At 36.3% G+C, this 144,179-nt stretch overlaps 1 protein-coding gene and 7 pseudogenes across 2 annotated transcripts; 7 read left to right on the forward strand and 1 right to left on the reverse strand.

Moving 5' to 3' along the window:
• Nucleotides 1-7,462: 7,462 nt before the first annotated feature.
• Nucleotides 7,463-8,859, forward strand: LOC143532428 (epidermis-specific secreted glycoprotein EP1 pseudogene; annotated as a pseudogene).
• A 4,845-nt stretch (nt 8,860-13,704) lies between these two features.
• Nucleotides 13,705-48,667, forward strand: LOC143532450 (epidermis-specific secreted glycoprotein EP1 pseudogene; annotated as a pseudogene). Its single transcript, XR_013135172.1, has 2 exons — nt 13,705-15,112; nt 48,573-48,667. The product of XR_013135172.1 is annotated as an epidermis-specific secreted glycoprotein EP1 pseudogene (transcript).
• Nucleotides 17,741-19,215, forward strand: LOC143532446 (epidermis-specific secreted glycoprotein EP1 pseudogene; annotated as a pseudogene).
• Nucleotides 35,706-37,219, forward strand: LOC143532447 (EP1-like glycoprotein 3 pseudogene; annotated as a pseudogene).
• Nucleotides 47,289-48,549, forward strand: LOC143532414 (EP1-like glycoprotein 4 pseudogene; annotated as a pseudogene).
• A 2,641-nt stretch (nt 48,668-51,308) lies between the features above and the next one.
• LOC143532415 (uncharacterized) lies at nt 51,309-53,105 on the reverse strand. The gene is made up of 5 exons (XM_077027472.1): nt 53,048-53,105; nt 52,427-52,651; nt 52,095-52,269; nt 51,462-52,008; nt 51,309-51,356 (listed from the first exon to the last, which is right to left on the reverse strand). Exons 1-5 carry the CDS (start codon nt 53,103-53,105, stop codon nt 51,309-51,311), a joined length of 1,053 nt encoding a protein of 350 aa, XP_076883587.1.
• An 8,267-nt stretch (nt 53,106-61,372) lies between these two features.
• Nucleotides 61,373-62,413, forward strand: LOC143532416 (EP1-like glycoprotein 4; annotated as a pseudogene).
• A 20,578-nt stretch (nt 62,414-82,991) lies between these two features.
• On the forward strand, nt 82,992-84,130 carry LOC143532417 (epidermis-specific secreted glycoprotein EP1 pseudogene; annotated as a pseudogene).
• The last annotated feature ends 60,049 nt before the right edge of the window (nt 84,131-144,179 follow it).

Genomic DNA, 144,179 nt, shown 5'->3' on the forward strand with positions numbered 1-144,179 from the left:
GAATTGCTTGCATACGCTTAGATTCAATGCCCGTTGCCTGAGATTGCGATTTGCTCAACACGGTTCCTTTAGTCATTGGAAAAGCTCCTTTCTTGGAGTTTTCCATTGAGAAGCGTGCCATTACTTTGTCTATGTAAGTACTTTGACTTAGCCCTAGAATCCGCTTAGATCTATCTCTATAGATCTTTATTCTCAAAATATAAGCAGCTTCTCCAAGATCTTTCATTGCAAAACAAGATTCCAACCATTGCTTAACTTCCTTAAGCATAGGAATGTTGTTTCCAATGATCAGTATATCATCCACATACAATATGAGGAATGATATAGTGCTCCCACTAGCCTTTCTGTAAACACAAGGCTCATCTTCATTTTTGACAAAACCAAACTCTTTGATTTTCTCATCAAAGTGAAGTTCCAGCTTCGAGATGCTTGCTTAAGTCCATAAATGGACTTATTCAATTTGCAAACCCTATTAGTATATTTAGGATCAACAAAACCTTCAGGCTGAATCATATAAACATCTTCAGAAAGATGTCCATTAAGAAAAGCGGTTTTGACATCCATTTGCCATATCTCGTAGTCATAGTAAGCAGCTATGGCAAGTAATATCCTTATTGACTTAGTCATTGCAACGGGCGAGAAGGTTTCATCATAGTCAACACCTTGAGTTTGAGTAAAACCTTTCGCGACTAGCCGTGCCTTATAGGTTTGCGCATTTCCATGCATGTCGGTTTTTCTCTTGAAAATCCATTTGCTCCCTACTGCCCGACTATCGGGGGGTAGCTCAACCAAGTTCCAAACTTGGTTATCCTGCATGGATTGCATCTCGGCGTTCATGGCATCTTGCCATTTCTCGGATTCCGGATCCAAGATAGCAGATTTGTAGTTAGTAGGTTCGTCGCCAGACTCGGCTACTAATAAGACATCGGGACCATCTAGATGCCATAAGTATCTAGAATTTGGTACGAGAGTCCTACTACTTCTACGAACGCTTGTGTTCCCGTCTGATGTATCAGCAACTACAACTTGTTGATCAGACGCTCCAACTTCCTCAGCGGTTGTTTGTGGTTCTTGAATTTATTCAAGTTCAACAACGTTATCTCCAGTTCCTCGATTGAGAAATTTCTTCTCAAGGAAGCGGCCTTTCCTCTTGATAGAAATCGTATTTGTATCAGGATGAAATAAGTAATAACCGCTTTGGTTATAGTATCCGACGAAAACAACTTTTACGCCGCGGGGATCAAGTTTGTCATCAGACTCACTTGAGATGTAAGCATCACATCCCCATACTCTAAGGTAAGACAATTTGGGCTTCTTTCCCTTATGTCATATCTCATATGGGGTTTTGTCTATCTTCTTATTTAGAGCTAGATTGACAATGCGGGCGGCGGTCATAAGGGCATAACCCCAGAAGGAGTGAGGCAAGTTAGTTCTACACATCATCGATCGAACCATGTTTGGCAAAGTTTGATTTCTCCTCTCGCTCACGCCATTATGTTGGGGTGTGCCAGGTGAAGTGAGCTGTGAAACAATTCCATACTCTTTTAGATGAGTGATAAATTCTGAGCTGAGATACTCTCCACCTCGATCTGATCGAAACATTTTAATGGTTTTACCAAGTTGTTTTTCCACTTCTCTTTGAAACTCTTTGAACCTTTCAAAAGTTTCGTGCTTGTGTTTCATAACATACACATAAGCGTATCGACTATAATCATCGATAAAAGAAACGAAGTATATTTCATGGTTTCTAGTCATGGTTCTGAAAGGTCCACATACATCAGAATGTATGAGTCCTAACAGATCACTTGCTCGTTCACTTTTATGAGTGAAGGAGTCTTTGGCGAGCTTGACAGCTAAGCAAGATTCGCAATCATCAAATGAGTTCGGTCCTGTGGATTCAATAATCCCTTCGGATTGGAGTCTTTTAACTCTTGCCTTGCTTATGTGGCCAAGTCGGCAATGCCACAGAAAAGTATCATTGATGCTAGTCTTGATACGTTTTGAAAGATGATACACGTTATTATCAGTTTGAACATCAATTTCATAAATACCATTTCGAGGTTTAGCCTCAAAATAAAAGATATCATTTAAGTAAGCATAAATAGCCATGCCATTAAAAACGTACTTAAAACCTTGTTCAAGCAACAATGAAAATGAAATGATATTTCTGGTCAAACTAGGAGCATACAAACAATTTTTCAAAGGAAAAACTAGGCCAGGTGGACAAGTAAAATGAAAAACTCCAGTTGCCAGAACTGGTACACTCTTCCCATCTCCAACGATGAGTTCCATGCTGCCTTTATTCAGCTTCTTCCACTTTTCAGGCTCCTGCAAGACATTAACAATCTAGAAACCACATCCGGTATCAAATACCCATGTGTTGCTAGAGACAGTGAAAAGTTCAATAACGTATATGGAAATACCTCGAGAAGTGCCTTCACCATTGGCCTTCCTCTTTGTAACTCAGCTAGATGCTCGGGGCAGTTACGCATCCAGTGCCCTATCTTGTTGCACTTGTAGCACTGGCGCTCCTCAGGAGGCGGCGGTGATGCCTTTGCAACTTTCCTGTTAGTGTTGGTGGCAGATTTGGCAGCAACAGTAACTTTCTTCTTGCCTTTTCCCTTATAACCCTGATTCTTGGGTTTGGGCTTCTGTACACCAGCAGATCAGATCATCAGAACTTGATTGGTCCTAGAAGGAATGTTCATCTCAGCCGTTTTGAGCATGTTGTGCAGCTCCGGCACTGTCTTTACCCAGCCATTCATGTTGAAATTCATTACGAACTGGTCGTAAGAGCTGGGGAGAGAGTTGAGGATGAAATCCGATGCCATCTCATCAAGCATGGGATAATCAAGTTTCTTAAGCTGATCGATGTGCCCCTTCATCTTAAGAACATGCGCACTGCCGGAGACCCTTCTGCCATTTTGCAACTTATGAGTTGTTTCATGGTATCGAACCGTTCTTGACGGGCTTGTTTCTGGAACATGCCCTTGAGTTGTTCCAGCATCTCATAGGCACCAAAGTCTTCTAAGCCTTTAGCAAGCTCAGAAATCATGGTGGTTAGCATAATACAGGAGACCTCAGCCGAGTCATCCCTATGCTTGTCAAGAGCTTTTCGAGCAGCGGCTGTGTTGTTTTCAGGCTCATTTGGAACAGGTCCATCGAGAATATACAGGCTCTTTGCCATTGTAAGAACTAGTCTTAAGTTGCGGTGCCATTCGATGAAGTTGGTACCGTTTAGTTTATCCTTCTCAAGGATAGTCTTAAGGGCGTAGGGTGAGTTTTCGTTTGACGACAACTGATTAATTAAGCAAAAGTAAATTTAATTAGTATTTTCGACGTTGTAGTCCCATTATTAATGACCCAATAACATTAATGAAATAGGAGCATGAGAATCCGGCTTCCAGTTATTAAAGGCAGCTGTAGCACACAACATTAATAAGTGGTTAGGCAGACTGACAACGATTGCCAATTGTGAATAGAGCACAACTCTCAGTTTATGAGGCCTATAGAGACAACGATTGTCTGTATAGATACGTTTAGCCTCATATTTGCCCACTTTAAGTCTCCAGACAGCTTTAGCACGTAACAGGAGAGTAAAATAATAGTTGTCCTAGTACAGTGATGTGTGAAAGGGCCGGATGTGTCAACGAAGCGCTTTCACCTTGATGGGATAGGCTAGAAAACAAGTGCGGTGCTTTAGCTCCAAACACTCGAAATTTTGTAGTATGCCTCAAGTGTGACTTGTAGTAGGATTGGCACGAACTATTGGTTTTATATTGGGATTAATTTTAGAATTACCAAATAGAGTAAAAGTCAAATTTTACTGTATTTATTATCAGGACATTAATGATGAACCCTTTCATCTCTCAGGACGCTTAGTTTTAAATAACCTATTAAAAACTAAGTTTGCCGCGATACGTCTAACCAATTTTAAGTTAATAGAGAACTATTAAGTTATAAGGTTTTGGAAAATCAAATTTAGTTTAATTTTGCAAAAACTTTATTGGTTAATTAAAATTTATTTTAATATATTTGATATTAGGTCGGTGGTATTATAACCTATTATAATCAAGCAAGCAACCATAATAGCAAACAAGAATATGTAAATCTTAAATGGCCAAAATGTGATTGGTCTTGCTAGAGACTATTAGCAAGACCAATCGGGTCAAGGGGTCACAACACATACAACCACAAGGATGGACTCCTGGTGCATCCGGTCAACATTGCTAACTCCCACTGACTTCAAGAACTTCACGAGCTCGTCCTCGGTTTTCCTTCGGGTCTTCTTCATTACAATATTAAAAATACATATAATAAAAAACCAAACCCTATCTATTACAATTTTGAACCAACAAAGTGGCCAAAAACCATAAAATAAAACCGAAAAATAAATACAACTTTTGAACCATCCATATGGCCAAAAACCAAAAACCATTCAACCAAGCAAACAAGGTCGGGCCAGATTTACATATTCGATAAAAAATAAAATTGAGCAATATTTTGGTCAAATAAAATAAATAAAAATTGACCAAAACAAGATTGCTCAAAAAACATATCTAGATCAAAAACTTCAACTAGCTTGAAGTTTATGATGTAGATCTGGTGAAAAGACCGGATTCGACTCGTATGTTGTAACCAAGGCTCTGATACCACTGTTGGGATCCAGTGGTGATTAGTCAACGGTTTAACAATTAAACCCGGTTTAATTAAATTAGTTTCATAATTATTAATCACATTAATATATGAATAAGCAGCGGAATATAAAAACGGGTAATCACCATTTAACGGAACCGTACAGGATCCGGTTACAAACGATACGAGTACGAGTCAAAACAACCAAGTTAAATATGAACCAACAAAGACAATATTTAAGTTTACCTCGGTTAATGATTACCCGGTTGAGACACCGAGGTTCAACGAACGATGCTAGGTGACGAACCGAACACGATGACTGTTGGTGGTGATGGCGCGTTGGTGGCCGGTGGCGCGAACACGACAGCAACACCAGATCAGAGGCGGAGGCAGCAACACAGCAGCGATGGCGGTGCGGTAGTTTGCTTTAACGGTGGTCGGTTACGAAATCGGTAGCGACAGCTGGACCTTGTGGCTTGCGGCAGAATTCCAAAAATAAAAACCCTATGTCTTTTTACGTGATGTATGTATATATAATATATACATGCCTCCCATTAACTTGGAGTCCTCTCCAAGTAAAAAAAAAGAATAATCTTATTATTTATCAATAATAAATTCTAACCGGGCCAAAGTCCAACTTGTTCCAACACTCGTTTAAAGTCTGAACCACTATATTATCTATAACAATTATAAATAATAATTTCGTCATATTAAATTCGTCATTTACCGATCAAACAATTTAAACAGATTTTATGTGACATCTGACCCGATCCGACCCGACCCAGGTACCCGTTTCTCCGATCCGATCTCTTTCTTTTATGATTTAATATTTTTACTTATATTTTACCTTTAATAATAATATATATATTTTCCTTCCCGCCTCTTTCTCTCTCTTTCTTTCCGCCGTCCCGTCCCTCTCCTTCTCTCTTTCCGCCTTCTTTTCCCTCTTGTCGCCGTCCCGCCCTTACGCCTTGTTTCCCTCTTTTTCTTCTCTTTGCTTGTCCTTTGTTCCTTCCCGCCTAAGGTTGTCTGCGCAGCTCCACGCACCAGACTCCTTACAAGGAAGCCTGCGTGAAGACCACCTGTTACTGCGATACGCGAGACGAACTGTCCCCGCAGCGCGCTAAGGATTTTAGTTCTTCCCGCGGCGCGCTATGGATACCGTTCTTCCCGCGACGCGCTAAGGAATATAGTTCTTCTCGCGACGCGCTTAGAATTGAAGTTCTTCCCGCGGCGCGCCTAGAAATGTAGTTCTTTCCGCGACGCGTTAAGGTTGGTTCTGTCTGCCTTCGCGCTCGCGCTCTCTTGACCCTCTGTGTCTGCCTGTGCGCTCGAGCTTTCTCGCGCTAAACCCTTTTCTGTTTAATCTAGCCGTTTGCTTTTGTGTTGTCTTATCTTTTGAGCTGTTGACCTAATCTGCTTAATGTCTGAAAAGTTACTTTCGGCGCAGCATGCGCACCAACCCCATTGGTTGACAGAAAAAGTGACTGACATAATCTTTTGAGATCTGCTTTTGCCATGCTTGACCAGTACCTTTTTCTGAACCGCCCATGCCTTTTTACTGTTCCCTGTCAGCCTTTTTCTCTTTTTCCCTGCTGCCATATCTTTTGATATCTTTTACTTGCTTTTGAATATCTTTTGCTATCTTTTGTTTTGTCTTGTTCTGTTTGTCTTGGAATCTTTTCCCCTTTTTCTGGATTCATGTCTCCTAGGGTTTCTCTATAAATAATAGTATTATTTTTCCTAACACTACACACACAAACACTTAATCTCTCCTGTTTTCCTTGCTCTCTGCCGCCTCCCTCTCTGCCTCCGTCTTCCTCCCTGTTCTGTCCTGCTTCTCCGGTAATATATATATTATATATAATAATTTAATTATGCTAACTTATAATCAAGACCTAAAACAGATCGTTAAAACAATAATCTTATTTATAGGTTAACTTGTGCTTGTTTAAAAGTTGGTTCTTGCTTTATCTTACACCGCATCGTTATCAAGTGAGTAATCTCGTACCTAATCCCTTTTTGCTTTTAATGTTTTGGGATGATCATGTGTTCATACAAACTTAGAGTCTTAAACTTGTTTATGAGCTTTAGTCGCGCAGTATCCCATGTGTTGAGGACGTTTACTTGGCTGTTTATTTGTATGTGTGTATCATTAACCGCTTTGTTCGGCCTATTCCGCAGTTTTCATGGATCCATTAGATGAACACGGGAGACCTATCGTTTACGGTTTTCTTTGTTTACACTTGCACAGATGTTTTCTCGTTTTTGTGCTCAATTGGGAGCACGGATTGAACTATGAACTATGAGCTATGATCTATCTAGGCTTGATCACAATCTGATTGCACCCTTGTTAAACACCAGACATACACGTGTTGCGCGCAGATTTATTGTTATCTATGTATTGTATTAAACTTGATTTCTCACCAACACGCAAGTGTTTGACGTTTATTTTAACACATGTTCAGGTTTGCAGTAGCTGTTCTGGAGCTTGTGGACACTTAGGAAGTTTTCTTTATTTTGGACCTAGATTAAAATGTATCAAGACAAGTTTTTGCTGTTCGAATATTATGATTATAATACATTGATTTATGATGTTTTATGTCATCTGTGTTTACTCTGCGCGTGCGCGAATGAATGTATTTATTAAATATTGACACCCAATAGTGTCACGAGTAATGAAACAATATGTGGCGCCCCGATGTATAATCCGCCTTTGGTCGGGGTGTTACATTTTAGTTCGTTGCCCAAGGTGTAACTCTCACGTGTCACAACCCGGTCGGCCACGTTGACTTAGCCGAACCGGTCCATAATTCCAACACTTATACCACACCACACATAACTAGCCATGACTGCTTATCATTCATATCTTTCGTTCATCTTCTGCTGCTTAATCTTCCGATCATACATCATCTCCGAAGCCGTAGTTCCTCCGAACAAAACGTTTACTTATGTTAACCAAGGCGACTTAAGCTTCGATTCCGAATACTTACCCTATCTTTCCGAATACGCACCAACTTACCGCCCACTTCCACCCTTCACATTCCCTTTCCAATTATATTTCTACAACACCACCCCCAACGCGTACACACTCGCTCTTCGCGCGGGCATTAGACGTGACCAAACCATCATGCCATGGGTCTGGGACGCCAATAGAGGCAAACCCGTCCGAGAAAACGCTACATTCTCATTAGGCTCCAATGGTAACCTAGTACTCGCGGAGGCCAATGGGCGGATCGTGTGCAAACCAACACAGCCAATAAGGGTGTTGTCGGTTTCGAAATACTCTCCAATGATAACATGGTGATTCGTGACTCAAAGGGTAACTTTGTTTGGCAAAGCTTTGATTACCTGACTGACACGCTCTTGATCGGCCAAAGTCTTAGAGTTAAAGGTGGTCCGTACAAGCTCGTGAGCCGTGATTCTGTCAAGAACAACGTTGACGGGGCGTATAGCTTAGTAGTTGAGCCTCAAAGATTGGGTTTGTATTACAAGAACACCATGCGGTACTGGGCATTCACGATCCCTGAATTAAGCCGAAGCAATGGGACAATTCAAAATGCAACGTTTCGAGTTGCGGAAGCTGAATACCTAGACAACAATTTTCACCAATTGAATTGTGAAGTCGTGAATCTTTTCCCGCCATATCGTACAACTTCGATATACATGGGACGAGTTTTGTATAATAGCTTGTTATCGTATCTACGATTGGGCATCGATGGGAACCTACGAGTCTACACTTACCGAAGAGGAGTGCGGGGACAGGCGTGGAATCTGTTGTACACTTTGTTTGATGGTAGTGGGAACCGGGATGTGTTTGATATTGAAGACGAGTGTCAGTTACCAAATCGATGTGAAAAGTTTGGGCTTTGTGAGGATAGTCAGTGTGTCGGGTGCCCCACACCGAAAGGGGTGTTTGCGTGGAGCAAATATTGTGACACGAAGCCTCCGGGTTGTAAGGCAGGTGGTTTTACGTATTATCAGGTCAAAGGGGTGGACCATTTCACGGTTAAGTATACCGCTGGGACTAGACTGGTGGAAAGGAGTGAATGCGAGAGTAAATGCTCGAAGGATTGCAAGTGTATGGGTTACTTTTATCATACAGATAATTCGAGGTGTTGGATTGCTTACGAGTTGAAGACGTTGACAAGGGTTAGGAACTCGACTAGTTTGGCGTACATCAAAATACCCGTTGCCTAGACACGGGTTTTACTACAAACCTGAAATGAATTAAGAAGGTTAATGTTTTAACCTGGATGTGTGTTTGTGTTGTATTTATTTAATATTCATAATTCATAATGAAACGAATTAATATAACAAAGGTTTACGAGGAGCTAATCGGTAACTTAGCTGTTTTTATGCATTTTAAATTTCAAAGCATATTATATTCGTCCTTTTAATTTATATATAAATTCGTTATTTTAGCTAGTTAACGTAGTGGTAGAGACTTATGTCTTATGGTATTTAGAATTCCTAACCCATTCCCTATATTATTGTGAGGTGAGTTTATAAATTATAGGGTGAGATTTTGATTGGTTGTGAGTGTAAATTATAGGGTGGAGAGAGAAAATGTAGTGATTTTCTGTAAATTTGGGGAAACTTTGTTTGTCCCTATTTAATTTTTAATATTTGTTAAATTGGTTGTGAGTAGATGAGAGAGAAAACTGCAATGATAAATGTATAAAGGTAATATTATTTAATTGAACATAAAAGAGAAATGTAGTGTTTTGTAGTGTAAATATAAAGATGGGGATGGAGATCCGGATGAGAATGCTCTTATACCTGATCAAAGTCTCTTGATGACACTTATGAGGAAAGCAACTGCTCTTTCATTATCGTCCGTGTGTGCTTGTACTGTTTATAAAATAAAGGGGTGAATTAATATAATAGATGTTTAAAGGTTTTGTTTTAACTTACGTGCTCTAATGGATCTCGTCAACTGAGAGACATATGATATGTATTTCTCACCTGTTACCTCACCAATAGTTATCTGAGCTGATTTAAACATTATGAGACCCGTAAGATCATTTATAAGGGTCATTAATATATGAACAAGGCGGATAAAACTTATATAATCTATTCAATCCCCATGGCATTATGGGTGCTATATAGGCATGAATATTTCTACAACAAAGGTTAATGTAGTTTGAAATTAAGTGACACTAAGGTGCTATTTGTTTTTAAGACAAAAAATATCTGTAATCTGATTTTATCTGATTTAATATCTGCAATTGAAGATGTGGTCGTCTGCAATATGAAAATATAATACTGTTTGTTTTATAAACTGGATATCGTTTGCATAAGCTGAAAAATAGTTACATATCATATATATTACAGTACATAAAAATCATTTAATGTTTATAGACTGCTAAACTAATTGATAGTGGTTAAGAACTATGGAAGTGGGTGGTGGTAGACAATTGTGGTAGGTGGTGAACGGTGGGTGGTGGTGATGGACGGTTGAGGTGGTGGGTGGTGAACCATGATGGTGGCCGACAATGGGTGGTGGTGATGAACGGTGGTGGTGGGTGGTGGACTATGGTAGTGGTGGATGGTTGTGGCAGGTGGTGGTGGCGGGGTGGTGGCGACGGGTGGTGGTGGCGACGGACGGTGAGTGGTGGTGGTAATGGACGGTGGTTGTGGCCGACGGTGGTGGTGGTGGTGATGGACGGTGGTGGTGGTGGGTGGTTAACGGTGGTGGTGGTGAGTGGTTGACGATGGTGGTGGAGGGTTGTGGTGGCGGCGGACGGTGGTGGTGGGTGGTGGTGGCGGCGGACGGTGGATGGTGGTGTTGGCGGCGGACGGTGGGTGATGGTGGTGTTGGACATTGGGTGTTAGTACTTGGTATGATGTTAAAAAGTGTGGAGAAGGTGAAAAAAGTTTATTTTTTAAGACCATAAGAGCAGTTTTAAGATTTTTTTTTTTTTAAAAAAACAAACAGTTTTCAAGAGCTTATGTCTACACGTCCGCAAACATAGACTCTCTACACACCTTATAAGAAAAAACAAACACAACCTAACTATTATACATGTTTTTGTTAAAATGAGTGTTGGTGATGTGATGTAAAATACCCACCCTTAACAATTATGTATAGCCTAATAACATAGTGCTAACTGCTACCCCGTACCATAGGGGGAGTAACTTTTTAAATACCCTCCACTACCTTATGATTCAACTAATAGAATTTGATTATTTCAAACTTACCATCAATTACCCTAACTAGTATCTTTAGTGGCATCACTTCTTTCATCAACCCTTAACTCTCTCTCACGATCTGCACTCCATGCACAAACATAACTCTCTCTTACCTTCTTTTTCTTGTTGTATAACCCGATTTCACATCTTTAACCCACTACCCGTGTGGTGTTACCGCACATTAAAGACTACCCGAATTAAGGGGGTAACCATGTAAGCCCCTTCCACCCTTAGTTCGAAAAGGATGGTTGTCATTAACACTAAGCTTATTATCATCTATATTGACCATGCATTTATTTATTGTTAAATTGGAAATAAATAATCATATCTTTTGTGTATTGGTAGATAATTCTTTCTTTAAAAATCACTATCAATAGTACAATCTTTCAACTACTTTTGTCTCAATGGACCTCCGTTAAAAAAACACTTAACGTCGATAAGTTTTTTTCCGAGTTTCAAACCCGTGTTTTAGGGATTTTGATCGAAAGAATGATACGAGTCAACTGATATAAACTTATCTCGAAACGGTGATCCCTTAATACGGGGAAAAACTACTACTATACTATTACACCAATAAATATAAATTATACCTTTACCTAGGATTAGCCGCCATTGCAGCGATGGTTGGTCGAGGCGGAAATACGGTTGTAGGTGGTGGATTGTGACGGTATGGGTGACGACGAGTGGCAAAGGTTGATATAAGTGTGGAATATGTTGAGTTTAGTGTGGAATTGGATCCTTGGAGTTGTTAAAGAAGAAAGAATGTATTATTTGGATTTTTTTTAGATTCATTTGTAGTCAACTAAAATATTTCTTTTTAGCCTACTTCAGAAAATTCATAGTTTCTATTTGAACCTAGCCCAATAAATGATACGATCTCTAATATTTCATAAAATAGTAACTAACTTTCAAAAATATTTCAATTAGGTCACTCATGCATATTTTTCTCGAATTGGGTCTAAATCTTCAAATCGAGTCTTACCGATTTTTTTGTGCGTCAAGAAAGAAATGGAGGATAAGACGTGGATGTCAGAATTTGCAATATATGTAGTTATATTTAAAAAAAAATTACAAAACGTTAATTATTTTAAAATTCATAAATAAAAAATAAAATCCACGTCGCCACTCAAGGTCAACATAAAAAAAAGATAAAAGATTTCCTACGTGAAACAAGAAAGAATAACTCTAAAAAAACATGTTAAAACATTTAATTTAATAAAATATGAAAATTGAGTGACTCAATTGAAACATTTTTAAAATTGAGTGACCTAATTGAACAATTTTGAAATTTGGTTACTATTCTATGAAGTTGCCCCTTCTTTTATTACTCTAATTGTGTTTCCTTATTATTTATCTTTTTCTATTTTTATGTTTTTGTTTTCCTATATATTGTAACTAGTTTTTATTCCCTTAATTACGAGGATGTTTTATATTGTTTGTTCTAATATTTATTTATTTTTTGAATTTATATTTTTTTTTGTATGAAAGTTAATAATATACTTATGGTTTTATGATAAATTGTTTCACAAATAAATGAGATGCTATAACCCGGTTTAAAAGCTATATGATTTTGACGAGACCCAAGACCCGTTTATTTTTTACTATAAAATTGGTTTTTTAATTATAAACAATATTTATGAAAGTTAATAATATACTTATGGTTTGATGAGACCCAAGACCCATTTATTTTTTTACTATCAAATTTGTTTTTTAATTTAAGTAATATATATATATATATCTTTTTTAAAATAAATAAGATATTACTTTTTATTATATCCTATTTTATAGGATTTTTACATCACTAATTTGGTGAGAATAATTTTTAATTTAATGGGATGTTATAACCCGTTTAAGAAATATCTGGGTTTGGTAAGACCCATACCTATGAATTTGGGTCAAATGCATGAGAATCCTCTATTTAAAAATCAAGCAAATCTGGTGACTCTAAAAAAAGGGGGAACGACCACATCGCGACACGTAGGATTTTTATATCTTCGTTTATATATATTATATAGATCTTTGTTTAAGAAAAATAATATGAAATTGTCTCAAATTTAGTTTCTCTTCTTCTATTTTATTCTTAAAGCCTAAACCACTTTATGAATTTATCAAGAGATTAATCATTTCAAATATTTCTCTATCTGTAAGTCTTATCCAAAAGTTGATATAAGTTACCAATATTTTTAAATGGTTGTGCTAAATATAACCCCTCATTATTTTTACTAGTTATACTTCCCTTCTAATTCATAAAAACTAATATATTTTTCCTCAAGCATATTTTCCCCAACGCCACCATCATCACAAGCACCATGCATCACTGCCGCGGTCAATTGTATTATTTATAGTTTCTTTCTCTGTAATACATTATAATAAACCAAAAATCGTGATTTTAAAAATGTAGTAAACAATCATCTATTTTGAACATTAGAAGACAAGTTTAAACACAATATTTATAGCGTAAATGTCAACATTAAAACATAAATTAGTTTCATCTTTTGTTTTAAATTTTATAGTTAAACCCACTAGCGTCATACAAGACTAAAACCGTCGCTACAGAAAGCTCATGTATAAATTTGACTTTTGGTAGTAAACTAATACTTCTTAGGCAACTTTACAGTGTGTCATATACTCATATAGCACGTTACCACTTGTGTTATATTATTGCCATATATTCATCAAGTTCACATACACGGTCTTTCGATTATGGGTTCCTGGCCTGGCTGCCTTAATTTGAATAGTCAAGCGAATCTTGAAAAACTTTATTAATATTAATGGCGTCAACCCTTATCCAATAGTAATAAACAAATAACGTTTATATTCCTTTAGTCTTTTACTAATATACATCTAGATGTATAAATAGGCATACACACTCCTTATACAACACCACACACAACTAGCCATGGCTGCTTATTATTCATATCTTTCGTTCATCTTCTTCTGCTTGATCTTCCAATCATTCAAGATATCCGAAGCCGTAGTTCCTCCGAACGAAACGTTTACTTATGTCAACGAAGGCGATTTACTCTTTGATTCCGATTACATGCCCTATCTTTCCGAATACGCACCAACTTACCGTCCACTTCCGCCCTTTACCTTCCCTTTCCAGTTATGTTTCTACAACACCACCCCAAACTCCTACACTCTCGCTCTTCGAGCGGGCGTTAGACGTGACCAAACCATCATGCCATGGGTCTGGGACGCCAATAGAGGCAAACCCGTCCGAGAAAACGCCACATTCTCATTAGGCTCCAATGGTAACCTAGTACTTGCGGAGGCCAATGGGCGGATCGTGTGGCAAACCAACACAGCCAATAAGGGCGTTGTCCGTTTCGAAATACTCTCCAATGGTAACATGGTGCTTCGTGACTCGAATGGTAATTTCGTCTGGCAAAGCTTTGATTCCCCAACCGATACGCTCTTGATCGGGCAGACTCTTAGAGTTAAAGGTGGACCGTACAAGCTTGTGAGCCGGAAGTCGGTTACTGAAAACGTTAATGGGGATTATAGCTTTGTAATTGAGCCGAAAAGATTGGCTTTGTATTACAAGAACAATATGCCTTATTGGGCATCCACATTCCCCGAATTAGACCGAAAGAATGTGACTATTGTAAATGCAACGTTGGTGATTCAAGAAACCGAATACGAAGAGAACAACTTCAACTCACTAAGGTGTGATATTAAAAACGGCGAGTCTTGGGAGTTTCCATCTATAGATATGGGACAAATTCGGTATAATAGTTCGTTATCTTATCTCCGATTGGGCATCGATGGGAACTTAAGATTTTACACTTACCGCGCAAATGTGATTAGAAACGCTTGGAGCTTGTTGTACACTATGTTTGATAAGGAGGAGAACTTCAATGGGATGATATTTGAAGACGAGTGCCACTTACCAAATCGGTGCGGGAGGTTTGGGCTTTGTGAGGATAGTCAGTGTGTTGGGTGCCCGACGCCAAAAGGGGTGTTTGCGTGGAGCAAAGATTGTGATACGAAACCTCCGGGTTGTAAGGCGGGTAGGTTTACGTATTATCAGGTTAAAGGGGCGGACCATTTCACGGTTAAGTATACGCCTGGGACTGGACCGGTTAAAAGGAGTGATTGCGAGAGCAAATGCTCGAAGGATTGCAAGTGTATGGGTTACTTTTATCATACAGATAAGTCGAGGTGTTGGATTGCTTACGAGTTGAAGACGTTGACAAGGGTCGGGAACTCGACTAGTTTGGCGTACATCAAAACACCGGTTCGATAGACACGGGTTTTACTAGAAACCGGCAATAAAAATGTTAATGTGTTTAACCTTGATGTGTGTTTGTGTTGCATTTATTTAATATTCATAATTCATAATAAAATGAGAGTAAATTAATGTTTTCGAGGAGCCAACAGTTGACTTTACGCATTTTAAAGCGAAATACCAAATTCTTAATATAAGGAAAATTGGATTTTAATAATCCAAACTATTCACTATTGACAAATAATAATCCCAAACTAACAATATGACTATCATTAATCACAACTTTCAACTTTGTTACCAATAACAGTCCCTGTCTAATAGACGGTTAACTTTAGCAGTTAAGTTGATGGAAAATGACAAAAATACCCATTTATTTTACACTAAAACAAAAAATAATTAAATCACTTAGTATATATTGGGCCCCACATTTTTCTTTAATGAGCTAAAATCACCAAACGACAACTGCATCTTCTTCAACTAATTTCCGGCCCCTACCTGGTCTTCCGGCGAACTTCCGACGAGCAAAAGAATACCATTAGTTGCACCCTTTTTTTTCCGCCAATAGTCGCCATTCCAATTGCTTGGACCCGTCAAATCAGATCTGCAATTTGTGTCGGCCACACCCTAAACCCGTAATCGTTTGCTGGGTTTTTAAGATTTATGCCGAGGTTTGTGTCTGGTTTTCGAGATCTCAACCGAGGAGAAGATAGTTGTTTCTGTTGCCGGAAAATCGCGGGCTGGAATAATGGTTACGAACTTACGAGATGGGTTCAAATAATTAGCACTTCACGTGGTTTAGGTGGTGAGTTCGCCATCAAAAACGAACCTAACCGGTGAATCCACGTGGTCCAAACTCCCTGGTTTTTGAGGTCTCAGGGTTAGGTCGAATTGTGTGTTCGCAGGTGTTGGATCAACGGTGAGGAATAGTGGGGTTGAAAAGGTCTCTGGAAAATGGTTGCTTAAAGGTTGGAGGGTCGTCGGAAAACAAATCACCGGATTTCATGGTCTTATCGGCACACTGTGCTTGTCGGAGACAAAGGTGTGGGTCCATGTTAAATAGTTTTTTTTTTTTAATGATAAGGGTGCCTTTGTTATTTTACATCAACTTAACTGATAAATTTAACCGTAAGTTAGACCGGGATTGCTAGTGGTAACAAAGTTGAAAGTTGGGATTAATGATAGTCACATTGCTAGTTTGTATTAATATTGGTTAATAGTGAATAGTTTGAATTATTAAAATCCTATTTTCCTAATAAAAATAATATTGATTTTTAATATTTCAAACTTTTACCCGCTGGTTAATAATACTTTTGTGATTTGATACTCACTACTCTTAACTTTGAGCCTATTTGTTTATTAAACTCTCGAACTTAACGGATCATAACTCTGTTAGTTTCTTACTGACGTAACATTTTTAACCACCATCTAAAGGCCATCTCCACCACCACCCATTAGTACAGAAAAAGTTTATTTTAAAACGGTTAAGTGGGGTTTACACAATGGTATTAAAATCGTTTTAAATGTCGCGTTATAAAATGTAATTACAACGGTTGAGAAATTGGTGTAAAATGATATCTAAAAACAACGCTTCAAAAAACCGTTGTAAATGATAGTATTAAAAAACAACGCTTAAATAACCTTAGACATTACTTGATTTATCAACTTTGATGTCATACAAATATACCCTTGAGCTATGATTGAATAACACCACGAAAAGATCTGCATTTGTGGACTACGGTGGCGAGAAATGATGGTTTAGGGTTTGTTTGAAATTGTGGATGGAGATTATTTTTTTTTTTTTTGTCATTTCTACTACTCTTAGTCCTTCATTTTAATGTATAAAAACTAAAATTAAAATGCTATGATTATATTTTGTCATGTATATGTTTGCTTCCACCCTTAACTGTTTTTAAGCTTGCAACTGAATTGCGACTATTTCTTTTTCTATTTCTCTCATATTTTGAGATCATTTTGCAACCGCTGACCAATTTGCAACACAAAAAGAAAACGGTAGCAAGGTTTGCGACCGTTTTGCAACGTCCATTGTTAATTTTGCTACCATTATAATTTCAAAATTTTGCCACTGTTTTTTTCGGTTGCAAATTTTGCTCGCAACTGTCTATTTTTCTAGTAGGGGAACTCGTGTTCTCGTCATCGTCAATGGCCTGCCTAACTTCGTTTTTCAAGCATTTGTTAAACTTTCATCCAAGCCGTCGGACTATTCTTTTCCCCTTGGTCTAGGACTCTTAACATCAGCAGCCATGTCGATACCATAATATTAATTTTTCTTTCAAATCTGTAATGGCATTATCTTCATCAGCTAGTACTTGCAAGTTCTTCCATGCCAGTTTTATATCTTAAGAACATTATGACCATGAATTAACGGAAGACACACAGGCTTCTTAACAACTTGCTAGTTGTTTATTTACATTTTGAGAAACAGCTTAAAACATTTGAGCCGCCACTCACATGGGCAGACACGCTCTTCGTTATTGGAAGACAAAGAGAAACGAATCTAGACACTTTTACAATGAAATATTATGATAAAAACAAGCTTTACAGGCAGACATAAACCCTTATCCAATATAGATAAGGTTTTAGATTCCTTAAATGAATATATCAATTTGTATAAATAGGCATGCACCCCGCTTATCCAAACCGTACCACTCACCACTAGCAATGGCTACTTATTATTATTCTTCTTCTCTTTCGTGCATCTTCTTCTGCTTAATCTTCCGATCATTCTCCATCTCCGAAGCCGTAGTTCCTCCTAACGAAACGTTTACTTATGTCAACGAAGGCGATTTACTCTTTGATTCGGATTACATGCCCTATCTTTCCGAATACGCACCGACTTACCGTCCACTTCCGCCCTTCACCTTCCCATTCCAGTTATGCTTCTACAACACCACCCCGAATTCCTACACACTTGCTCTCCGCGCGGGCATTAGACGTGACCGAACCATCATGCCATGGGTCTGGGACGCCAATAGAGGCAAACCCGTCCGAGAAAACGCCACATTCTCATTAGGCTCCAATGGTAACCTAGTACTCGCGGAGGCCAATGGGCGGATCGTGTGGCAAACCAACACAGCCAATAAGGGTGTTGTCGGTTTCGAAATACTCTCTAATGGTAACATGGTGCTTCGTGACTCAAAGGGTAACTTTGTCTGGCAAAGCTTTGATTACCCGACTGACACGCTCTTGGTCGGCCAAAGTCTTAGAGTTAAAGGTGGTCCGTACAAGCTCGTGAGCCGCGATTCGGTCAAGAACAACGTTGACGGGGCGTATAGCTTAGTAGTTGAGCCTAAAAGACTGGCTTTGTATTACAAGAACACCATGCGGTACTGGGCATTCACGATCCCTGAAATAATCAAAACAAATGGGACAATTCAAAATGCAACGTTTAGAATTGCGGAAGCTGAATATGAAGGGAACGATTTTCATCAATTGGATTGTGAAGTCTTGAATCTTCCCCCGATATATGAGACAACTTCTATTTATATGGGACGAATTCTGTATAATAGCTCGTTATCGTATCTTCGATTGGGCATCGATGGGAACCTAAGAGTTTACACTTATCGCCAGGGAGTGCGGGGACAGGCGTGGACTCTGTTGTACACTTTGTTTGATGCTCGTGGGAACCGGGATGTGTTTTATATTGAAGACGAGTGTCAGTTACCAAATCGGTGTGGAAAGTTTGGGCTTTGTGAGGATAGTCAGTGTGTCGGGTGCCCCACGCCGAAAGGGGTGTTTGCGTGGAGCAAAGATTGTGACATAAAACCTCTGGGTTGTAAGTCGAGTGGTTTTACTTATTATCAGCTTAAAGGGGTGGACCATTTCACGGTTAAGTATACTGCTGGGACTGGACCGGTGAAAAGGAGTGAATGCGAGAGTAAATGCTCGAAGGATTGCAAGTGTATGGGTTACTTTTATCATACGGATAAGTCAAGGTGTTGGATTGCTTACGAGTTGAAGACGCTGACAAGGGTTGGGAATTCGACTAGTTTGGCTTACATCAAAACACCCGTTGCCTAGATCCGGGTTTTACTATAAACCTGAAATAAAGAAGGTTAATGTTTTTAACCTGGATGTGTGTCTGTGTTGTATTTATTTAATATTCATAATTCATAGTGAAACGAATTAATATAATAAAGGTTTACGAGGAGCTAATCGGTAACTTAGTTGTTTTTACGCATTATAAAGTTCAAAGCATGTTGTGTTCGTCCTTTTAGTTTATACATGAATTAAGTCATTATTTTAGTTAGTTGACGTAGTGGTAGAGACTTATGTCTTATAGTATTTATACCTGATCGAAGTCTCTTGATGACACTTATGAAGGAAAGCAACTGCTCTTTCATTATCGTCCGTGTGTGCTTGTATTGTTTTTAAAATAAAGGGGTGAATTAATATAATAAATGTTTAAAGGTTTTGTTTTAACTTACGTGCTCTAATGGATCTCGTCAACTGAGAGACATGTTATGTGTTTCTCACCTGTTACCTCACCAATAGTTATCTGAGCTGATTTAAACATTATGGGACCCATAAGATCATTTATAAGGGTCATTAATATATGAACAAGACAGATAAAACTTATATAATCTATTCAATCCCCATGGCATTATGGGTGCTATAGAGGCATGCATATTTCTACAACAAAGGTTAATGTAGCTTGAAATTAAGTGACACTAACTATTATATATGTTTTTGTTAAAACTTAAAAAGACTCAAAAGAGTGTTAGTGATGTGATGTGATGTAAAATATCCACCCTTAACAATTATGTATAGCCTAACAACATAGTGCTACCCCGTACCATAGGGGGAGTAACTTTTAAATACCCTCCACTACCTTAGGCTGAGGGGCGTGGAGGGCTTTAATGGGGGCTCCAACCAATAATATTATGACGTGTGACAGAGAGAGAAACTGGATAAGGGGGGTGTTGAAGCCCTCGTTGGAGCCCCTGGCCCTGGTGTGGAGGGGCTCCAGCGAATTTTTTTTATTTTTTTATAAATATATTCAAACAACGTATTATTAAAAAAACTCATAAATTATTAAAAAAAAGACACATTAATAAAAAAAAACACATTAATATCTAAAAATAAAATAAAAATTAAAGTACTAAAAAAACATTCTTCTTATTCTTCGGCTTGGTCTTATTCGATCAATCTCTTTCGGATACGTTCCTTTTGCTTTTCCATTAGAATTTGATCGACCGGATTTAGGTTACTGAAGTCTCTAGGAGACGGTTGTGTGTTGGATGGTTGAAAGCCGGATGATTCTTGCGGCTCCGAATAAAACATCGGTTGGTGCGGTGACGACCATAAATCGTCGTCAAGATAATCTGAATCAAGGTTTGGGAACCAATTTCCAGCCATTTTTTTTAAAAAAAAGTTAAGAAGATGAATTGATTTTGAGTGAAGGTTTGAAGTTTTGGTATAAAAATGGGTGAAATGGAGTATAATTATATAGGAAAATATTTTTTTTTAATATTTAAGAGCCCAACGGCTCTTTTCTAAACCCAATGCAAGATTCTCTCTCTCTTCAGCCGCTAACCAGCTCACGCCTCTCTTTTTTTCCGTTAGCGCCCCCGTTAGCGCCCCGATGGTGTGGTGTTAGCGCCTGGGGGCGCGAGCGGAGGGGCTCTAGCGCCCCCGTTGAAGCCCCACACCCCTCAGCCTTATGATCAACTAATAGAATATGATTATTTCAAACTTACCATCAATTACCCTAAGGCTATTTGTAGTGGACGCGAATTGGGGCGAATTTTGGGCGCGAAGGGGCTACAACACCTTCCCTCTGGGCGAAATGTGGGGCGAATTGTGTGTGTGTGTGTGTGTGGGAGGGGGGGGGGAAGCTTTTATCGCCGGAAGGTGTTGTTTGGGGGGGGGGGGGGCGAAATGTTTTTTTTAATATTATTATATTGTGATTGAGAGAGGGGGATATATATATACATATATATATATATATTATATTTGTAGCCCTACACCATTACACTACAAAAACAAATTCTCACCCCTTGCTGACTGGGCGCCACTCGGCGCAAAACGCCCCAATTTGTAGCCCCTCCACTACACATAGCCTAACTAGTATCTTTAGTGGCATCACTTCTTTCAAAAAAAAATTAAAATAGGAAGAAGATGAAGGTTAAAATTGATTATTGGAGAGAGAAAAGATGTATTACAAAAATAGGAGATCCGTCATTTCAAATGACGGATGTCAACATACATGTAGGGCCTGTCAGATATTGTCTGGTGAGGTGGACAACAACCCTGACATCCGCCATTTCAAATGGCGGAACACGAATATTTTATTCGTGTTCTGCCATTTGAAATGGCGGATGTCAACATTGGTGATCTGTCATTTTGACCGAAAGGTCACATATTCCACAGTAGCCTACCCTTATGTGTAAAAGTCAGTTTTGATGAACATCCTTCATTTGAAATGGAAGATGTCATCCTGACATCCGTCATTTTTGAAATGGCGGATGTGAATAGTGATTTTGATTGATCTGACATTGTACCAGTACCTTTTTCTTTATATTATCTAGTTTTTCTTTTTATTATTTACTTAAACAACCTTATTTAACAAATAAAAAAAATGTATTTAACAAATAACGTTTTTTAAAAATGTGTTTTGTCTCTTTATTATTTATTAGTTTTCTAAATGTCATTATTTAAAAAAAATACAAAATTTAATATTATTTTTTTTTAATAAAAAACACTATGTTTTAAAAAAATACAAAGCTTTAATTTATAAAACATGATGTTTTTTATTAAAAAAAAAAATTAACCGCGTATCGTTATTCGGCAATCATTTACTCAACTCATATTCGGAATGCAGGTATACCGTACGTTATCTATTTTTATTTTGCTTGAATATATATTACTTACTGTTTTGAATTTCAAACGGGAAGTATTAGTATATGCACGTGTTTTGATTGAAACACATACCATTACCATATGATTATTATACTAACAAGCAGCATGGCTCTATGCTAAGTTGATAATCTACTATAAAATCTTGAATTCATGATAATGTGTATGAATTATATATATATATATATCAATCTTCTAGAACCAAATTGTTTATGTTTTAAAACTTAGAAACCTTTTTCTTTTAATATTTGCAAGGATTAAATCTTAAACATTGTGTTTTTTATTAAAAAAAATTTAATATTAAATTTTATATTTTTTTAAATAATAACATTTAGAAAACTAATAAATAATAAAGAGACAAAACATATTTTTTAAAAACGTTATTTGTTAAATAAGGTTGTTTAAGTAAATAACAAAAAGAAAAAACTAAATAATATAAAGAAAAAGTTACTGGTACAATGTCAGATCAGTCAAAATCACTATTCACATCCGTCATTTGAAATGACGGATGTCAGGATGATATCTTCCATTTCAAATGGCGGATGTCCATCAAAATTGACTTTTACACATAGGGGTAGGCTACTTTGGAATATGTGACATTCCAGTCAAAATGACGGATCACCAATGTTGACATCCGGAACACGAATAAAATATTCGTGATCCGCCATTTGAAATGGCGGATGTCAGGGTTGTCGTCCACCTCACCAGACAATATCTGATAGGCCTACATGCATGTTGACATCCGCCTGTTGAAATGACAAATGACGGATCTCCTATTTTTGTAATACATCTTTTCTCTCACCTATAATCCATTTTATCCTTCATCTCCTTCCTATTTTAAAATTTTTTCCACTTCTTTCACCAACCCTTAAACTCTCTCTCTCTCGATCTCCACTCCATGCACAAACATAACTCTCTCTTACCTTCTTTTTCTTGTTGTATAATCCGATTTCACATCTTTAACCCACCGCCCATTTGGTGTTACCGCACAATAAAGACTACCCGAATTAAGGGGGTAACCATGTAAGCCCCTTCCATCGTTAGTTGGATGGTTGTCATTAACACTAAGCTTATTATCATCTATATTGGTCATGCGTTTACTTATTGTTAAATTGGAAATAAATGATCATATCTTTTGTGTATTGACCGATGATAATTCGTCCTTTAAAAATCATTATCAATGGTACAATATTTTTTCAAGAATTTTTGTCTCAATGGATTTTCGTTAAAAAACATTTAACGTCGTTAAGTTTTTTTTTCCGAGTTTCAAACCCATGTTTTAGGGATTTTGATCGAAAGAATGATACGAGTCGACTGACGTAAAACTTATCTCGAAACAATAACCCCCTTAATATTAGAAAAAGTACTCCTACTATACTATTACACCAATAAATATAAGCTATACCTTTAACCAGGATTAGTCGGCATTGCAGCGGTGGTCAGGTGTTGCGGTGGTCGGTTGAGGCGGAATTACAGTTGTAGGTGGTGGATTGTGACGGTAAGTGGATGACCGCGAGTGGCAAAGGCTGATATAAGTGTGGAATATTTTAAAATGGTTGTGCTAAATATAACCCTAGTTTTAATAGTTATATTTCTCTTCTAATTCATAAAAACTACTGTAATATATTTTTCACATCTCTTGAATTCTCAAAACTTATGTCGCTCTATCCCCGCAGGGGCAGAGAACCCGTCGCTGTCTCGGCTGTGCTACCGGAGGCTCTGGGGAAGTCGGAATAGGAGAGCACTCATCTTGGGGTGGGCTTACTACTTAGATGCTTTCAGCAGTTATCCGCTCCGCACTTGGCTACCCAGCGTTTACCGTGGGCACGATAACTGGTACACCAGAGGTGCGTTCTTCCCGGTCCTCTCGTACTAGGGAAAGGTCCTCTCAATGCTCTAACGCCCATACCGGATATGGACCGAACTGTCTCACGACGTTCTGAACCCAAATCACATACCGCTTTAATCTAAGTATATTTTTCCCCAACGTCACCATCATCACAAGCACCATGCATATAGTAGCGTATCTAGACTTGAAACCGAGTCGTAGCGTTTAAATTTGTTTCCCCGTATTTAAAACAATGTTAACGACACAAATATAAAAAACAAGACAACAAATAAATTTAAACTAACCGGGTTAACGAACCAACAGTGGCGGATCTAGGTTGGGCTGTAAATATCTCATCTTCGGTTTTGATAGCTTGAAATCGAGCCATTACATCTTCTTCATTTACTTTATCAAACGTTTCTCTTTCGACCACACAAACTAAAGCATTGTTCAAATACTCATTACCCATTCGATTGCGCAAATCCGTCTTGATAAGCTTCATTTTAGAGAAACATCTTTCAATGGTTGCAGTTACAATCGGTAAACCCAATGCTAGCTTCAATATTCGATAAACCAAAGGAAAAGTTGTGTGTTTTTCGGTTTCCACCATTACACGAGCAAGATCACCCATTCCATCCAGTTTTGCAAATTTAGCATCTTTCTTTAAAGTGTAATAAAAGGTCGTAAGATCATCCGGAATACACCCTCTTTCTTCGTTAGTAAAATCATTCGGATACATCTCTGAAAAAGTCACTATCTTAGATATGCCCAGCTTGGAAAACGAATCACAAGGATTTAAACCCGACATATTTTCCAACAAACTAGTTGAGACCTCACTAAATCTATTTCCAAGTTCTTGAATTTGCATATCCAAGAGCGTGTTCAAAATTTCAACCTCAAAATGATGTCGATTAGTATTGACATACTTCCGGTTTCATGGATTACCATAACTTTCCTCCATATCTAACATCTTAATCTTGTTTTTTTTTTCACAAAAGATATAACTTTTGCCAACATCTTGTCAAATCCGGTTTGTCTTAGATTCACTACTACAAATATGGAAATTTACAGCGGTTCATAAATTACATATACAACGGTTCAAAAAAAAATACCCGCTGTTTTTAATTAAAAAATAATACTAATATATTTAATAACGTAAAAACCGTTGTAAATGTATAAAAATTCAAAAAATTAATTGGGAAACCGCTGTAAATTATAATAGCCGCTGTATATATAGAGTTAAGAGAATATGAAATTTGTAACGTTCATATATAAACCGCTGTAAATGTATAAAAATTCAAAAAATTAATTTGGAAACCGATGTTAATTATAATAACCATTGTAAATATAGAGTTAAGAGAATTTGAAAATTGTAACGTTCATATATACCCAACTCATACGTTTCATTCTTCATTGTCTTCTTCATCCATTTTCAAGCCCTTCTTTATCCATTTTCAAGCTCTCATCAATCATATTCATGGAGGTAAGAAAATTTGAGTTTTTTTATAAATATTAATATTATACTTACTCACTAACTAATCTTTTAGTTAGCCCTTTAGAGTATATACCCGTCCAAAATTTATCTAATAGAGATAAATTTTGGATTGTCCCCTTTTCGGGACTGCTTTTTGAATATTATATCTCGTTTAGGATGTGTATATATTTTAACGGGTTGACATTTAAGAAAAATCTGGTGATTAGTTCCTCTTACTCTTTCGAGCTTGCGGTTTATACGCATGCTTGGGGAGTTAAGGGGAAATGGTGCCGATTTTTTCTTAAATGTCAACTCGTTAAAATGTATACATGCGAGATATAATTTTCAAAAAGTGGGTTAGGATCCGCTGCCTTAAAAAACCGATTTACATCATATTCATAGATTTATTTGTTTTTTCAGACGGATCGTAAAGACTGGATGTACGGTAATTTATCTACCTGCAAAACATATATAAATGGCGTTAAAGGTTTTCTTAAGGCTGCCAAAGACAATCAAGTGAAAGTTGGAGATAAAATGATTTGGTGTCCTTGTAGGAGTTGCGAAAACAACAAAAGATATGATGATATAAATGAAATAGAGTACCATTTGATATCTCGTGGGTTTAAACCTAGATATACTTGTTGGTCAATGCATGGTGAGTCATTTACTGATTGTGGCACGTCGTCAAATAAGGACAATTATGATAAACACGATTTAATAGATAATGACGATGGTGATTTAAATGACGTCAATGACAATTTAAATGACATGTGTAAAGATTTAGAGACTAATATCGGTGACGGTGAACAAGACAAATTAAAACGTCTATTTGAAGATTCAGAAAAACCGTTATACACTGGTTGTTTGAATTTTTTGAAACTTAGTGTTGTTTTGAAATTGTTTAATGCAAAGACTAAGTACGGGTGGAGTGATGTAAGTTTCACATATCTATTAGAGGTTGTGCATGAAATGCTTCCGGAAGATAACGAGTTGCCAGTTTCGTTATACAAAGCAAAGCAACTTATGTGCCCGATGGGATTGAAAGTGAAAAGAATACATGCATGCCCAAATGATTGCATGCTATATAGAAAGAAGTTTAAAAATGATCATAAATGTTTTAAGTGTGGTGCTTCGAGGTATAAGTGTAAAACCAAAACCGATGACGTTGACGAAGATGTGAAGAATGGACAATTAGCTAAATTGTTGTGGTATTTGCCAGTCATACCAAGACTAAAACGATTATTTTCAAATGAGAAAGAAGCAAAGTTATTGCGTTGGCATTCAGATGATCGTATACATGATGGAAAATTAAGACATGTTGCGGATTCACCTCAATGGAAAAATATTGATAATATGTGTCCAGAATTTGGCAAGGAGGTTAGAAACATACGATTTGGACTCAGCTTAGACGAAATTAACCCTTTCGGAGCCATGAGTAGCATTCATAGTACGTGGCCGGTTCTTCTATGCATCTACAATCTTCCACCATGGTTATGCATGAAACGAAAATACATAATGATGTCGTTGTTGATTCAGGGTCCGAAACAACCTGGAAATGACATTGACGTTTACTTGTCTCCGTTGATTGATGACTTGAAAACACTATGAGGCACCGGTGTAGAAGTGTATGATTCTTATAAAAAGGAAAGATTTATGTTGAGAGCCATGATTTTTTAATACATGATGTACGTGTATATATATGCAGAAATATTAAAACTTCAATTGGTAGGTTGGTTTGGTGAATTAAATATGAACATGTGTGAAGATTCTTTTATGTGAGTCTTTTGGCTGACAATATGTTAATATGTTAAATATGAACATGTGTGTCAAATCTTTTGTATTAGTCTTAATCTGTTAGTTTAGTAACAGTAATTATGCCAAAAAAAAGAAAAGGAGATTACTTTAGTTTAGTAACACTCTTAATTTCTTTTATAATAGACTTCGATAACTTTACTTTTTAATAATGAATTAATATTGATATTGTAAAACATTATGACAGACAATAAGTATGTCCAAGAAAAGGAAAGGAGATTTAAAACTTGAGTTTGGTGAACAATGCTAGCAATTGGTAAGGCTGCCTCTTAATTTGCTACATCGGTTGGAAAGTTAGCTAGAGCAAGGTTTTCTTATCATCTTGAGACGAGTCGTATCACAGACGAAGAGTGGGACAAGTTTTGATTGGAAGTCAAGGTATTGTAACTAATATTGTAAATTTGTTGACATAAAATATTTCTTAACAATTATATTTAAGATTTGTTTTGTAAATATTTAGGAGGATTGGAATATCAAAGACGATAAGGCAAAGAATGTCACACTTAAGAAAGTTGTGTTATATCGTAACGATTTCCAAAGTAGTTTGGCATGAAAATTCGTATATCCCAAAAAAATCCTCTTAACACATATCCATGGCTCGACATGCCGCATTGGGAAGAATTCGTAAAGGCAAAGACTAGAAAGGAAGCCATGGTATATGTTAATTATTTTTATTATTATTATTATTATTATTATTATTATTATTATTATTATTATTATTATTATTATTCTTATTATATTTAATATTTTTGTAACGTTAGTTATTGTTTATTGATGCATAGAAAAAAAGTGAAAAAGCAATAGCAAGTGCAAACGCACAAAAAAACCACGCCCGCACAGGACCCGCTGGATTTAGAGGCTTGAAGGATAATTTTCCTACCTTGTGGCCTCAACTTGTGTCGGCTAATCCACATTTTGATGATTTGAAAGATCAACAGTCTCAATGGTTTGCTGCAGGTAGAGCCCGTAAGGACAAAAAAACTCGTTTGTATGAGATTCAAGATGAAAAAATCAACGATTTGGTAAACACGTGTATATCTATTTATAAATATAAAATTATTCGATGTTATAACATTTATATTTTCTTATAGTTTCGTGTTGAAAAAGAAATGAAGGAAGACGGCACATATTTGGAAAAGCGGTCCGACCCAATAACAAGATTGTTTGGACCAGAGCACGGAGGCCGAACTCGGGCAATTTCATGCGTAATAGATAATTATATTAATATACATTAATATATTTGTCTATAATACATATATCAATGTAATTTTGTTTGTTGAATTTATAGCTCCATCACAAGTTGTTGGACGTTTGTTCAAAGGAGCATGCAATGAGGGGGTGAACGTGAACCAAAGTAGCGAAACTGTGGACACGCTGAGTGCATCTCACGTGGATTAGGCAATATTAGTATTAATATTGAGGGTTATTTTGACTTGTTAACAGTTTTGAGTTTTAAGTAGTTAAAGTTGACCAAAACTGATTTTTAAGTTAACTCAAACTGATTTAAAAAGACATATATTAACGTTTTATGTTTTTGCAGGCATATATCCGTGTGAATTGTTAATGCACTATGAGGTGGACTGCCAAATAACTATAGCTAAAGGTTCGGTATCTCCTACTTTAGCTGAAACACTTGTACATGACACGCTCATAAAAGAGGGTTGTTTAAAAGTGCAAGTTGATTATGTTGTGCCGGAATACATGAATTTATCTTTCCCTAAGGAGTCCCGCACGGCATGCATTGCAAAAATGTCTCAAATCAAGGGTTTTGTTCAGTGGCCTAAAAACGCATTGAAGGTATGTTTGGTTGATTTATAAGTTGTATACTTGTATATGGGGGTGTGCACGGTTTAGTTCAGTTAAGGGTTAGGTTCTATATATTATTGTATTAGTTAAATTTGTGTATCTTCGTTCGTTCATGTTCATTTATGTTCGTTAGTTTATGTATAATTAAGTTTGTTAATATATTCATTTAAATTTTTATTTAGTCTAGGTTTAATAGCTTTTTTATGCCCAGCAAATTGTGGTTTACATTTACTTACAGTTGGTTTTAGCTCAATTATGTTCATTCGTGAAACGTTCGTTTATATTGATAATGACCAAAATATACGAACACACTGACTTTCTTAACGAATGAGCACTGGCAAGAAAACCCTGCTTGTTTAACTGACAGTGTTCATTCTTTTGTTCGATTAAAGTAAATGAACAAGAACATGCTCCTTTCGTTTTCATTTGGTTCGTTTATATGCATAGGCCAAAGTTAGATTTCTCTAGGGTTTCTGGTTTCTTTTTTTCTTTTTTGTATATAATGAGGGTTCCCCTCCATTCTAATTACAACATTCAGATACATTTTTCCATTACTTTTACAAAGATAAATTTTGGTTATTGACTTATTGGTTAGTCCTTAATTGAACATCATTAGTCACTGATGATGCGTCATATTTGATGCCATCCTTCTACATCATATTGGTATACTATTTGTCAATTTGTCAGATCTGATGTAAACTTATCTTCTATTTATAGTCTTTTTTTACACTTGTTATAAAATTTTATAACCTTATATTCTTGTAATCATATTTCTTAGGAAGAGATTCGTTTCATGATCAATCCAGAATTATTTTTTTATTTGTAGATTTTAAATGTTGAATCACCCAACAAATCAACAAGTGGTTCGAGAAACTGCCCGAGTAATGCTGCACCGAGAAGCGGTGTCACACCCCACTTTAGGGCCTAGGCGTGTGACCACAAGTTGGTACCTGTTTTATAAATACATCAGAGTTGCGGTCTAAATTTAGCGGAAGTCTTTAATTAAAATATTATTATATTGAAAACTTATTAAACTATCGGGTTAAAATACCCGTTCAATGTTTCAAATACATTTCTTTGAAAAACATAACTCTTTGTAATGTTTTGAAATAAAATATCTGAGCCATCAGATAGCATCTAATGACTATAACTCCAATCTTCTATTCCTTCTTGCTTGTATGTTCTAACCTTTCTTGTTTTCCTTGTAACATGGGGAAAAATACGTCAGCACAAAGCTGGTGAATAACGCTGACTCTAAAATCTCTTTTCAATACCTTTGTGAAACAAACCATAATACATTTGTGAAACCAACAATAATACCTTAAAGACTACTCATTAGGCACCCAACTCAATTGGGATCAAATTACCCTAAGTACCATGTACAATTAATTATATACACAATATCATTTCTCTGAACAGTCCCGTAGACCTTCAGAGGCATGTTGATGATATGCATGGCCTCGGGGAACTCCGAGTCACCATGTATGTTTGGATCCAGACACATGTAATCAGAGTGTCCGTTTCTTATTATTGTACACAAAGTTTTAAACAGTTAGACTCAGTATAAAAGGTTTGGGGCGTATTCACCTTTTCTGTTTATAATCAGTTTCTGTTACTGATTCCTGTTTTCTGTTTCCTTCTTCTTGTTTTGTTACCTCGGACCTATAGTACGAGAATAACATTTGTATAAATAACTAGATCAACGATCTAGCTTCAGACCTTTAGTCCGTTTCGTATAGCTTTAACCTTGATAAAAAGCATTTGTTTATAAAACTCTTGGACCTTTAGTCCCTTTCTTTATTTATGAATCATATGTATTGTTTCTTCTTCAAGAAGAAACGTCTATACAATATCATATTTCTTAATAATAAAGAAATACTATTTTAACTATAACCCTCACTTAAGAAAAGTTATATGATTCTTAATCGTAATCAAGGTTTGGCTATAACTTTGACTATGGTCTAAGCCATTTATAACAATAAAATAATAACTTAGGCAGAACCTCTTACCTCGCACGGGTATTCGGAGTTATATTTTCCTAAGCTTATACAGGCAGCACTTCTACTCTACACGCACGTTTATCGAGACGCTCTTGATCAACCCCTCTTAGCACGCAAATCGAGGCAATGTTCGGTTTCCGGGTCGTGCATGTACTTTGAGACGGAATGTCGGGTTTCTTGAGTGGCACGCACTTCGAGGAAAACACCGGGTATGTGGCACGGATTATGATGTGATATTGTGGGGTCGGTGGCACGCAAAACGGTGTCGGCACGCAAACCGAGGTAGAGAGAGAAAATAACTTAGAGAGAGTGGTTGTGGTGTGTGTGAAATGAGCCGGATCCCTCCCCTTTTTAGCCATTTTTGTGTCCCATCGCGGTACGCGATGGGCACCTTTTTCAACACCGTCGCGTACCGCGACGGGTACCATTCTGATGTCATGCCACGTGTCGCCACGTGGCCTGACACGTGTTGCCACGTGTCCTGGTGTGTTGCCACGTGTCACCGGAGTGTGACACGTGTCTTTGAGTCATCACGGCCCATCGCGGTACGCGATGGGTTTCTGGATATTATTTTTCACTTTTGGTCCTTCATCTTTTGTAGCTTGTCACTTCTAGTCTAATTCTCGTTGTCCAAAAATACTAAGGCGGCACCAAAGCGCCACATTGCGCCCAACGCCCTTGGCCGTCGCCGTAGCCATCGCCTTCGCCTTCGCCATCGCCATCGTCCTCGTCCTCGTCCTCACTCGAGCCCGAGCGCGTTGGGTGCTACGCACCCTCCGCTAGGATCACTTGGTGCATGATATTCATAAAAGAATATTACTATGGAAAATCTCTTCCTTATAAAAAGCTTCCATTTCTTTACCACTTTTCATGTGGGATGGATTCCATCATCCTTATTTATACCCTTGGTGGAATGCTTCAACTTTCTTACATCTTCCAATGTGGGATGAAATTTCTTTCATATAAGAATACTTAACTTAGGAAACATTTTTATTTCCTTATTTTTCTTATATTTCCTTGTTTAATATTTTCTCATGACTTGTTTTGATATTATTTTTGATCCATCAACTTTCCTAAGTTGTCAAATGTGAATCGAAATTTTGGGGATGTTACAAGCGGTGATGACATCCCACCCTATGTACCATTTCCGCTCCAAGACGATCAACTTGAAATATCACGAGCATTCATATAACTTAAATATGGATAATGATGTTGTCAATTCATTGGTAATTACTTACTTCACTTTAGTAATATGTGTGTGTGTTTATACATAAAAAATTTGTTGTTAATGTAGTGGGCTGATCTAGAAGATAATCAAGTTGAACGAACTCAAAAGGAGCTTAGCATTGAACAATCAATAATGAACAAACACATTGATAAGGATGAAGAACAACCGGACCAAAAGGAGATTAATGTTGAACAACCAAAGGTGAAGAAAACCACTGATACGGATGAATACGAACGCAACAAAATGATAGATAAGGCTTTGAAGGTAATAAGTAAACGAGCTAAAAGGATTAAAGATTTGGTTGATGAATTGCATAACTACTTTACATGTGAATCTTGTGCATTCTATTTTTCTACACCCGATGGTATGTTTCCAGCATCTTATTTGATTGCTTTGAGTATGAGCTGCTTATACAAGTCTTTGCCAAAGGTTGGCTTGCTACCGCACTCGTTAATTGGTTTCCAATGTAAGTCTGTTAGTTTTTGTATTTTGTACAATATACCCGTATATATATTTTTAATTTTATTAATTGTATCATGTTTTTTCTTAATTAAGCTATTTTTATGAGGAATCAGTTCGTAAAGAAAGGCCATTGGGTTTATTTAGTATATCAGCGATATCCGAAGTTGCATGCCGACTTCGACCCGAAGAGGTTAAAAGTCACATTCTCGACATATCAAGTTATCATGGTGAAAAAGAATATATTCTTGCACCATATATGGCAAGGTAACAAATATTTTGTTTTTCATAGTCTATTTCAATAATTTTTATATTTATTTCATTATTACATATTATTTAATTATTATATAATTTGTGTTTTGTAGCGATCACTGGATCCTATTTATTATTCCCCCCCCCCCCCAAAAAAAAATAAGGATTTATTTTAGATTCTTCAAAAGGCATAAAGAATAAAAATAATTATCTTCTTTCGAAAATATTTGAAGAAGCTTTTGGGGAAGGAGCATTAACGTGGAAAATGGTTAAAGTAAGTTTTATAACTTGCTAGCTCATTAGTTTTTGTTAATATTTTTTCTAAATATTAATATAAATTTGTTGTAGTGCAAACAACAAAAGGGCTATTGGGAAGGCGGTTACATGGTTATAAAACATATGTTTGAATTTGTCCGCAATCCTCAAAATCAATCTCCCGAGCTTGTAAGTAGTTTCCGTAAGCTTATATGTTTGAACTAGGGGTGTCAAAAAAGCCCAAACCCGATTAACCCGACCCGACCCGAATCCAAATAAACTAATTAGGGTCGGGTTATTCGGGTTAACCCGAATAACCCGAATTGTTAATAGGGTCAGGCTTTGTCGGGTTGCATGGATGTCGGGTTAGATATAGTTGGAATAAAAAGCTTTTAACATGTTCATTTTGGATATTACTAAAAAAAATGTGCGGGTTGTTCGGTTTCGGGCTTACATGTGAATGAATAAAAAATGTTCGTTTTGGATATTTTTATTTTCGGGGTTGTCGGGTTTGGGTTAGTTCGGGTCGGTGTTCAGTTTTCGTTTGGGATAGTTCGCGTCGGGTTGTTCGGTTTGCTTTTCCGTTAGTTTGGGTCGGGTTCTTATATTTATGGTTGTGGTTTTCTCTTGCTATTCTAACTTGTATTTATCTTTTTTAGATTTGGCACGACTCGACATTGGATACATTGGCGGAACTCGACGATATGATTATGAGATTAATTCCTAAACTTTTTGATAGATTGTTTGTAAGGGCACAATGATTCTCAATTGATAATCTTGGATTTATGTATTTTGGTGTTAGTACTTTATGAAATTAGATAATTTGGAATATAAGTGTTATTTTTAATGTTGCTGGATAATTCAGTATGAAGTTAGCTGCATATTTATGATTTTGTTGCTGGATAAATTATGCTGCATATTTATGATAGGAAACATATTATGTATGGGAAACGCTGTAAATATAATGCTAATACAAAACCAATGTATATAATAAAACGATGTTTAACAAAACCACTGTATATAATTAAACGTTGTTTATGAAAACCGCTGTATATTATGACCGTTGTTTATGAAACCGCTGTATATTATGACTGTTGTAAATCAAAACTTTAACCCGCTGTTTATGGAGTCTTTGTAAGCATAAACAACGAGCATATCAACAGCGGTTTTAAACCGCTTTTAACTTAGCCGAAAACCGCTGTTAAGCAGCATTTTTTGTATTAGTGATTATTCAATGCTCGATTTGTCCCACTTATCAACTTAGACGCTTCCAACAAATCTTAACTCTTTTTTTAATATGTTTTGATAAAGCATTTGTGATGCCTAAAATTTCGTCCAACAAGTGTATATAAAACACAAATTCAAGAGTCTTAAAATATGATAGAATGCATTTTGCGTTAGATTTTTGTACACTATCTCCATCTAATTTAATAAATTGAAGTACCTCAACAACTTCTGGGAATAATTTTAATAAACTTGTGATTGTTCTATGATGAGAACCCCATCACGTGTCTCCAGCTCGTGCAAGAGAAACCTCTTGATTTAATCATTTTCCTGTATTAATCTCACCAAGAAGAATTTCATTTTTCACCCTCTCTCTTTTTAATTTTAATTTAAACAAGAAATTGAAAAATCTTACCTATGGGCGGTGGTTGTGGACCGGTGATGACAGGTGACTATTGTGGTGGTGTGGAGGTTGTTCGGCGATGGTGCGGAGGTTGTTCGGCGATGGTGCGGAGGTTCGTCTGGCGCCGGCGGTGGTGTGGACTATGGAGCTGTGCTGCTACTGTATTTTTTTTTTTTTTACTTTTGTTGTTGTAAATGGATAAGATGGATAGGCGAAGTGATGATCGTGGTTTGGTTGGGTTGGGTTAATGAGATTTTTTGTTTGGTCTTTGGCTTTTGATTGGATTTAAAACATAGATTGATTGGACTTAAAATCTTAATGATAACGCTATTTTTTTCAAGCGGTAACGAAACACGAAAATCGGTCAATATTTTTTTACATTACCGGTAAAATGTTAAGCCACAGCGGAGGCTACCCCTCCCCACAATATATATCCGCCCCTGATGCATCACTGTCGCGGTCAATGGTATTATTTATAGTTTTTTTTCTCTTGTAATACATTATAATCAACCAAAAATCGTGATTTTAATAAAGTAGTAAAAAATCATCTACTTTGAACATTAGAAGACAAGTTTGAACACAATATTTGTTGCGTAAATGTCAACATTAAAACATATATTAGTTTCATCTTTTGTTTTAAATGTTATAGTTAAACCTACGAGCTTCATTAAAGGGTAAAACCGTCGCTACAGAAAGCACATGTATAAATTAGACTTTTGGTAGTAAACTAATAGTTCTTAGGCGACTTTACAGTGTGTCATATACTCATATAGCACGTTACCACTTGTGTTATATTATTGCTATATATTCATAAAGTTCACATACGCTGTCTTTCTATTATGGGTTCCTGGCTGCCTTAATTTGAATGGTCAAGCGAATCTTGAAAAAATCATTGAACATCTTCGTAAACAACATACGCCACAGGTATACATGGGCGTCAACCCTTATCCAATATTAATAAACAAATAACGTTTATATTCCTTTTAGTCTTTTACTAATATACATCTAGATGTATAAATAGGCATACACACTCCTTATACAACACCACACACAACTAGCCATGGCTGCTTATTATTCATATCTTTCGTTCATCTTCTTCTGCTTGATCTTCCAATCATTCAAGATCTCCGAAGCCGTAGTTCCTCCGAACGAAACGTTTACTTATGTCAACGAAGGCGATTTACTCTTTGATTCCGATTACATGCCCTATCTTTCCGAATACGCACCAACTTACCGTCCACTTCCGCCCTTTACCTTCCCTTTCCAGTTATGTTTCTACAACACCACCCCAAACTCCTACACTCTCGCTCTTCGCGCGGGCGTTAGACGTGACCAAACCATCATGCCATGGGTCTGGGACGCCAATAGAGGCAAACCCGTCCGAGAAAACGCCACATTCTCATTAGGCTCCAATGGTAACCTAGTACTTGCGGAGGCCAATGGGCGGATCGTGTGGCAAACCAACACAGCCAATAAGGGCGTTGTCCGTTTCGAAATACTCTCCAATGGTAACATGGTGCTTCGTGACTCGAATGGTAATTTCGTCTGGCAAAGCTTTGATTCCCCAACCGATACGCTCTTGATCGGGCAGACTCTTAGAGTTAAAGGTGGACCGTACAAGCTTGTGAGCCGGAAGTCGGTTACTGAAAACGTTAATGGGGATTATAGCTTTGTAATTGAGCCGAAAAGATTGGCTTTGTATTACAAGAACAATATGCCTTATTGGGCATCCACATTCCCCGAATTAGACCGAAAGAATGTGACTATTGTAAATGCAACGTTGGTGATTCAATAAACCGAATACGAAGAGAACAACTTCAACTCACTAAGGTGTGATATTAAAAACGGCGAGTCTTGGGAGTTTCCATCTATAGATATGGGACAAATTCGGTATAATAGTTCGTTATCTTATCTCCGATTGGGCATCGATGGGAACTTAAGACTTTACACTTACCGCGCAAATGTGATTAGAAACGCTTGGAGCTTGTTGTACACTATGTTTGATAAGGAGGAGAACTTCAATGGGATGATATTTGAAGACGAGTGCCACTTACCAAATCGGTGCGGGAGGTTTGGGCTTTGTGAGGATAGTCAGTGTGTTGGGTGCCCGACGCCAAAAGGGGTGTTTGCGTGGAGCAAAGATTGTGATACGAAACCTCCGGGTTGTAAGGCGGGTAGGTTTACGTATTATCAGGTTAAAGGGGCGGACCATTTCACGGTTAAGTATACGCCTGGGACTGGACCGGTTAAAAGGAGTGATTGCGAGAGCAAATGCTCGAAGGATTGCAAGTGTATGGGTTACTTTTATCATACAGATAAGTCGAGGTGTTGGATTGCTTACGAGTTGAAGACGTTGACAAGGGTTGGGAACTCGACTAGTTTGGCGTACATCAAATCGCCCGTTGCCTAGACATGGTCCTTTATGCCAAAGGTTTTACTATAAACTTGAAATAAAGAAGGTTAATGTTTTAAACCTGGATGTGTGTTTGTGTTGTATTTATTTAATATTCATAATTAATCATGAAACAAATTAATATAATAAGTCCTTGCTGTTAATTATATCGTTAGAACATGAGCAATATTAAGAACCACTAACATGTAAACTCAATCATAAACATTAGATAAAATAAATTATTAACCATACTTACTTGAAGGGATGGTTATCTTTGAAGATGATGAAGTCATTATACTAATCTTTCTTATTTCCTTTTAGATGCCTTAGTTTTGATGGAGATAGTGTGCATATGAGATAGATGATATGGTGTTCTATTGTATCTCTATTTATACACATACAAGACATCAAAGGGTAAGAGTCCTTTCACATTATCCAATTACATCCATCATGTAACTACCAAATTAATGGGGACTTTTCATGGTCATTTGGCTAGTTCAATGAATGATCTAGAAGACCACATTTAAGTAGTATTATTTCCAATATTCTCCCATTTGGTCGAGTGATTATTTATGATGAGTGTTAATTCTGGCCACATTAGAACATTTATCAAGTTTCACATTGAAACTGAAGTAGATAGTTACAGTCATTCGAATTTCTATTAATTCGAGACCCCCAACAGTCATACTAAAGCCTCAATATAAACCGTAAGACCCAAATGACAATGATGAACCCTTATTGAACATTATTTAATTTGTACAATTTTGTCTATAGATCATTAATTGCGCACATACTTTATTATAGACAAAATAAATATTCGAGGAAATTACATTGCTAATATGCTATTACAAATGATATTTACTAAAACCCATCCTCGTCACTAGTTCTTGGAAAGTTTTCGGTGGTAGACCTTTAGTCATCGGATCCACAAGCATGTCTTTTGTGCTAATGTAATCGATACAAAGATTACTTTCCTTTACTCGTCCACGTACGGACAAATAATTTGTGTCAAGGTACAAACCAGCTCCGCTCGAAGTGTTACTATTCGAGAAACTCACAGCGGCTGAATTGTCAAGTAAATCTTCAACGATCGTGATATGGAGTTAACAACTTTGAGTCCGGTAATGAGGTTTCTCAGCAACATCCCAAGGCAAGTTGCATTGTACACTGCAACATATTCAGCCATCATTGTGGAGGTTGTTGTCAACTGCTGCTCATGACTCCTTCATGAAATTGGTTCGCCTGCTAACATAAAAATGTACTTCGAAGTTGATTTATTGTCATCTTTGCATTTTGCAAAGTCGGAATCAAAATAGCCCACTACTTCCAAGTTATCAGTTCTTTTGTATGTTAACTTATAGTCTTTCGTTCCTTGAAGATATCGCACCACTTTCTTTGCTGCTTTCCAATGATCTAGGCCATGATATATTGATATCGACCTAGAATTCCAGCAATATATACAATATTTGAACGAGTACAGACTTGAGCATACATTAAGCTTCCAACTACTGATGCATAAGGTATCAACCTCATTTGTTCCCTCTCAAGGCTCTGTTTTTGGACATTGAAAAGAACCAAAAACATCTCCTTTAATTACTGGAGCTATTGATGGAGGGCAATGTTGCATGTTCTATCGTGCAAGAACACGTTCAATATAAGCCTTTTGTGAAAGTCCAAATATCCCATTGACTCGATCTCGGTTTATTTCAAGCCTTTTGAGATCTTTCATGTCAAAATTATGCGAAAGTAATCGATTTGACTTAAGCAACAAATCTAGACTATTACTTGCCAAAACGATATCATCCACATAAAGGACAAGTATAGCAAAGTTGCTCCCACTAATTTTGAGGTTGGTGCATTGAACCACTTGATTTTTTATGAAACCTTGTTTTTTCATTCCCTCATAAAATTTAAAGTATCATAGACGTGATGCTTGTTTTAACCCATATATGGATTTCTTTAACTTACAGACTAAGTGCTCTTTACCTTCAAGTTTAAAGGCTTCAGAATGAGTCATGAACACATCCTCATGTATTCAGGAAAGCGGTTTTGATATCCATTTAATGTAGCTCTAAGTCAAATTGAGCTACTAATGCCATAACAATCCTTAACGAATCCTTCCGTGATACATGTGATAAGGTTTCTTGATAAACAATTCCCTCCTTTTGAGTATAGCCTTCATCAACTAATCTTGCTTTATAGCGGCAACATTTCCATTTGGGTATAATTTGGTTTTGTAAACCCATTTACAACCTACGGGCTTTACACCATTGGGCAATTCAACAAATTCCTAAACGTCATTCTGTTTCATGGAATCAAGCTCATCAATCATAGCTTTATTCCATTTAGAAGAATGGTCACTGCCAATGGCTTCTATATAGGAGGATGGATCGTTACATTTTCCTATATCCATATCAGCTTCATTAAGGTAGGTTACATAATCCTCAAAATTAGTCGGTCGTTTAGACCGTGATGACCTCCTTAGCGTATTATCGGGTTCAACAGTTTCATTATTTATTTCAGGGACTTGCTCTTGTGTGAGTTGACGTGCCTTCATTTATAGGGATATGTGGAGTATTAAGTGGTGCAGTGTCATGTACAAGAGGTGTAATAGAAGATAAATTTGCAGAAGTCCCATCCCTCCTCCTTTTTCACTTATTGGAAATAAAAGACTCGACTTATACTGCTCCCACTGACTTTAGATATTTCTCATGCGCGAGAAGGGACTCTTAGGTATTCTAAGTCGTTACGTCTAACCACCTATCCTAAAGTTACGGAGCTCTGATACCAATCTGTAACACCCCGACCGATGGCGGATTATACATCGGGGCGCCACGTATTGTTTCATTACTCGTGACACTATTTGGGTGTCAATATTTAATAAATACATTTTCATTGCGCACGCGCAGAAACACAAATCGTAAAGTAACATAAATCATATCATAACTCAAAATATTCAAATAACATAATTTGTCTTGTTACATTTTAATCTAGGTCCAAAGAAAAAGAAAACATCCTACGTGTCCTTGAGATTCCCAAAAGCAGCTACAGCAAACCTGAACATGTGTTAAAATAAAACGTCAACACTTGCGTGTCGGTGAGAAATCAAGTTTAATAGATATAAATAGATAATAACAAACACTGCGCGCAACATGTGCTTAACTGGGGTTTAACATAGGGTGTAATCAGATTGTGATCAAGCCTAAATAGATCATAGCTCATAGTTCAATCCGTGCTCCCAATCGAGCACAAAAACAAATAATCATACGTGCATGTGTAAACAAAACAAGAAAACCGTAAACGATAGGTCTCCCGTGTTCATCTAATGGATCCATGAAAACTTCGGAATAGGCCGAACAAAGCGGTTAATGATTCACACATACAAATAAACAGCCAAGTAAACGTCCATAACACATGGGGTTTTGCGCACATAAATTTCATAAGCAAGTTTAAGACTCAAGTTGTACGAACACATGAACATCCCAAAACGTTAAAAATAAAAGGGGATTAAGTACGAGATTACTCACTTGTAAACGGCGCGTTGAAAGATAATGCAAGAATCCAATTTTTAAACAAGCACAAGTTAACCTATAAATAAGAGGTTATTGGTTTAATGATTGGTTTTTATGTCTTGAGTATATGCAGTAAGTATCGATTTTTTGTTAGTTAAACAAATTAAAACAAAATATATATATTTATATTTACCGAGAATCTGGGCAGAACAGAAGAGAAGACGGAGGCAAGGAGAGGAGTGGCGTTGCTGAGGAACTACGGCAGAGAGCAAAGGGAGAGAGATTTGGGGAGTGTTTAAGTGTAGTGTGTGTAGTGTTAAAAAACAAGAAATTAGCTTAATTTATAGGAAAACCCAAGGGAACACAATCCCTTGAAAAGGGGAAAAGATCTTATCAAATCAAGCAAAAGATATTAAAAAGCACAAGAAACCAAAAGCAAAAGATATTAAAAAGCACAAGAAACCAAAAGCAAAATATATTAAAAGATATGCCGGCAGCTGCAGGGGATGGGGAAAAGCTGACAGGTTACAGATTAAAGCATGGGAGGTGTCAGATAAAGCACTGTTCAAGACATGCAAAAGAAGATTTCAAAAGATTATGTCAGTCACTTTTTCTGTCAACCAATAGGATTGGTGCGCATGCTGCGCCGAAAGTGGCTTTTCGGACAGATGTCGGAACTGACCTACAGTGCTCATACAAAAGATAAGATATTTCAAGAGCATACAGGCTGACCTAAACTGAAGAAAAGACTTAAGGTCTAGCGCGAGAAGACTCGAGCGCGCGCGAGGGCGAAGGCAGACAGAGAACAATCCTTAGCGCGCCGCGGGAAGAACTACAATCTTTAGCGCATCGCGGGAAGAACTACAATTCTTAGCACGCCGCGGGAAGAACTATAATCCTTCGCGCGCCGCGGGAAGAACTACCATTCTTAGCGCGCTGCGGGAACAGTTCGCCTCGCGTATTGCAGGAACAGTTGGTCTTCGCGCAGGCTTCCTTGTAAGGAGTCTGGCGCGTGGAGCTGCGCAGACATCCTTAGGCGGGAAGAACCAAAGGACAAGCAAAGAGTTAAGAGAAAAAGGGGTTCCAGGCTTAAAGGTTAAGCAGAGGGGCGGGACGGCGACAAGAGAGAAAAAGGGAGGCGGGACGGCGGAGAGAAGGAAGAAAGGGACGGGTCGGCGGAAAATAAATTATTATTATTAGTAAGTAATATAAAAATATATATATGATTTATTTAATGTTAAATTTACAAAGATTAATAATCAAATTTTAAATCATAAAAAGAATCGGATACGAAAACGGGTACCTGGGTCGGGTCGGATTGGGCAGTTGTCACAATAAGTCTATATATGACTTCTCGGTGCAATGGAAAAAGTGGTAATTTATGGAATTAAAAATCACAGGTTATGTGGGAAAACAATTGTTTAAACCTTTATCAACGTTAATGTTTTGATAATGACTTAATTAGAACAATATGACAAGAAATAGTCTTAGTTCATCATTGATACTCTATGCCACACACATGTCCCTTAACATTTGATCGATCATCATTAGTCACAATTAAGCAAACACAAGACTAAATATCCAAGATCAAGATTATCAAGTTCATCTTTACTAAGGGTTAAATTAAAACTAAAACACCAACATGAAGATGAAGAAATTATATGACTAATTCATTGAAGACTAATTAACAACTTAGTTAAGTTAGGCTGCTAGTTTTTATAAACTTAGGGTAAATTTATAAAATATTTATATTTAAACACAATTGTATAAATTTATAAAATATTTGAATTTCAAATGTTTTAAGACTTATTCCACTCTTGGTAAGTCTTACATCTAATCCATGCATTGAATACCAAACTCACCATATGGGCAAGTCAGACTCAAAGAAAGAAAGAGTTAAATCTTTGGTTAAAATTTATGAAGTATTTTTAACTAAATTGGTAAAATACTTGGGTTCCGTTGTATGTAGAAGCGGGAAGTGAATGGGATGTATTCCCACATGTGTTGGTCAACATTAGAAGCCAAAAATAAAAATGACCACACATAACATTCATATTGGAAAGCCCATTGTGAAGTGGATTGGGCGTCCATGGTCGCTGGATCGACCGCCAGGTGTCGGTCCCTATCCTAAGCATCTCATATGCTTGGATATAGATAGAAGGATTATTTAAACTAAGTCTTTACCCTTTACGTTAACATTTATATACACACTTGAAGGTTAATCTTTTCCATTATCCATGTCTAATCAAGCTTCGATTATTAGAGAGGAGATTACAAGTGTAGAGCAAAAAGAAGTGCCTTTTCAAAGCTAAAATCCAACCAAATTAATTATAATTTGAGGGGTGAACACTAGAGGTTGTTATAGTGTTTTGACAAGTGAAGATTCATCACTTAGTTGATGTGTTGAGAGGGGAAAACACTATCTTAACATAGTGTTGTTTTGTATTAGGTTGGAAATTCTATCTTAACATAGAGTTAATTAGTTAGGTGAAAGCTCACTATCTTGATATAGTGAGATTAGAAGAAACGGTAAAGCTAATTACTTAGTGTGATTGATGAAGAAGGTTATCACTTCCTTTGAAGAGTAATACGATTGCATTGGTGATTCCTACCATTTTTGAGAAACAACTAGTGAAGAAAACTCTCGATCGGGGATCAGGGAGAGAACATAGAGTGGATTAGTTAACATTCACCTGAACCTCTATAAATCTGGTTATTTCGTCTCTAACTCATACATTTTTACTTATTTATATTTGTTTTGTAAGTTGTGAAAAGAGTTTAGCAAAGTTATTAGCTCGTTAAAATCGGATTAGAAGATAAGAAAATCTATTCCCCCTCTAGTTGATTTCTACAGGTTCAATTCCCTTAATAATATTTTAATTTTTATAGAAAACACTTTCAGTCTTGTTAAATATATTGACTATTTTAGTAAATTATTATTATTTAGTATTATTATTATTATTATTATTATTATTATTATTATTATTATTATATCGACTTTGAAAAAACAACTCAATTGATAAAATTGTCAAATTATTTATCACATAACTAAAAACGCGATTTCAGAGACCTCTTTTAATGTTCGTCTCGAGCCCGCAAACTTTAAAGGATTCTCGGAGACATCTTTGAAGATCTGTCTTTTGAGTTCCCTTATATAGATACGGGGCAAGGTCTTTATCATATCTTTGATCGGGCATCGACGGGAACCTTAGACTTTACACTTACCATGCAACTGTTTGGGGAAACGCGTGGAGCTTGTTGTATACTTTATTTGATAGGCTTGAGAACGACAACGAGAACGAGATTAATTTTGAAGACTAGTGTCAGTTACGAAATCAGTACGGGGAGTTTGGGTTTTGTGAGGACAACCAATATGTCGGCTGCGCAACACTAACCGGGGTGTTTGCATGGAGCAATGATTGTGACACGAAGTCTCCGTGTTGTAACGCGGATAGTTTTACATGTTATCAGCTCAAATGTGTCATACCATTTCATGATTAAGTATACGAACGAGACTGGAGCATTGAAACAGAGCGATTGCGAGAGCACATAACAAAAGATTGTAAGTGTTCGGGTTACTTATATCATACGTACGGATATAGAGTTCGAGGTGATGGATTGATTACGAGTTGTAGACGTTGACAAGGGTCGGGAACTTGACTAGTTTAGCGTTCATCCCGTTGCCTAGACACGGGTTTTATTAGAAACTTGAAATAAAGTTAATGTTTTTAACCTTTGGATGTGTATTTGTTTTGTATTTAAATAATATACATAATAAAACGAGAGTAAATAAGTTGCCATGGTTTTAGAGATGGTAAACTCGAGTTTTTAGTTCGATGATGATGGGGATTAAGACAAAATATATATGTATACAACTCAGAAAGAAAATTTACTTTCATTTGGCGACAAAAATTGACGGAGTTAATTAGTTAACTGAACAAAAATGATTACTGTAGCATTAAAGGTCTAGATAAAAAAAATAAAAGAAAATGACCTTTTAGATAAAACGGACAAATATAATCAAAATCTTACGAGGATTTTAGAGTTTACTCTTTTTACATTTTTCATAACTTAAATCAAAATGATAACTTGGGTATGTTTGGTTGGAAGTACTGGAATAAAGAGGGAATTGAATGAGAGAATAAATGAAATAAACAAGGAAATGAAATGGATCATTACTATTCCTTTGTCTTGCTTGGTTAACCTATGAGAATGAAATAAATAATTACTTTATATTGTTTGGTATCTAAAAAAAATTGTATGAATAAAATAGAAATAACAAAAATATTTCTATCCCAAAATATATATTTTTTTACAAGAAAAAAAACAACTGAAATGGCCACGGTGGTGGTGGTGGTGGCGACGGTGACGATGACGGTCAGGTGGTGGTGATGGCGATGGTAGTGGTGGTTGTTAGGTGGTGGTGTTGTTCAGAAAGTAGGGTGAGAGAGGAATAAAATGAAGAAAAAGAAGAGGGATGAGAATGAATGGTTTTGATAGAATGAGGTTCCATGTGTAATGGATGATTCCATTCCATTAAATAACCAAACACTACTTTCTTTATTCCCACGTAATAAATCATTTCATTCCCTCTATCATTCTTATATACCAAACATCATTCTTACGTACCAAACATTACCTAAAAGTTTCATTAATTAACCAATCTGGAAGAAAGTATTTTCAAGCACGTACAAGACAAGTTGGTACTGTTGTTCAAACATTGTGTGCCTCTTGCAAGTTGCAGTTGTCACTAATGTTGATTCCAATATATATCTCAAATAATATCTTACATTAAAAAATTGGAATAATAAAAGTCAAAACAACGTAAATATGCAAGCTAAGATTTTTTGGACGAAGTTTCCGTCAAGACTCAAAACATCTTGTTGTTCATATATATATTTTTTTCTTTTTTCTGAATGACGAATTTTATTTTCATCTAAAATCTCTTTAACCTTTCATTTATAAAGATTTGTTAAACCCATCACCTCCATTTTAGAAAGGTTGTTCGAATGAAAGCCCCATACATATAGAACACTATTGTGTTTATGTACGCATGAGTGAGTGTTTATATATTGGCCGGCAGTTTATACGTATACGAAGGGTGTGTGTTTGTTGTCTAGAGTGTCTCTAGTGTGATAGGTCACAAAGGGGTGCAAATCTTGGTGGACTGAACTTCAACGTGTGTGTATGATTGCAATCATATATTCGGTTACGATGAATGAATCATTCGATTATCATTACATCAAGATGTCTCTTGTTCTTTATCACACTCATGCATCGGTCTCAACGATTCTATCAAGTGCAACCGTTGCTTGTTGATTCAATCCTGAAAACGTATTTACATCTTATAGTTAATCGGAGTTCTTATATTAATCATCAAAGCCACAAGAATTAATAAAACCTAAATCAGTTTAATTATTTTGACAGGACGATATAAGGAACTACTATTGAAAACTTAGAAAAAATTTACGATTTCATTTGAATACCTAAAAGATCAAAACAAATATTGAATGAATACGAACTGATGTTACCTCCCAATGGAATCAAACAAATGGATCTGGAATCTAAAACCCAAATCAAATCTGAAGATTATTATAGAGGAACATAGAGCGTTACGATGGAGAAAGACACCATGCCGGTGATGGTTTTTTGTTGGTGGCAGTTTAAATCAATAGTTTTGGTAGGTCGTAAAGGGTGGTGCTGTTTGGCCGCACTGGTAGTTGTGTGTTAGACCTCCATGACAACAAAAAGAAACTCATTATACAACATGTTCTAATATAGTTGATGCCAAATATAATAACATGTCAACAACTGTGAGTTGGATGTCCGATAACTTGAAGAACTTATAGTGTGTGCTGAGGATGAATGGAACTGTGAAGTGTTATAAGGACGATATTGCTCTCATGTGTTTAGCATGTACGTAACTTAAAATTTTAACATGGTTAGAACAAAAGGTCACCGTCTGTTTAACAAAAACACAAATGACATCCGATATGATACATTAGTTAAAAGATAATATTTGAAATCTAATCAAAACATAAAAAACAACTTTTGATTAAAATATAAATCTACCTATACAATTAAAAGAAGACCTAGTGTCTACATGACATTCAGCTAGGCTCTCACATTGGATGCCAAGTGTGCAAGTTTCAAATTTAACAAATTTTCTGCATGACATTCAACTAAGCCTTCCACATAGAAGGTTAAGTGTGCAAGTTACCAATTTAACAACTTCCACTTCATTATATATCTTAATTTAATTCAAATTGTTAAAATGAAAAATATATTGTTGATGAGAATCAAACTTACTAAATTTCTCTTAAAATATTTGTGGTTTACCAACTCAACTAAGATGATTTGACGCTAAATTTATATTTTCCTTAGTATAGATTTACAAAATTTCATTTTGATTTATTTTAAGATACAAATACAAATTATTCTTACAAATTAATATATTTTATGAAATATGCAACTACTTATATTATGTAATACCTTATAATTTATAAAAGTATAATATTTATTATATAATTCATATACATATATATATATGACGTTTTATATATTTTTCATCCATGTGTTACACGAAATACTAACCTAGCCGGTTATTAAATATCACAAACTTTGGGAAGAAAAATACACATGTGCCAACAATGGTAGAAACGCATATCCAATTTATTTAATAGATAACGTTTATATAAAATCCAATATGAAAATATCTTCTTCTTCGTCGTCCTTCTACATTCATTCACCATCACCGATGCCATTGTTCCTCAGAACGAAACCTTCCATTATGTCAACCAAGGCGAGTTACTTTTCGAATCCGAATACTTATTCTTTGATTCTGAATAAGATCCAACTTACCGTACACACTCGCTCTCCGCGCAGGGACTCAACGTGACCAGTCCGTGAGGCCATGGGTCTGGGAAGCCAACCGCGGCAAACCAGTCCGCGAAAACGCCACATTCTCATTAGGATCAGACGGAAACCTAGTACTCGCGGAGGCCAATGGCCAGATTGTGTGGCAAACCAACACCGCGAACAAGGGAGTTGTCGGTTTCGCTATACTTGAAGATGGTAACGTTGTGCTGCGTGACGCAAAGGGTAACTTTGTCTGGCAAAGCTTTGATTACCCGACCGACACGCTCTTGGTTGGCCAAAAGCTTAGAGTTAAAGGTGGTCCGCACAAGCTCGTGAGCCGCGATTCGGTCAAGAACAACGTTGACGGGGCGTATAGCTTAGTAGTTGAGCCTCAAAGGTTGGGTTTGTATTACAAGAACACCATGCGGTACTGGGCATTCACGATCCCAGAATTAAGCCGAAGCAATGGGACAATTCAAAATGCAACATTTCGAGTTGCAGAAGCTGAATACCTAGACAACAATTTTCACCTATTGAATTGTGAAGTCGTGAATCTTTTCCCGCCATATCATACAACTTCGATATACATGGGACGAGTTCTGTATAATAGCTCGTTATCATATCTAAGACTGGGCATCGATGGGAACCTACGAGTCTACACTTACCGCCGAGGGGTGCGGGGACAGGCGTGGAATCTGTTGTACACTTTGTTTACGAAGCAGGATGGATTCAGTGTTGAAGACGAGTGTCAGTTACCAAATCGGTGCGAGAAGTTTGGGCTTTGTGAGGATAGTCAATGTGTCGGATGCCCTGCGCCAAACGGGGTGTTTGCGTGGAGCAAAGACTGTGACTCGGAGTCACCAGGTTGTAGTGGTTTTACGTATTATCAGCTTCAAGGGGTTGACCATTTCACGGTTAAGTATACAGAAGGGATTAGACCGGTGAAACAGAGTGATTGTGAGAGCAAATGCACGAAGAATTGCAAGTGTTTCGGTTACTTTTATCATACGGATAGTTCGAGGTGTTGGATCGCTTACGAGTTGAAGACGTTAACAAGGGTCGGGAACTCGACTAGTTTGGCGTAGATCAAAACACCTGTTCGTTAGACACGGGTTTAATTTAGATAAAGAAGGTTATGTTTGTAACCTTCCGATGTGTGTTTGCTCTGCATTTAGATGATATTGTTGTTTGTATTATAATAAAAGTGAGTTATCTATAAAATGCCTTAAGTGATCCATGTAAAACAACTATTTTATATTATTTGTGTCAAGCAAATAAAGAACAAGAACAACAAATCCATATATATCTTAATCATTTTCAACTCATCCTCTAAATTTATCCTCTAAATTTATATGAAAAGAGTTTGTAAATTATATGACGAGGTTTTAGTAGTTGTGATCATAGATTATAGGTTGGAGAGAGAAAACTGTAATTATAAATGTATAAATAAATATTATTTAATTAAATATATAAGAGAAATGTAGTGTTTTGTGATGTAATTATACAAATAGGGATGTGGGACAGGCTAAGAATGCTCTTATCGATATTATATAGTACACAAGAATTCAATTTCCTCATCATCTTAGGGGGGAGAGGGGCACCATCGACAAAGTGAAAATGGGTACATATACCCGATAGGTAACACTATCACCGTCACCTTAAATGGCTTTTAAGATGTCAAAAGTAGTGGCTTACTACCCGATGAAGTTAGGAGGAGAGAGATAGCATGTATATGTAGATAAAGTAGAGAGAGAGAGAATTAGATTAGTTGAGTGAAGTATTACGAAATTGGTGAGTAATAGATTAATTTGAGCGACCACTCTTTTACCCTTATTGACATATCGATTGGCCTCTACAAGCCCGTTTGTTGATTGAATTCCAAGGCCTCTAGGCTGTCTAATGTAGACATTTATTCTAATAAACAAAACAATTTTTTATTTTTCATTGTTTAAACGGCCAAAATTTTATTAAAAGTAGAGATTGGTGATGACCATTGTCAAGTCATACAAAAACCTCTATAAAATTATCTACTAATGTTTCTCTAACTAGCGAGAGTAAATAATGTGTCAAACCCATATGTAGTCAGTTGAAAAGTACTAACCGAATTTTAAGAAGATTTATTTAGAAATTTATTAAACCATGTAGTGCCTAAGACATATCAAACAACAAAGTTCTTGGATCAATCTTCTTGTAAGCTAGCGGAAATCACTTACAAGTTAACCGAGATCTCGTATCTTGTTGATGTTGGTTATTACCCGAAATGGTAAAGAAAGGAAGACAATAGAGAAAGAGAGAGAGAGAGAGAGAGTTGGTGAATGGATAAGATATTTTGCAAAAGGTTATGTTGCATGGGTATGGTTGCACTATTTATAATGCAAGCCATACCATGCTTGTTTCATTATTTACGGCCCAATGGGCTCAACATACATGGCCTTAGGCCTAAACATACAACATAAGAAACCGACAAGCTAACAAGATACATCGCAAATCGAATAGTCAAATACAGAAGACTATTGAATAAAGTGGGGCCGAAAAATTTCCCCTAGTCTTTAGTATTTGAATAGGTAGCTTCCATCTTCAATCGGTCTCGTAGTCGAGGCCTTCGTTGTTCTCGTATAGTTGTTGGTCAACAAGATAATGAACAAACTTGTTGAACTTCTCAACTATCATGTCCTTGTTTTCCCGACGAATATCTTCGACTATGGCTAATGGAGAGTTACAGCTTCATCAAGTCTTCTTTTGCTGAAGGCGGCTAAATCGTTCTAATCAAATAAACGAAGAACGTGCATTCGTTTGCAATGGATCACTTCCCCTGTGTTGTTATCAAATTCCCAGCAAATGAAGTCGTGAAACAAGTTGAGCAGAAACGGTTCCTTGTGGTAGATAGGTCACCCATCCTTGTAAGTCTTGTATCTCCAAGCCTTTCTTTTCTTTCTAGAGATCAGATCGATCTCAGTTGGATGACTATACAAGTTACCCTTGTTGAGCTTGAAGTTAGGGTAGTCTTTTTTTTCCATTTCCTGCTTAAGAATCTCATAAACCATCCTTTTAACTCTTCATCACCCGCACTCTGACCTACGAATCGTCTAAAGTAATTCATGTCGAGTTCAGACAGTGTATGCATTAGAGATGGGCAAAAAAACCGGTTGGTGAACCTGTTCAACGGTTTAAACCGAAAACCGGTTTTTACAAAAACCGGTTATTTAAAAACCGGTTAGAACCGGTTAGTAACCGCCGGTTCGTATATCGGTTACAAGTTCTAGAGAAAAAACCGGTTACTGAACCGGTTATGGAAAAAACCGGTTAATTTTAAAACCGGTTATTATGAAAAAAACCGGTTATTAACCGGTTATTTAAAAAAAAAAACCGGTTAATTAAAAAAAACCGGTTATTAACCGGTTCTAACCGGTTTCTAAACCGGTCCTAACCGGTTAGACCGGTCCGAGTTTTGCACCAAAAAAACCGGTTAATAAACCGGTCCGGTTATTTAAAAACCGGTTTTTTCCAGGCCAAGAAAAACCGGTCCGGTTATTAACCGAACCGGTTTTTTTAAAAAAACCGATTTGTGCACCTCTAGTATGCATATCGGTGTAGTCATGTAGGTCAGGTCACCACTGGCATGCTAGATTTCCCATGTCTTGCTAGTGGCGTGCCATTTGCAGTAGAGAACCGGGGAGTCATTGAGATAAGGGCAGAGACGGTCTCTTAGACTGGAAACCCGTGTGATGTAGTATTTATTTTTCTTTACTTGTCTTGATGTTTGAGAGGATTCACCACCAGTTGTAGGAAGAGCCATCCCAGTTTGGCTCCTGATTTTGATCCATCTTATCATCACCGTAAATCGGAGTGTCCTGGTTCAGTGAGTAGTTTATTCCATCGTCGATTTCCACAACTTCTTAAGTTGGAGACTGGGTATCTGCACAAGTAGCAACATTAAAAATAGATGCAATTTCATCCTCTATTGAAGCATCCTGATCTCTTATTTTCGTTGCTAGATTAATTATTACCAAAAAAAAGTAACTATTGCAAGAAAATACTCCCATCCATTGTTTCTAAATTCATTTAGATTAGCCTTTGTTGAAGAAACTAACTCCGTAGCATTAAGAATATCTTGGGATTTCTTTTGTAATGCTTGAGAAAGTGTTTCATTTTTCCCAATGCTTTCTTCATCATGTGAAGTAAACACAAAGTCAAATGATTTCAAGTAATCGCAAGCTGTATCAGCATCTCCGCATTGAGAAAAAGTAGTATGAGATAAGTCTTCAATTATTCTTTGGAGAACAGCTCGAGTGGCACCAAACATGTCAATCAAACTACAAACGGAGTTAAAATGAGAACCCCAACGCGTATCATTAGCGCTTCTTAATGTCCCAACTTGATTTAGTCTTGATCTCGATTTGATTTCACCCATTTCCAACAACTTTTTAATCTCTTTTGTCTTTGCCTTTTGTAACTCATCATGACACTTATTAGAAGCACAAACCACATTAATTGTGAAGACTAGTTTATTAAAGAACTTGTGTATTAGAATAACTTCCCTTGAAGCATAAACCAAGGAAAGTTGTAACCTATGATCAAAGCACAAAAACGTAATAAGCATAAGAGTATTCTAGTCAAACCAAAGACGAAAGAGAATATCAAACAAGTAATTAACCTGTGGGCAAAACAGTAAACGTAATATGCATAAGGACACACATAATGAACAAGTGTTTCTAATCCGTTCCATTCCCCTCTCATATTACTAGCACCATCAAAACCTTGACCACATAATCTTTTAACATCTAACTGATAATGCGAAAGTTGTTTCCAAAAACTTGTTTTCAATGTTGCTGATAAAGTATCCGTAACATGAACCAAATCATAACCTTTCTTGTATCATCCCTTTTGCATCACCGAATCTCAAAACTATGGCCATTTGCTACTTTTTCAACTCATCTCATGACTCATCAACCATTACACAAAAGAATGAATCCTCCACTTCACTACCAGTATTCTTTCGAACTATATTTGCAATAATGCTAAGAATTTCTTTTTGAATATCACTCGAAGTATACTTTGAATTATAAGGAGCATCCTCTAATATAACCTTGGCAATTTCATCATTATAAGAAGCTAGAAGTTTTAGCAATTCAATCAAGTTTCCTCGATTTTTTGACTTAGAAGATTCATCATGTCCTCTTAAAGCACAAGCTTGAAATCTCAACCAACGAACTACATCAACAGTAGCTATTAATCATAAACGGTACTTCACTATTTTCTCTTGAGTTTGCTTTAAAAGTCGGGTTTCAATATATGCTTCTTGGTTCAAAAAGTTTTCGGCGAATACCAAACAATTTATATGTTGTGAAGTTTTAAGGTGGCTAAAGAATGCACATTTTTTCACATTAACTTTATCCATGTGTCAAATACTTTAAGGGTAAATGAATCGCAACCATGGCTCACACTTGGCTTAACACTAAAAAGATAACACAAAAAATAATAAGCACGTTGTTGTTGGAGAATACTCTAGCCAACTCAGGATCATTTTGAACCAAGCATATTGAAACCTACGATTATGTCCCTTTGGACCATTGTTTTTGTTCTCTTTAAGTTGTATTTGGTAAGTACCTAAAGAAAGATAAGCCCGTCTTACTTGTTCTCTTAAATTTTCTGGATGCTCCCACATTGGTTTTCGTTTAGCCGGGTCTCTTTCTAATTAGTTAGGATCCACTTCATTAGCATTTGACTGTGGTTGTGGAGCTTCCGAATCACAATGATTTTCTTGTTGATTTACTTGGTTAAGATCCACTTCATTAGTATATGATTGTGGTTGCTGTGGAGCTTCAGAATTAATCAGCTCACTAGTTGAAGCTTTGTGTCGTTTACTCGTTTGTTCATCATCATTTTTTTTTTTGAAAAAAGAATATATAGTCTCTTGCCTTTTCATGATTTACCTAATTAAGAAGATTCAATAGGGTGAGTTAAAGTAAAATTATCACCATACAATACCAATTACAAGCTTAGTTAATCAATTTCTCCAAATCCCCAATTCCACATTTACAAACCCTAATTATAATCCTTGAAATTAATTAATATAAATCCAATATAGTGTTTAACAACAACATCAAGATGAAGTATTACCTTGTTGAGAAGGCTGAGAGATCGTGGTAGGCGGTGAACCGTGGGGGCGTGGACGGATGATGGCAAATGGCAGTGGTGGTCGGTCTCCGGTAGGAACAGCATGGGCAGGGAACAGCGGATGGCAGAGGGAATGAGATGCAGTGAGTTATTTCCAAAATCCAAACCCTAACAAATTATAATCCTGCTCCATTTTTTTTGTTTAAACAAGTTTTAATTTTATAAATAGCCTCCTCAATCTTGAGTATTACAAAAACAAAGCTTTTATTATCCGATTAATAAGGAGCATCCTCTAATATAACCTTGGCAATTTCATCATTATAAGAAGCTAGAAGTTTTAGCAATTCAATCAAGTTTCCTCGATTTTTTGACTTAGAAGATTCATCATGTCCTCTTAAAGCACAAGCTTGAAATCTCAACCAACGAACTACATCAACAGTAGCTATTAATCATAAACGGTACTTCACTATTTTCTCTTGAGTTTGCTTTAAAAGTCGGGTTTCAATATATGCTTCTTGGTTCAAAAAGTTTTCGGCGAATACCAAACAATTTATATGTTGTGAAGTTTTAAGGTGGCTAAAGAATGCACATTTTTTCACATTAACTTTATCCATGTGTCAAATACTTTAAGGGTAAATGAATCGCAACCATGGCTCACACTTGGCTTAACACTAAAAAGATAACACAAAAAATAATAAGCACGTTGTTGTTGGAGAATACTCTAGCCAACTCAGGATCATTTTGAACCAAGCATATTGAAACCTACGATTATGTCCCTTTGGACCATTGTTTTTGTTCTCTTTAAGTTGTATTTGGTAAGTACCTAAAGAAAGATAAGCCCGTCTTACTTGTTCTCTTAAATTTTCTGGATGCTCCCACATTGGTTTTCGTTTAGCCGGGTCTCTTTCTAATTAGTTAGGATCCACTTCATTAGCATTTGACTGTGGTTGTGGAGCTTCCGAATCACAATGATTTTCTTGTTGATTTACTTGGTTAAGATCCACTTCATTAGTATATGATTGTGGTTGCTGTGGAGCTTCAGAATTAATCAGCTCACTAGTTGAAGCTTTGTGTCGTTTACTCGTTTGTTCATCATCATTTTTTTTTTTGAAAAAAGAATATATAGTCTCTTGCCTTTTCATGATTTACCTAATTAAGAAGATTCAATAGGGTGAGTTAAAGTAAAATTATCACCATACAATACCAATTACAAGCTTAGTTAATCAATTTCTCCAAATCCCCAATTCCACATTTACAAACCCTAATTATAATCCTTGAAATTAATTAATATAAATCCAATATAGTGTTTAACAACAACATCAAGATGAAGTATTACCTTGTTGAGAAGGCTGAGAGATCGTGGTAGGCGGTGAACCGTGGGGGCGTGGACGGATGATGGCAAATGGCAGTGGTGGTCGGTCTCCGGTAGGAACAGCATGGGCAGGGAACAGCGGATGGCAGAGGGAATGAGATGCAGTGAGTTATTTCCAAAATCCAAACCCTAACAAATTATAATCCTGCTCCATTTTTTTTGTTTAAACAAGTTTTAATTTTATAAATAGCCTCCTCAATCTTGAGTATTACAAAAACAAAGCTTTTATTATCCGATTACTATTTTATAACTTGGAAAATTGGATTTTAATAATCCCAACTTAATGCAGTTGGCCAATAATAATCCCAACTTTGAAAATAGCTGTCACTGGTCTCAACTTTCACACTATTTGTTTTCATTGAACCTTCGTTAAAAAAAACTTAACGGCGTTAAGTTTTTTTCAAATTTCAAACTGATATTTTAGGGCTTTTGATTGGAATGAGGAAACGAGTCGATTGATGTAAAACTTAACTTGAAACGGCGCTTCAAAAAGCTTGATTTTTGTTAATTAATAGTTTAAACACCAGAATGGAAGCATCCTTTAGTTGTTTGGACCACTGTTTGGAGGTAAGTTTTACATCAATCGACTCGTATCCTCATTCCAATCAAAAGCCCTACAATATCAGTTTGAAATCTGAAAAAAACTTAACGCCGTTAAGTTTTTTTTAACGAAGGTTCAATGAAAACAAATAGTGTGAAAGTTGGGACCAGTGACAGCTATTTTCAAAGTTGGGATTATTATTGGCCAACTACATTAAGTTGAGATTATTAAAATCCAATTTTCCTTATAACTTTTGGTCATAAAAGTTGCGAGTTTTTTATAAAACATCAAACGATTATGTATTATTTTAAAAAAATTAGTGGTGTCCGTGAGCATTTAGAAAAAATACATTGGGATGACCGCGCTTAATACCTATAAAAAATTTCGGGAAAAATCATGAAATGTAACCTACTTACAGAGAAAACAGCAATGGCTGGAGTCATCTCGGGTCCCCTTATAGCTGCGCCCCTGTTTATATAGACCTTGGTGAGGTGGTAATGTGTCAGAAAAGAACACAACTGAAAATAAATTAAAAAGATTTATAGATTTAGTATTGAAACTCGAATTTAATAATAAGTATTGTCTAGAGAATACTTTGCGTCCATGTAGTTTATGGGCAGGAGCGCAACGTGCCTCAAAAAGTCAAAATGATGCATTTATTTCCACGTGGTTTCAAAACGTGTAAATCCGAGTCGCTCCGTCAATTAACCGTGTTAGCTGGAGAGGTAAGATCAACTTTTCACTCCGACTTGAAAGAATTCCCGTTAAGTTCATGTGGTTTTTGAGGTATTTGGTTTGAGTCTGTCTACCTCCATCTTTAACCCCACCACATATTCTTAATTAGTCTACATAGCTTCATGTAACCAACAAATCCCCCAACATACAAAACCCCACATATTTGAATAACCTGAGTTGGACTAGTATATCACAATGCCATTACTAAAACCATTATAATAAGTGTCACTAGGGGTGTTCAAAAGTATCCGAATTATCCGACTATCCGTATCCGAACTATCCGAAAATTCAGATATCTGAATCCCGGATATCTAAAAATTCGGATGCGGATTTGGATATCATTTTTCAGATTTTTCAGATAGTTCGGATATTCGAACTATCCGATATTTTAATTTTAATATTTTTTACATTTTATTTTATATAACAAATATAATCAAAAACCCTACATCATTTTTCAAAATATGCCTCTTCTCTTCTCCAACTCAAACCCAGCCTCCACTCTCCTCTACATATCCAGCCTCCATTCTCCTCCATCATCATCGACGTCGACCACCTATGTTCGGATCCCCCTCCGCTCTCCCCCATAGATCCAACCTCCACTCCACCATGTCACTCGCCGGAGATGGTTCATGGCCAGTGATGATTCGTGGCTATGTGCTTTTTGCCAACTAGTGCTTAGGTTCATCATTTAGTTTTTGGTTTATTGAAGAATGTGCATATCTAATTTCTTTTATTGCTACATTCAGATATGAGATAATAATTTGATCTTTGGGTCATGAGGAATAAATATTAACTAGAAATTGTTTTATTTATTTATTTTTTGTTTTCAAAATCGGATATCTGTTTCACTATCCGTTCGGATATCCGGTTTTGAACACCCCTAGGTGTCACACCTCGATCAAAGGTGACGGAACATACCGGGGCGTAACGTATTGATTGAACAGTAGCTCAAAAGACACTAATTAAAGCGACAATAAATAATTAATTTCATTAACATTAAACAAGTACACAAATTCAATAATAAGAACAAATAGATCATGCTTTTGTATTTTTAAATAAATATCCTAAGGTAAAACTAATTCCCTCGATCTTAAACAATTTCAATTACTTGTACCTGTAACATGCATGCATAAAAATAGAGTTTGTCAATACAAATGTTTGTGAGAATACATAAGCTTTAGTTGAGGTATATAGATAAAAACCACAATTCATATGTTATTGTTGAGCATTACAATTCCTATGAAAATGTAAATAACTAAATAGATGTGGACCCGTTCCTATTGATACAAAATCAATGTACTTGTTTAAATGTATTGTCATACTAGATGAGAATAGATGAGGATGAGATACCAACCACCGAATATAAAATAAACAGTTAAGCACATAGAGCTAGTCATAGATCATGCAATCATCACACATAAACATATAATAAGTTGTGTTTGAATATATGCGGTAAAAAAACGTAAGTAATGTAAATACAGTATACATGTTTCCCCCAAAACGTGTAAGAGATAAAAAAAAGGGGGTATGTAAACTGACATTGAAATTGGTGGGTTGAAATATTAAGATCTTTGTTAAGCGTGTGAATGTCCTAACGTGTAAGCCCTAATTAAAAGTAATAAGGCTAGTTTTAGTTTGTGTTTGATGAATAATTAACTAAGGATTATAATTGTATGATGATATGATAACTTGTACATGAAAAAGGAAAAGTAAGATAAAAACAGAATTCGGACAGCTTGTTGTCACATCATAGATAAATTATTAAAAAACATGAACCAATTCCCAAAAATTATAAAAAAACTCTGGTAAACTAAATAAATGTGTTAGGAACAACTTACATTTAGAAAGTTTGGTCAGATTTGGACCCGAGATTGACTAAAACAGCCATTTTTCATAATGGGTATAGATCTACGCACTAATTTTAATTTGGCCACTATGGAGTTATAAAATAAAATAAAATGCAAATAAAATGTTATTAGAACCAAAACTCAATGAATTTAGTCATAGGCTTTGTTCTTGCACCATTTCAATTTGTTATGACAAAGTTATGGCTTAATCTTTGTTGGGCAAGAATTATGTCAAATCTAAATCATTATAATTAGTAATGTCATTTACATTTTGAAATGGTTTTTGATACATAAATTATAGGCCATTGATGGGGTGATGAATACATCATATAAATAATATGTATTATCAAACCCTTATGGTTATTGTATCAAAGGAATGCAAGAACTTTGTTAAGGTGTGATCATTGAAGATCATTTTCCAACATTTAGTTCTTTGTCTCCTCCACAACACACACCATGATGCATAGATTATGTAGGATCATTGACATGAATATATGATGGCTATGCAACCATGTAAATAAAGAAGATGAACAAGAATAAAAGAAACCTTAAAGATACTACAACTAGTGTTACACAACAACTTGATTACCTTATTTTTTGACAAACTATTTACAGTAAGAAAAGTGAAGAAGATGGAGATGAGAGAGGGAGAGAGGAGAAGATAAATTCTTCTTTAAATTTCAAATAAGAATAATAATGGTACAAACTAAAAAAGAGGGGATGATAGTCTCATATAAATAACAAGATTTGGAGTGGCTAACTTAGAAAAATTTGTTGTTGTAAAAAGTTGTAAAACTTGGAGAAGGGGAAATGGGGTATGCGGTGAACGGTTTTGGGGGTGTTTTGGGTTGTATTATATTGGATTTCTTAACATATGGGAATGAACATTTGCTACAATAATTAATTAGATATAGTACTTAGCCTAGTTACATATATAAATGTCCATTTAACAATTTATTATGTTGTAAAATGAAAGAAACACACTTATGAGTTATAACTTATTATGTACAGGCAAAATCATATATGTATTGATTAAAACCAGTTACTTCAGGGTCCTTCGTATTTTCGTATTTACGGCGAACCAAATTTTGGATATATTGTATTGATTAATACCATACATACATAATTTATATTATTTTATTAATTTGCTTTGTCTAAACTGTTTCATTTTTTTGTAGGTACAACCGCCTTCTACTTTTGTGAATAGACTATATAGAAAGAAAATATCTAGCAGGTCCTTGATCGGATTTGCCAGTGAGAATATTCATGGCAAGTAAAATTATAAAAAAAAAATGAAGAGAAATATAAAGAAAAAAGTTAGTACCGAGCATTGTCCGATGGCTGAACTAGGTTATGGAAGATTTGGACACATATTCTGGAACTCATCGGGTGTTTGATCTTCTTGCGTAGTTTACTTTCAAGACGACTTTGTTTTGGTAGATGGTCGTGGTCATCACAATTGAAGACGAATACGAAGAGCATGAACAAGGGTAAGAGGTGAACACATTTTAATTGGTGTTCAGGTTGAGTTTTCTAACATTTACAAGAGATATCATCTGTTTAGATTGCATCAATTCTTGGTGGATAATGGTTTATCACAACTAATTAATGCATGTTCAACTTTTAAAAAAATCATTTGTATAATCTCACATATTTCCACTAAGTTTCGTTTAGTTTTACCAATGGTAATTCAAAGTGGGTACTATCAGATGTAACTATTACAAGTTTAGACTAATTAATTGTAATTTCCTCATTTTTCACTCTATGTAACGCACGAGTTTAAAGGTAGGCAAGATATTGTATTAATTCTTCTTTAAGTTCTTTCGATTTTTTGACAAAATGCATAGTCCTAAGATCAATTAAACAAAAACATGGTTAATTATAGTAAGTTAGTATCCATTAATAGAACTACAAAAAGTTGTATACAACAAATTATACATTATTAGACTTATGAATTGTATATTTATGTAATACGTATTTTATGTTTAAAAGGATTTTATTTTTCGCATTATTTTATTTTATAATTATTCAAGCCCGTTTATTACTTACCTAACATTCTAGAAATAGACATAGATAGAAATTCAAATATATCATATATGGATTTCATTATCAAACATTCTAGATGTATGTTAGTTATTTGCATCGTATTTAAATAAATAATGACTCACGGTTTTCTTAAACAACGCAATTACCAGTCAAACAAATAATGCAACAAATCCAACATTTTAAACAAATTTTAATGCTTTCCGTCCTCAAATCGGCATCTTCCTCGTACCACAATTAAGTTGCAATAATAAAAGTCCTGTCATTATTGTGTTTAAACGGAACATTTATCCTTACTTTCTTAATCACATGCATAATTAATTAACCGTTAATATCAATAATTAGATTACTCAAAATTATAATTAAAATTAAAGATACTCATGTAGTTAATTCTATTTATTTGTTTAGAACACCTTCAGCACCGGTGTTGTTTATAGGTGCGTCCGGATTAAGTGGCAAGGACGGATGATGGGAACATGAACTATCCTTGTTTTGTGCTTGAAGTTCGGTTGAGAACTTCACAAACAATAACACACGCACACACATATGTGTGTGTGTGTGGGGGGGGGGGGGGGGGGGGTGATAAAAACTCGTGAAAACCAATTTAAAACATCATTTATTTTAATTATTAATTTTTTATTTTTTTAAATGTTATTAATTTTTACCAAAACTAAAAAGAAAAAAAATTATATGTACTTTGCGAAAGTGCATCACTACATATATAGCTTGTAATCTACATATGTTATTACTCTATAGTTTTCAACTAAAGTAATTATTGTTACTCTATTTATACTTTTATTTGTAATTACTCTAGTATAAATAGTCTAATTTAAGTGCTTTTAGTTGATTGTACGTGCATGTTTAGTTTAGTATGTTAGTTAATTTATTTGTATATGAATTATTGTAATGGGTTTTGAAAATATGTTGTTATGAAGGACATACAATAATTGTTTTCTTAATAAAGTTATGGATTATGATTTGAAAGCGAAGTTAACATTTATAAATTATTGTTATCATGGATGCTCTTAATACCATGGGTGGCCACCCAAAAAATTTGAATGTGCTCTTATTGCTATGTTTTTTTTAATAACAGGCGGCTAAATCATCCACTCAACTTTCTATATATATACACTACTTTCATGGTTGCAATAACTCACCAACCAAAATGACTACTTCTGCCCATTCTATTCACTCAACTTTCTTCCTACTTTTGTTCTGTTTTCAACTATTTTCCATAATTTCTGAAGCTCTTGTGCCTGCTTCACAAACATTCACTTATGTTAACAACGATATTGACCTTGAATTTGGCGACTACATCGTCGAGTACGGTGCGAATTACCGTTTCCTTCCCCCTTTTAGCAACCCATTCCAGCTTGTATTACAAAAGTCCTAACTCGCCTCGACCAATGGTTTACTGGACGTCTAGCGAGTGGTTCACCGTTGACAAGGGTAGTTTGGTCAATTTAACTCTTATGTCAACGACACAAACCGCAGAGGGTTATATCTATATTACTTGACGTTCGATTACTTTACCACAAAGTCATCTTCAAACAACATCATGGCGTCTTCCCGTCACAACACTACATTATCATATCTTCGATTAGGGATAGACGGAAACCTTAGATTCTTCACGTATAATTACCCGCATGGGCTACAAGAGAGGACATGGAACTTGGTGTACACGTTTTTTGGTCGGGATTCAAGGGAAGGCGAGTGTCAGTTACCAGGACGATGTAGTAACTTTGGGTTATGTGAGGACAACCAGTGTGTAGCGTGCCCGACACCTGACGGGTTAAGTGATTGGAGCAAAGATTGTGATGTGAAAAAGGTGACGTCTTGCTACGCAAATGACTTTCGGTACTACACGCTTGAAGGCGTTGATCATTTTATGATCAAGTACACGAGGGGAGATGCGGGTACGAGAATAAACAATTGTGAGGAGAAATGCACGCGTGATTGCAAGTGTATGGGGTACTTCTATCACAAGGAGGATTCGAGGTGCTGGATTGCTTATGACTTGAAAACATTAACAAGAAATGGGAACTCTAATCATACGGCCCACATCAAAATGTCCACAAGGTAGTAGTGTCACAAATCATGAGAGAATTGGTGTGACTCAGGTTGAAGACTTGTTAAGTTGTAATATAATATATGTGTCAAAATGTGACGATATATCCTATGTAGACGTTGTAATTTCAAAATAATAAAAAGGAAAGTTTATGTGTGTTCTTTCCATGTCACTCTCTAAGATTATGTTTTTAGACCACTTACGACACCAAACCACCTTTAAGGTATATCCTGTCGTATATTTCTTGAATTGCTCATATTAAATTTGATCAATTATTTCGTTAAACTTCAATCTTTTACGCATATCAACCCACTTATATAAAGTTGTGAGGTGATCCAGAAACTTCGTGTTTATTAATTGACACTACTGGTAGTAGGATGTCAATCTGCATAGCCTTCCCCCGTACTATTAATCATTCGCAAGCCTTTTTTCTAAATAGTTTACAACATAAACAAAAAACCTTTTCTACGTCTTTCAAATATACTAGTCATGTGCGATCACACTTCTCCATGTTTGATTAAATTATTGTATATAAAATTGTGAAAAGTTGTCTAATTTTGGTATCATAGGGATCAAATTTATATTATTATTTCGTTTATGATCTTTGTCAACGAAAAGTTTAACCTTGTCCTAATTAAGTTCAACACACTTTCTTGGATCATATATATCGCCAGGTATAATATCCCGAACTCCATATGAGAAAACAATTTTATAATAATTATAATCGTTCTAATTCTAGACTTATAGAAATCTTATCTTAATATTATCTATATATAATAATATATATAAACGAAAACATAAAAATCATATGTGTCGCGATGTAGTCGCTTCCCCTTTTTATGGAGTCACCAGATTTGCTTGATTTATAAATGGAGGCTTCTCATGCATTTAACCCGAATTCATGGGTATGGGTCTTACCAAACCAAGATATACCTTAAACGGGTTATAACATCTCATTAAATTAAAAATTATTCTCACCAAATTATTATTGTAAAGATCCTATAAAATAGAATATAGTAAAAATTAATATCTTATTTATTTTAAAAAAGATATATATATATTATTTAAATTAAAAAACCAATTTTGTAGTAAAAAAATAAACAGGTCTTGGGTCTCATCAAACCATAGGTATATTATTAATTTTCATAAATATTATTTATAATTAAAAAAAACAATTTATAGTAAAAAAAATAAACGGGTTTTGGGTCTCATCAAAACCATATAGTTTTTAAACCGGGTTATAACATCTCATTTATTTATGAAACAATTTATTATCAAACCATAAGTATATTATTAACTTTCATACAATAAAAAATATAAATTCAGAAAATAAATAAATATTATAACGAACAATATAAAACAACCCCGTAATACAGGGGATAAAAACTAGTTAATATATATTTTTGTTATTCTCTTTAACGTTTATATTGGAATATGATACAAATAAACAGACAATAATAAAATATACTATATGAAATCATAGATTTAGTCAAAATACAAATATTTAAACCTCAATCCTTATCTCTGGTGCATGCTAGCGGAATTTTGGTAACACAACTAAGGTTTCCACATCTATCTTTGGAGTCTTTAAAAACCCCGTAAATCCTTGATTTCAACTCACGAAACCCTACCGGATTTTTCCATGCCATCCGCCTCACCATCGCATCACACCACCACCCTAAACTAGCCTCGCAACGAAGATCGTCTGCACCACGGTGCCACCAACTGCCGCTGCAAATCAAACGACTTCGGAGTCGTAGTCAGTTTTTCGGTTAGCGATTATTAACGTTCAAAATCTTCCTGATCTCTTGATACAAATTAGTTCTTTGTTCTAGTCTTATTTCGATGTTAATTGTGTTTACGCCATGGTTGTGGCGACGTAGTTCCGGTGTGGATTCGGTTGCCCGCTACTCCACTCTAACTTCTAGTTGATTCCGTTCAGCTAGTCTGCTCTCCGTTAATTGTTCGTTCGGTAAAATATGGTTCTTAAATTTCTATTGTTTCTGGCGACTAACCCGAAATCTGAATATGAGGTTACTAGGAAAATATATGTAACATGTTAAAAGTTTGTTCACTTCGTTTTGTTCTTGTTTTGGCGCCTTTTAGTACCTGCACTAGAGTATTAGTTCTTCTGTTAAACACATGTTTTAGTAATCAAGGTTTAATAGTTTAACTTAGGAACACAAATATATTATATTATTTCTTCCTTTGTTTTATACTTTGGGTTTTCATTTTTTTTATGAAAACTTAGTGGTCCGGTTATACATACGCAAATATATAATAATAGTTCATAAGGTGATGATATAATTCAACAAGGTGGCTATTATTTGCGTACAAACTAATATTCCTTCAAAATAATTGGTCTCAGTAGCTGACATGTGATTTCATTATAAGTCATCAGCTAATTGTTTTGTGTAAAAGGAATAAGTCGTGTTTTGAAAAATCCAACCCATCCCGAAAGAAATGTGTTAAAAGTATAAAGGTCTTCGTCGCCGGAACATCGATCATCAAGTGAATTGGACTAATAACATTAGGGGTGTTCAAGAAATCCGAAATTCGAAAAAAACCGAAATCCAAACCCAAACCGAAACCCAAATAAACTGATTCGAATTCTTATTCGGATATTCGGATCGGACCAATCCGAATATCCGAATAACTAATTCGGATTCGAATCGGATTCTGATTCGGGTATGGAATTATAAAAAATTCGGATTGTTCGGATTATTAGGATATCCATTTAATCCGATTAAAAAACATGTTTTTAGTGGTATTTTGGTATATTTATTAGACTATTATTAGAAGTTTAAACTTTAAATTTGTGTTAAGAGTAATTCGTATTTTTCGGTTTGTATGTTTATTGTGATTTAAACTATTAAATGTTAGGAACAAAAAAAATAGGAAATTTTTTTAGGTTTATTTCGGATTATTCGGATAATTTCGTATTATTCGGGTATTATCCAAATTCGATCCGAATTGAATTCGGATAGATTCGGATCGGATAGGGATATTCCTAATTCGGATCGGATCGGATTCGGATAGGATCCAAAAATTTTCAAATTCGAACAACTCGAATAATCCGTTATCCGATTCGATGAACACCCCTATTTAACATAGCAAAGTAAATCTTATTGTAATAAATAAAATGTAGGCATTAGTACAACGTAACACAACTCGATTTTATTTTCTTACTCATCGACTACTAAGGTACGGTTTTTGGTTTCTTTTACTCATAGTATTGACTCTAATTCGTTACTTTGTAGTACGGATTTTCGTTACGCGTCAATTATATTTGAGTTCAATTATTTTATATAATTTATTTTTGTAGCATGCAATAGATTATTTATTTTGTACTCTTTATTGCATGTTCTGGTTTGAATATATTTAGTTATATGCTTCTAGCTTTAGTACTCTGTTACCCGAGCATTTTCTGACTTATTGTTGGGGCGCCAATGGCTTGGCACTTGTCGTGGCAGTGCGTAATTAAAGTTCACGATGTCTCTAACTAGTACCTTTGTAGTATTAGGGCCACTTAGGGGCGTATGGATAGATCTTAGTTCTGTTATGTTTCTGACTTCTGATTTCTGGGGGATGGAACAATGCGTGTACGCCACACGTACCATCTCATAGGTGCATGGATTAGCTAACTGTGTACCCCTCTGTTTCTGGCTCTGGGTGCTTCGGTGTACACGACTAATTTTGTTGATATATCATTGTCGTGTAGTTTGATATGTGTTTCTACATCTGTTTGTTTATATGTTTATTATTATTGTTTTGTATCCGATTCTATTATTTAGTAGATTGGGTTATATCAACATATGAGCATTTGTATTAGTATTATATTTAGTATATGTATTAGTTTAAGTTAGTTCAATTATGGTTCTAGTGCCACTTCTACTTCTTTTGCCTTTTCGTAAGTTCGTATTTACATGTACTATTGTTTCAGTTAGTAAGAAATGTAACTGGTCTCAGACGTGTTTTTCATCTGTTACATCATTTATTACATCTTTTACATGCTTTACATTAACGCGTGTTTTACATGTTTTACACATATTGACATAATATATATGTTATACAACAACCAATAAATGTAAAAAAAATATAACTTGTATGGTTAACATTATAGAACCAGAAGTGTTTTACATCGGTTGCATCATTTATATCATTTACATGTTTTACATTCAGACGTGTTTTACATATTTTTACATATTTTACATATTTTAGAACAACCAAAAAATGTAATAAATGTAACTGGTTTGGTTAAAAATACACATGAATCCCGCGAAAGCAAAAAATGTAAGAAGTAAATACATTATTAAAGAAATAAATGTAACAAATGTAAATGATCGAGTCTATTAAGAGATCAGAATGTAAGAAATGTAATCATTTTGGTTCAAAAATTACCTAAAATCTAAAGTATAATACACCGCCAAATTCTCAACGGACTCTCATAACCTCGTTAAAATGTCAGTGACTAAATTCCTCGTTAAAAAACACTCTAATAATATAAAGCCCACATGAAAATTAATCGGCTCATGCATCCCTTTTATCCCTTTATTCTACATAAATTAGTTTTTAAACCATTTTATTCTACTTAAAAGAAAAGCAAATGCATTTTGGTAACAAAAAGTAACCACAAGATATGTCGGCCAATTTCTAACATCCAAAATGAACAAAATAAAATGCAAAATTGGATCTTACTGGTCTTGAACGAACGAACATGTTTTGAATGTCTTGAATGTATAGTAGCTAGCTCCGTCCAAGATCCGGTCAATTTCTTGCAACTCCGTCCAAGTTTTGACCAAGTTCATCACCGCTAACCACCACAGGTCTGACAGGTTTGTCGCTGATGGAGTTCAAAGGACCATATCCAACCACCACAGGGATCGTCGTGTTATTTCCGGCCAAGTTCTTCACCAGATCTGAAGAGGGATGTATGATCTATGTAGTTAATGCTAAAAAATAGCGGAATCGGTCATTGATCGATATCTGAGATCTCGGTTATTGCGGTGGGATAACAGTGTGTGTATATATATAACACCAAAAGTTATCTAATATCTAATATTAATATTTATAAAAACCTTTGGTAACATGAGTTTACATTGTCAAATGTACTCCAATTGCGTTCACAAGGTAAAACACTACAAGTTTGACTGAGGATACTCGTAGCAAATGTTTGGAGCAAGGGTGTGTCGATCCCATAAGTACGCCACCATATATCTACATTTTATAAATAACTCCAGTGGTTTTAATACTTTAATAAGAAATTATTCTTAAAAACATGTTAATTTATTATTACAATGTTTTACTTACATGGTGCGACCTTCGTTCTACCCCTTATAGCCTCTGAAGATCCAAATTTCCCAATTGAATCAATGTACGGATTCAAATCCTGTCTTACTTTATCATTCTCATCTTCATCCGGCACGAGACGGTCAATAGCAACATAAAGTCTCGTCAAAATGTCACTGTTCTTCTTTATATCCCTCGCCTTTTCCCCGTGAAAAATGGCAGGGTTCAGGTAACATCCAGCTACACATTCAATATTAAAGAATTAAAAATAAAACTAAATGATTATATTAATTTAACTTAAACTAATAAATGCAAAGTTGAATCATCAATACCTGCATGTAAAGGGTGATGAAGTTGGTTAGACCATCTTGATTGAATCATACCCAAAATTTTAGTTACAAGCCTTACATCAGTTACATTTTTCTTAATTTTCTCCTTCGCTCTATCCCCTGCATCATAGATGTAACCCATACTTGGCTTCTCTTCTGTATCAACCAATTTGACCACATCCACCAAAGGAGCAAGCACTTGACAAGATAAGAGTATGTTGTCCCAAAATTCGTTTTTGAAACTATTCACTCAACTCTTTCCAGGTGGCTTCTTTGAAAAGTCACTTTTCCTCCATTCTTCATAAACAAACAATACTTGAATACGATGTCGATTCTCATGGATACTCCGAATGGTATAAAACTGAGTTGCAAACCGAGTTATACAAGACCGATGCAGCTCCTTGTTTTTGGTTAACTTCCTCATCATATTAAGAATCATTCCCTGGTTGTAAATGTAAACCACAATTGCTCTTGCATCAACTAGAGTACTCTTTATCTTTGGAATTTGCTTAGCAATATCTTGAATCATAAGATTCACACAATGTGCTACACAAGGAGTCCAAACATCTTAGGGTGTTGTTCTAAAATCTTTCCAGCTTCTTTAAAGTTTGACCCGTTATCTATAATGAACTATAGAAAATAATAAAGAGCTTAAGTAATAAAAAGAACCCTTAGTAAATATATCAAATAATATAACATCTTTAGAAAACTAGAAAAGTAAAGCTACCTGCATAATATTCACCTCTCCAACATCTTTTATCACCTCATTTATCATCTCCACGAATAATTGAGCAATCTTCACATGCTCCGATGCATCAGGTGATTTCAAAAATATCATTTCAAGTGGATAATTTACTAAGAAATTTATCAAACACCTTCCTTTTCCATCTGTCCAAATATTGGACATAATGCTACACTGCTATTCTTCCCAATGTGGCCCGAATGTTTCCACAAACTTTTTCGTTTTTTCTACACGTTTAATCAGCAGTGTGACATGCATGTTGTGATAAGATGGAGGTGGCAAACCTAACATAAAGTAACATAATTAAGTAATGAAATTAAATAACAATCAAATTACAAAAACTATCAATAAATCTTAATCACAATTAAATACCTCTTCCATATTCCCCAATGGCATTTATGTCACACCCCGACCAAAGGCGGCGGAACATGCCGGGGTGCAACGATTGCTCATAAGCGCATGACACTATTTAAAGCGACAATAGTTAACAAACTCATTTCATTTCACAACATCGAAAATGTCACATAACCAAATATTCATAAGTCAAATACAACAAAATATAACAAAATATAGCAAATCAAATATTGTTCATTTTTGCTAATATCCTAACGATATTTGTGACGTTTTCTTCACCGAACTCCAAAATCAACCAAGATGCAAACCTGTAACATTTCATAAAATAAAGTTGTCAACACAAAGGTTGGTGAGCAATTCATAAGTTTGAACAATAGATATATAGTATGAAAAGCCACAAAACTAGTATACAAAACCATAAATAATAGCTATAAACTTGGATAAATTGACAATCGTTAATAGAATTACGTTAGCGCCACCTAGCTACAAGGGATTTCCAAGTAGTCTAGGATTTAATAGAATATCGTTAATTGCATTACGTTAACGACACCTTGCTACAAAGGGATGCCAAGTAGTCTAGGATTTATAGATTCCACCAACCGAAAGCGATAAACACATAGGCATATAAGCATAGAACACCAAATCGAGCAATTATTCAAGTAAAGTATATAACAACGTTTGTGGTTTAAGACTCAAGTATAAAGCATTTGATTTGAATAAGTATGAAATGTCACCCCAAAACAAAATATAGAAAAACGGGGTATGAAGTTACTCACATTCAAGTATAAAACTTGATCGGTAAAAGATGAATAACCGGATGGATGAAGTTTAACGAGCAAGGCCTAAATGACAATAAAATCTTGGATTTAGAATGGTTATCTTGAAGATCTTTAAATAAAATAATTGTCGCAAAAAGTAAACAATTAAAGTTCAAGGTTTAAAATGTAACTATTTAAGAATTTATAATAACAATCCTTTAAAAATGTAAGTTTGCTCGAAACCGGGTTAAAGTATCTAACCTTAATATTTACTTAACCAATGTTAAGTAATAAGGTGGGAAAAATGCTAAAATGCAAGTTCCTTTGGGACAAAGATACTAAAACGGGTCTTTAACGAGTGTTCGGGTTGTCGGTTCGGGTCTTGACAAATGGTCAAACCCAAAGTCAACTTTACAACATATTAATTGTTATGATATAACTCATTACAATATACTAACACTTAACCAAGTATGTAGATCTATTGTTTAGAACTAACAACGCATGTTAAGCGAGTGTTCGGTTTTGTCGGTCCAAACTATGTGATGAGATCAAGTTGGATCCAACAATTTCAAATACTTAAGAAAATAATTAAAATCAATTTGTAAACTATTTTTAAAGAAATATACAAGTCTTGATAGCTAAAAACACACTTGTGTGTCTTAAGCGAGAAAAAGTCGGTATAGTTCGGTTTGGTTCTGTCTCCATCTCACAAATAGTTCATAGATGGTTTCTACATGCCCAAATATCATAGAACTTGTATATTGGTTTATAAATGAAGAAAACTTAAATTTTACAACTAAAAAGTTAACTACAACTCTTTTAAGCAAAAGTTTCGGTTTAGTTCGGTTTCCATCTCCCAACGAGTTCATAGATGGATTCCATATGCTTAATATCAAAGAACTTGTAAAAATGATTTTTGAAACTCAAATCTAGCAATAAACATGTTTAAACAACTATTTTAACAAAACTAGTAAACAAAAGTTCGGTTTCCGGTTTGGACTAGTTTCGGTTAAACCGAGGTTAGTCTTATACAAACCCACACCATGGAACTTGTAAATAAGATGAACAAACTAAAAGGGTTAGAAGTTAGTCATAAGTGATATGTATAATAAGTTATGTGTGTGTATATATATATCAAGAACACGAAGTCCTCCATGAAGCCTTTCCTTATGACATTCGAAACTTAACCAACCGGAGTCGGTGAAGTAACAAATAAAGGAAACAAGGGGTGTGTATTATATATATGTTGTACCACCATATTCAAGTGTTAGTAATATTAGATGAACAAGTTAAAATGAAAGACTATAGTTAGTTGACCTTAAGAAATCAAAGTAACAAAATGTTGAAGATGAAAACTTGGATTTGAGAGAGATTTTGGAGAAGATGAACAACCAAAATGGTGTATGGAGCCTTGCTTTTATAATGGTAAGATTATGGTTAATAAAAATAGGGTAAAGATGCATGTGATGCTTGAAATGGTCAAACAAGTTTTTGGTAAATGGCAATAATAGTCCCCAAAGTTTGGTTTAAGTCATTTTAAGGAGTTTTAAGGACCAAAAAGAATGTTTTCAAGACCCAACAAGTGTAAAACAATATTGTAACATAAAATCCATCATTTTGATTATATCATAAGCTTTGGTTTACAAAATGGGTCGGTTTACATGATAAACGAATACAAACGAGACCCGAAATTGACGAATGTCACAGTATCCCCTACTTTAGGAAATTTCATCCCGAAATTAAGATGACGATGATGATGCAAACAAGTTTTGATACTTCTCCTTCATTGTGTCTTCTCGTTCCCAAGTGAACTCCCCGCCACGCCGTGATTCCCATCGAACTTTGACTAACCGAATACAACTACGCTTGGTTTTCTTCTCGCTGCGATCCATGATCTCAACTGGTCATTCAACCATGATCATCGACTCATCGACATGTACTTCGTCGAGAGGTATATGGAGATTACCCTCGGCTAAGCACTTCTTAAGATTTGATACATGAAAAGTCGGATGAACACCGGCAAGTTCTTCCGGTAGTTCGATTCGATAAGTCACCTTCCCAACACGTTCAAGGATTTTAAAAGGACCAACGAAACGAGGAGCTAGTTTACCCTTTTTTCCAAAACGGACTACCCCCTTCCAAGGAGATACCTTTAAAAGGACAATATCGTCAACATTAAATTCGATAGGTTTTCGCCGTATATCGGCGTAACTCTTTTGACGATTTCTAGCGGCTAGGAGATTCTTACGGATTTGATTAATGACATCGGTGGCTTCTTGGACCATCTCAGGTCCCGTGATTTGGGCTTCACCGATTTCATTCCAACAAATTGGGGAACGACATTTACGACCGTAAAGAGCTTGAAAAGGAGCCACATCAATGCTAGAGTGGTAGCTATTGTTGTAGGAGAACTCGATGAACGGAAGATGAGAATCCCAATTCCCACCGAAATCAAGAACACATGCTCGTAGCATATCCTCTTGTGTTTGGATTGTACATTCGGATTGACCGTCCGTTTGAGGATGATAAGCAGTGCTAAGATCGAGACGTGTTCCCAAAGCTTCTTGTAGTGAACGCCAATTTTGAGAGGTAAAACAGGCATCGCGGTCGGAGATGACAGACAATGGCAAACTGTGTCGGCATACGATTTCCCAAACATAGATTTGAGCAAGCTGCTCGACAAAATACTTCTCGCGGATCGGAATGAAATGAGCATATTTGGTTAATCGATCGATGATCACCCAAATACTATCGTTGCCTTTTTGGGTTTTGGGTAATTTGGTAATAAAGTCCATAGCAATGTCTTCCCATTTCCAAACGGGAATCGGTGGTTGCTCGAGTAGACCAAAAGGTCTTTGATGTTCGGCTTTGACTTTCGAGCAAGTAAGACATTTAGATACAAACAACGCTATGTCCTTTTTCATACCCGACCACCAAAAGGTAGCACGAAGATCGAAATACATCTTATCCGCACCGGGATGAACGGAATAATGCGAATTATAAGCTTCGTCGAGAATACAAGTACGAAGGTCAACACGATCGGGAACCCACAAACGATTGAGAAAATACAAAAGGCCATCGGGTTTGGTTTCGAGTTGAAGTTCGGCTCCACATGACATTTCGTCATACATATTTCCTTCTTCGACGGAGGTACGTTGAGCTTGAAAGATACGAATTTGAAGATCGGTTTGAACAATGACGCTTAGAAGTAGAACGGATTTAACATTAACCTTTCGACTTAGGGCATCGACGACAACATTCGCATTACCGGGGTGGTAGCGAATCTCGCAATCGTAATCACTAAGTAATTCGGCCCATCGTCGTTGTCTCATGTTGAGATCTTTTTTGTCAAAAATGTGTTGAAGGCTTTTATGATCGGTAAAAACCACACATTTTGTTCCATAAAGGTAATGTCTCCAGATTTTGAGAGCAAAAACGACGGCACCAAGTTCGAGATCGTGAGTCGTATAGTTCTTCTCGTTGACCTTAAGTTGCCTTGATGCGTATGCGATTACCTGACCTCGTTGCATGAGAACACAACCAAGTCCTTGATGGGAGGCATCGCAAAATACAACAAAATCGTCGTTTCCATCGGGAAGGGTTAGAACGGGAGCATTGCAAAGCATGTTTTTGAGAGTACAAAAGGCTTCCTCTTGCTTCGAACCCCAATCGAAGGGTTGTCCCTTATGGGTGAGAGAGGTAAGAGGCAAAGAGATTTTGGAAAAATTCCAAATGAATCGACGATAATATCCGGCCAAACCGAGGAAGGATCGAATTTCCGTGGGAGTCGTTGGAGTTTTCCAATCCTTAACGGCCTCAATTTTATCGGGATCCACATGAATACCTTTGTCGTTTATGATATGTCCCAAAAATTGAACTTCCTCGAGCCAAAATTCACATTTGGAGAATTTGGCATAGAGTTGTTAGTTTCTAAGGAGCTCGAGAATGGAACGCAAATGATGTTCATGTTCGGCTTTGGATTTAGAAAAGATAAGGATGTCATCAATAAAGACAATAACGAATTTATCAAGGAATGGTTTGCAAACGCGGTTCATGAGGTCCATAAATACCGCGGGAGCATTTGTTAACCCGAAGGGCATAACCAAAAATTTGAAATGTCCATATCGAGTACGGAAAGAGGTTTTTGGAATGTCTTCTTCGCGAACACGCAATTGATGATAACCCGATCGAAGATCAATTTTGGAGAAACAAGTTGCGCCTTGAAGTTGGTCGAATAAGTCGTCGATACGTGGCAATGGATAACGATTTTTAATAGTCTTGTTAAGTTCACGATAATCAATGGACATACGAAACGAACCATCCTTCTTTTTCACGAAGAGAACGGGAGCGCCCCAAGGAGAAGAGCTTGGACGAATGAAGCCTTTATCGGAAAGTTCTTCGAGTTGGTTTGACAGTTCTTGCATTTCCGACGGGGCTAGACGATAAGGAGCCTTGGCCACGGGCATCGCGCCGGGCACAAGATCGATTTGGAATACAATCGGACGAACGGGAAGAAGACCGGTAACATCATCGGGAAAGACATCAAGTAAATCACGAACAATAGGAATATCTTGAATCTTCCTTTCCTGTTTGTCTTTTGTCACCGAGAGGGCTAGAAACGGAACATACTTTTGGCGTAAGTACTTTTGCGATTGAGCACACGACATGAGATTTAGCCTTCGGGGCGTTGCGTTTCCAAAGACCTTAAGAATTTTACCGTTGACGAGCGGGATGCGAATGAATTTATCAAAACAAACGACTTCGGCACGGTGCAAAGATAACCAATCCATGCCTACTATGACATCGAAGCTACCCATGTGCATCGGGATGAGATCAATGGAGAATTTATGCTTAGAAAGAATAAGAGAACAATCGCGGACGACGGAATTGATGGTAATAGAATTTCCATTGGCGACTTCAACAGAAAACGGTCGGGAAAGTTTAGTTCGAGGCATCGCAAGTTTCGACTCAAATTTCAAAGAAATAAAACTTCTATCGGCACCGGTATCAAATAAAATAGGAGCCAAATGATAGTTCACCAAAAACATACCGTTCACAACATCGTTTGCCACTTGAGCTTGATTTGCATTCATCATAAAAGCTCGCCCTTGATTACCATGGTTGACTTGAGGTGCTTGTTGTGGAGGTGGAGGTGGTGCTTGGATTGCTTGAATGGGTTGGATGAGTGGTGCATTGAGTTGGGGAATTTGGGGTTGGTAGGTTTGAACTTGGTAAGCTTGGGTTTGGTAGTAAGGTACGGTTACGGTTTGGTTAGCAAAGGTGAGGCGAGGGCAATTGTTGCGGAAATGGTTTGTATCTCCACAATTGTAACAAGCTTGGGGTGGTTGGAGTTGGTTTGGTGGGTAGGGTGCATATCGGTTTTGGGAACTTTGGGGAAAAGTTCTTGGTTGGTTTGGTTGGTTGGGTTGGGTTCGTAGTGGGGATTGGCATGTGGTGTTGAGATGGCCAAGTCGGTTACAAATGGTACATTGGCGACAAGACGAGTTTGTTGGGTGGTGAAGTTGGCAAGTGTTACATAGCGGGGAGTTCCCAACATAAGGTTTTCGGTTTTGAGGGAGGGTTTGGGTTTGTTGTTGTGGTTGAGGTTGGGTGACGGCATAATTTCGGTAGTTGGTTTTGGGTTTCTTTTTGTTGTTGTTGTGTCGGGAAGAGTTTGAGTAGTTAATGGCTTGTGGTGTGGGTTCAACCTTGGTTTGGGGAGCGGGCTCGGGCTTGTCTTTCTCACTTGCTTTCTTGAGGGTTAGGGTACCCGCCTTCACGTAATTTTCCGATAGCCAACCGGCTAATGTGATGGCTTCCTCAAGGTTCGCGGGTTTGCTACTCATGACCGAGTCCCGGATTTTCATCGGTAAACCCCCAATATATTTATCAATTTCACGTTCGGTTGGGGTAACCAAATGGGGAACAAGGATGCTCAACTCATGGAAACGGAGTGAGTAAGCGGCGTTATCACCACTTTCTTGCTTTAGGTTCCAAAATTCTTCCTCAAGCTTTTGGAGCTCGTGTTTGGGACAAAATTTCTTCTTCATAAGCGCCTTGAGCTCGGCCCATGGAAGATTCATGGCCACATCCGTACCTTGGAGGTGCATAACACTACCCCACCATGTTAGGGCGGTTCCCCTAAACATGCTTGAAGCGAAGTTTGTCTTTTTCGCTTCGGGGCATTCGCTGTGTAAAAACACATTCTCCACATATTCGAACCATTGCAACAAGGTAGTCGCACAGTTGGTTCCAAAGAATTCGACCGAGTTGGCACTAGTAAATTGTTTAAGCAGGTAGGATGCGGGTTTGGGTTCAATAGGTGCAACAACGGGTGCGGGTTGGTTTGCTTGTATTTGGGTCATAAGTTCGGGAATCACAACGGCCATTTGCTTGGCGACAATAGCGGCCATACGTCGTGTGGAGTCCCATCGCGGTTGGCGTCTTAGCGGAGGCATGCTAAAATTTATAAAGAAAATGGGATAAGTTTTGGGTAAAGGAAATGAATACCATGGTGTATAAAATAAAATAAGATTTCGATTTTTTGATTTTTGTGAATCTTAGAGTTAGTATGGAGAAGATGTTAATGTTAGATAAAATATAAAACTTTGTTTATAAATAACAAAACCGTAAACAAAACGTAAATGATTTTGAGATAGTTAAAGCTTGAAAATTTGAGATTTTTGAGATTTTATAGAGTCGGAAAAATCGCGCGTGAAATCACCACGACTTGATATTCCAACACTAAGTAAAAGGTTTTATAAAACACCACGTTGGAGTCTAAACATGTGCACGAGATCACCACGACTTTTTCATGTTTTAGACTCAAATAACAATGATAAAACAATAAATCGAGATACAACGTCATGTCAAAACACTAGCACACGAACCACCGTAGTACTAAAACACCGAAAATTAGGATGGCGACCGGAATGCTCGCATTCGACTACTTAAAGAATTGACATTTATAACAAGGTTTTTGGCCTAGAAAACGAGCATTATAACTCAACCATCCCAGGTAACTAAATCACCTTCAATCCTTGGATTATTTTTGTCAAATGGCCATTTTATAATGTCTCATTTTCTATTATGGCTACAAACCCTATATAAACGTAACCTTTAAGGGATTTGAAACAATGGGATCCAAGTTAATCTTGTATTCCATAAAACACAATGAAAATCTACTTTTTGTGAAGGTAATGATACCTTGGAAATACTATGAAAGTGTGTGTATGTGAACATTTAGGATATTGGTGAATTTTAAACAAGTTTATAAATAAACATGCGATATGAACAATTAAAAAGAGTAAACACGTATGAACACACGTATAGGACCCTAAGCATAACAATTCTAGGTCGTTACGTCTAACCACCTATCTTAATTGTCATGGCTCTGATACCAATCTGTCACACCCCGACCAAAGGCGGGCGGAATATGCCGGGGTGCAACGATTGCTCATAAGCGCATGACACTATTTAAAGCGACAATATTTAACAAACTCATTTCATTTCACAACATCGAAAATGTCACATAACCAAATATTCATAAGTCAAATACAACAAAATATAGCAAATCAAATATTGTTCATTTTTGATAATATCCTAACAATATTTGTGACGTTTTCTTCACCGAACTCCAAAATCAACCTAGATGCAAACCTGTAACATTTCATAAAAAAAAGTTGTCAATACAAAGGCTGGTGAGCAATTCATAAGTTTTAACAATAGATATATAGTATGAAAAGCCACAAAACTAGTATACAAAACCATAAATAATAGCTATAAACTTGGATAAATTGACAATCGCTAATAGAATTACGTTAGCACCACCTAGCTACAAGGGATTTCCAAGTAGTATAGGATTTAATAGAATATCGTTAATTGCATTACGTTAACGACACCTTGCTACAAGGGGATGCCAAGTAGTCTAGGATTTATAGATTCCACCAACCGAAAGCGATAAACACATAGGTATATAAGCATAGAACACCAAATCGAGCAATTATTCAAGTAAAGTATACAACAACGTTTGTGGTTTAAGACTAAAGTATAAAGCAGATTTGAATAAGTATGAAATGTCACCCCAAAACAAAATATAGAAAAACGGGGTATGAAGTTACTCACATTCAAGTATAAAACTTGATCGATTAAAGATGAATAACCGGATGGATAAAGTTTAACGAGGAAGGCCTAAATGACAATAAAATCTTGGATTTAGAATGGTTGTCTTGAAGATCTTTAAATAAAATAATTGTTGCAAAAAGTAAACAATTAAAGTTCAAGGTTTAAAATGTAACTATTTAAGAATTTATAATAACAATCCTTTAAAAATGTAAGTTTGCTCGAAACCGGGTTAAAGTATCCAACCTTAATATTTACTTAACCAATGTTAAGTAATAAGGTGGGAAAAATGCTAAAATGCAAGTTCCTTTGGGACAAAGATACTAAAACGGGTCTTTAACGAGTGTTCGGGTTGTCGGTTCGGGTCTTGACAAATGGTCAAACCCAAAGTCAACTTTACAACATATTAATTGTTATGATATAACTCATTAAAATATACTAACACTTAACCAAGTATGTAGATCTATTGTTTAGAACTAACAACGCACGTTAAGCGAGTGTTCGGTTTTGTCGGTCCAAACTATGTGATGAGATCAAGTTGGATCCAAAAATTCCAAGTACTTAAGAAAATAATTAAAATCAGTTTGTAAACTATTTTAAAGAAATATACAAGTCTTGATAGCTAAAACACACTTGTGTGTCTTAAGCGAGTAAAAGTCAATATAGTTCGGATTGGTTCGGTCTCCATCTCACAAATAGTTCATAGATGGTTTCTACATGCCCAAATATCATAGAACTTGTATATTGGTTTATAAATGAAGAAAACTTAAATTTTACAACTAAAAAGTTAACTACAACTCTTTTAAGCAAAAGTTTCGGTTTAGTTTGGTTTCCATCTCCCAACGAGTTCATAGATGGATTCCATATGCTTAATATCAAAGAACTTGTAAAAATGATTTTTGAAACTCAAATCTAGCAATAAACATGTTTAAACAACTATTTTAACAAAACTAGTAAACAAAAGTTCGGTTTCCGGTTTGGACTAGTTTCGGTTAAACCGAGGTTAGTCTTATACAAACCCACACCATGGAACTTTTAAATAAGATGAACAAACTAAAAGGGTTAGAAGTTAGTCATAAGTGATATGTATAATAAGTTATGTGTGTGTGTATATATATCAAGAACACGAAGTCCTCAATGAAGCATTTCCTTATGACATTCGAAACTTAACCAACCGGAGTCGGTGAAGTAACAAATAAAGGAAAAAAGGGATGTGTATTATATATATGTTGTACCACCATATTCAAGTGTTAGTAATATTAGATGAACAGGTTAAAATGAAAGACTATAGTTAGTTGACCTTAAGAAATCAAAGTAACAAAATGTTGAAAATGAATACTTGGATTTGAGAGAGATTTTGAAGAAGATGAACAACCAAAATGGTGTATGGAGCCTTGCTTTTATAATGGTAAGAGTATGGTTAATACAAATAGGGTAAAGATGCATGTGATGCTTGAAATGGTCAAACAAGTTTTTGGTAAATGACAATAATAGTCCCCAAAGTTTGGTTTAAGTCATTTTAAGGAGTTTTAAGGACCAAAAAGAATGTTTTCAAGACCCAACAAGTGTAAAACAATATTGTAACATAAAATCCATCATTTTGATTATATCATAAGCTTTGGTTTACAAAATGGGTTGGTTAACATGATAAATGAATACAAACGAGACCCGAAATTGACGAATGTCACAATTTAGCATAATTAGAATTAAAGTGTAAATTAACCGCATAAGCCCAATTTGCAAAAGCGTTCTTAGCACTTGTCTCTAACTTTTTTGTTTATTGGAATCTATCAGTTGTAGTTTGCTTTGTTTTCCCAAGATCAGTTTTAAACATGACATCCATAGGACCTCGTACGTTTCTAGCACCCACAAATTTCTTTTTCTTTGCAACATGTTCTTTGGACCAACTTCTTGTTCGTCATATTGATCTTCCTCATCCTCATCTTCATCAGCAAGATCAACTTAGTTTGATCTAAGAATCTCCATATTTCTTTTCTTTCCTAGTTGTACTCTTGCGTTTTCTCTCATTGATTCCATGACTCTCTTCTGGATATCCAGAGTCACTTTGGTACAACCTCTGACTTGTCGTCCAGTATGAGTAAGATGTTCCTCCATTCATCTTATTAAAGCACAATTTGCACCAGACAGCTTGTTTTTTCAAAGGATTTCTACACTCTCCTTATACCCATGCCATATATCTATTCAAACATTTTGTGTTGAAACTGGTGTTGGCTTCAGATGACTTTGTATTAGTGTTTTGAGGGGTTACAGATGCATGTGAAGATGGATTTTGGCTTGAAGAACCATCCATTATCAAATCTAGGAATAAATGTTCAAACTTCAAAATTCGTTCATAATAATCAATTTTATAAACTCATGCATAATAAATTAATATTTAACAAAGTACTAACTGACTATTTGAGTAACAAACTAACAATTAACAAAAAAAATAACTAACGAGAAACTAACAGTGAACAAAGTAGTCAACTGGATGAGATGAAAAAACTAACCGATTTGATAGTGAGATGAACATCAGCAGCGGCTCGAGACCGGAGAAGAAACCGGAATTTGATTGTCGATGTCTTTTACTCGTCCAATAATAATTAAATTTAGGGCTTAGGGTTAAATCAAATGGAATTGGGCTCTGGGCAAAAAAAGGTAACGGGAATCATCTTTGGGCCCAAAAGTTTAACAAATTTGGGTCAAAAATATTGAACTAATAAACTCGCCGATAAATCCGATATATCGATAGTCAAATAGTGGCAAAATATCGGTAAATAGCGTCGCAAATATCGGAACCAATATTTGGGCCGATATTTCGACCACTATTTTACAGATGGACCGATAACCGCTATATCGCTGTTATAGCACCGATATTGATAGCATAGTGCATGATATGGAGAGAAAGAGAGGGGGTAGAAAAAGGATGTATGATTTGGTGAGAGGAGAGAGGGATGTATGAAATAGAGAGTGAGGTGGAAAATTTAATATACCAAAAGACCCTTTTTTGAAAAATATCAAATTTGGTCAACTCGGTGATGTGACAGCCTCACAACAACTCAGTTGGGTTTCAAGGGTTCTAAAGTTAGACATGAGTTTCATTCATCAGTTTCCATATATATATATATATATATATATATATTTTTTTCTTGGATTTTTAGAAAGACAGTCAAAATTGGCTTTATGTGTATAATGATATATTAGTTACTAGGTTAGTTACCTGTGTAGTACACGGGTTGTAATAAATAAATTAATTTAAATAATAACACAATGTCAAATACAAAAAAATGTTCAATAGATATAAAGATATATTATACGACAAAATAAATTACAAATTATACAATATGAAAACAAAAATTTGTTGGAAAGGTCATAAATCTCTAAATATTTTTTGTACACAATATTTGTAGTTTTATTTATAACTTTTCTTATTATATTAAAACTTAGTAGTTTCACATTTTTTGTGCTTTTAACTTTAAATAATGCAATGCATAACTGAACACGAGTTCAAATAAATTGTCCCAAAAACAAACCAACCATCTATAGTGATTAACATTAGCTTTTATTAATATCATTGCAAAACAAAAATAAAGTGAAAATTTCTTTCTTTGAAATTAATCATTTTATGTAAAGGTGTAGGATTTTTCTTTTTAATAATAAAATGTGAGTTCCGGTATAACTTTCGGATATAATTCGCTTTTATAACATGGTTATCGTATTGTATTTTCACATGTATTTTAGTTTCACTGCATAGACCATTTAAGCAACATCACTTCAACATCGTCTTTCAGAACTAACCTATGACTTGACAACCTTATATGTTGAGGTCATTTAAAACATCAGGAAACTAATACTTTCTTGTAAAATTATTTTATCTTATAAATACTATCTAAATAATGGTAATATTTTTCATCTCCCGGAAACATGGATAACAAATGTTTGCTAATTTCTTGAACGGCCTCATTTTTTTGGTACAAGTATAACTCGTTCACTGAAGAAATCTTTATTTTTGAAATATTAATAATAGAACGATATACAAAATCAATTATCATCTGATTAACAGTGTGTTAATATTTAAAATTTGTATTCCTGAGGTAAGAAGTTATCTTATCCACCTAAAAAACCAAAATATATAATCTAGTGTTTATATTTTGTGGATATTAAAGATGATGAACTTAACATAAATTATGTTTATATGTATACTAGTTTTTATCCCCCGTATTACGGAGGTTGTTTTATATTATTTGTTCTAATATTTATTTATTTTTTGAATTTATATTTTTTTATTGTATGAAAGTTAATAATATAGTTATAGTTTGATGATAAATTGTTTCACAAATAAATGAAATATTATAACCCGGTTTAAAAGCTATATGGTTTTTATGAGACCCAAGACCCGTTTATTTCTTTTACTATAAAATTGGTTTTTTAATTATAAATAATATTTATTAAAGTTGATAATATACTTATGGTTTGATAAGACCCAACACCCGTTTATTTATTTTTTTACTATAAAATTGATTTTTTAATTTAAATAATATATATCTTTTTTAAAATAAATAATATATTAACTTTTAGTATATCCTATTTTATAGGATTTTTACATCAATAATTTGGTGAATAATTTTTAATTTAATGAGATGTTATAACTCGTTTAAGAAATACTTGGGTTTGGTAAAACCAATACCCATGAATTCGGGTCAAATGCATGAGAAGTCTCCATTTAAAAATCAAGCAAATCTGGTGACTCCAAAAAAGGTGAAATGACCACATCGCGACACATATGATTTTTATGTTTTCATTTATATATATTATAGATATAGATTCTTGGATTGTTAACAAGCCAGTCAAAATCGGCTTTAGTTTTTTTTATTATTATTTAAAGTTATTTGTTCTTGATGTGTATAATGATTGATGTGTATAATGATATATTAGTTATTTATAGTTTTATACCGTCTTAATTTCTTTAGTGTAAAGATATATTCCTTCGAATGTTTAAAAAATTTATGACGAGTGCTCTAAGATAAGCACACCTAGTTGAACAATGAAACAAAACATACAACCATTTTAATATTCAAATCTAATTTTTCTTAGAAATATTGATTTTTAATGCCATTTTTTCCCCTAAAATTGGCATCTTCCTCCGACACTCTCATAGTCTCATACTACCGGCAGCTAACATCATCCCATCTATATGTACTACAATCTTCATGCTTACAAAACACACCAACACAAATGGCTTCTACCTCAACTCTCATATTATTATTCTTCTCTTTTCAACTATTTTCCTCCATTTCAGCAGTTGTGCCTGCTTCACAAACATTCACATATGTTAACCAAGGTGATTTCGGCGACTACATCGCCGAGTACAATGCAAATTATCGTACCCTTCCACCTTTTAACAACCCATTCCAACTTTGCTTCTACAACACAACCCGTTGCATATACCTTAGCTCTTAGTATGGGCACGGTTCGATCTGAATCCCTCATGCGTTGGGTTTGGGAAGCTAACCGTGGGAACCCGGTTCGTGAAAACGCTACTTTAACCCTTGTCCTTACAGATGCCAATGGACGTGTTGTCTAGCAAACGAACAGGGCCGTCTTTGAGGCATGGCAGGTTAGTCGACGGCCACATGCCCGACACCCCGCTAGGCCCGAAATTTTTTTTTCAAAAGGAAATTATATGTATTTTTATCAAAAACATTTGTATAATCAATGTTTCAACACAATTACATAACCATTAGTTTGGTCTAATGGTAAAGGGGTATGACATATAACCAATTCTAGTCTTATTTGAAACAATTTTAAGTTTATTTTTAATACAAAAGTTTTTTACACAACTTAAATCATAATCAAATAATCCCATTTATAATTAAATTGTTTAAATTCAACAAAAAGTTTCTTTTACTTAAGGCCCAAAAAAAATTTCGCCTTTGGGCCAAAATTTTTTCGTCTTTTCGAAGCCGACCTTGCAAACAAATACGGTCAACAAGGGTGTGGTCGGTTTTAAAGTGCTTCCAACCGGTAACATGGTTCGTCATGACCGTAAGGGTAATTTCTTATGGCAAAGCTATGATTCCCCAACAGATACTCTCTTGGTCGGTCAAACACTCCGGGTCGGTGGAGCAAATAAGCTCGTGAGTCGGCTTTCTGAGGTGAACAACGTTGATGGACTGTATAGTTTGGTGATGGAGCCCATAGAGTTAGCCATGCACTGTAGAAGTCCCAACTCGCCTCGACCAATGATTTACTGGTCATCTAGCGAGTGGTTCACTGTTGACAAGGGTAGTTTAGTCAATTTAACTCTCGCCTCAAACCTAGACACTGATGAAGGTTTTCTTTATAATTACTTGACATTTGATTATTTTATGTAACACCCCGGCTAAAGCGGAAACGCCTGAGTGTGACGTACAAATTGCTCAAAACACATGTGACAATATTATCATTAATTCATTCAAAGGCATCAAGTACACAAGTTAATCAAATAAACAAATACAAGGGAAACGGAACAAAACAAACATCTTCTTGTTTATTATCTAGATAGCCTAACTTCTAGTAGCTTCGTCATTTCATCCTATAATGAAAGTACCTGTAGCATATATATATATATATATATATATATATATATATATATATATAAAATAAAGTCAACTAATTGAATAGTTGGTGAGTTCACACAAGTTTTTGATATACGTACATAAAAATCATACAATTCTATGAACAAGTGTAAATGAGCAAGTAAGATCCTTTCCAACTGGGATTGTACACCAGCGTACTCAGATAAGCGCAAGTAAGGTCCTTTCCAGTTGGGATTGTGCACCAACGTACTCGGATAATGAGGCCCTTTTTCACTCATAACAACAAATGTCTAGCGCGCAAATGGGGGCGTATAATCATACTATATTGAAGTAATCCATGTGCAAGTAATTTTGAGCAAGTAATAGTAAATACACAAGTCCATGTAGCGAATTGTAGTTTGTAAATAATGAATAAACGAAATTGTAATTTGGATATGATATATATGCTACCCCCAAAAGTAGTAAAATAGTAAAAAGGGGGTGTGAGAAACTCACCTTGATGTTGAAGACAAACTTGAAATAAAACCGAAAGTACGTAAATGAAATTGAAGCAATTGAACGTCACAAACTAAAATTAAAAGCATAAAAATTAATATTAACTGACGACTTATAAAAAGTAGATATTCATACAAACACTATAAGTATTTTCTAAGCGATTCCTAGAATCCTTAGTATCCAAACAATCCCACAGATTATTAAAAGTTTGACCAAAGTTTGACTTTCCGTTGACTTTGACCAAAAGGTCCAAGTTGTTGACCGTTGACTAAAAATATTGACCGTTGACCAAAATATTGAACGTTGACCCTAAATGTTGACTGACGACCCGTTGGTGACTTTTGACCAATTATCTAGACTTAAAATAGTCATAAGATATTCATAGTCGCAACCTAATAATCGATCATGAAATTTGCAGTTAATCATTTTTCATGCAACCCTATGACCAAGTCATACTTTTACAAATTTCATTTCTTATAAGTAAGACCAAGCATTTAGTCAAATAATTTCAAGTTGACCGATAAAGTCAAATTCCAATATAACACAACAATCTTTGTACAAACTACAACTATATTTACCAAACAGCATGCTGGATAAATTTGGGCAGGTTTTAAGTCACCAAAACCTATTTTTATAACCAGTCAAAACATGCAAATAATTTACCAAATAATTCCCATAGATACTTTCAAATATTAGGAACAACATAAAATTTTCTTGTAATATTTCAACACTTACAAACATGATAAAAATTCATACACTACAGCAACCTATTTTCAGCTACCTTATCAGCACAACAGAATATAAATATTTGCTAAAATTTCCATATATATCCAATTGATGCAAGACCAATTGGATTGGATTCCTAATTCAATTTATAACATTCTAGAAGTATAATAACACCCATATCTATTTTCAATCTCAAGTTATTTTCAGCTACCTTATCAGCACAACAGAATATAAATATTTGCTAAAATTTCCATATATATCCAATTGATGCAAGACCAATTGGATTGGATTCCTAATTCAATTTATAACATTCTAGAAGTATAATAACACCCATATCTATTTCAATCTCAAGTTATACAATTTACAACACAGCTCAGAAAATTTCTCTTTCAATCAGGATTGCAACCCGATTTTGTAAATTAATAAAAACTAGTCAAAAAAAGTCCAAAAATTATGATTCTTGACTTTTTGAAAACTAGATTTAAAGTAATTAATCATAGTATCACAAATCAATCAGAAACACCAACATATCATCAAGTTACACAATATACAATCTAAAACACAGAATCTGTCAACAAGAAGATTCAAACCAAAAGTCAAAAAAATCATGATTCTTATATCCTTATGATCTTTAATCATCAAGGAACCATTTTGTATAACCAATTTCATGTATTTCATTACTTTACTGATTTATAAAATAATATTTATGTACAAAAGGTTTCCAAATTTTCCTTTATGACAAGACACATAATTTCTTTTAAAACCATCAACTTAATCATCTTTTTATTTCTTATGATTACATGTGTTTGGATACTCAATCCCACAATTCCAAATCAAAGAAACATAAACAAAATATATATTAACCATGCTTACTTACTTGCTTGATCAATGCTATATCACTATTTGTTCCAAGAATCACCCAACTTGATTATGATATTTTGAGAGTGTTTTAGAAAAATAAAATGTATGTGTGTGTGATGTGATATGGACGGCCAAAAGGAAGAAAAAGAAAACTTATAAACTTAATTGTTATTTACTCATCATTAACACAATCATTAAGACATAATTAATTTTATTAAACTTTAGGTTATGTCAGTTTTTATTACATGTGACATGTTACATTCTATTATAAACATTTTCTAGTAACCATATGTTGTGTACTAGTCTTTTTGTTACTTGTCATGTAATATATCATAGGTCATGTTATTTTAATTATTCACTTCTCCTACAACATATAAGTATACAACAACTAATCATGTAGCATGTAACACAATTTCACCCACCACATATAATACATGTAACATATCATGTGTGACAAATTTATTATAACATATCATATATAATAACACGTGTGACAAGTTTATTATTCTAGTTATCAATAACTAGTTACTCTCACTTAGGTCACCAACGACACCACTGACTCAATGTATGCATACATGACACTATATGCATGGGAGTTCATTAACTTAGTTAACAGAAATAACTGGGTGTATTGACACAGTCAACATGATTTAACTGAAAATGCCAGGTATCACATCGGGGATTAGAAATGTTGAATGTATATTTTATTATTGAGTTGGATATTATAATATGTTTTATACATATATTTGTAAATAAAAAACGAAAATTTAAAACGGGTCGGATTTTTCGGGTTTGAAAAGTAACGAATGTTACAATTTACAACAAAGTCATCTTCAAATCGCAAGATGGAAAATTCACGATATAGCAACACGTTATCGTATCTTCGATTAGGGACAGACGAAAACTTAGATTCTACACGTATAACCCGAATGTACAAGATGTCGCTTGGGAGTTGGTTTATACATTTCTCGATCGTGATTGGTTAAAGTTATACACTTCAAGGTGTTAAACATATTTTTTAATTTTGTTTTTGTGTTTTGTTTTCATTGGTGATTAATAGGTTTGTAATTGTTTGTATATTTATTTAACATAAAGGAGCGGAAGTGCTTTAATGGAAAACCGGAAGGATGGCTGCTGTTGCTGTTGATCGAAGATCTCATTTAATTGCATAATTTTTCTTGTTGATCATTTGGTTCAAGCCTGGTTATGTTTCCTATTAGTTGTCAAGATAGTTTTAAGGTAGGTTTGAAATTGTTTCCTGAGTTCTTGTAAGATTTGTTTATCATGTAGTTAATATTTGTATAAAACAAGCTTTTAAGTGAGACATCAAGCACGTAAGAAAAGAAGTAAAAATTTCTGACATGTCACCAAGTCAGCATATTTTGTCCAATAATTTGATCATATGACCTTAAAACCAAAAGTTTTGAAACTGGCTACCTAGCTAAAATCACAATTTCAAAAGATGATGATTTCTAGCTAAAAATTAGTTTATACCCGCAAATCTAAAAATGGGATTTTTATTATTATTTTTTTTAATATAAATAGCCCTAATATTGATAAATAGAATGACCGCTATGATGTATCTTTTTATGGTAACTTGTTTCTGGCGGCCTAAATGTGTGTGCAAGGGTGTCACCAATAGGGTTGTCAATTTATGACACGGACATGTTAACACGACACGGCACGAGTTTTAAATGTCTTAAACAAATCGACCTGTTTAAGACATGTTTAAATTCGTGTTCTAACAAGTTAAAGACCATTTAACCTGTTAGTAACATGTATAGATATTTATTTTAAAAAATATCAAATCAAAACCCTAGATTTAAATCCAGTTGACCACGGAGCGTGTTTTGCAAAACACAGCCCGTGTTTTTAATCCTATTATGCAAATGTCAAGATTCGAACTTGCGATTTAACCCGGTTCTTTAAGAAATATCATCCGGGTTTGATTTTATTGTTTGGAGTATCCAAGACCCGAACCCGAATTATTTTTCCCCCAACAAACTCCCTTAAACCTAAGTACAAATCAATCTATCAAATCAAAACCCGAGATTTAAACAATTGACCCATCTATTTCCTTGGTTTTGACCCGATTTATCAACAGTTGGTCAGATTTGGGTTTACTTTAGACCTAGAATGATGAATTTGAACAACATAATCACCGAATTAACATACCTCTTGTTGGAAATCGAAGATTTAAAGTGGAGAATTGGATATTAGGTTAGGGGCGCCGATTTTCGAAAGTAGGCGGAGTGTTTTAGGGTTAAGTGTGGGGATTATGATATTTTAATTAAAATCTCATAACTGCACTGTAGAGTGGGGTGCGGCCCCGTGCTTCATGAAGCACGGCCCCGTGCTGCATGTCATAGTCAGGTTTCTTCTTGTTTGTTGTTTGTTTAACGAGTTGGTTCGTCTTTAACTAATTTCTTTGATTAAGGTTAAAGTAAAATAAAACGTCCTCATAGATTTCATTAACTTCTTGAACATTAAAAAGAAAATTAAAACAAAATTCCCGAACATTAATTCTTAAAACACTAAACTATCTTAAACAAGAGTAAATCCTAACAAGACATGACAAGGCCTGAACTACTAACGACCACCATTCCCGAACAATTCTTGAATGTGTGGTGGGGCTCTCTTGGCTTCCAAGAGCTCAGAAAGCTTTTTTTCGAGCTTCCCGATTTCTCGGTTAAGATAGTTAAGCTTGAAATTCACATATTTGTTGTGACTTTCAACAATGTGGAAATTTTCGAACCTTACAAGTTCAACCTTGTTTGTCAACTCGATCAAGCGAGCTTCAATTTGGATGTTACTTTCGACCTGGTCTCTTACAATGTTTTGAAGCCTAATGATTTCTTCCTCAAGGTGTGAGGAAGAATCACCATACTTGCATTTCCTCACTAATTTCCACTCCATTCTTTTGTTTTCCATTTCAGTAACTTTTAGTTTGGTATGAATGGAATAGTGAGATTTTCATGCATTATATAGAGACTGGAACGTCGAACACGGCCCCGTGCTTGGTGAAGTACGGCCCTGTGCCTCTATGAGAATAAATGTTTCTGATTCAGAGAATTGTATGGAGTCAGCGCGTATCATGCTGAAGATTCTAAGGTGACCATGGCCCCGTGTAAGATGAGGCACGACCCGTGCTTTTTGTCACTGAAATATTTTCTTTGATATTTCAGCAAAACGCGAGAACAAGAATTTTCGGAATGATGTGTAAGATGTTAATCGAACATTTTGAACGTCTTAAAATTACTTTTCATTAATTAAAAGATTCTTAAACACATTTTCGGGATATGCCCGATTTTCTTGAAACATGAAATTTAATCGGGTTAAGCCCGTAAGTCCTAAACTTTATGCCTATTGCACTTGATTACACATGAAAACATAAAGATGAATGTCTCTAAATTCCACCGAAAGGTTCTCCTCCATTGAATGGCCCGGGTGGAGGAAAGTATGTGAAACGAAGGACTTGAAACTGAAGTTGTTCGTTGATGTCCCATAGTTCCATTTTCATGCTTTCCACCAACTCGGTGAGTTGTATGAAGCGCATCTCTGCAAGGAGATTCATTTCGGTGAGTTCCTTAACAAGCTCTTGAAGTTTCATGAGTAGCTCGGTTTTGGAAATGTGTTGGGTTTAGTTTCTCGGTTGGCGAGGAACATGAATTTCGTTATTCATTTCATTAGGCATTTTGATTTCTCAGGGGATAGTGTTTGTGTTTGGTTTGGTGCAAGAAATGCATTGGCAAGAGGTGCAATTTATAGTGAAGCAGTTGTTAGGCACGGCCCCGTGCTTTTGGTACTACAATTCTGACTGAGATATTTGCAACAAAGATTCCGGCCCGCATTTTGTGGCACGGGACCGTGCTTTTAGAGGCACGCACCCGTGTTTGAGACACTATTTTTTTTCAAAGAGAAATGTATATATACAAGACCTGGTTTAATGAGGGTCTTGGCCAGACCCTATTTCCATTATGTTCATTGGTTTTGATGGAGGATTATTACCTCCGAGACATCTTCGAATGGTCCATCGATGTATGGTTTTAATCTATGTCCATTAACTTTGAATTTGTGGCCGTCAGAATTTGAAATCTTGACTGTCCCACAATCGAAAACTATTTCTACTATGTATGGACCTGTCCAACGAGACTTTAGTTTTCCTGGAAAGAGACGTGAGTGTGTGTTATATAACAGTACCCGATCGCCAACTTGAAACGTTTTATTTCCTTTCAAATGGGTGTCGTGTAAACGTTTAGTGTTTTCTTTGTAAGACCAGGAGTTTTCATAGGTCAATGCTCTTAGTTTTTCTAGCTCGTGAATTTGATCTTCCCGATTTTTACCGGTAGACTTTAGATCGAAATTTATTGCTCTAAGAGCCCAGTAAGCTTTGTGCTTTAGCTCTACGGGTAGATGACATGCTTTTCCATAAACAAGTTTGAAGGGTGTTTTTTCTATGGGGTTTTGTAGGCTGTTCTAAAGGCCCACAAAGCATCATCTAATTTTTCTACTCAATTCTTGCGATTCATTCTTATAATTCTTTCTAAGACCCTTTTTATTCCCCGATTCGAGACTTCTAGGTGCCCACTAGTCTGCAAATGGTATGGTGTTGCCAAACGGTGGTGAACTCCATATCGTGCTAAGACTTTTTCCATCAACGCATTGCAGAAGTGGGCACCTCTATCGCTGATTAGGGCTTTTGGAGTGCCGAATCGTGAAAATAACCTTTTCAGTAATCGTGCAACTACTCAAGCATCGTTAGTGGGAATAGCTTGTGCTTCCATCCATTTAGACACGTAGTCGACTGCTACGAGGATGCACTTATTCATGAATGAGTTAGGAAATGGGCCCATGAAATCTATTCTCCATACATCAAAGACTTCACATATTTGAATGCCTTTTTGAGTCATCTCATTCTTGGCTGAGATGTTTCCGGCTCTTTGACAAGCATCACATTCTTGGATCAAAGCATGTGTGTCTTTATATATGGTAGGCCAGAAAAATCCTACGTCAAACACTTTTCTAACCGTGGTGGCGGTACTGTGGTGTCCACCAGTTGGTCATTCATTGCAGTGTTTGAGAATATCTAAGGCTTCCTTTCCTGATACACACCTACGATTAACCTGATCGGTACTTATTCTAAACAAGTAAGGGTCTTCCCAGAAATTGAATTTAAGGTCGGAGAAAAAATTCTTACGTTGTTGATGAGTTAGCCATTTTCTTAGGATTCTGTAAGCTAGATAGTTTGCGAAATCGGCAAACCAGGAACTTTCGTCCTCCTCTTTCATGAATGTTTGGATATGCATGATAACTTCATGTGGAAAGTTATCATCGATAATTTCCTCGTGATGTTCTTCTGAAGCTGGTCATTCTAAGCGTGAAAGATTGTCTACGGCTGCATTCTCTGCTCATTTCTTGTCCTTGACTTCTATGTCGAATTCTTGGAGTATTAGAATCCATCGGATAAGTATGGGTTTGGCATCTTGCTTGTTGAAGAGGTATCGTATGGCGGCATGGTCGGTGTAAACTATGATTTTGAAAAGAATTAGGTAGGATCTAAATTTTGTAAGTCAAAAACTACTCCTAATAACTCTTTTATTGTTGTAGTGTAATTTAAAGTTTCTAAAGACTTTTCGGCTTTTGCTACAAAATCAGTATGTTTAAAGTTTAAATCTTTGTTATTGTTCGGGGGGGTTTTTCAAAATCATCGTTATATTGTTTTTTGGGGCTCTTCGAAATTTTATTGTCTGGTAAAAGTTTATTTTGTATTTTGTATATATCTTTATCACATTGAATTCAATTTGGATTATTTATTTCATGATCAGTTTATTATTCTAACTTTACCTGTTAATCTGTTATGTTATATAATAAATTCCTCAAGGAATTGAATGTTAGCTTGAAAGTTAAGATCAAGTTAAAAAGAAAAAAATACGGAAGATGAATTACTTGAGACGAAGATGTAGAGAGAAGTCTTGTTTTTTTTTTAATTGAGTGGTGGTGGTGGGACTTTGGAAATCTCTAACATAGCAAGCCATAAAGTTTTTGTTTTTATATATATATTTTTTCTCTTTATCACTTCGTTAGTTTAGTATTGATTTCTTCTAATTTTTTGTTTAAGAAACATTTTTAATCATGTGAACATGTTTCTTTAAAACATATTTCGTAAAAAGAAACTAAACCAATTGTTACCATTGTTTAAAAAAATCATAATCAAGGGGTCGGTGGGGATCAGTGGCTGAACTTGAGAAGAAATTGTGGTGGTGGTGTTTAAAACGTCGCCTAAATACTATTTTTGAAAAAAACATATGTTCGTATATAAATTGTTTGAAAAACATATGTTTTTAAATACCCTACCATAGCTTTGCTATCGATGGGATTTACTGAGTACGATGATGATACGATGATGATGTTCGAAAAACTGGTATGTAAAATGTTTGTAAAACAAAATGTCATAAGCTCTATTAACCATTTAATATGTGGAGTCTTAAAAATATTTGAAAAACATACGTTTAATTGGGAATATTAAATTAAGAGGGGTTGAATGTTGAATTAAATTAAGAGAGGTTGAATGTTGAATTAAACCCTCTTAATTTAATATACCCAATTAAACATATGTTGAATGGTAGTGTATTAGAGTTAAAATTCAACTACTTGTAATTTCTAATATATGATTTACAAACATTTTACATATAAATTAATGCAATATTCCCAGTTAAACATATGATTTTCGAACATATGTTTTCCGAATATTTTACATACAAATTAATTCAACATTCAAAATAAAACATATGTATTCCGAACATTTTACATACAATTTTTTTTAAGTACAACAAATGTGTAATATAATAAGAATACTAAAAATGAAAATATCCTTGAACTAAAAACAAAAACAATTGTAATCTAAATCTATCTCGCAAACAATCCTAAAATTGGATACTCACCCGTGTTCTTTGTATGCTTTTGGATCTCGCTTTATTTGTTTCTTGGAATTTCCCAACGCCGTAAACTTATTCACCTTGTTACTATGGTTACAAACTAACAAACCTAATAATTAGTTTACCTATACATAAATCAATACTAAAATACACTTATATGAATTCTTAATAATAAAAAGAAGAAAAAATATAAAAACAAATATACAATCGTTAGATCTTGAAAACGAAAAGAAAAAGAAAAAAACATCATATCTTAAAATATACATTAAAGATCTATCAAGAGTGAAACATTTTCATAAATGGTATCTTTATAAAAGTTGTTTTAAAAATGGTATGGTTTTAAAATATGGTTACAAAAATGGTGTAAATGTTGTTTGAAACCACGGTTTGGGTATTTTGCTATATATGTGTCAGATGAGTATTTCAAAAAGTAATAATTTTGATTTAGATAAAGCAAGTTGTTGTTTGAAACCACGGATTGAATAAAAAATAAAACCTAATACCACTTTCAATTGTGTGGTGGTTTTGTTGTCAAGCCTTGGTTTGAAACCACAGTTTGATCTTTTTTTTAATGTTGATAAGTATATATGTGTACACGTTTTTTTTCGGTCAATACATGATTTCCACCAAGGTTTGGTTTCTTTTCTTATTTTCTTTCTTTAGTATATTTAGGATGTTCTAGCTTATTTTATTTTTTCTTCTTTGAGATGACATTTCACTATTTGTTCAGCGTGACGATCAAAGATTCTTAAAATGCATTAGACGTAAACCTATATAGGAGATCTTCATGGCACCACATATGGTAAAAAAAAAAGTTCGAATTTTACTCAGCATTTAAAAAAAACTAATAAAAGTTAAGATCAAACTGTGGTTTCAAACCACGGATTGACTTACAAAACCACCACATTAACACGAAAAGTGGTATTAGGTTACTACTTTTATACAATCCGTGGTTTGAAACCACAGCTTGCCTTAGTTTTATAAAAAATATTATTTTATGAACTTTCCGTCTGACACATTTAGAAAAATACTCAACCCATGGTTTCAAACCACAGTTACACCATTTTTATCACATCACTCAAAACCATACCATTTTTTAAACAACTTGGTGAAAAGGGAAAAAAAAAAGAAAACAAAACAAAAAACTAAAATAAAGAAACAAATCTTGAATGCACACCGTCGGTGTGGTTGTCACACCCCCAACCTACGACGGAAATGCCGTGCGTGGACTGATTGTCACAGCTCGCAAGGTTACTATCATGCAAATATTAAAATTTAAATATCTATTTATTTAATTCAAATAACATCATTATTCATTACAAAAGAAAATCCAAAGTAAACAAACATCAAACAATTCAAATTTATAATCTTGAAATAAAATCTTCTAGCATAGTCCTTAAACAAGTCTTTTAAGTCCATACACTTCAAATTAAACGATGACCTGCATATGCGTTGAAAATAATATAGTTTGTCAACACGAGGTTGAGTGAGCAACACACCAGTTCAGTTATACATATATAATAAAATACATAGCTGCAACGAGTCAAATGAGATTAACAAATCAACCAATGAGCAAATAAAATGAGATGTCGAAAAGCACAAAGCTAAATCGACTAGCGTATGATCATACTATTTTCTGAGATTATGCTGGACCTCTCCGAATGCGGTTCACATTGAGCACATAAACATATAGCAAGTATGGCTGTAGGTTCCCAGCCGGATCTATGCAGGAGTATCTCGTAACACGAGGGTGCGGAATCCCCAAGTATACGATACGAGTGTCGAGATGCTTAATACGTTGAATATAGGTAAAACACACGAGAATATAAGATGATACTTGATATATTGCTAGAACAAACACGTGATTCAAAGAATCACAAAAAACCAATCGTTAAAAACTTAACCAAAACAGCCGAAGTTAAGGATTTATAAAGCTCGACAACTTCGCCTAACATACTAGGCGAAGTTGTCTTAACTTCGCTGACATCAAGTTCGCCTAAAACAAGGGCGAACATATAATAACATGTTCAACACAAAACAAACAGTTTAAACGATTACAGACACAAATAAACACGAAATATTGAATTACTGGCATCATGCACCAACAGACTCCCCCTTGGCAGTAGCTTCATATCTCTATCTTCTTTCTCGTGTCTTGTAATCCAATAATCTCGTACCACTCGTCTTCAAGCATGAACGCCCTGTCTTACACAGAAAGAGACCACCCTCTGGTACTTCTTAGCTTCATCCTTCCACGCAGGAATATAAAAAATCTTCTTATCATTAAGTACCTGCAAATCAGCTTGAGACAAATTAACCAAGTGCATGGGATCATACACTCTCAGGATCTCCTGTTCATCCTCATCTTCCATAACAGTTTCAGCAGTCTGACAGTCAACATACCACCACTTGAGATCCTTCAACACATCTTTGGGCATCATCTTCATCGGAACCTCTTTCAAACACCTAATTGGCTTGTATTTCTTCACCATTCAAGGCTTACCATCAGCCCTCATGCCTCTTTCCTTGTCTTCGACTAACTTCCCTTTCTGTGGCTTCAGCAACTCAAACTTTTTCTCTTTCACACTTTCTTTCCACACAATACTTCCAACCCACCTTGCAAAGTTGTCATCGCTTCGATTAATCAATCTCAAATGTTCCAAATCTTTCACCTCACAATCAGGCAAGGTGTTAAGCGATCTCAAAGTCTTCTTAAAATACTGAATCCCATCGTAACGCTTTATCACAAACAACTTCAACTGTTCGTCATACAACCAGCAAATGATTCCTTTCTTTGACTCAGCGTAGCCCTTGATATTGTAACACTTCTTAAACATTGTTGGTACCGCAAGCTTCTTTGTCTTGAAGAACCACTAAACACAGCCTTTTTTCCATCTTGGCTGTTCTTCCCACTCAGGCTCGTCTGGCACATTTTCATCTTGACTCTGGTTCACCTCATCAATACTTGGAATATCATGCTCTACACCATCATCAACTACTCCCCTTCTTCCAACTCACTATCAATCTCTATCTGTTCCCCAATATTTTCAATCTCTTCCGCCGTTAATACATCATTAACTGACTCATCATCATCATTTCCCAACACTTCCTCATCATCTAAAACCACCACATTCTCACCACATGTACTGCCTGACGGACCAGCAGACTCCCCCTGAGATATGGAAGTCCCAAGATTTTGTTCAGTTCTTGGCAACTCACCACCTGCATCTTTCGAAGCATTGGGATCATCGTCTTTGTCTTGCCTCTTCTTAGTTCTCAATTCATCACCCTTGCAGCTCGTCTCCCCCTGAGATGCTAAGAACTGTTTAAGAGCATCAAATAGTTTACCGTGTTCAACGAGGAGTGATGATTGTATCTGATTTTCTGCCACCAGTCGCTGAATAGCTTGTGTCTGGATGAGGTTGATTCGTGATTGTTCAGCAACTACCCGTTCAAGAGTCGCAATCCTTTCCGAGTCAGACATAGTAGAATCAAAATCAAACCGCATGTGAGAAATATCTGAGCATACGGCGGTGGAATTCCCAAACTAGCTGGAATATCAGAGGTAGGCTGAAAAGTAACCGTGGGTGGTATGGAGACAGGTAACCCCGCAGTAGCAACCAACGTCGACTCAACAAATCTAGCAACAACCTCGGATGGAGTAAGAGTAGGAGGCGGTAAGGAAACTATCTCCGGTGCTGTAAACTGAAACGTGGTTGGAGGAGTACCAAATTATGACGACGTGGTCACCAAGGGAACACTTGTGGTGATCGGCAGTGTGACAGTAGAAGCAGCAGGTAACATAGTCATACAGGACAACGATGGTGGGGAAAAACGAACAACCCTTGAACTTTCACCAACTCTAGAACTTTCACCAACCCTTTCCTTCTTTGATCGTCGTACCAGACGATATAGATCCTCCTCATAATCTGATTCACTGTCATCTGAGTCTTTCTTTCGCTTGCCATGAATCCTTTCTTGTCTGGCAAGGATTTGTTGTGCTTCAACGATATCGTTAGTAGATGAGTCAGAGTCAGTTCTCTCAGAATCCGCCACAGATGTAGCGACCATGGAAACATTTACACCAGACGCCTCAGCTACTGAGGTTTGAACTTCAGCAGCTGGATCAACCCGTTCCATGTCAAAGAACCCTTGCCCTCCAAAGGAAACTTCAAGATCAACCTATTCCTCTGGATCTGCAACAGGATCAGCAGGCGGTGCTTGCTGTACCACGGGTGGTTGTTGAACCACAGGAGGTGGTTGAGGGAAATTAGCCTGTTGCGGTGCCGGATCAAGAAATTCATCTCCCGGAGGAGCAACATAAATAGGATTCACTAAGTAACCAAACAAGGCCGTGTGCCTCGGATGTAACGCTTCCCTGCTACGTTCACTCAAAGATTTACATTTAACAAAAATTCTCTTGGAAACACTTTTGACATAAGAAATAGGACGTCGTTGTGGCAGATTTGGAGCTACATGATTGAGTATCATCTGTAAGAATCTCGGATACATCAAAAACCTTTCCCGAGCCACTGCACGTCTCTGACGATCAATCTCATAAAATATCATCTGGCTGAAACTATAGGGCTTGTTGTAGGTTAAAGCAGTCATGGCCGATTGCATCGTCGCACCCATACCATCTGTACCAGCTTTACGACCAGACATGCACACTATCATCATGTGCATCAGAAACTTCCACTGATCTAACAAAAACCCCTTCCTTCTCTGAGAGTCTGCCAAAGGTCCTGAATACCCCATTCAAACAAATGCACCATTACGGAAAGTGGCCGAAAATTCAGTAGGATCGTCAGTAGTCTCAACCCCAAACTGCATAGCTACCCTTATTTGATCGGCCGAGAACTGTACCACTTGATTATTAACAGTGGCACGCATAACCGGAGGCTCAACCCTACAGTTATATTCAACGGTTCTCCAAAAGTCTTCAATATTTGGTAGTGAAATGGGAAGAGTAGTAGTAATGGCATGAAAAATACGTGAGCGAACGAGAAATGAAATGATCTCACGATAATCTCTATTCCACGAGCATCCGGATCCAAAGTGATATACATGTTGTGACCTAGAAAAAACTGTCTGTTATTATCTCCACCTTCATCACCACCAGCGCCACCAGCACCTGCCACAACAGCCATATCTGCAAAACAAACGAGCCAAGTTAGATCAGTACCACAACAGGTCATAACTTCGCCGTTTACCAGGAGCGAAGTTATGATGTGGCGAAGTTGTATGCTTCGCTGGGTATAGAACTTCGCTGGATTAGAGGAATCCAGATTCAGAAAGTAGCAAGATCAAAACTACCCAGGCGAGGTTACAGTTTATTGAACAGACGGTGTTAAAGACAAGTTTTAAGGCGGGCGAAGTTAAGTTCAACTTCGCCCAATCCTAACTTCGCCCAAACCTAACTTCGCCCAAACTTAACTTCGCCCCTGTTCATCAAGGAAATCAACCATTCGATTTAACAAAATACGGTGCAATTAGAGGGTAGACGAAGATAGGTAAATAGGCGATTAAGGTAATGGATGATATGTTATAAATAAAACAGCTTTTAATCGATCGAACTATGTGATTATAGGGTTTGATGAAGAACGAGAGCGAAATCAGACATTGCAGACCAGATTAGCAACCTGAGAATAAGAATTATGTGACACTATGTCAATGAACCTTTAACACTGACGAAAAACTGATTATAATGAGGTTTGATTCAAGTGAATAAGTTCGCCGAGGGTTTTAGACGAGGAGGTTCGAACAAATGTTTGGATTTGACCATCAATCCACTTATATAGATTCGAAAAACCCAGGAGGCGTAGTTAGGTTAACTTCGCCCCACAGGTAACATCGCTCATCAGTTAACTTCGCCCTTAAGTTAACTTCGCCCATTATATAACTAATAAACAAAACGCTTAAAGTTGACCAAAGGTCAACTTCGCCTTAAACTTCTCCCAAAAAGATTTAAGCTTAACGATCAAAGAACCAAGTAACCAAAAGTTTAAAAATTTAAACCATAATACGAAATACATAACGAAAATTTGAATAAAAGAATAAACGGGATCAAATTTCAGTCATGACGAGAACCTGCATGTTTTAGAAAAGATCCGAACAGGAATCATACTGATTAAGTGGCTGTCACTCAGATCCATGTTCAGCGGTATTACGACATAAAGAAGCAGGTTGTAGGCAGGTATAAAACTTAGTATGGTTTTCATCGCTTCTGTGATACCGATTAGGTTCAATTAAGCTCAAAATTTAGATGGACATCACGTGAGAGATTGTGATGCCTCCTATCTATTCTCAAAGCGTATTTGGCTTTCCCCAAGTCACCCCGAGTTGACTTCGACCCGTAGAGTCTGATTAAACAATGTGCACATGTTGACCTTCCGATTCATCTTCCCGATCTTTCTTATACTTTGAAAATATTCTTTCTTGCCTCTTTCTTGATGTTTGTAACAAGACTAGCTTCAAAAGGCTTAACGATAATAACTAGAGTTTTTTTTTAACGATAATACAACTGCAAATCTAAGACAACTGCAAGTCCCAAATCTGGATCACTGCAGATTACTTAACACTATCTTCGTGGGAATCAGAACACTCACGGGCTCGTGTATGACTGGGTAATCACTTTTCTGCCTATTATTCAGAAAGATGTATGTGGAGACATGCACAACTCAGAATGACTCTCCATAGTAAATCGAGAAGATTTAGTTTGTATCACTTCACCTTTTACGCACCATAGAAAGCTACCATAACATACAATGACTGTTCTAGAGTCTTTTAGGCCTAATTACTTCACCAGTTAAGAACACAAAAGCAGTTTATCTATCACTTTCCAAGGTTGGATCAATTTTCATTTTAACACCGTATTGAAACTTCTTGCGAAGTTATAGACTGAAAAATTATATCATTTCCCCCAAAAAAATTCTAAATTCAAACGCCCCGATCAAGTCAAAGTCATTAGGTAAACGGCTATCCTGAAGATCCAGTGGATCAGCTGGACCGACCACATACGAGTATGTGTCCCTCTGACTAAGTATGAACGACTAATTTTAAGCGAAAGAATAAAACCCATCATAAACCGCTCCGGTCGCTTTCAGTCATCTGGTTAATGGCTATCCTTATAATCTACACGTAGATGTAAGGACCAAACATATCCTTGGGATATGTCCTTCAAACTTGAGCAACCGACATAATTTTAAGCGATAGTGATGTTTTTTTTTTTTTTTTTACTAAAAGAGAAAACAAGGTTACTCGGGATTGATCATCCCATTAAGCTCAACAAGATTTTGAAAACGGGATCGGTCAAAAGCTTTAGTAAAAAGATCGGCAAAATTATCCATTGAATCAACCTTTTCAAGAAAAATGAATTTCTTCTCAGCACAATCCCGTATAAAATGATGACGAATGTCTATATGTTTAGTTTTACTGTGTTTAACGGGATTATTAGTTACTGAGATAGCAGCAGAGTTATCAATGCAAATAGGAGTTTGAGTGAAATTCATACCATAATCGCACATTTGTTGTTGTATCCATAAAACCTGGGAGCAGCAGTTCGATGTTGCCATGTATTCTGCTTCGCATATGGAAATGGCTACAGAGGTCTGCTTCTTGCACTGTCACGACACCAATCTTCCTTCGAGAAACTAACATCCACCGGTTGTTGACTTCCTGTTCTGATTGCAACCTCCATAGTCATAATCGGTGTATGCAACCAAATCCAGTTCTCCCCCTTTCGAGTACCATAGTCCCAACTTAGGCTTTCCTTTAAGATACTGCAAGATTCTTTTTACTCCCTTCATGTGTGATTCCTTTGGATTTGCCTGAAAACGAGCACAAAGACAAACAGCAAAAATAATGTCAGGTCTAGATGCAGTTAGTTACATTAAAGAACCTATGATTACCCGATATTGAGTGGGATCCACATCTTCATCACTGTCGGAATCAGCACCCAGTTTGTGGTTGACGCAGATTGGAGTGTCAAATGGAGTACTATCATCCATCTTGAAGCGTTTAAGCATATCATGGACATACTTCGTTTGATGAATAAACATGCCATCTTTCTTCTGATCTACCTGCAATCCCAAAAAGAAAGTTAATTCGCCCATGGCGCTCATCTCAAACCTCTTCTTCATGACTGCTTCAAACTCCTGACACATAGTAACTCTTGAGGCAGCAAAGATGATATCGTCCACGTAAACCTGAACGAGTAGAAAATCACCCCCTTTCCGTTTGACAGACAAGGTACTGCCGATCTTTCCTCTCTTAAACCCATTCTCTAGCAAATAATCTGACAAAGTTGCTTACAGGCATGAGGAGCCTGATGTAGCCCATATAATGCTTTGCTCAGTTTGTACACATGATCAGGAAAATCTGGGTTAGGAAAACCAGGAGGTTGTTCTACGTATACCACTTCATCGACTTTTCCGTTAAGAAAAAACGCACTCTTCACATCCAACTGGAACACTTTCATCTCTTTGTGTGTAGCAAAGGCCAGAAACAGTCGAATTGCCTCCAGTCTGGCCACAGGAGCAAACACTTCGTTATAATCTATTCCTTCCTGTTGATTAAACCCTTTAACTACCAATCTTGCCTTGTTGCGAATGATTATCCCTTTCTCATCTCTCTTACATTTAAAAACCACTTTGTACCGATAGCGTTCACTTCTTGCGTTTTTTCAACTAACTGCCATACTTCCATTTTCTCAAACTGTGCCAGTTCTTCCTGCATGGCTTCAACCCACGAGCTATCCTTCAGTGCCATTTGATAATTCTTTGGTTCAATGTGGATGATGAAGCAGGTGTACAAGCACTCGTTTATAATACCCGTGTCTTTAATGCTTGCATACACACATGTTTGTTCATCCAAACTTCTTCTAGTACGTACACCATCAGAAGGATTACCGATCACATTTTCCAAAGGATGGTTCTTGTGAATTTTGGTAGTCTGTACCGGACCGACTTCCAGATCATTCTCAAGATTTGAAGAGACTTCATCAGAGTGAGGCTGAGTGTGAAATGGCTTGTAGAATTCATCTTCATTCGAGACCGCTGGAGTTTCAACCGCACTTGATGAGGTCGGTTGATTTTCATTATATTGCGGACGTTGTACAATGTCCTCATCTTCGTCATACAGCATCTGTGAGGCCATTTTCTCATCAATGTCTGCAAAATCCAAGTAAGGCACATTAAAAGATTTAAATAGCTTATCATAGTCGAAAGCCTCTGTTGGTCCCATGCTAGGCCTTGGTGATTTATAACTAGTAATGTCAGTGTTACAGACCACCTCAACCTTGCTGTTCGATAGATTAAAGACTCTTATGTTGGGTGTCCCAACAACATAGCCAACTAAGATACCTTCGTCAGCTTTCTCACCAAATTTAGAGTTAGTATTTAATATCGAACATGGAGACCCGAAAGGTTCAAGACCCTTCAATTTTGGCTTTCTACCATGCATAAGTTCATAACAGGTTTTATTTAATCTTTTAACAGTTAAAACACGATTAAGGATATAACAGGTTGTAGCAACAGCCTCAGCCCAGAACACTATGGGAAGTTTAGCATCCGTCAGCATGGTCCTGGCGCCTTCGATTAGCGTTCTATTCTTCCTCTCAACTACTCCATTTTGTTGCGGAGTATATGGGGCGCTGTACTGATGCTCTATCCCTTTATGTAAACAAAACATCTCCATCTGATAGTTCTTGAACTCTTTACCATTATCACTCCTGATGTACTTAACCTTTATCCCAACAATATGTTCCACCTTGGTAATCAAGTTAATTACCAACTGAACTGTCTCGTCTTTTACCTTCAGAAAGTAGACCCAAGAGTATCGTGAGTAATCATCGGTTACTACCAAACAGTATGAAGTTCCTCCTAGACTCTTTACATTCACAGGACCAAAGAGATCCTTGTGAAGTAGGTCCAAGGTGCTGACAATTGAGTTAACTTTCTTGGAGTGATGAGACTTCTTGTGTTGTTTTCCTTTCTTGTATGATACACATTGGTCTTCAAAATTGAAGTTCTTCAAAGGAACCCCTAGTACCAACCCATTCTTGACTATGTAGTTCATCTTACGGAGATGAATGTGACCCATTCTTCGGTGCCACAACTCTGACTCAGACTCTGTTGCTTTTGACAAAGGACATGATTCTTCATTTGCCATCTCAGTTGATCTCATATCCATTACATACATGTTTTTTTCTCTTGGAGCTCTCATCACGATCCAGGTTTCAGGAATCTTAAAACCAGGATAAAGTACAAGTGCCTCATCTTTAGTAAAATGTACTGTGTATTCTTTGTCACAAATCTGAGAGACACGCAATAAGTTATGCTTCAACTCTTTCACAAAATTCACCTTTTCCAACTTTATTCTTCCATTCGTCACAGTCCCAATACCACTAATTCTTCCTCCACTTTCTCCTGCGAAACTAACACTACCTCCTTGAACAGACTTCCAGTCACATAACAATTTCTTGTTACCAATCATGTGCCGGGAACAACCACTGTCAACAACCCACATATTGTTTACAACTCTGTTTGACTGTTCCTGCAAAATTAAATAAATAGATTAAAATCTGGGGACCCAAAACCTTCTGGTCTTGGGTTGATTAAACCTGTTATCCGGCATCCAGTACCTTGGTTGCCCAAAGTCAGTTTGAGGAGAGTTTCTATAAGTTCTGAAAGGAAAATTTCTAGATGACTGGCTTTGAGGCCATCCAAACCTTCGTGAATTAATGGAATCATAATTGTTGGTTTGGTAATTCACTGGGAAATAACGAGACTGATTTCTTTGAAATCTTGGATTAGTCCAATAATTGAAATTTGGTGTGTTAGCATTCTTACCAGCATCATAATTAGTATTCGTTTTATTCTCAGTTTTAGTAGGCCTCATATTTCTAGCTTTTCTCTGCTTTAGAGGACAATCAGCGACAAGGTGTCCTATCCTGTTGCATCTAAAACAACTTCTATTCGAACTATTCTTGCTATTTTGAACTTTCGTCTCAAAAGTTGTTGTAGATGTCGAGGTTACGTTACTATCAGTTTGTCTCACGTATGGTGGGACGAACGGATTTAGGGAAGATTTCTTTTCATCAAACTTATAGTCCTCCCCACGTTTTAGCAACACAACCTCTTCTTTTATCTCACCCGATTCGGACGACTTGTCCGAATTTGACGAGACAGAGCTAGAGACAGAACTTGTGACATTAGAACTTGTCTTACTCGTTTCACTCTCATTGGCTTCAGAAACTTTTACTGGAACTGTCTGACTAATTTCAACATTCGCAGATTGCTGATTACTAGGATTATATGTATAGTTATTATTATATGGTGGTGGAACTTCTGAGAATCCAATTCCCCCTTTGTTAACTGGGGAACGTTGAACACTTATGATGTGATCTAACATCACAGAAGAATTTCTAAATTGTTCAATTTTTCTGTTCAGTTCCACCACTTTTACCTGTTAATCAGCTATCTGTTTATCTTTTTCAGCAATTAGTTTGGTCTTTTCTTCTAAGACTTCATAACTAAGATCAATCACTTGTATTTTTTCAGCTAGGGTGGCTTTAAGACTTCTGATATCCTTTTCACTAGCTTTTATTTTTACCGAGTAACTGTTTTCTTTAGTTTTAGAATAGTGATGTTCTTCTTTTAGGTTTTTAAATTGAGTGTCCAAACTAACAAACTGATCAGTTAATGTTTTCAATTGATCAGACAGGTTTTCACATTGTTCACAATGAAGTTCAGAACTTACCTCAGAGAGTTGATCGTTCACTTCTGCCATGTATGCTTGATCTTATCCCGTCTCTTTGTCACTTCCTCCAGTTTCGATGTTTACCAAATTTGCCTGTTCGAACACCTCCTCAACTTGTATATTCCAGTTGTATCCTCCGTTTTGCTGAGATACCATAGCCTTGTTTTCACTTCCACCCCCAGTCTGTTGAGCAGGCCTGTTTTGGCTTCGTTCGACCCTCTCATTTGTACACTCCTTAGCAAAGTGACCATTTTGTTGACAGTTATAACAACGAACTTTTGACTTATCAAACCCCGGTCTTTCTCCCCCGAACTTTCTTCCAGTTTTCTTCATAAATCTCTTTACCCTTCTTACTATCATCGCCATCTGCCACCGCAGATCCATTTCTTCCAGATCATATGCGTCAATCTGATCATAGTCTTCATCCAAAGTAGCAGGGTCGACTATTTTTCCTTTGATGTAATTCTCATAAGATGCAATGAAGGAGGCGTAAAGAGAAAACTGTTGTTCAGCTGATTTCAGACTCATAGGCATCTGTGAGTAGTTCTTACTAGAAGCATTGGTTGAGAAATTACTGCTGTGGTTTGAGGTTTAGATGAACTACTACCTCCTGCCACAAAACAAACGTCACCATCCATATTGAGAATCACATGACCATCTGGAGTGGAGTTTGGTTCCCCCTTTGAGTAATAGGTAGTGGAATCAGTTTTTGAACTTGAGTTTGGAGTGACTTTAGCACCATACATTCCCGGATCCTGAACCTGATCAGTAGGTGTTTCCTTTCGAGCCATGTTAAGTTCAAAATTCTATAACTTATTAACCACCGTCTCCAAATCAATCTTATCAAAGTCCTTATCTTCTCTCATCAGAACAGTGTACATCTCCCATTTTGGTGGGAGAGCATCAAGAAGCTTATCCACTATCTCTTCTTCCTTGTATTCAATGGAGTAGTTATTTAGCTCGATCATCAGATGATAATATCGTGTGATGATGTCATCAAGTGATTCATTCTTCAGATACTTGAATACTGAGAATTGGGTTTTCAGCAGCTTTGTTTTGGAGGTTCGTATCCCAACATTTCCTTCATATTGATTCTCTAGTGCTTCCCATAGCTCTCTAGCTGTTTTGTATTTCTTAAAAGTATGAAGAATCTCTTGTGGAAGAGCCATGGTTATAGCTGCATGCGCTTTACTTTCTGCCTCATACACTTTTTTTCATCATCTTCCATCGTACTGTACATCTTAATCTGTTCACGACCCTCAAACATGGATGTTGGTGGAATGTACCCGTCTTGAATGCAAACCCACTTCTTTGCGTCTTGATACTTCACATACTGTTCAAATCTATCTTTCCATACAACAAAATCGGTACCCTTAAGCAGTTTTGGAGCTTTAGTTGCTAAACCGGCTTTAACCTCCATCTTTACCAGTTCTGTGATGTTTATCGAAGTCATAGTTGAAAGAATTGTGATTCAAAAATCAAAAACAAAATTCTGTGAACGGCTAATAGCGAAGTTATACGATACGAGTTTCGAGACGATTAATACGTTGAATATAAGTAAAACACACGAGAATATAAGATGATACATGATATATTGCTAGAACAAACACGTGATTCAAAGAATCACAAAAAACCAATCGTTCAAAAACTTAACCAAAACAGCCGAAGTTAAGGATTTATAAAGCTCGACAACTTCTCCTAACATACTAGGCGAAGTTGTCTTAACATCGTTGACATCAAGTTCGCCTAAAACAAGGGCGAACATATAATAACATGTTCAACACAAAACAAACAGTTTAAACGATTACAGACACAAATAAACACGAGATATTGAACTACTGGCATCATGCACCAACAATGGCATGAGATTAGTTAACACATAAGACAACAATTGCAGTTTTGTGTATAGATAAAGTGTGAAAATATAATAAATTACGCATATGTCCCCAAAAATGATAAAACGAGTAAAAAGGGGGAATGTGGTACTCACCTCAAGGATGAACGAGGATGACTAAGATGATGAGAATGAGGAAAAAGGATCACACGCGAACGTTAACGCTTAAGAGAGTAAATGATGCGTTTAAAATAAAGATCTTGATTACGACATTAATTAAGTGACAACCAAATAATATTATATTATTATATTTTGCAAGGGTTTATTATTAAACTATTATTTTGATTTATGAAAATACACTTAATAAAGTATTACTTGATATAAATACGTATTCATTAAACGTTAGTTTTTAAGTATTTTTATATATCTATATATAAATATATATTTATATATATATATATGTGTGTGTGTGTGTGTATGAAAACGAGTCTTAGAAAAATATATGTATATGAGCGAAAACAATTATTAAGAAGCCTGTTTTTAGTGAATCAAACTTCTTTAAACATTCATATTAATAATATTATTGGTTATTAATTATTTATTAAAAGAAACAAAGAAAAATGGTTTATTCCAAAAATAAATGGGGTGCAGGAGGATCGAACCTGCGACCTCCACCCCCATGCACACACACATTAACTAGTTGGGCTACCCAGCCATTTGCAACAAAACTCAGTTCGCTTAAATAAAATAGAAATAGCAGTTGTTCATCCCAAATAAACAAACCCTAGAAATCGCGATTAACCCAAAGCGTTAAAAATTGATTAAAACAGGTTTAGGGTTATTGATTCACATGAAAACGCGATTAAAAACATATCTTTAATTGTTTCCAATGATGAACAGACGAGGGAGAACGACGAAGAACATAGACAGCGCTAAAAGGGTTATGAACGAGGAATTAACGAGTGTAATGGTTCTTAAATAAGGGGCTATTTTCGGTCACATTTTAAGGAATGTATTCATGAATTTAATTGAAAAATAATCAACGTTTACACGGTCATTGGCTGTCAATTAGTGTCGGCTTAATATAAACGGCAATAACGAATCAAAAAGATACAATTTAACATAAATAGGTTGTCGGTGAGCCGCGCCTAACATAATTAAACGATTTCCTAACATAAAACTTGATTACAAACGATTTATGCCAGCTAATTAGATGATTGATTGATCTCGGGTACACGAACACTTGAATATGGGTCGGGTTTTGGTGATGGATATCCATTTTGAAGTATGGATTATAACAATATAATAAAATTAATAATTAAAACTCGATAAATGCGGTAATATTATTAATGATAAAACCTGGGCCCGTAAATGGGTCGGGTAACGATTACAAACGATAGAGCGGGAAACCCCGAATTGTTACAGTATCCCCTACTTTTGGGAATTTCGTCCCGAAATTAGAGAATCAGCAACGAAAAGATGAGGATACTTGAGTTTCATCTGGTCCACATGCTCCCACGTAAACTCGGCGTCTTGCTTAGAATTCCAACGAACTTTAACCAAAGGGATGCGGCTTCGCTTAGTAACTTTATCCATATGATCCATAATCTCAACGGGTTGCTCCACAAAATGCATAGTCTCATCGATACTAACTTCATCGTGGGGGATGTGAAGATTACCCTCGGCAAGACACTTCTTGAGGTTAGAAACATGAAACACCGGGTGAATATTAGAGAGTTCAACAGGAAGTTTGAGACGATACGCAACAAGACCAACTAAATCAACAATCTCAAAAGGACCAACGAAACGAGGAGCTAGTTTTCCCTTCTTTCCAAAACGAACAACTCCCTTCCAAGGGGAAGCTTTGAGAAAAACAAAATCACCAACACTGAACTCAAGGGGTTTACGTCTCTTATCAGCATCACTCTTCTGACGACTACGAGCAGCAAGGAGATTTTGAAGGATTTGAGCATTACGATCAGTCGTTTCTTGGACTAGTTCGGGACCAGTGATTTGAGATTCACCAACTTCGTTCCAACAGATCGGAGATCGACATTTACGACCATTGAGCGCTTTAAAAGGTGCCATACCAATACTAGAGTGAAAACTATTATTATAAGAGAACTCGATAAGCGGTAGATGAATATCCCAATTTCCTCCAAAATCGAGGACACAAGAACGGAGCGTATCCTCTAAAGTTTGGATTGTTCGCTCGGATTGACCGTCAGATTGCGGGTGATAAGCAGTACTAAGATCCAATCGAGTACCCAAAGCGGATTGAAGCGACTTCCAAAAACGAGAAGTAAAACGACCATCACGGTCAGATATAATAGATAACGGAGTTCCATGACGACAAACAATTTTCTCAACGTAAATGCGTGCCAATTGCTCGACAGTATAAGTCTCTTTGATGGGAATGAAATGAGCAGACTTGGTCAGACGATCAACAATTACCGAAATACTATCATGTTGCTTGCGGGTAGAAGGAAGCTTAGTGATAAAGTCCATAGCAATACCTTCCAATTTCCACTCGGGGACGGGAGGTTGCTCGAGTAAACCAAAAGGTCGATGATGCTCGGCTTTCACTTTGGAACAAGAGAGGAATTTAGAAACATACAAAGCGATATCTTTCTTCATACCAAGCCACCAATAGACATAACGAAGGTCGGCGTACATCTTATCCGCACCGGGATGTATGGAATATCGTGACTTGTGAGCTTCGTCCATAATAAATGTGCGAAGATCATCACAATTGGGGATCCATAGGCGGTTCAGAAAGTAAAGCAGACCATTGGGTTTAGTTTCAAGTTGGGTTTCAGCATCACACGACATCTCGTCATACATATTGCCTTCGGTGACGGATTCGTGTTGAGCATCGAGAACACGCTTTTTGAGATCAATTTGAACAAGAACACAAGTAAGAAGTATCGATTTGAATGGCTTCTTAAGACTGAGAGCGTCGGCCACGACATTCACCTTTCCAGGATGATAGCGAATTTCGCATTCGTAGTCGCTAAGCAACTCGGTCCATCGACGTTGTCTCATATTGAGTTCTTTTTGGTCAAAAATGTGTTGGAGACTCTTGTGATCGGTATACACCACACACTTCGTACCATAGAGATAATGTCTCCAAATTTTCAAGGCAACTACGACAACACCAAATTTGAGATCATGCGTCGTATAATTTTTCTCGTGCACCTTGAGTTGTCTCGAAGCGTAAGCGATAAGCTTGCCTCGTTGCATGAGAACGCAACCAAGACCTTGGTTAGAAGCGTCGCAGAAAACGATGAAATCTTCATTTCCTGCCAAAAGAGCAAGGACAGGAGCATTGCAAAGCATGTCCTTAAGAGTTTCAAAGGCTTTTTCTTGCTTTGACCCCCACACAAAGGTTTTAATTTTGTGTGTTAAAGCGGTGAGGGGTAATGCGATGTTGGAAAAATTATGAATGAAACGACGGTAATAACCTGCCAAACCGAGAAAAGAACGAACTTCGGTGGGAGTCATATGCGGCTTCCAGTTCTTAACAACTTCGATCTTTGCAGGATCAACATGAATACCCTTTTCGTTAACAATGTGGCCCAAAAACTGAACTTCTCTCAACCAAAATTCGCACTTAGAAAACTTGGCATACAATTTCTCCTTTCGAAGCAGATCAAGAATGGTATGGAGATGATTCTTGTGGTCTCTCTCCGATTTCGAATAGATTAAGATGTCATCGATGAAAACAATAACGAACTTTTCCAGATTAGGTTTACAAACACGGTTCATGAGGTCCATAAAAACCGTGGGTGCGTTTGTCAACCCAAAAGGCATAACACAGAACTCTTAATGACCGTAACGAGTTCGAAAGGAGGTCTTGGGAATGTCATCATCACTAACTCGGAGTTGATGATAACCCGAACGGAGATCGATCTTCGAGAAGCATGCGGCTACTTGAAGTTGATCGAAAAGATCGTCGATTCGAGGGAGCGGAAAACGATTCTTAACGGTAAGCTTGTTAAGTTCACTGTAGTCAATGCACATGCGGAATGAACCATCTTTCTTCTTGACAAATAGCACAGGTGCGCCCCACGGAGAAGAACTCGGGCGAATGAAACCCTTGTCCGAATGTTCTTGGAGTTGGCTTGAGAGTTCTTGCATCTCGGAGGGTGCAAGACGGTAAGGGGCTTTTGCTACGGGGTTAGCTCCGGGTATAAGATCAATTCGGAATTCGACTTGACGAACCGGAGGAAGACCAGTGACATCATCGGGAAAAACGTCGGGAAAATCGTGAACAACCGGGATATCGGATAATTTCTTCTCTTTTCGCTCTTTCTCTACCACGAGTGCTAGGAAGGCGACACATTTCTTGCTCAAATAATGTTGAGCTTGAAAGCACGACATGAGGTTAATCTTAGACGTTGGAGTATCACCAAAAAGCTTAAGAATACGACCATTTTTTAGAGGTATACGAATGAACTTTTCGAAATAAACAACTTCCGCACGATTAAGAGTTAACCAATCCATCCCTATAATTACATCGAAACTACCTATTTGCATCGGAATGAGGTCAATTAAAAACTCGACTTTGTTAAGGAGTATGACGCAATTCCTGACTACCGAGTCAATCATAATAGAATTCCCGCCGGCTACTTCTACGGTAAAAGGTCTAGACAACTTATCCCGAGGCTTATCAATAATATACGCAAAATCCAAAGATATAAAAGTCTTATCGGCACCCGTATCAAACAAAACCGAGGCATGATGATTATCAATGAGAAACGTACCATTCACCACGTCGCTAGAACTCTGAGCTTGATTCACATTCATCATAAACGCACGACCATTGGAACCTTGAGGGGTTTGAGCAACTTGGTTCAAAGGAGGAGCTTGAATTGCAGGGGCTTGAGTTGATGCCGATTGAGGAGCCATGAGCTGAGGCACATGAGGTTCATGGATTTGAGGTGCATAGGCTTGAGGTTGGTAGGTTTGCACTTGGTAGGCTTGAGCAGTGTAGTACGGTGCATGGTATACTTGGGCTTGTGGTGGATGGGTAACATAAGGTGGTGCAGGCATGACACGGGCTTGGTTAGCATGGGTGAGTATTGGGCAGGCATTACGGAAATGATTAGGGTCTCCGCAGTGGTAGCAAGCTTGGGTGTTGGGAACACCGGGCTGTGCAGGGTTAGCAGCAGGTCTAGCAGTAGGGGGTGCAGACCGGGTTTGGAAAACTTGAGAACCAGGCGGTGCACATCAAGTATTGGCACGGTGGCCGTAACGGTTGTATTGGGTACACAATCGGAAACGGAATTGACCGGGTGATGGCGGTTACACCTGGCACAAAGAGGATGTGGGCCAAAGTAAGCTTTCTTGTTTGGGGCATTAGGGTCATTTGGGGCTTGGTTGACGAAGTAGTTTTGGCAGTTGGGCTTACATTTTTGGTGGTTCTTGTTGAAGCGGTTGTTGTTGTGAGAGGGTTTGGCCTCAGCTTTGGCATCGGTAGAGGAGTCTGTCTTTGCCTTGTCGGGTGTGGGCTTGGAATCCTTGCGGGTCAAAGCTCCATCCCGAACGTGACCATCAGTGAGGGAGGCAGCTAAATCCAATGCCTCACTGATGGTTAATGGGTTACGACTCATTACGGCATCCCGGAAAGCGAGCGGGAGACCGCGAATGTATATCTGTTGGTGCATGATGTCAGTAGTTCAGTATGTTTGGCTACGGCTTGTTTTGTATTGAGGGGTTCGGTACGTGTAATTGTGATTTGGCTATCACGTGTTACAGGAGTTGCAATACAACATGTCTAGAGTATTGTAACGTGTCTTTGTACTTGGGTTTAACGTATATCGCGTCTAACACTCGTATCGTCTTACGTAGGGATTCCGCACCTACGTAATACGAGATATTTCCGTGTAGATCCGGCTGGGAACCTACAATTGGTATCAGAGCGTTTGCTCGTGATTCTGTGGTTCGGGATTATCACACGAGTGTAGAAATCGTTCCGTTCGACTATTCGCGGGACAAGTTTACGTTGAAATACCGAGTTTTTGTGTCCTAACCATCTCCCACTATCAAATACAACCCATTACATCTCCACATACCTCGCAATACGTCAAAAATCTTTTGTTCACTAGGCGAAGTTGCCGCCACTGTTTGTAGGGTTTAGGCGAAGATATAAGTTTAAGCGAAGTTATCTTTAACTTCGCCTGTCTCACAAATTCGCTTAAATTAAGCGAAGTTGTCATTAAGCGAAGTTAACATCAGGCGAAGTTAAGAAGTAAGCGAAGTTAAGGTTGTAGCGAAGTTGAGTATAAGCGAAGTTAAGCTTAAGCGAAGTTAAGCATAACTTCGCCTACTGGGTACTGTTCAAAATAATATAATATTATTTTTAGGTTTCTTTGTGTTTTCGAGTCGTATTTCTTTCAAAGATGACTTCTATAAATATTACGGAACTGGTGAAAATGGAGGTGGAAGCAAGTTCAGCTACTAAGGCTCCGAAAATGCTTAAGGGTGCCGATTTTGTTGCTTGGAAAGATCGGTTTGAACAGTATGTTAAATATCAAGATGCTAAGATGTGGGTGTGCATACAAGATGGATATTCCACCAACGGCCTTGTTTGAGGGTCGTGATCAAATAAAGAAGTACAGTAAGATGGATGAGGAGGAGAGGAAAGTGTATGAGGCAGAGAGTAAAGCTCATGCGGCGATCACCATGGCTCTTCCACAAGATATTCTTCACACCTTCAGGAAATACAAAACCGCTAGAGAGCTATGGGAAGCGCTAGAAATCGATATGAAGGTAATGTGGGAATACGTGCATCCAAAGTTAAGCTACTAAAAACCCAATTCTCGGTGTTCAAACATTTGAAAAATGAATCACTTGATGTTATCATCACAAGATATTATCATCTAATGACCGAACTCGGCAATTACTCCATTGTATACAAAGAAGAGGAGATAGTAGAGAAACTCCTTGATGCTCTTCCACCGAAATGGGAAATGTACACGGTTTTGATGAGAGAAGATAAAGAGTTTGCCGATTTTGATTTGGAAACAACAGTCAATAAATTACGAACTTTTGAACTTAACATGGTTCGGAAAGAGACACCAACTGATCAGGTTCAGGATTCGGGTATGTACGGTGCAAAAGTTAGTTCAAGTTCAAGCTCAAGATCAGAATCATCTGCTTACTACTCAAAGGGAGACTCAAGCTCAAACTCAACTCATGATGGTCATGTGACTCTCAACATGAATGGTGATGTATGTTTTGTAGCTGGAGGAAGTAATTCTTCAAAACCTCAAGCCACAACTGGTAACTTTTCATCAAATGCTCAAACCAACAAATACTCACAGATGCCCATGAGTGTTAAATCAGCTGAACAGCAGTTTGCCCTCTATGCATCTTTCATTGCATCTTATGAAAATTACATCAAAGGTAAAATAGTCGATCCTGCAACTTTGGATGAAGACTATGATCAGATTTATGCTGATGATATGGAAGAGATGGATCTGCAATGGCAGATGGCGATGATAGTAAGAAGAGTTAAAAGGTTCATGAAGAAAACGGGTAGAAAGTTCGTTGGTGAAAGACCAGGGTTTGACAAGTCAAAGGTTCGATGCTATAACTGTCAACAAAATGGTCACTTTGCCAAGGAATGTACAAATGAGAGAGTCGAACGCAGCCAGAACAGGCCTGCACAACAAAATGGGGGAGATAGTGAGAATAAGGCTATGGTATCTAGACACAATAGTGGGATAACTGGAATCTACAGGTTGAGGAAGTCTTCGAACATGCAAATTTAGTTAACATCGAAACTGGAGGAAGCGAGAGGGAGAAGGGGGAAAATCAAGCTTACATGGCAGAAGTGAACGATCAGCTTTCTGAGGTAAGTTCTGAACTCTCTTGTATGCAATGTGAAAATCTGTCTGAACAATTGAGAACAATAACTGATCAGTTTGTTAGTTTGGACATTCAATTTAAAACGTTAAAAGAAGATCATCACTATACTAAAACTAGAGAAAATAGTTACTCTGTTAAAATAAAAGCTAGTGAAAAGGATATCAGAAGTCTTAAAGCCAGTCTAGCTGAAAAAATACAAGTAATTGATCTTAGTTATGAAGTGTTAGAAGAGAAAACCAAACTAATTGCTGACAGGGATAAACAGATAGCTGATTACCAGGTAAAAGTGGTGGAATTAAACAGAAAAATTGAACAATTTAGAAACTCCTCAGCCATGCTTGATCACATCGTAAGTGTTCAACGTTCCCCAGTTAAAAAAGGGGGAATTGGATATTCTGAAGTTCCACCACCATATAATCATAACTATACGTATAATCCTAGTAATCAGAAATCTGTTGATGATGAGATTAGTCAGACAGTTCCTGTCAAAGTTTCGATTAAAGAACCTGAAGTTAGTAAAAGCGAAACAAGTAAGCTTGTTTCGAATGTTAAGATTTCTGTTCCTAGTTCGGTCTCATCAAATTCGGACAAGACATCCGAATCTAGTGAGATAAAAGAAGAGGTAGTATTACTAAAACGTGGGGAGGAATATAAGCCAACTGAAAAGATTTCTCCCCAAAACCCGTTTGTCCCACCATATATTAGACAAACGAATAGTAATGCAACCTCAACATCTGAAACAACTGTTGAGACGAAAGTTGAACACGGGAGTTGTTTCAGATGCAATCAAATCGGACACCTAATTGCTAATTGCCCTCTCAATCAGAGATTCAGAGGTATGAGGCCTCCGAAAACTGAGAATAAAACTAATAGTAATTAATATAATGGTAAGAATGCTAACTCTCCAAAATTCAGACATTGGACTAATCCAAGATTTCAAAGAAATCGATCTCAGTTTTTCCCAGTAAACAACCGAACCAACAATTATAATTCAGTTAATCCACTAAGGTTTGGATGGCCTCATAGTCAATTCTCAAGAAGGTATCCTTATAGAACTTACAAAAATTATTCTCAAACTGACTTTGAACAGCCAAAGTACGGGATGCCGTTTAACAGATTTAATCGACCCAAGACCAATAGGTCTTGGGTCCCCAGATTTTAATCATTTGCTTTAATCGTGCAGGAACAGTTGAACAGAACTGTAAACAATCTGTGGTTGTGGATAGTGGCTGTTCCCGGCACATGACTGGTAACAAGAATTTGTTACATGAATGGAAACCTGTTCAAGGAGGAAGAGTTAGTTTCGCTGGAAAGAGCAGAGGTAGAATCACCGGTATTGGAACCGTAACAAATGGAAAAATGATATTGGAGAAGGTGAATTTTGTAGAAGAGTTGAAGCATAATTTGTTGAGCGTATCTCAGATTTGTGACAAAGAGTACACAGTGCACTTTACTAAAGATGAAGCAATTGTTCTGTATCCTGGTTTCAAGATACCAGAGGCATGGGTGGTGATGAAAGCTCCAAGAGAAAAGAACACATACGTCATGGATATGAGGTCAACTGAGATGGCAACAGAAGAATCATGTCTTCTGTCAAAGGCAACTGAATCGGAGTCCGAATTATGGCATCGAAGAATGGGGCATATACATCTTCGAAAAATGAACTACATTGTCAAGAATGGGCTGGTGTTTGGTGTCCCCTTGAAGAATTTCAACTTTGAAGACCAATGCTTATCGTGCAAGAAGGGAAAGCAACACAAGAAACCTCATCACACCAAGAAGGTTAATTCAATTGTCGGTACCCTAGACCTGCTTCACATGGATCTCTTCGGTCCCGTGAATGTAAAAAGTCTAGGTGGAACATCGTACTGGCTTGGTAATAACTGATGATTACTCTCGATATTCTTGGGTATATTTTCTGAAGACAAAAGATGAGACGGTACAGTTGGTAATGAACTTGATTACCAAGGTTGAGAATATTATGGGGAGAAAGGTTAAGTACATCAGGAGTGATAATGGGACAGAGTTCAAAAACTACCAGATGGAGATGTTCTGCTTACAGAAAGGGATAGACCACCAGTACAGCGCCCCGTATACTCGGCAACAAAATGGGTGGCTGAGAGGAAGAACAGGACGCTAATTGAAGGAGCCAGAACCATGCTGGCTGATGCTAAACTTCCCGTGGTGTTCTGGGCTGAAGCAGTTGCCACAGCCTGTTATATCCTTAATCGTGTTTTAACTGTTAAAAGGCTAAATAAAACTTGTTATGAACTTATGCATGGTCGAAAGCCAAACTTGAATGGTCTCGAACCATTCGGGTCCCCATGTACGATATTAAAGACAAACTCTAAATTTGGTGAGAAAGCCGACGAAGAAGTTGATGAGAAAATTGCTTCACAAATCATGTATGACGAGGAGGAAAACATTGTGCAACGTCCACGACACGATGAAAGTCAACCTTCCACGTCAAGTGCCGTTAATGCTCCTGCTGCCGCTACTGAAGAAGAATTTTACAACCCTTTTCACTCTCAACAACAATCGCCCATTGATGAACTCTCTTCGAACCTGGAAGACAATCTGCAAGTCAGTTCGGTTCCGACTACTGGAGTTCACAAAAATCACCCTTTAGAGAACGTGATAGGTGATCTATCTGACGGTGTACAAACAAGACGAAGCTTGAATGAGCACACCTGTGTTTACGCAAGCATTAAAGAAACAGGTATCATTAACGAGTGCTTGTACACCTGCTTCATCAGCCAGATTGAACCAAAGAACTATCAAATGGCTCTAAAAGAAAGCTCGTGGGTCGAAGCCATGCAAGAAGAGTTAGCCCAGTTCGAGAAGATGGAGGTATGGAAATTGGTTGCAAAACCAAAGAATGTGCATGCGATTGGCACCAAATGGGTTTTCAAATGTAAGATAGATGAGAAAGGAATAATCATCAGGAACAAGGTGAGGCTGGTCGTAAAAGGGTTTAATCAGCAAGAAGGGATCGACTACAATGAAGTGTTTGCTCCTGTGGCAAGATTGGAAGCGATTCGTTTGTTTTTGGCATTTGCTGCACACAATGAGTTGAAGGTGTTCCATTTAGATGTGAAAAGTGCGTTTCTTAACTGTAAAGTCGATGAAGTTGTGTACGTTGAGCAGCCTCCAGGTTTTCCTGACCCAGACTTTCCTGATCACGTGTACAAGTTAAGTAAAGCGCTATATGGACTACATCAGGCCCCTCGTGCCTGGTACGCAACCTTGTCTGATTACTTACTTGAGAATGGGTTCGAAAGAGGAAAGATCGACAGCACGCTGTTTGTCAAGAAAAAGGGGGGAGACTTTCTCCTAGTTCAAGTCTACGTGGACGACATCATCTTTGCTGCTTCAAAAGTCGCCATGTGTCAGGAATTTGAGGAAGTCATGAAAAGGAGGTTTGAAATGAGTGCAATGGGTGAATTAACTTTATTTTTAGGATTGCAGGTTGATCAGAAGAAGGAGGGGATATTCATCCATCAAACTAAATATGTCCAAGACGTTCTCAAACGCTTCAAGATGGAGGACAGCACTCCATTTGATACTCCGGTCTGCGTCAACCACAAGCTGGGCGCTGATTCAGACAGTGACGCAGATGTGGACCCCACTCAATATCGAGCAATCATAGGTTCCTTAATGTATTTAACTGCATCTAGACCTGACATTATGTTTGCAGTTTGTCTCTGTGCTCGATTTCAGGCAAGCCCAAAGGAATCTCACATGAAGGGAGTGAAGAGACTACTGCGGTATCTCAAAGGCAAGCCTAAGCTGGGATTGTGGTACACGAAAGGAGGAGACTTGGATTTGGTCGCTTATACAGATTCTGACTATGGAGGTTGCAATCAGAACAGGAAGTCGACGACCGGTGGATGTCAGTTTCTGGGAGGAAGATTGGTTTCGTGGCAAAAAAAGAACCAGACCTCTGTAGCCATTTCTACCTGTGAAGCAGAATACATGGCAGCATCAAACTGCTGCTCCCAGGTTCTTTGGATACAACAGCAATTGCGCGATTACGGTCTGAATTTCACTCAAACTCCTATTTGTATTGATAACACTGCTGCAATCTCAGTAACTAACAATCCCGTAAAACATAGCAAAACTAAACACATTGACATTCGTCATCATTTTATACGGGATTGTGCTGAGAAGAAATTAATAGTGCTCGAAAAGGTTGATTCGTTAGATAATTTCGCTGATCTTTTTACTAAAGCATTTAACAGAACTCGCTTTCAAAACCTTGTTGAGCTTAATGGGATGATCAATCCTGAGTAACCGTATTACTTGAGTAAAAAAAAAACGTCACTATCGCTTAGAATTATGTCGGTTGCTTCAGTTTGAAGGACATATCTTCGGATGTGTTTGGTCCTCACTTCTACCAGTAGATTATGAGGATAGCCATTAACCAGATGACAGAAAGCGACTGTGGTGGTTTATGATGTGTTTTTATTCTGTCGCTGAAAAATAGTCGTTCATACTTAGTTAAAAGGACGCATATTCGTATGTGGTCGGTCCAGCTGATCCATTGGATCTTCAGGATAGCCATTTACCTGATGACTTTGACTTGATCGGGGCGATAGAATTTAAATTTTTTTTTGGGAGATGATATAATTTTTCAAGTCTATAACTTCGTAAGAAGTTTCTATACAATGTTTCTAAGAAAATTGATCCAACCTTGGAAAGTGATACTCAAACTATTTCTGTGTGCTTAACTAGTGAAGTTATTAGGCCCAAAAGACTCTAGAACACTCATTGTATGTTATGGTAGCTTTTTATGGTGCGTAAAAGTTTATTTGATATTAACTAAATCTTCTCGATTTAAAGGGAAAACTCATTAAGAGTTGTGTATGTCTCCATTTACATCTTTCCGAATGATAGGCAGAAAAGTGATTACCCAGTCATACACGAGCCCGTGAGTGTTCTGATTCCCGAGAAGATAGTGTGTCAAGTAACTGCAGTGATCCAGATTCGGGACTTGCAGTTGTCTACTGTTTGAAGCTTTGTAACTCTTTATTATTAAAAAAAATAAAAAAATAAAATAAAATAAAATAAAATTAAGATGTTAAGCCTTCTGAAGCTTATTATGTTGTACTTATCAATCAAGAGGCAAGAAAGAGAACGGGATGAAGACTCTAAAAGATCATGATGTATTTACCGTTTAATCAGACACTACGGGTCGAGGTCAACTCGGGGTGACTTGGGGAAAGCCAAATACGCTTTGAGAATAGATAGGAGACATCACTTCTCTGATGTGTTGTCCGTCTAAATTTTGAGCTTAATTGAACCTATTCTGTATCACAGAAGCGTTGAAAACCATACTAAGTTGTTTACCTGCTTACAACCTGTTTCTTTATGTCATAATACAGCTGAACATGGATCTATGTGACAGTCATTTAATTAGTATGATTCCTGTTCGGATCTTTTCTAAAACATATGGGTCCCTGTCAAGACTGAAATTTGATCCCATATACTTTATTTCTAAATTTACTCTACGTATCTCATTTTACGATTCAAAGCTTGGTTACTTGGTTCTTTGATTTTAACATTTAAATCTTTAAAGGAAGTTTTAAAAAGACAATTGCATAATGTTCAAATTTATAAGGGTCTGTAGTGAAAATTTTAATTGTAAGCGAAGTTGAAGGGCGAAGTTGCTATAGAGCGAAGTTATGGATAAGCGAAGTTAACCATAACTTCGCCTGAGCTGCTTCAAGCATATATAAAGGTCAAAACAGTCAAACTTTTCATATTCTCACACTTCAAGCGAACTTATCATATAAAACCCTCGGCGAAGTTGTCCCTTGAATCAAACCTTGTTATTAATCTTAATTTCGATCCGCATTAAAGGTGTGTAGGGTCGGTATGTCTTATAATTCATGTCCATGATGTTTATCAGATTTCGTTTCGGTCTGAAACGTGACCTCGCTCATGCTAACCCTTATACACCCGCTTTTCCGACTCGTTTTAATGTGGTCGTAACCAACTTGATCGTCTAGAACTCCATAATAACATGTCTTTTTGAGTCCACAATCATCAAATTCACAAAATTCACACCAGTATGGCCTTCTAAACTGTTGTCGTTTCAGTTCAGGCGAAGTTATAGTTTAGGCGAAGTTGTTCACAACTTCGCCTTAGGCTTAACTTCGCCTGCTCCTTTAATTTTTAATTAAACAGGGGCGAAATTGTTCAAGGGGCGAAGTTATGATTAGGCGAAGTTATCCTTAACTTCGCCTTAGGCTTAAATTCGCCTGATGCTTTAAATATTATTTAAAAGTTAATCTGTTGTCAGACGAAGTTATTGTATAGGCGAAGTTGTGCTCAACTTCGCCCTATGTCTAACTTCGCTTGCACACTAATGTTTATCTTAACTTCGCTCATGGTAATAAGCGAAGTTACGATCTGCCTTGACGATTCTCTAACTTAGACCGTTTGTGGTGCAGATATGGCAGCTGTAGCAGGAGCCGGTGGTGCTGGTGGTGACGAAGGTGAAGATAATAACCGCCAATTCTTTCCGGGGCACAATATGTACATAACACTGGACCCGGATGCTAGCGGTGTTGATGATTATCGCGAGATCATCACTTTTCTGATTCGCTCGCGTATCTTCCATGCGATTACTACAACTCTGCCCATTTCTCTGCCAAACATAGAAGACTTCTGGCAGACGGTTGAATACGATTGTAGAGTCGAGCTCCCAGTAATGCGCGCCACCGTTAACAATCAGATGGTGCAGTTCTCATCGGAACAGATAAGGGTCGCTTTGCAGTTTGGGAACGAAACGAGAGATGACCCTACGGACTTTGTTGCTCCATTCAGAGATGGTGCATTTTTAAGAATGGGCTATTCTGGTCCATTGGGTGACACTCAAAGGCGCAAGGGATTTTTGTTGGATCGATGGCGCTTTCTCATGCACGTGATGATCGTGTGCATGTCGGGTAGAAAGGCTGGTACGGACGGGATGGGTGCGACGATGCAGTCGGCAATGATAGCACTGACTTACAACAAGCGTTACAGCTTCAGTCAGATGGTGTTCTATGAAATAGACCATCAGAGACGAGCGGTGGTTCGTGAAAGATTCTTGATGTATCCTCGGTTTTTACATATGATCTTGAATCATGTAGCTCCTACGCTACCTCAGCGTCGTCCGATTCGTTATGTGAAGAGTGTCAGCAAGAGAATTTTTGCACAGTGCAGAGCGTCGAGTGCTAGAAGTAAACCAGAGCTTCGTCCTCGACATACTCCGCTATTTGGGTATTTGATAAACCCAGCGTATGTTGCTCCTAGTGGAGACGAGTTTCAGGATCCGGCACCGCAACAGGCTGCTGTTTCTCAACCACCACCTGTGGTACAGCAAGCACTACCTGCTGCTCCTGTTGTGGCACCGGAGTAACACGTAGACCTTGAAGCTGCTTTTGGTGGCCAAGGATTTTTTGATATGGAACGAGTCGATCCTAAGGAAGAGGTTCAGGTTTCAGTTGCACAGGTTTCTAGTATGGATGTGCAGTTGGTAGCTACGTCGGTAGCTGATTCTGAAAGAACCGATTCTGACTCCTCAGCTGATGAGGTTGCTGAAGCAAGACAGATACTGGTCGCTCAAGAGAGGATTCACGGTAAAAGAAAGAAAGATACTGATGATAGTGAATCTGATTTTGAGGAGGAGTTGGGTCGGTTGATTCGTCGATCTAAAAGGGCAAGAACGGGTGAAGGATCGGGAGCTGGTGAAAGCTCGAGGGTGGTTCGTTTCTCTCCACCTGCTCTATCTGGTATGACTATGGTCCCTGCATCGTTGCCTGTGACAGGACCGATCACCTCAGGTGCCCCCGTTTTGACAACATCATCTTCTTTTGGCATTCCACCTACCACATTTCAGCTTTCGACTCCAGAAAGTGAGTCCTTGCCACCTCCTACACTTACTCCATCGGAGGTTGTTGCAAGATTCATTGAGTCGACGCTGGTTGCCACCGCAGGGTTATCTGTTACAATACCACCTGCGGTTACGTTTCAACCTGTTTCTGATGTCCCGGCTACTTTGGAAATCCCTTCACCGTATGCTCAAGACACCTCTCATATGAGTTTTGATTTTGATGCAACCTTATCTGACTCGGACAGAATAGCAGCTCTTGAAAGGGTCGTGGCGGAACAGTCAAGAATAAATCTGATCCAGGCTCACGCTATTCAGCGCCTTGTTGCAGAGAATCAGATTCAGTCGTCCCTCCTGATTGAGCACGGTAAACTTTTTGATGCCTTGAAACAGTTCTTGGCATCTCAGGGGGAGACGAGCTGCAAAGGCGATGAGTTGAGGACGAAGAAGAGGAATGATCGAGACGATGATCCCAATGCATCGAAAGGTGCAGGTGGTGAGTTGCCAAGAACTGAACAAGCTCTTGGGACTTCCACATCTCAGGGGGAGTCTACTGGTGCAACTGGTGAATCGGGCGGTGATGACGTGGTGGTAGTAGATGATGAGGAGATGGTGGATGTTGATATTGAAGGTGACGAAGATGTTTTACCGATTGAAGAAATTGAGAATATAGGGGCTGAGATTGTGATTGACAGTGAGGTTGAAGAGGGAGAGATTGTGGAGGATAACATTGAGCATGAAATTCCAGAAGCTGATAAGTCAAATTTGGGTCAAGATACGGGAAGCGAGGAGACTGAATGGGAAGAGCAGCCAAGATGGAGAGAAGGCTATGCTAAATGGTTTGTAAAGACAAAGAAACCAGCGGTCCCAACTATGTTTAAGAAGAGTTACAACATCAAAGGGTATGCTGAATCGAAGAAGGGGATTATATGCTGGTTATACGATGAGCAGTTGAGGCTGTTTGTGATTAAACGTTTTGATGGAGTTCAGTATTTCAAGAGATTGTTGAGATCGTTTAATACCTTGCCGGAGTGTGAGGTGAAGGACTTAGCCAAGTTGGGGTTGATAAACAGGAGTGATGATAATATGGCTAGGATTATTGGGAAGATCGTTTGGAAAGAAAGTATAAAAGAGAAAACGTTCGAGTTATTAAAGCCGCAGAAAGGAAAGCTCGTTGAAGATAAAGACAGAGGTATGAGAGCTAAAGGCAAACCGTGGATGATAATGAAGTATAAGCCGATCCGGTGTTTAAAAGAAGTGCCGATGAAACAAATGCCCAAGGATGTCTTAAAGAATCTGAAATGGTGGTATGTTGATAGTGAAACAGCTGAAGCGGTGATGGAGGATGAAGATGAACAAGCGTTGCTGAGAATGTATGATCCAATGCACTTGGTGAATTTGTCTCAAGCTGACTTGCAGGTGCTGAACGAGAAAAAGATATTCTATATTCCGGCATGGAAAGAAGAAGGCAAGAAATATCAGAGAGTAGTTTCCGTTTGTGTCAGAGAAGGAGTTCATGCTTGAAGACGGGTGACTCGAGTTTTGGGGTTACAAGACACGTGATTGAAGTTAGAGATATGAAGCTACTGACAAGGGGAGTCTGTTGGTACATGATGTCAGTAGTTCAGTATCGAGTGTCTGTAATCGTGTTAGTTGGTTTTGTTTTGTTTTAGTTAAGTTGTCTCACAAGTTCGCCTGTTATAAGCGAACTTGTGGAACAAGCGAAGTTATTGACAACTTCGCCTAGCATGTTAGGCGAAGTTGTCGAAAGGTATATATGTTTGGCTACGGCTTGTTTTGTATTGAGGGGTTCAGTACGTGTAATTGTGATTTGGCTATCACGTGTTAAAGGAGTTGCAATACAACGTGTCTATTGAGTATTGTAACGTGTCTTTGTACTTGGGTTTAACGTATATCGCGTCTAACACTCGTATCGTCTTACGTAGGGATTCCGCACCTACGTAATACGAGATATTTCCGTGTAGATCCGGCTGGGAACCTACAATTTCTAAATTCCACGGGTCTCGGGAGTTACTAGATGCGGCACAATATGACTTAGTTCGCGAAATCGGCTAGAATAAGTGGAGTTATCGCCTCCGATTTGCTTAAGATACCAAAACTCCGCTTCCAACCTCTGCAGTTCATCTTCTGGGCAAAATTCCTTTTTCATCACCTCCTTTAGTTCCACCCAAGGCATAGCCACAACCAAATCCGACCCTTGGTTGTTCCTCAAGGCATTCCACCATACAACAGCTTGATCCTTAAAGAAGCTTGAAGCAAATTTGGTCCGTTTGACATCCGAACATTCACAGTGGATAAATATGTTCTCCGTTTCTTCAAACCGTTGGAGCAAGGCGGTGGCATTTTCCTCACCATGATAAGATGGAGGTTTGGTGCTCAAGAAGTTACGAAATCATAGTTGTTAGGTGTGGCCGAAGTGGCTGAACCATTAGAATTGAGGCTTTGGATTTGGGTGACAATAGCAGGCATAGCAGCAGCAAACTCTCTCGTGATTCTAGCAGCCAGACGGCGGTCACGTGAGCCAGATGATCGTTGGTGACGAAGGTGATTTCTGAGTGACGACATTCTACAGGAAAATAAGCGTAAAGATTTATGAGTTGGGGGATCATATGTGTAAATATTTATGGGGAAACAAAGTTAGTTGAAAACATTAAGTTTCTGTTAGGTTAGTTTCACAAAAATATAACGAAATGCATCTCGGGACGTTGCCCTCCAATGAGCTTTCCATGGCAATTTGAATGGCCCAACAATAATTAACGAAAACACTTTTGAGTTGGACAGCCCATGAGCGTTACTTGGCAATTTGTTTGTCCCAACTAATTAACGAATTATCGATGCAATATAGTTTTTCGGCCCGATAAGCGTCTTTAGCCGACCAAACTAAATAACGAACTATCGAAACAAAATATGGGTAGTCGGAGTATCCGACAAAAATACGAAACAAGTTAACAGATGGATAGTCGGGATTCCCGACTAACCACTTGAAATAACGTAAAAACCATAATCGGGAGGTTACCGAATTTAAGCCACGAATCACCATGAATTCGGTTTAAAAAATGTATTTAGGAATGCAACCACTAGTGTGGTTACGGTTGACAGCTTAGGGTGTCGGTCACATGGCATTCCTGGGTCTCGCTTGGGTCCATAGGGTTGAAGACTGTGGTCAGGTTATCACCCAGGTAAGGATTAGTGTCTTACCTTTGGTTCTTGGAACCGTTTTGCCAATAACCAACTCACATTTTCTCTCCCCTTTTCTTATGATAGGGACATGCCATATAACCTAGCCCTAAGGAGAACGAGTGAAAACAACAGGTGGGAATTCTTAAGGAATTTCCTGCAAATAAAAGGCAATCTAATATTGATTTTAAATTTAAATAAAATTTTAAGTTTTGAGGCGTAGCCTCGGAGCAGTGCGTGTGTGCATGACAATAATATAATAAGAAAACTTATCAACTAAGGGAAAGCAGTAACAATCAACTAGAACACGTAAGGTAAGCAGATAAGCACGTATAGGGCTCCTAAACATGTGTCTAACGCAATCTCTAACGACCTATCTTAAACATTCGGCTCTGATACCAATCTGTCACACCCCAACCTACGGCGGAAATGCCGGGGCGTGGACTGATTGTCACAGCTCTCAAGGTTACTATCATGCAAATATTAAAATTTAAATATCTATTTATTTAATTCAAATAACATCATTATTCATTACAAAAGAAAATCCAAAGTAAACAAACATCAAACAATTCAAATTTATAATCTCGAAATAAAATCTTCTAGCATAGTCCTTAAACAAGTCTTCTAAGTCCATATACTTCAAATTAAACGATGACCTGCATATGCGTTGAAAATAATATAGTTTGTCAACACGAGGTTGAGTGAGCAACACACCAGTTCAGTTATACATATATAATAAAATACGTAGCTGCAACGAGTCAAATGAGATTAACATATCAACCAATGAGAAAATAAAATGAGATGCCGAAAAGCACAAAGCTAAATCGAATAGCGTATGATTATACCATTTTCTGAGATTATGCTAGACCTCTCCGAATGCGGTTCACATTGAGCACATAAACATATAGCAAGTATGGCATGAGATTAGTTAACATAAGACAACAATTGCAGTTTTGTGTATAGATAAAGTGTGAAAATATAATAAGTTACGCATATGTCCCCAAAAATGATAAAAAGAGTAAAAAGGGGGGATGTGGTACTCACCTCAAGGACGAACGAGGACAACTAAGATGATGAGAATGAGGAAAAAGGATCACGCGCGAACGTTAACGCCTAAGAGAGTAAAGGATGCGTTTAAAATAAAGATCTTGATTACGACATTAATTAAGTGACAACCAAATAATATTATATTAATATTACATTTTGCAAGGGTTTATTATTTAACTATTATTTTGATTTATGAAAATACACTTAATAAAGTATTACTTGATATATATACGTATTCATTAAATGTTAGTTTTTAAGTATCTTTATATATATCTATATATAAAAATATATATATGTGTGTGTGTGTGTATGAAAACGAGTCTTAGAAAAATATATGTATATGAGCGAAAACAATTATTAAGAAGCCAGTTTTTAGTGAATCAAACTTGTTTAAACATTGATATTAATAATAATATTGGTTATTAATTATTTATTAAAAGAAACAAAGAAAAATGGTTTATTCCAAAAATAAATGGGGTGCCAGAGGATCGAACCTGCGACCTCCGCCCCCATGCACACACGCATTAACCAGTTGGGCTACCCAGCCATTTGCAACAAAACTCAGTTCGCGTAAATAAAATAGAAATAGCAGATGTTCATCTCAAATAAACAAACCCTAGGAATCGCGATTAACCAAAGCGTTAACAATTGATTAAAACAGGTTTAGGGTTATTGATTCACATGAAAACGTGACTCAAAACATACCTTTAATTGTTTCCAATGATGAATAGACGAGGGAGAACGGCGAAGAACAGAGCCGACGCTAAAAGGGTTATGAACGAGGAATTAACGAGTGCAATGGTTCAATTAAATAAGGGGATATTGTCGGTCACATTATAAGGAAGGTATTCATGAATTTAATTGAAAAATAATCAGCGTTTACGCGGACATTGGCTGTCAATTAGTGTCGGCTTAATATAAACGGCAATAACGAATCAAAAAGATACAATTTAACATAAATAGGTTATCAGTGAGCCGCGCCTAACATAATTAAACGATTTCCTAACATAAAACTTGATTACAAACGATTTATGCCAGCTAATTAGATGATTGATTAATCTCGGGTACACGAACACTTGAATATGGGTCGGGTTTTGGTGATGGATATCCATTTTGTAGTATGGATTATAACAATATAATAAAATTAATAATTAAAACTCGATAAATGCGGGAAAATTATTAATGATAAAACCCGGACTCGTAAATGGGTCGGGTAACAGTTACAAACGATAAAGCGGGAAAACGCGAATTGTTACAGTGGTGGTGACTTACGACGACATACTCACCATCGGTGATCTTGGTGGTGACTTAAGAGGCAACAGGTATCACCGGTACCCTAGTCGCCATCACCGGAGGCGACAAGTAGCCGGTACAATTTTTCAAGAAAAAAAACAACCATCACCATGGCGCTCCGGTAGGCTGACGGTGGCTCACCGTAGATGAGCTTTGAATCGACCTCTGGTAAATGTCGTAGAGTCGTCAACATCTAGATTTGAAATTAAACAACTGGATGGTGGTGAGTGGGAGATATGATTTGGTTTTAGTTTGAAGAGTTATGGTGGTGAGATCTAGATTCATTATTTTATTTACTTTGAGTTTTGGGAAATGATAAGAGATAAAGGTAGAGTGTTAGGTTGAAGGATAATTAAGGGGTTGTTTGGTGTTCAAATCTGAATGAGTAAGATTTGAATGATCATCTGTCACATTCAACAACAATAATATGTCTGAATGATTTATATGTTTTTTTGTTTGGAACAAAACAGTCTGAAGTCTGAATGAATCAGATTTTTACATTTGAATGGTTCCATTTTGATGGTGTTGGTAGCGTTAGGTAGACGTAAACAAACAACCCCTAAGATGGAATTACTTAACTACCATTTTGATTAATAAAACAATAAATCAGGAAAACACGTATGTGGAACACTTACAACCACACAAGTGAGTTTACATGGTTTTCTCAACTGGTATAGGTTTTCATTTTATATTTCTTCTATTTATATATATGTGTGTGTGTGTGTGTGTATGTTATTAAAACTAATATTCTTCAAATGAATTTTACGAATTTTACAAAATTTTGATCTTCCAAAGAATAAATGTATGTTTGGTTTAGGGTAATGAAGTGGGAGAAGGATGAAATGGACCATATAATAAATGAAATAAATCATTGTCATTCATTTAATTGTCTTATTTGATAAATCGATGATAATTGAATAAATTATTACTTTATATTGTTTGGTATTAAAAAAATTATAAATGGAATAGAAATGATAAAAGTAGTCCTATCTCAAAATATTTATTTTACCAAAATAACAAAAATTGCAATGTGTCGATGGTGATAGTTCATGCTAAGAAAACGGTGGTGGTGACGATGACGACAGTCAGTCAGCATAGGTGGTGGGGGGTGGCAGCGATAGTGGTAACGCTGGTGGTCAGTTGATAATGGCGTTGATAGTGATGGTGGTGGCAGTCAAGTGGTGGTGGTCAGGCAACGAACAATGTTGGTGGCGGTGGTGGTTGACGACAACAGTGACAATGGTTGTGATGGCTACAACGATGGTGGTGGTGGTGGTGGTGGCGGCGACGGTTAGGTGGTGGTGAAGGGTGTGACCATTAGGTGATGGGGTGGTTGTTGTTGAGCAAGTAGCGTAAAAAAGAAAAGAAATGAAAAAAAAGATGAGAGGATGAGAGGGAAAGAATAAGATTTCATGTATAGTTGTTAATTTTATTCAATTGAGCAATTAAACACAACTTTTTCATTTTCTTATACCATGTGTTATGAGGCTTTGTTGGAGGTTTGGGTGAAAAATAAGTACTACCACATAGACAACACATGAACACACTTTTTTCTCACATATAAATACCCAAAATGGGTGTAATTGAAAGAGCTTTGTTGGGGGCTTAGTTTCTTTTTAAAACGGAGACTTTTGTTTTTGTGTTTAGACTACCACACTTTCTAACTTGGAGAGCTCTGTTGCGGTGTTGCTCCACTTTTGCCGGACTATGTTGTCTTAACCTGACCCACACTAGCTTTATAGTTTGACTTGGGTGTTCCCTCGATAAACCATACCGCCAGCTGTCACTTGACAGTCATTATGCCGCCATAAGAGCAGAGTAATTATTATTAATTTATGTTAGTTTATATGTAACAAATGTAATTATATATTGTTATTAAATACATTAAGTTTCGTTAAAGTTTAAATATAGAAAAACCTAAATATAAGGAATAGTAAATAACCAAATTAAATACAACTTATTGAAGTGATAAAGAAAGGTAAATAAATTGAAGTTTTACGAATTACTTTTCTTTTCCTACTCTTCTTTCTTTTTTACTTTTACCACTTCTTTTTTGATGAATCTGTTTTAAGCAGACATTGGGATCGGGTGAATTTATTAGAGGCCCAGTTCATCGAGTTTTAGTATTAGATAATATTTATGCCAACACTCTTTGTTTCTTACCAGCTCCGCATCAATCACTCTATTATTGCCGGGTACGCTGTTGACAAACTTGCCTTAGAAGCCGATGATCTCCATCTTTAAGCCATTTACAAAAGACTAAAAACACAAAGGAGAATCAATATCATCTCTCCCCCACACCTGCGACTCGCCCTCCGGCTACCGCCCCGTGCTCCCATTTGTGGGACGTGGCCATCTTTGACGCTATGATAACAAATAGCCTTACGGTGAGTCATTTCATTTATTTTATTATCACGGCATACCAAACACTACCTAAATATTTATTTAAAATGATTAAATGTTAATAATAAGACTTTATATAGTCATCACACTTTTTATTACAAGGACATTAATAGCCAAATACAAACGAAAGGGAAATTACAAGACAGAGTAAATAACACAACAAGCGAACACGTACATACATTTTATTTTATAACATTACATTACCATATGACATCTATAATAATTTTCTTCCTCGTAGTATCTTCTTTTGATCATGATGTCATTTATCACCCTTCAAGATCTAAAAATAGACATGCTTCATCTTTAGTGAGATATTTATTGCACTGTGCTTCTTTTGGCAGATCGCAACCATTGTAGCATGATGTTGGTGTTTTGTCACCTTCTCCCAAAAGTGAAGTTAAGGCGATAAAGCATTTCACAACACACGTTGGCGATGGCAGATCCTTAAGCTCTAGGTTACATTGGCGATCTAATATGTTGGAATATTTTTCACATTTATCCGCAGCTTTTACATAAGATTTAGTACCTTTAATTACCAAACTGAAACCCTTAAGCGAGTCAAATCTCTTTGTCAGTAACTCTGCTATCTTCGTCTTCAACACTACCTTAGGGGTTCCTTCTACCCTTTTTACATATTTAGAAAGCGATCCTTCAATTTTTGTAATTTCCTTAAAAGCACCAGTTATATCTGTTATACGTGTTATAGCTTCGGCTTCTGGAACCCTGCCGAAACATTCACAAAATTGTGATTAATAAACCTACTTTTTTACTTAAGAGCATGTTTGGGAATTGGGATTGCGTTTGAAAACATGTTATTGGCTTATTGGTGTTTTCAAAAACGCAATAAGTTAAAATGTGCTTTGCAATAACGGAAATCTTTTTTATTTTAGCTTTTTGTAGAGGTTGAAAAACAGGTTTTAAGTCCAAATCTTGACTTTTTGAAAAGCCAATAAGCAGTTTTTAAACTAAATCCCAAGCATGCTCTTACAAAACCATAACAACTGTTGGATGAAATTACATACTCATGTCACAAGTCGGTGAACTTGATTGACAAATGTTGACAAATAATTTATAATTGGTTATGTTTTCTAATTGTACTGTAATTATAATTGGTAGCTAGAAATTAGGACAATGCGCTTCACGACGAGATCATTAAATCAAACAAAAAAACACACGTAAAAATGTTAAACTACGAATACGCTGCGACTCGACACGAAGTCAACTTGTATCAAGTTATGAAATCAAAGTATTAGAAAAGCGTTTAACCGATAAATAAACATGTAAAGTCAACACTTGTTCGATTTTAGTGTTAAAATATAAAGTTTGTTAAATAATATAATTAGTTGGAACAAAAGGTAAAATAAAGGAAATAAATCCATCATTTTTATTTCTAGTAGGGATGAGATTTTTTTCGAGCATACCATACCCGTTCAGTACCCATACATGTACCCCTACGTGTCTATTGGATACAGGTACGGGTACCCAAATTTACTGATTTTAGGAACGGGAACTTCTGGTACAAGTACGGGTATTACAGGTACTGGTACCTGTTTAGAACATGCATGGCCATTTTTTAGGTTTCCAACATTCATGACTTTACCTTCTAGCGGGATTTCCAAAACCTAATATATATCAGTTTAATCAGTTTCTTCTCGATCTATATGTGAATATTCATATATTGTGTATTCATATATTTTTATTTTGTGTATTAATATATTTTTATTTCATATATGTATAATTGTGTATATCATTAAATAGCATGTATTAACTTTCTCTCTTGTTTTTTTACAAAAATTGAAGAAACAATAAACAAAGAAAAGGTAAAGGGAAAATAGAAAGATGACTACCGAAGATTAAATGAAAGTTAACCTTCTTCCCATAAGTTAATTTTATTTTAAACATTTTGATAAAAAAAAATTGGGAGACTTTTCATGTTTTGGAATTCATTACTTTATTATGAATAGAATTTATATTATCGTTCATTTCATTTTTAGTTTTAGTATTATGTTTTTGTTGTTTTATTATGGTTTTAGTTGTGGTATTATAGATAATTGTTTGTCGGCACTGTACGGTCCCGATACCAAACAAAAAATGAAGTTTTTAGTACCAAAGCGAGTACCGTACCCGAAAGTACATGTACCCGTACCCGTACGAGTACTCGTACCCGCAACATAAAATTGGGTGCATGTATGTGTACCCAGATTTACTAATTTTAGGTATGGGTACTTTCGAGGACGAGTGCGGGTGCATGTACGGTACCGATCTCATTCCTAATTTCTAGGCTAATAATATAGTTGTTGTAACTAATATAATATTAGAAAAATGAATAGTAGATATGTATGGGGAAGTCAATCTCCTTTTAATATATATAATAATTTTTTGGCTAGCAAGTTATGTTAGTCTATATAAATCAAGTTGGTTAAACATTATAGAGGTGTGAGATGCAACCAAGTTAGGGTTCATGTAGAGACACGCATGAAATGTAACCGAGTTAGGGTGCATCTAGATGCAACCAAGTTAGGGTTTATCAGGAGTAAAACCGAGTTAGGGTTTGAGAGTTGTAATAAGTTTTTTGAGATATATTTTCTGATTAATATGAACAAGAGTTAGTCGTTTAGTTTGTGTTTGTTTATCGATAGGGAATTGAATTGGTATTAGAGCCAAGTTCAAGAAATCGATAAGCGACTATGCCGCCGTTGACGGAAAGAAGGTCGCCCACTTTCGCCACACTAAGAAGAAATCGTGAGGTACGAACAAGTTCAAGGGTTGTCGTCTCCTTCGCCGCTCGCGTCATCAGGTTCTTGCGCCGGTTCCGATTTAAGATTGAACAAGAAGGTTGGTTCAATCGTTGATTTGGTTATGGTTGTGTTTCAAAGTTGGAAATCGGTTGCAATTTACGAGGAGGCTGTTCTTGCAAGCAGGGATTATAAAAGTTTAATATTTTTATGGTGTAATATATAACCTTTTGTGTTGTAGGCGACTCGGTTTATAAGAGGTTTTTGGGTTGTGACCAAATAGTTTTGCAACTAGGGTTTTGACATGTTGGTCAAGACTCGTTTACGTTGTTCAATCAAAGTCGTGATCGAAGGAGAGAAAATTCGATCAAGTTACGGGTCGGAATTCAAGTTGTAATCACAAGTCGCTGGTTACTGTTCGTTGAGTTTTGAATACAACCGCAATAAAAAAACCGGATCAAGAAAGACGAGATCAACTCAATTAAGGAACCAAAGAATTGATTAATCAAGGACTTGAGACTAATTTGTTCAATGAATACGGGTGAAAGAAGGACGAATGATCGTCACAGGGGTCAAAGAAGAACGAATATATCACAGGTTCAGATTTACCTTGTGATGAATTCGGTCACTTCTTGTCTGTGTGCCTGGAACGTATGAAGAGAAAGGAAGAAGCTAATTTGAACAAAATTGATGATTTTGATTTGCTTTATTTATGATAAACGGTGATCTAAAACGATTTTTTGTTAATGATCAAGACGGGGTGATTCCAAAGTGTTTTAAAACCAAACTGATGGAGAAAGATGTTTGGTATCTCGACAACGGAGCATCAAATCACATAACGGGTAATAAAACGTATTTTTATGAATTGAATGAACAAGTTATGGAAAAGGTGAAGTTCGAAATCAAATCTTGTATTGATATTCGGGGGCAAGGGTCGACTTAATTGAAGGAACATCAGGGGAGCAACACCTGTCGACCGATGTCTACTACATCTCGAGCTTAGAATGCAATATCATAAGTCTTGGTCAAGCAATGGAAGGTGGATGCAACAAGTTTGGGTTGAACATGGATAAGATTTTATTCGGGTTGAACAAGTGCCTTTAATACAAAGTTCGTTTTGTACAAATTTGTTTTGACCAAGATTTTGAATATGGAAAGACCTAAGTTGACAAGTTGCTCAAGTTGGTTTGGTTTCCTAATTGTAATATGATTATTATGGTAATGTCGATCAAGGTCACCAAGTTAGGGTTAGATTATAAATATTGGGCTTGGTTAGAGGCTTTAGATGGGTGATTAATAGAGAATTATTATAACGAGTTTTTGAGTTAATTTTCTTTTGCAATAATAAAGTGTTTGATCGTTTAGATTATGTGCCATGAAACAAGAGATCGAGACAATTGAGAAAAATAAAACATGATCTCTTGTCGACACGCCAATCAGTGTAAAAATTATTGGGCTCAATTGGGTATTTAAGATCAAACGAAATGGAGATGAGACGATTAATACGTATAAGGACTGACTCGTTGCAAAAGGTTACGTGCTCAGGGAATAAGTATATGTTTTACAACCGAAGGGATTTGAAAAACCGGGGCGTGAGGGAAAAGTTTATAAACTTGCAGGTTATTTTTTTAACAATGTTTACAGCTACCACCATGCTAGGGTGAGATTTCATTAAACGGGATGTTAATCGTCCATATGGATTTTGACGGTTAGGCTTGATTCACCGAAGAACACCATAAATGAGGAAACTCACCACCGTAAAAAAAACCTTTTTGATCAGGTTTCGAACTTAATTTCTTAATATCTAAAGCCTTAACCATAGCCAATTGCACACTTGCTGGTTATATTAGTGGTCCCATGTACAAAAATGCTTTGTATTTAGAAAATAAACAAATAATTAGTTTAACCATAGCCCATGTACAAAGATAAACATTTGAACGAATAATTAGTTTAATTTTTCATTTTGTTTTACAAACATGCTTTGTATTTAGAAAATAAACAAATAAAAGTGTCGTTAAGTTAGGGTAATCAAATAAAAGAAAAGAAACTTCTTAGGACTCATTTATTATATATCTATACTATTAAACCACAGGGCCAGCGCGCTAGTGTTACAAACTAAGACTAAGGTTTTGAACCCTCATAATATTTGAGGCCTCAAATTAAATATATATATATATATATATCTGATTAATATAAAATAATGATAGTTTCGTTTTGAAAAGAAACAAACAATTGTGTTCTGTTGGTCGACTGTAAGCTATATAAGTTGGTTGGTAGATGGAAACAGCTAGACATCTCATCTCATGAATCCAAACAAGAAATTAACATTTTCATTTTTTTTTCACAATTAAGATAAACTCAATACCATTTTTTTCAAGTACTTCAACTACTTTAAATTTTTTTAGAATAAAATTTAATTCAACAACTTAAGTGTATATTATAGTTTCATAAGGGAAAAACTATTTTAAGTTTAAAATTAAATTATATTAGTTCTAACACTCATTCTCTTCAAGATAAAGATCACATCACGACATTTTAATTGTAAATGCCGATGTTGAAAGTGTCCTAATGTGTTTAGTGTTGTCATTAAGATGATTTTCATTACCTTCAATCAACTTGCTTTCATGTTGTATTTTATCATGTTCAAGTTTTGGTTGGTTTCTTTTTAAAACAAATCTAACATTATCATCTACTAACTCACATTATAAAATATATTGTCTAAAGAGACATAAACTTATTTGATATTTTTTCAACTTATTCATTTAATTAAATGCGTAGCAGAATAAAGAAAAAATTGAAAACTATGAACTCAACTTCTTTTTTTTTTCTAAAAAAAAACCCCGTATTTTTTGTTCGCTTTAAGCCACCAAAACAGTTGGGCCGACCCTACTAAACCAACATGGTTTTTGGACATTTGCCATCTTCCAATTGATATAATAAAATAATGTTAATCAATTGACATTCAAATAAGGAGCATTTACATATTTTTCTTCTATAAGATCTTTAATTACGTATATACCTAACCCATAAAAATTAATTACATATTTTTCTTTCATGAAACATACATATTAGAGCATTCCTAATGTGTTCTCTATCTTCGTCTTTAAAATTTAACTAAAAAAATAATTTTTCTTAATTTATACATCATTTTCTAATAACCTTTTCCAACTCATTCTCCATTACCATCTCTATATTATTTTTTCTCTTTCTTTCATATATAATCTTAACTCCTAACTATTTTGTCTTATTATCATTTTTAATTAAATTGTTTTCTAATATATATTTATAGAAGTATAGTTGGAAATGGAGTAATGTGGCAACACTTTAAATTTAGAGGGTTCTTATATCATTTCACTAAAATTTAGAGATGGAGTTGAAAATAGGAAATAGGTTGGAGTTCTAAATTTAGAGGCTTCCTATATCATTTCACTAAAATGTAGAGATGGAGTTTAAAGATAAAAAATATGTTAGATTAATTATTTAGGTGTTTTTTTTTTATTTTAGAAATGAAGAGGCTATGAAGAACCATTGGAAATACTCTTACAATATATCTTTTTTATTAAAATTATCTTGTTAGTGGACTATTTTACCCTTTACTTCTAAAAACAATAAAATATATAGAAATCATATGTGAATGTTTGTGACCACTTTTCTTCCTCTTTTATTTTTACTTTTGAATTTTGAATGCATGGTTCTTCCATACGATTCATAGTTCCTGAAACATTAAATTTATTATATGATAATAAATTACTAATTCCAGCGAGATAATTACTCGTAGTTCATGAGACATCAAATTTATTAATGAAACATCCACTATTACTAATAATGATTCTAGCGAGACAATTTCCCGATCTCAAACCTTCTTTTACAACCCGAACCACCACCACCACACACCAAACATAGTTCATCGTCTTATCGGTTTACCAGTTTGCTCAATCCCATCTCCGACAACCACCACAACCGCAGTCACGTTTTTCATATCTGAAGCGAAGCTCAACCCAAACAACTAAGCTCAAGATTCAAGCAACTTTTTGAAACTACAAGTCGTTTTTTAGTTGGAGGCGAATGACACGCGTTTAACTCTATAACTATTGAGGTGATCGGAAACTTGCGGGAGAATCAGTTTGCCGGAAGTTGGTGGAGAAGATGATTTGGCTTTAATTTTGATTGTTTGTTTTTTTTATTAAATAAGGGTAATTGAGTAACTTGGTAGAAAAAGGAGAAATATTTAATTAATTTTTTTTAATCTAGGAATATGTAATAGTGAGTTTTTGTTTTTCATGGATCCATTTCACGAAAAATAAGTATTCTTGTATTCTTATACGTTAAGTAATTATTGTATTGCATTTTTTTTTTCTCTCTCTATATATATACCACACACAAACAATTACAAATAATAAAACAAAGTGAAAGAGGTCGACAAAAATTCATCGCCCCACACATTTTGTCCCTTTGTCGTCTGGGGTGCGGTGTGCCAAGGATTTATTGCCCCACTACGGAAGCCCTAACTGTAATTTGTTTAGTCTTTAATCAACTGTCTATTCTCTTAAAAAATTTTAAGGCGCAAAAATGGTTTAAAGTTATATTAACAAACGTATTTCCGTTTATTAATAAATTCAAACAATCATAAATATTTAAATAATTAATAAATACAATTTATGAATTCAGTCCAGTGTGTATTGTCTATCTAAACTACATATTATATATATATGTAGATCACTGTTATGTTTCCACTTTTCCAGATACACTTTCATCTTCATCTCTCTCATCGTCTTCATCCTCTCTCTTTTGTTTCCTACATGAGTGTTATCAAGTCTTTAGTTATATGTTCACGAAATCGTCTGTCGTTGCCGGGTGGCGAGTGGCGACGGAGAGATGGTAGCGAATGGTCTACGACGTTGGTTCACACCCGGTTACAGTGGCCGACTTTGTCTTTATGGTATAAGTTCTAAATATCATATATATGTCATTACCCGGATCCAATTTGAAACCCTTAGTGCGGTGGCGGATTTGTCTGTGTTGTTGCCGGATTCTGTTCAGGAACCCTAGGCGGCGACACACGACGGTGTCAATGGTCAATTGTGATCGATTATGGCGGTTGCGGATTTCTTTATGTTGTTGTCGGGTTCCATTTTGGAACCTTAGGCAACAAATTTTGTTTGACTTTTCTTCATGGATCTTTGTCGCAAGAACTCATGGTTTGATTTGGTTCTTGAAGATGGTATGGTTTATTTTCTTTTCACACATGCAAGGTGTTTGATGAAATGCCTTATTTGTATTTTTTGGTGCATCTAAGAAATTGGTATTGAAATATGTTTGATGAAAGGTTGAGGTTTTTAATTGGGTTAAATTTATAACCACGCAGATCACTTATCAATTATACTTTGGCATTTTGGTGATGATTACTCTGAAATTCAGATTGGTTTGGTGAAGGATGGTTGGTTGATGAATATTTCATGTCCTAATGGTTTATGGCCATGATGATACTCGGGTCTCGGGTATGTTGCTGCCGTGTATCGGACCTGAGCCTCGGTTAACAACCCCGCGTGAATTTTTTGAATGTGGGTTTTCTCAGTTCATTTGTCAGATTCATGAGTTTATGTCATGATGTTCATTTTTTAGTACGGTTTTGCAAATTTTAGTGTATATTTAATTTGCTAATTCTTTGTGTTTAGACGGTAATTTTTTACCGTCCTCGGGTTCCAATTTGAAGCTCTAAGCGACGGCGGAGGTAGTTTATGGTGGCGGCGGTCCTTAGACTTTTTTTTTGTTGTAGATGCGGGGTTTTGCACTAATGTTGGGTGTTTCACAGCTGCCATTTGTTGACGTTGTTGTGGTCGGCTTTTGAGGCGTCTATGATTGTGAATATATTGTGATCGATCCCTCCGTAAAGCTTATCATCTTCTGGTCTCAATCACACAACAGGTAATCAGTTCAAAATCACATTCTATATAGCCAATATTTTTATCCTTTTTTTACATTTAATCTTTATTTTTGAGGAGATTTTATTTTAAATAATTGCATGTGGTAATATATATTATTAAATTGCTAAAGCAAAGCATAGTAGGTGCTGTTATTAAAGACCTTAAGAACAAGGTAAGTCCAGAATTTTTAGTTCTTTCAGTTTGTTAAGCTCTTAAGCTGTAACAAGATTTGTTTGTTGATTTGCAATTTGTTTGCTATTGTGTTGTAAGTCTAAAAAAAGTCAAAGTCAGTTACCTGTTAACAACGAGAGTGTATATCGAGCTTTTCAACTTTTAATGATTTATTCATAACATGATTATTCGATGAAAAACAAAAGTTTGTTGTTCTTTGACGTAATACAAAGTCTAAATGGGTTCGGGTCACTTGCGAGTCGAAACCACAAGCACGTTTACTTACTGATTTTTGTTTTTAAGTTTTTAAAGCATACTTTTAACAAATAACATAAATTGTTTATGTTTTTCTGACATAATACAAAATGGGATCGGGTATTCATGATAGGTATGTCATTTTAACCTTGGGGTTTATTTTTAAAAGTTTTATCATGCAGATTTTAAGATTGGCGTGTTGTAGTTTTTTCCATTGGACGTCAATTGATTCAACTTGACGAGCTAAGGAGGATTTACTATTGTTTTTCATTGTCACTTGAAAAGTTGTACACAATGCATTGTCCTTTGTACTTATTTGTTTGCCTTCTTTGGCTTACATGTGCTCTCCTTACTTATCTTCCTTTACGCTCGTCTCCAATGCGCGCATTTGAAAAAGCTTTTTAACCATCACTGTTCGAATTTGTGTGGGTCTTAAGGTTGTCTATTGAATGTCAGCGACCATTTGTGGCCCTCTGTATTGGTTATACTCTTTGTTATGAGGGTTGTATGTTAAGTTATGGTTTGTTGTGTTCGATGAAATGTCATTCGTTTTTGTTTTTGTATTCGTTTATGGTTCACAACCCTCGCAACGCGGGGGGTCGAAATACTAGTTCAGTTATTAAATGACATTTGTTCGTATGGAATTATGTGTATTCAAATAATTATTAAATGTCATTTATTTATTCTATAATAAAATAAAACGCAAAATAATTATGGAGTTATATTCATACGGCTATTGAGTCTATTTTTATAATAAATAAAAATGCTGGTTGAGCCATAAACTTTTTAGTTGGCCTAATAGTTTGTCAAGTGGCACTCTCATGTATTAATCTATAATTTTAATTAAATGTATTAATTTAAAACTAAAATTTAATTAAGATTTAAAAACATTTTATATCTAGTCTTATCATTATCCTATCCATTTCTTATCTAGTCTTATTGTGGATTACAATTAAGTGAGTTTGATTCATATTATAAAGTTATATTCATTGCACGATCCTTTTTATTGATTATGATTGCCCAAATGACTTATTTACTATTTTCACAAACCTGAAGTATATTGACTCTTGGTTTATATTTTGTTCCAAGTTGCGTGCAATAGATCCCCTTTGTCAATGACAAATTTGGATGTTACCATGATAAAAACATGATCAGAAACATTAGCGAGTTATATATAAACCAATTGATCAGATTATTCTAGGTTATTTTGTTCAAAAAACCTTATTTACAAGATCAAAAACATAAACGGGTTGGGTAGAAGGTCAAAGTGACTAATTTCGTATGAACTGGTTAGAACCGGAACACTCCTTATCCGGTATTTTGATTAGCAACATGGCTGTCACATATGAATATAAAAGCCTTATTATTTTGAAATAGAGCTTAAATGAATTTAATTAATCTTTCTTTCATTTTTTTCTCTCTCTTTCAATCTATTTGACTGATTATGAATGCATAAATCGAACTGAATGAATGAGACAAGTGTTAGGTATTAAATCATGGTTAGTTTGGTTTTTTTTTGTTAGTTGCTGGTTTTAAGAAGCAATAATTGGGCATCTTGATGACATCATCAATGTTTAGGGAAAATAACAATCAGTTCAAATAAAAAAAATATATATGCTTTGTTACTATACAACGTATGACTAATTAGTGCTTTAGTATAACTGTAGCACTAATTGGGCATCAGATGGCCTTATCAACGGTTAGGGAAATTAGCAATTAGTACAAATAAAAAAAATGTATATGCTTTGTTACTATACAACGTATGATTTGTTAGTGTTTCAGTAAAAATGTAGCAATTTATTTGTATATATAAAGCTTGCAACTTATTTGTAATTTTAGTGATTTATGAACTTTTTATTTTTTATTATTATATGTAATACGTAAGTTTAATCATATAACGTATTTAAAAAGATTTATCAATTATATCATTTTTATTATCCAGCCCATGTAAATACACGGGTTCATAACCTAATTTTATAATAAATACAAACAACATTTACATTTTAATATCACTATTTATTAATTTCCTTATATAAAAGGATTCCAAGAAAGTAATTTTGGAGTTTATTATGGAAATGCTAACACTATTTAACTTTACATCTTTTATTAACTCACTAGCTTTAGAAACCCGTGTATTACACAAGATAAATTAATGTATATTTAGAAAAGAATTTATTTAATTAGAAGTTACATATACTAATTACTTTTATACTTTATTTTATTTTATTTTTTTACGTCTTGTAAAAAATCATGAATATAATGACCTACACATTATTCATATTAATCTACACAGATTATAATATTAACCTATATCGATCATAATAATAACCTACACATTATTCATATCAACTTACGCAGACCATACTATTAATCTACACATTATTCATATTAACATACATATTATTCACATTTTAGTAAAACATGATTTTATAAGTAACAAGACTCTATTTACAACACATATACATACGGAACTAAAAATTTTCCTACACGTATTTACTATAACATACTTAAATTAATAATCTTTGTAACAAGCTGAAATTTGTACATACACAATCTTACGGTCCACCTACACACAATTCTTCATACATACGTTTGTATAGTTTTTATACATAAAAATATGAACTTTTATTGGTATTTATGTAATTAAGCTATAAGTTGGTTGTGGCTCAATGGTAGAGCACTCACTTTACAAGTGAGAGGTAGGGGGATCAAACCTCACTACCACCAACTTATATGGGAGATATGAGGGATAACCCTGGCTTGCCAGGGTTCGTGTCCTGATCTCACCCGGTTTTACCGGCTCCTCGCTGTCGTGCCGTTTGGCGGGCGTGGGGGTCGGGTTTTATCCGGTGAATCCCTCAACAGGTGGACCGCTAGGGGCTTCGTCCGTCCGGACTAGTGGCTGGCTCGGGCTACCTTTAGCCATTGGGGGGCCGCGTACGGGGTACCCGGCGTTACTTAGTTGGCCGTTCAAAAAAAAATTTATGTAATTAAGCTAACTTTGAGAAAGTGTCAGATTAATTAATTAAGCTAATTAAGCTTGTTTAATTAATTTAGTATGTTATATAACAAATATTGACCATTATATCCTTCATCATTAAAACTTTCCATATCAGTTTTCAATTTATTACATAATTGTCACTATAAATCTGGACCATTAATTTGACCAAATCAATGTTTTAAGATCACTTCTCGTACTTCTCGTAATAATTTCATTTCTCTCCTGAACCATTCAATCTATATTTTATATATATATAGATGTAACATTTGACCTAGAACTTTAATATAAATGCATAGAAACATGATATGATCAATAAAAACATATCATCTACAAAATAAAAAACTTTTGTAATCAATACGGCATACACATAATGTAAAACGTAACTATTAAACATATGAAAATATATTGTACAAAAGAATAACATAACTTATCATGTCGGTCATCTTACGAAGCAAAATTTCAGAAAATACGTAGACGTTTTATACAAGTATGATACATTTGAATTTAGGCTAATTGCCAGCTAGATATTTATAATGGTCTCAAAAAAGGTTGTTGATGGTATTGATGAAAATAAATTACTGTCGTGTTTACATATGATGAAAATAAAAATTGATAACAAATTTTATTTTAAGTAAAAATTCTATTGATATTGCTTTAAAGTTTTGTTAGTTAGTTTTCATGACATTTAAATATTTAATTGAAATAAATATAACCATTTAATTGAATTTAGGTGAATTGAGAATATTACATGTTATGCTACAATTTAATTTTGTGGGTTTTTCTTTATAATGATGGACAGTTTTCAGATTTGGTACAAGCCAAAAGTTTTTAGTTTATATTTACATAAATATTTATGTACGAATTTAATTAAAATGGTTATCACACTTATATAACTCGTAGTAGTCTAATCCCTATAGATAAGAGATTTTCGTTTAAATTGAAGAGAATGTGGTTTACAATTGCAAATTGTTTTGCAATGACCACTAACAAAAATCAAGGTCAGTCTCTAACAAGAGTTGACATATACCTTAAAGACCCGATGTATACACATGACAACTTTATGTAACTTTATCAATAATGAAAAGTAGTGACAATGTAAAAATGTTTATATTAAACAAAGAATGTAAAATTAGAAATAAAACAATAAATATGATTTATAAGGAATTATTTAGTAACTTATGAATTTCACATTTTCAACTTTTGATTATGTTTCTAAACATTGTACTTTGAATGTTATTTTGGTTTAACTTTATGTTTGACAATCATTTGTTTTGGTATATATATTATTAACAACTAAATATCATGTTGTCGCCAAAAAAACATATTACAACTTATGTTGTTCTTTCAAATTACATGTGTGTTTGTTAGACGATTTCAATATTTCCATCTATGTCATACACAAGTCAATAATCTAGTAAGTACCTAAAGCGATTGTTTCAACTTCAAATATCAATGG

The sequence above is a fragment of the Bidens hawaiensis genome, unplaced genomic scaffold (genome assembly GCF_021521415.1).
Source record: "Bidens hawaiensis isolate Kalapana, Puna unplaced genomic scaffold, B.hawaiensis_p1.1 tig00009445_1, whole genome shotgun sequence".
In the NCBI taxonomy this organism is placed as follows: domain Eukaryota; kingdom Viridiplantae; phylum Streptophyta; class Magnoliopsida; order Asterales; family Asteraceae; genus Bidens; species Bidens hawaiensis.

Excerpts from the sequence above, each read along its gene's own strand:
- LOC143532415 (XM_077027472.1), bottom strand. The coding sequence starts at position 53,105 with ATGTGGGAGCATCCAGAAAATTTAAGAGAACAAGTAAGACGGGCTTAT. Across the intron at positions 52,652-53,047 it reads ACGGGCTTATCTTTCTTTAG|TTCGTTGGTTGAGATTTCAA; the intron begins GTACTTACCAAA and ends CTGTTGATGTAG. Across the intron at positions 52,009-52,094 it reads GTTTACTGTTTTGCCCACAG|GTTACAACTTTCCTTGGTTT; the intron begins GTTAATTACTTG and ends CTTTGATCATAG.